At 43.8% G+C, this 107,611-nt stretch overlaps 1 protein-coding gene across 3 annotated transcripts; it reads right to left on the reverse strand.

Annotated features, from left to right (window-relative positions):
* Positions 1-27,061: 27,061 nt before the first annotated feature.
* On the reverse strand, positions 27,062-102,819 carry ABCB7 (ATP binding cassette subfamily B member 7). Of its 3 annotated transcripts, none has more exons than XM_081336847.1 (17): positions 102,661-102,819; positions 95,392-95,469; positions 88,364-88,450; positions 77,124-77,243; positions 60,894-61,026; positions 60,213-60,481; positions 56,654-56,742; positions 56,471-56,558; positions 54,204-54,378; positions 53,411-53,568; positions 52,734-52,897; positions 52,456-52,585; positions 49,680-49,851; positions 45,123-45,226; positions 43,264-43,371; positions 30,938-32,044; positions 27,062-28,956 (listed from the first exon to the last, which is right to left on the reverse strand). In XM_081336847.1, exons 1-16 carry the CDS (start codon positions 102,781-102,783, stop codon positions 31,826-31,828), a joined length of 2,217 nt encoding a protein of 738 aa, XP_081192973.1. In that variant the 5' UTR covers positions 102,784-102,819; the 3' UTR covers positions 27,062-28,956; positions 30,938-31,825. The 3 variants fall into 3 exon arrangements, with proteins under 3 accessions (XP_081192973.1, XP_081192972.1, XP_081192974.1); XM_081336846.1 differs by having other exon boundaries at positions 29,987-32,044; XM_081336848.1 differs by lacking the exons at positions 77,124-77,243; positions 88,364-88,450; positions 95,392-95,469; positions 102,661-102,819 and adding an exon at positions 76,254-76,332 and having other exon boundaries at positions 29,987-32,044.
* Between the last annotated feature and the right edge of the window lie 4,792 nt (positions 102,820-107,611).

The raw sequence follows: 107,611 nt of genomic DNA on the forward strand, positions 1-107,611 counted from the left end.
TCCGCCTCCGCCGCCGCCTCCGCCTCCGCGGCCGGGAGGGGCCAAGGATGGAGAGGCGGACGGAGCAGCCGCCGCCGCCAGCCCCGGCCCCGCGCAGCGCCGCTCCGCTCGGGCGGGCAGGAAGGAGGGCGGGGCGCCCGGACCCCCCCGCCCCTCCTCCCGCGCCGCCGCCCGCGCCGGAGGGCCACGCCGCTCCCGCCCGCCCGGCCTTCCGCGCGTCTCCCGGGCGGGCGGCGGGGGCTCATCGCCGCGCGGCCACCTGTCCCGGGAAGGCGCGGAGTCTCCGGCCGGGGCGCCGCAGGGGGAGGCTCGGGGCGGGCGGGCGGGCGGCGCGGCTTGGCCGGAGGCGGCCGGGGGAGCGCTGGGCGAGGGGCCGAGCTCCGGGCTCCGCGGCCGGCGGAAGGCGGCGGCGGCGGGCGCTGCCGGTGCCCGGGAGCCTCTTCGTGCAGCCGCGCCGCCGCTCCGGAGTCGCCCGCGCTCTTGCTCCGGACCGGCCGACGGGCGGCGTTCGGCGCCGGCGACACCTGAAGCCGCGTTTCCTCGCTAAGCTCCGGGCCGAAATCAAAGCGGGGCCGGAGGGCCGTTGGCCGGATCTCGGGCCCGGCGGGAGCGGCAAATTTCCCGCGCCAGAACTGGAACTCTCCCTCCCCTGCGGCTGTGCGGGGCCGCGACTCCAGGCAGCGGCGGTCCGGCACACCTGGCGGGCGCCGCGTTGGGGAAGCTGCTCCTCGGCCGCCCCTGCGTCCTGCTTTCCTTCGAATCAAGGGGCTTCTGTACAGGACGGGCGAGTGGATAAGAATATTTAGGACTGCTTGAAGAAAACCTGCAATGTTTAAAAGGAGCTTTCATTTTTTGGAGAAAAAAAAACAAACCTAAAATCCAACAACATACAGTAATTGAACAGAAGTTTCCCACGAGATGAGAGATGAGAGAAAATAAAACTCTTTTGGTGAACAAAAAAGAAATCTTTCATAAAAGAAATACAGCCCGTACATAAATAATTATGGGACTGCTTTCTTGCCCCATACCATAAATTTCAACTAATCGCAGAAGGCATGTTGCTATAATAAAAACATATATATGGAATTTGCATATTTATATCAAACGAATTATATAGAATGAATGTTGCACATTCGGAGTAGAAGTTCTGCTATCCACGCCTAACGCTTCTGGCCATATCTGAGTTCTCCAACCCCTGAGATGAAGAATAAGGATTTTTGGGGGGGCGGAAATGATAGATAGTATTTCCTTCACCTCTTGGAAGCAATGCAGATTAGGATATAATATATACAGTGGCTAGAGTAATCAATGCTAATGCATTAGCAAATAATTAATGAACATAGGGTTGTAAGGGTTCTTGGAGGTCTTCTAGTCCAACCCCCTGCTCAAGCAGGAGACCCTATACCCTTTCAGACAAGTGGCTGTCCAGTCTCTTCTTACAAACCTCCAGTGATGGAGCACCCACAACTTCTGGAGGCAAGCCATTCCACTGGTTGATTGTTCTCACTGTCAAAAACTTTCTGCTTAGTTCTAGACTGGATCTCTCATTAATGACCTTCCACCCGTTACTTCTTGTCCTGCCCTCAAGTTGTTGTTAGGTTATTTATTAGTCTGAATCGGTGTTTAGAATCATGCTGGCTCCACACATCTTCGAGTGGCCAAATTCAGAAAACGGAATGAAGAGCCCCCACTGAGTAGCAGATAAGGAGAGGTGGCATCTGAAGGTGTGTCTCTGTCTGGTCTGCCACCTTTCCAGGCAGGATATACTCTTGCTAGACGTAAATGAAGAGATTCCTACCAGCTTTCAGGGATAAAAGCTAGCAGGGATGGAGAGAAGAGCCAAGTTATTACTAGAAGCCAACATGGGTCTGTTAAAAACAGATCACACCAAACAAACCTTGTTGCCTTCTTTTATAAAATGACTAACTTAGTGAGTGGGTCAAGGGGATGGACTAGAAGACCTCCAGGGTCCCTTCCAGCCCCATGAGCCTGATTCTCAATGCTGTGGAGGTACTATAGTCTATGGTGAGGCATTTGACAAAGCAAACCATAACCTACTCCTTGGTAAGGTAGAAAAATGTGGGACAGACAGCATCACCACCTGGTGGATTCGTAACTGACTGACCAACCGCACTCAGCACTCAGCGTGTAGTCGTCGGTGGAACTACACCTATAGGAGGGAAGCATGCAGTGGAGTACCCTAAGGGTCCATCTTAAGTCCAGGACTTTTCAACATCTTCATAAATGATTTTGACAAGGGGGAAGGTGTCATATTTGCATATAGCACCAAGTTGGGGGGAACAGCCAACAGTTTAGAAGGTTAGGGTCAAGATAGAAAAGGGCCTTGACAGACTTCAACACTGGACCCTATCCAACAAAACGCAATTCAGTGATGGGAAAAGTAAAGTCTTACTCTTAGGCAGGAAAAAGCAAATGCACAGATATAGAATAGGCGTATACCTTGGTTCAAGAGGGATCTAGTGCAGGGGTCCTCAAGCTTGGCAACTTAAGACTTGTGGACTTCAACTCCCAGAATTCTGGGAATTGAAGTCCACAAGTCTTCAAGTTGCCAAGCTTGAGGACTCCTGATCTAGTGGACAGCCATTTAAGTACGAGCTGCCTATGTGCTGCAGCTCCCAAAGAAGCTCATGCAGTCCATCAGCAGACAGATAGTATCAAGATCATCAGCCGTAAGCTCCGCTTTATACTGCACTGGTAAGACCATACTTGGAATACTGGGTCCACTTTTGGTCCCCACAATACAAAAAAGGCGCTGAGACTCTAGAAAGAGTGCAGAGAAGAGCAACAAAGATGATCAGGGGTCTGCAAGATAAATCTACAATGAATGGCCATGGAAACTAGGTATGTCTTGTCTAACAAAGAGAAGGTTGACGGGTGACATGGCAGCATTTTCCAATACTTGAAGGGCTGCCACAGAGAAGGAGAGATCCACCTATTTTCCAAAACACCTGAGGGCAGGTTTATCTGGATGTGCTTCTTGTCTGGACCTATCTTGCAAGGCTGACTTCTTCTCAATGGCTCTCAGTCAGGAAGTTCCTCCTGTTTTGAGTTTGGCTTTACCTCTCTGAAGCTTCCTTCTATTGGTTCTTGGTCTACCCTCCCACAAGAAGAAATGGGGGGGGGGAACTAGGGGAAAGGAGATGGACAGGATGAAAGAAATCACTAAAATGTTCTTGGAAGCGTTAGAGATTGTGGTAAGGACAGATTGAGGCGTCTATGGAGATGCTTAGTCCTCCAAGGTCCTGGTTGCCCCAAAGGTGCTTTTTCAAAAGGCAACTGGACTTTCTTGGTTTTCCCATGAAGACCTTACACTTCTCATCCAAGAAGCTTGTGAACATTTGAAAAAGCACCTTTTGGACAGGTTGAAGTGGTGGACATTTAACCAAGTGACTCTCCTGAAGATGATCCAACCTGATAACAAGAAATCAAATGAACTTTAGGTCAGGAGTCACTGTCACTCCTCTGAGAAATCTCAGTGTATCTAAATAACAGGGCAGAATGGAAGATCTAATGCACCACTGGCCTTACCAGTTGACCGACAAGTTTCTAACGTGACTTAATTTTATTAATTTATTTTATTTTATTTATTTTTTCACATCTCTGAACCACTCATCCCCCTCAGCTTTAGGTTGTGGCCATTGTTTTCAACTGAAGAACCAGCCCACAGAGGACAACATGGCCCGTTTCCTGAATTACATCTTGGAAGGTATGTATGTATGTATGTATGTGTATGTATGTATGTATATGTATATGTGTGTGTGTGTGTATAATGTAAAAAATATTATATATATATTATATAAAAATATTATATATATTATATAAAATATTATATATATTATATAAAAATATTATATACACACACACAAAATATTATATATATAATATTTTAGAAAGGTTTCTTCAGCAATTACAGTAGATGAAATTCTTGTAGTCAGTGCAGCTGTAGTGTCTCCTGATACATTTAATTTGGATGAATGGGGTTCTGCAAATGAAAAGTCATTAGCTTACCAGCCCAAATCAGGAGGGACACTGTATTCATGAAGATAGATCTGAAACTAAATTAGGGATCTCTTGAAAATCAGGAACAGCAAATTGATGATACAATTATTATGATATTACTTGGAAAGAGGAGGAGGGAGGGGAGAGAGAAAAAATCACTCAGAGAAGACATGAGGGACAAGCTTTATATCAACAGAGGTACAAAGAGGTCACTACTCCATTTGTAACAGTCAGCTGGTCTGTGGGATCGGTGGAATTAATAGGCGTGCAGTCAGATACTTTGCACAGGAAAATTTAAGATTTGTGGAGCATTTTAAATGAAGTGATAGAAAGCTGGCTATCCTAATGTAGAAACCTGCTCCAATCTCACTAAGAAAAATAAAGGTACCTTAATAAATTGGCAAATCCAAGCATATTATACTGAGGAAAAACATTGAAATCCCACCCAAACTGCCTCAAGCTAAATTAGAGGTCTACATTGTCCAGCTGCAGCATAGTGGCAAAAGAAACTGGATAAATCATGCTGGAGAAAGATTGTAGTTGGAAAGGGTTGAGATATGAATTGAGAGATTATGCCAACTGCAGAACTTTAGTTCCTATGTTTTTGACACAGGATGAATTTATGGGCAGCCCCCTTGTATGTGTGAAAAAGGGAGGACGTTGTTGGCAAACTCCAGCATCTCAATTATCCAGTATCAGAAGTCCAAACACAACAGGGAGAAGATCCTGATGATGCAGACCAACTCAAATCTTCTAGGCTGGTCAGTGGCCGCTCCAGAAGCCACGTTTGCAATGATAGGAGAGAATCAGAAGAGAATAGAGCTGGAAGGGTCCTTGGAGGTCTTCTATCAAATTCCCTCCCCCCAGATCATACAGTTTGGAGCCAGGGATGATGCCAATGTGGACCCTGCTAAAGAGAAAATTAAGTACAGGCTATCCTTGACTTACGACCACAACTGAGCCCAAAATTTCTGTTGTTAAGTAAGTGAGACATTTATTAAGTGAGTTTTGCCCCATTTTATGACCTTTCTTGCCATAGCTGTTAAGTGAATCACTGCAGTTGTTAAGGTAGTAACACGGTTGTTAAATGAATCTGGCTTCCCCATTGACTTTGCTAGTCAGAAGGTCGCAAAAGGGGATCACATGCGCCTGGGACACTGCAACCATCATAAATATGAGTCAGTTGCTAAGCACCAAATTTTAAACATGTGGCCGTGGGGATGTTGTGATGGTTATAAATGAAAGGACTGGTCTTAAGTAATTTTTTACAGTGCCTCTGTAATTTCAGATGTTCACTAAATGAATGGCTGTAAATTGAGCATTATTAAGATCTGGATGAGTTCAGTGTACTAACTAAGCCATGTTCATTTACGTTGGAGGTTAAGAATTCTGCGGGAGCCCTTGTTAGAGGATATGCTCCTGAGCATATGCACAAGGCTAATAGTATTGATCCAAGTTTTGATCCTGGCCTTCATTATATCTGAAATAAAAGATCAGCTCATTAAGAAATACACAAAGATTGCAAAGCAATAACAGAACCTGGCACAAGGCAAGGATGAACAGAAGGGGACATTTGCAACTCAAGGTTGATCTGTGGGACCTTGATACTCTCTGAGCTGGCTGGTTTTCTTGCAGATGTTTGTCTCATTACCCAACTAGGTAACATCATCAGTGCTAGAAGGGAGAGGAGAGAGGAGGAGGAGAACTGGTGGGTCCTTGGTGCTCTCTGAGCTTGGCTGTTTTCTTGTAGATATTACCCAACTAGGTAACATCATCAGTGCTAGAAGGGAATAGGGTCTGTGGAGAGGAGGAGGAGGAGGAGGAGGAGGAGGAGGAGGAGGAGGAGGAGGAGGAGGAGGAGAACAACTATGGGGTCCTTGGTGCTCTCTGAGCTCAACTGTTTTCTTGCAGATGTTTCATTATCCAACTACTAACATCATCAGTGCTGGAAGGGAGTGGGGTTTGTTCTCTGTTTATATATAAGTTGCTTGTCCTGTCAGTGTTGACGGGACCATTCTTTGTGCTTCTTTGATGAGACTGTTGTTTACTGTTTGATTATTTGTCTGAGTGGAAAGTTGGTGGACAGGAATTGCTGGGTAAATTTTACTCCTGAGATAGGAGCAAAAGCATGAGGATATGTCAGATTGGGCAGCCTCATTTAGAGTTTGTTTGCTAGGTGAGTCTTTGCCATGGTTAGCACCACATCTGGCTTCATGTATTGGGATAACCTGCTCAGAGATTAGAGCCAAAACAGAGGAAGAATGAACAGCAGCCACTATCGATTAAAAAACAACAGTTAAAATGGAAAACAAAAAAGTAACTCAGTAGAAAAATGAAATACATGCCAGATACCTTTTGAAATAGGAAAAAAAAATCACCCACACCCCGCCAATATGCAGTACTGGAAGCATCTCTTCTTAACTTACGTAATTGCATGTATCCATTTATTTGGCAGGTATTAAGTTCCAGTTCTTTTGTTATTAATATTCCATGATTTTTGAAACAAGTAAAACATTTCAAGAGCTTCTGAAGTTCCCACTCTAAGCCCATTAACATTGATAAGTAGGAAAAATATCAACTTGTTCATACGTATCATCAAGCTTGACACTTCACAAAATGAAAGCAGAAGTTGTAGAAGTTTGGGAACAGTCCTTACTGAGTTAGAAGTGTAAAGTAGAATATTGTTGTATATGTAGAGTTCAGTCTTGTGTTCAGTGTGATCAACATGATTTATGTTGTGGGATTTGGGATCATGTCTGCTCCAGCCTTGATGGCAGTTGGAGAAAGGAAGGCAGGAGCTCACTTCTTTTTGCTTGGGACATCTTCTGTAGATGAAACTGGTTTATCATTTGATCTCTCGGAATGAACTTTCATTGAAAGAGAAATAAAGCTTTCTCCCAGGTTCACTCTTCAGAGTATCCTCAGAAGAAGCAGCAGCCATTCCAAGTGGCCAAATGTTTTGTGCTTATCTCAAGACAGAAGCAGCTCAAGAATTATAATGAGCGGAACATCAAGTCTTGTTTAGTAAGAGTTGATCATTTGATGGTGGTTAATTCTTCCTCCATTTGCTGCCCTCCAAAGCTGATGCGACTAAACTCAGAATTCCTGGCCAGGCTGGATGGATTCTGTGACTTGTAGTCTAAGCATGCTCTAATCCATTAGAAATCCATGACAGTCAACATTAAAATATCCACACTTTACAATCAAGAAACCACAATATCCATGGTAGAAGCATGGGATAAAAATAACTGGATTAACAATAGTAATAGTAGCATGCCTTTCAATAATAGTAAAGGTGGTGACAGTCTTTTGAATGGTCTACAGAACTGCTCTGTCTGAAGAAATGGCCTATACCATTTCAGATAAATGACTGTCCAGTATAATAATAATAATTAAATAATAATAATAATAATAATAATAATAATAATAATAATAATGATTATTAATAATAATTATAATGAATAATAATAATAATAATAATAATAACAACAACAACAACAACAACAACAACAACAACAACAACAACAACAATAAAGTTGGAAGGGACCTTGGAGGTCGTCCAGCCCCGTAGGAAACCCTACCTAGAATGTTAAAATAGAAGGCCAAACTTTGACTCTAACTCTTAATTTCTGAATATCTCTAGGGGGTATTGAGGACATTAGAGACCCACCCAGTGTTACTGCATCTGTGACTGAACTCAGCCATTTCACCAAATTATGAAAGACTTTGCACATCATGCTTAGCTATAGCTTGAATAAGCCCTGCTGGCTGAGTTCAAACATGCTAAGCCATAATGTATGTTTTAGAATCCACAATGACTGGATTCACATATTTCATTGCAGGACAAACAAACCACATTACAAATAAACTGGTGGGCTCACAATCTAGGATGTGTGCCATTCATAGTTAGGATATCTAGTCTAACCATGGTTTAGAGTTGCCATTTTGTTTTAACTTTTATCCACTCAGCACTTTGGTCTCCAGGCTTGGTGTATGTTAGAGGCGGATCAATAGCTGTGTGTGTGTGTGTGTGTGTGTGTGTGTGTGTGTGTGTGTGTGTGTGTAAATTATATTCTGGCAGCCTCACTTCAAATTTTCTTTTCCAGTCTTAATTTCCTTGCCATGAACCACGCCCTGTCCTTCAGCCCTAAACTGTAGTTCAATTTCTTTAACCAGCTTAGGGGTAACACCTGAACTGAGCATTGCCGTTCCTTAAAGTTTAGTTTTTGGCCACCACATGAACACATAGTCCTCAACTTACAACCACGATTCAGCCCCAATTTTTTCTTGCTAAGTGAGACTTTTGTTAAATGAATTTTGCCCCATTTTATGACCTTTCTTGCCACATTTGTTAAGTGAATCACTACATTTGTTAAGTTAGTAACACGGCGGTTAAGAGAACCTGGCTTCCCCATGGACTTTGCTTGTCAGAAGGTCCCAGAAGGGGATCACGTGATTCCTCGGGACACTGCAACCGTCATAAATATGAACCAGCTGCCAAAAATTTGAATTTTGATTGCATGACCATGTGGATGCTGCAACGGTCGTAAGTGTGAAAAATGGTCATAAGTCACTTTTTCAGTACCTCAAATAGTTGTAAGTCGAGGACTTCCTGTACTAATAAACAAAAGTCACTTCATATACCGTAATCTCCAGAATCCTAGCAGGAGCAATTGCTTCTTCCCTAAATGGACAATTATTTCCCCTTTCAAATTTCAGGCGAAAAGAGGCAATTTAAAATTTATAAATGCCTCAGGAAAAGAAAGAATATTTTTTGCTGCTGATTGTTATTGGTGAAGGCGACTTTTTGAACATTTATTTATAAACAGCTTGAGTCCTAAAGCTTGACCAGATGGAAACATGCCTGCAAAGAATTGGAACATCCTCAGGATGGCTACTAGTCAATAGATGAGACAATTCACACCAACAAACGCCAAAAATGGCCAGTCCTGTAATCTTTAAGTGTGACACAACTGATGCTAAATTTATGCAAACGCTTTTAAGTGTATTTTCAGAAGACGGGCAAGCATTGTATGAGCTGCAAACATTGGTAACAATGCCTGATTTGAACTGGACGTTCAGCCAGCTCCAGCCACTGCACAGAAGGAACATGAGAAAAGCCAAATTTCTGTTTTTTTGTTCCTGTTTAAGGCCATCTTGATCTCCTTCTCCTCCGCTACGCAACTTGTACTATTTAACAATTGTCACACTGACACCAGTATCCAGTTTTCTTGGAACGTAGCATACCCAGAATGGTTTTAGTGTACAAATAATTCCTGCAGAGCTATCTTGAAGAAAGTGTTCATTTTTGAAAGCACCAAACAAACAATGTACCAAAGAGATAATCACAGAGAGAGATTAATGCACTGGCCTCTGTGGAAAAAGGCTGGAAAACTCCCCAAAGGTGTCACTCTGTTTGTCTGCCATGTTTGGTTAAGCAAATAAACCATTCCTGGTTTGATCAGCTCCTTTGGATGTGATCACCCTCTTTGCACACAGTGACCGTGGAATAGCAGACTAAAGTGAATTCCTAATTTTAGTTTAGGTCAGGGGTGTCAAACTCAATTTCACTGAGGGCCGCATCAGCATTGCGGTTGCCCTCGGGGGGCCGGGTGGATGTGGCCAGGGTGGGCGTGGCCTACTGGGTGGGCGTGGCTAGAGTGCGTATGGCCTACTAGGTGGGCGTGGCCAGCTCTACATCGTTCATATCAAGGGTGCCTATGGAGGCCTGGGCTGGAGTGGGACAGATCTGAGGGTCTCTGGCAGGAGGAGGGTCTCTGGGCCAGGGCCAAGGCAGCGGGGGCCGTTCCCTCACTGTTTCCAGGATGGTTTTGCAGGCCACATGAAACCACTTCGCGGGCCGCATCCGGCCCCCGGGCCTTGTGTTTGACATGTCTGGTTTAGGTGGTAGAAGAAGATCCCATCTCACTCTGTGGTTCCATAGGCAAAATTACCCCATTCTTTTATCTCCTCTCCGAGTGGTGTGGTGGCCTAGTAATGAAGATACTCACCACACATTCAGAAGGTTGAGAGTTCAATCCTAAGTAGCAGCAGATGTTTCTCTATCAGGGCACAAAAAAAAATCTGCTGTGAATTCCGCGTGGTGTCAGGAAGGGCATCCAGCCAGTAAACACTCAGCTCCATCCAGTAAATTAAGGGATTACAGGATTGTAAAAGGGAGGTTTTTTTTTATTTTGTGTCCTCCCGATGGCCTCCTGGGAGGACCCATCACAAGGGTCTGAGGGACCGGTTTATCCCGTTTCAAAAAATCCTTCTCAGTCACACATTGGCTGGATTTACAGGAGGCTTTATCACAGCATATGCCCATAGGGTTACGAATTTTATATGCCAACCTCATTTCACGATTACATTCTTCAAACTTTCTCTCAGATGTCTGTAAGTCCTGTGAATAATTTTATCCGGCCTTATACTAACTAGACGGCTGTTAACAATCTCTTGACTTAAAATCCCAACAAGTTATTACCTGTATCTTTGTTTCTTTAATTCCTTTCCTTTGTTGGCATTGTCCTATTGATTTAATGTTTACCTCTCATAAGAAATATCTAAAAATGAATGCATGAATATGCTGTAGAGATAATATGCTAAAGACAAAAAACCTCTTCCAATTCTGGAATATAAAATAAAGATGCACCATATATATTCACAGATAAGCCCGCCCATGGATAAACTTACCGTATGTTGTATAATTTTCACAACTATTTGGGTTAAAAATGTGTGGGTCAATTTATTCCCAGATAATCTCGTCTGCAAGATCATAGCCTACTTCAGTTAACACTTTGAAAGGTAAACTCAAGATTCAAAAGGATCTTGGTAGACTTGAGCATTGGGTCCTAGCTGACAAGATGCAGTTCAGTGGTGAGACAAGTAAGGACCTGCACCTGGGCAGGAAAAACCAAATGCACAGGTAGAGAATAGGTGGTTATGACCTTTTTTCACACTTAGGATCATTGCAGCATCCCCAGGGTCACGTGATTTGCATTTGGATGCTTGACACTTGACTCACATTTGTGATGGTTGCAGTTTCCCAGTCATTGGATCCCCTTTTTTGTGGCTTTCTGACAAGCAAAATCAATGGGGAAGCCAAATTCACATAATGGCCACGTTGCTAATGTGAGAACTGCAGTCATTCTCTGAACAAACGCAGTAAGAAAAGTCAAAAAAGGGGGCAAAACTCACTTAACAAATGTCTCACTTACCAGCATAAATTTTGGGCTTGATTGTGGTCATAAGTTGAGGACTACCTGTTCTCTTCTATTGATCGGTAATTCCGGCTCATCTTTTCTTCACCATTTCTCCCCTTCCTTTCTCCTTCCAGCCCCCACCCCGTACCTGTTTCTTCACGGAGAATTTCTCAGAACCGTGCTCCATGCCCCTGTGCACCTGCGCAATCTCCAGAGCATAAACTCTTTCTTGCTCAGGGTGCGACACAAGCAGATTTTCACAGGTTATTTCCAGTTGATGCTTTCAGGTGCCAGACTGCACTGGGACAGCCTGGGTAACGAAAGCAAACTGAATGCTGCTTCTTTCCAAAGGCAGATAATTATGACTATATTATACTATGATGGGATCTGAATTCTTGTTAAGAGAAGCGGGGGTGGAAAGGCATTGGCCTAAGTATTTTCTGGGGTTTTTTTGTGGACTTTTCAGCTTCTGTTATTCTCGGTTGAGGGTGGTGCACAGAGAAAAAAAACACCTCCATGAGGGCAAGGTAGCTTAAAGGCCAGGAAACATAGGAGGAGGGGGGTGGGTTGTTGACATTTCTACACCAAGCCGAAAGGTACACAGTATAAGAAGAGAAGAGAAGGCTTAAGAGCTTTCCATGTAAATGTCACAGACCAACTGGATCACTTCGGCTTCCTGGCTGTTGGGCCTTCTTCATTTACAGCTTTCATCTCTATCCCCCAAGAGAGGGACCCTCCTCCAGATACGAGGAAACGAGCTTCCTCTGCCTGAAGCTCCTTCTGCCACCAGGCAAATAGAGGCCAGAAGCCAGAAGATGCTTCTTCCTTCTGCTTCTGGAAGACCAAGTCACGCACCCTTTGAAATCTGGCGCACACGCACGAGAATAGGCCGTACAATGGCTCAGCCGTGGGATCTTGGGAGTCCTAATGGAGAATCACCTCCCGTATTTTCCCCTCTATAAGACGCACCCTTGTATAAGACGCCCCCCAATTTTCTAAACAAAAATTCAGAAATCAACAGTTTAAATATTAAGCAAACCACATCTTTAGTGGCAGTACCACAAGTGGCCATGTTATCACACAAGGGAGGCGACTTCCTCTAAACAGATGGCGCTCTGCGGGCTTAGTCTCGCCCACCCCCTCGGCCGTCAATCACTGTACTGATGTGGCATCCAGGGGCCTCTTGCGGCTTCAGCCTGAGCTGCGTCGGTGAAAAACGGGTCATAGAAGGCCGCTTCAGTGGGACTGGCGGCATCCTTGGGGCAACGCGATCCTCCAGCACCAGGCGGCTTGGCTGCGGAATGTAAAGAACGCACACAGGCATGCCCTGGGCTGCGGAGATTACCATTATTTTTTGTGTATAAGATGCTGCACTTGTATAACAACAACAACAACAACAACTGCACTACTTGGAACATCTTACATTTTAAGGAGGTACCTGGTTGATACCTAGGATGCTGGCAGCAACCCGTGTCAACCATTAGTACCAGTCAATTGGAGTGTTCAGTTGACTAAGGTTCATGTTTAATGAATAATAATAATAATAAAGTTGGAAGGGATCTTGGAGGTCATCTAGTCCAACCTCCTGCTCAGTCAGGAAACCCTATACCATTTCAGACAAATGGCTGTCCAGTCTCTTCTTAAAAACTTCCAATGCTGGAGCATTCACCGCTTCTGGAGGCAGGTTGGTCCATTGATTAATTATTCTGTCAGGAAATTTGTTCTTAGTTCCAGGTTGCTTCTCTCCTTGATGAGTTTCCATGCGTTGCTTCTTGTCCTGCCTTCAGGGGCTTTGGAGAATAGCTTGACTCCCTCTTCTTTGTGGCAGCCCCTGAGATATTGGAACACTGCTATCATGTCCCCCCTCATCCTTCTCTTCATTAAACTAGACATACCCAATTCCAGCAACTGTTCCTTATACATTTTAGCCTCCAGTCCCCTAATCATTTTTGTTGCTCTTCTCTGTACTCTTTCTAGAGTCTCAACATCTTTTTTACAACATAGTGACCAAAACTGGATGCAGTATTCCAAGTGTGGCCTTACCAAGGCCTTGTAAAGTGGTATTAACACTTCACGTGATTTTGATTCTATCCCTCTGTTGAGGCAGCCTAGCACTGTGTTGGCTTTTTTGGCAGCTACAGCACACGGCTGGCTCATATTTAAGTGATTGTCCACTAGGACTCCGAGATCCCTCTCACAGTTACTACTATTGAGCAAGGTACCACCTATACTATACCTGTGCATTTGGTCTTTCTTGCCTAAATGTAGAACTTTACTTTTTTCACCATTGAATTTCATTTTGTTAGATAGCGCCCAGTGTTCGATTCTGCCCAGATCCTCCTGTATCTTAAGCCTATCTTCTGGAGTGTTGGTTATTCCTGCCAGCTTGGTGTCGTCTGCAAATTTGATGAGTTCCCCATCTATCCCCTCGTCGAAATCGTTGATGAAGATGTTGAAGAGCACTGGGCCTAGAACAGAGCCCTGGGGCACCCCACTACACACTTCCCTCCATGTAGATGCGGCTCCATTGAGGACCACACGCTGAGTACGACCTGTCAGCCAGCTACGAATCCATCTGGTGGTGATGCTGTCTAACCCGCATTTTTCTATCTTATCAAGTAGTACTTTGTGATCTACTTTATCAAATGCCTTACTGAAGTCCAAGTAAATTATATCCACAGCATTCCTCTGGTCCACTAATTTTGTCACTTGGTCAAAGAATGGAATAAGATTTGTCTGGCATGATCTGTTTTTGACAAACTTTTGACAAACCCATGTTGGCTTTTAGTAATGACTTTGTTTGCATCTAGGTTGTTGATGATTCGTTGTTTATCTTTTCCAGAATCTTCCCAAGTATTGAGGTTAGGCTAATAGGTCTGTAGTTTCCTGGATCCATTTTTATTTTGCCTTTTTTTGAAGATGGGAACTACATCAGCTCTTTTCCAGTCCTCTGGTAGTTCCCCAGTGCTCCAGGATCTTTGAAAAATATAGTTCAGTGGTTCTGAGATCACATCTGCCAGTTCCTTGATTTTTGAACAGGGTGTTCAGCACCTGATTTTTGAACAGGGTGTTTGCAGGAAAAAATAGTGTCTTATACACTGAAAAATACAGTAAATATGAACCCGCAGTGTGCTGCAGCTGGCAAAGAAGCCAATGCAATCCCACAAGGTATCAACAGAGGGATAGCATCAAGATCATGTGAAGGGTTAGTACCACTTTATAATGCTTTGGTAAGACCACATTTGGAATATTGCATCCATGTCTGGTCACCAAGATAAGAGAAAAGATATTGAGACTCTAGAAAGAGTGCAGAGAAGAGGAACAAAGATGATAAAGGGTCTAGAGAGGTTAAATTATATGATGAACGGTTGAGAGCAAGCTAGGCATGCCTAGGCTATTGAAGAGGACTGTGGGGGGACATGGTAACTGTCTTCCCGTGCTTGAAGAGAAGCAGTGGGTGGAAGATCACTAAAGAGAGGTCCAACCTAGAAGTAAGAACTTTTCTGACACTGAAACAATTAACCAGTGGAACACTATAAGGCAGGGGTGTCAAACTCAATTTCATTGAGGGCCGCATCAGCATTGCGGTTGCCTTCAGGGGGCCGGGTGGGTATGGCCAGGCTGGGCGTGGCCTACTGGGTGGGCATGGCTAGAGTGCGTATGGCCTACTGGGTGGGCGTGGCCAGCTCTACATCGTTGGCATCAAGGGTGCCTATGGGGGCCTGGGCAGGAGTGGGACAGATCTGAGGGTCTCTGGCAGAAGGAGGGTCTCTGGGCCAGGGCCAAGGCAGTGGGGGCCGTTCCCTCACTGTTTCCAGGATGGCTTTGCGGGCCGCATGAAACCACTTCGCGGGCTGCATCCGGCCCCCGGGCCTTGTGTTTGACATGTCTGCTATAAGGTTTCCTGCTTGAGGAGGCAGTTGGACCAGAAGACCTTCGAGGTCCATTCCAGCCTTAGGTTCCAACATGAACCAGCTCAACCTGCCTGATTAGTCTTAGTTCAATGTCTTTTGTAAATCCAGGCAAGGTATTGTTCAGTACGAGTTCAGTTTGGGCAACTCTAGTTTGAGTGTGAAAGACACCATTTGTGGGAAATCCCAGAATTATATGGTTGACCACAGACAAAATGGAGATAGTTTGACCACCTTTGTATCTCAGATAGATTCATTATTGGATGATTTCCCTGGACTTCCAGCGAAGTCCACCCCAGATATTTGAAATTTGCTTCCTCCATGCCTCTCTTCATCCTTAACTCAACCAGAAAGTCCTTGCCATGGCTTCTTCTACAAATTCAGCTTCCAAGAACTCTTAACATGTAGGAGCTTTTCAGCATTGTAGTCATACATTCTACAACAGAAGACCCGCACAGCAAATGGGGGTCTTCAGATAGTCCCAGCTGGCTAGAAATTTTCTTTGTGCATTTAGAGTAGAGAAAAGGTCAGGGGTCTGGTTGTGAAAGCCGGTTTGATAGATCCTTACATAAAATGAAGCAAAATTCTCAATGACTTCCCAGGATCAGCTCAGAGCAGCCAGGTCCCTTGAGACTCCATTTCTTCTTACATGAAGGCAAGAGGTACTTGAGAAAGGAGTGAACAGCTGTATAGGGTTATAATATAAAATTTATGCAAGACAGAGAGAAACAGCATTTCAATGACATACAAAGAATTTGTGCCAGGAGGGAAGGTCACATCATGGAACAGAGATGATCAGCCCCAGTGTCTGTTTCTGGTCAGGGCCCAAAGGTTGAATTGTGGCAACTGGATCAAGCTTTGTTAATCTGAGATGTTTCATTGCTCATCCAAGCAATGTCTCAGATTAAGAAATTTTGGTCCAGTTGCCACAATCCAACCTTTAGACACCTTTAGATTGGATAATTGAATCTTCATTGATATGCTTTCTGATCAGTCCTTCCACTTCTGGGTTAAGAAGACCCTTCCTGTTTTCCTAAGAGACATTTAATGGATGGCTGCACCAACGTGAAAGTACCGTATATACTTGAGTATAAGCCGACTCGAGTATAAGCCGAGACCCCCAATTTCACCCCCAAAAACTGGAAAAAGTTATTGACTCGAGTATAAGCCGATCCGCCGTTCTGCAAGCCTCTGCCGCCAGCAGAGGCTCGATCCGCCATTTTGCAAGCCTGAATACACAGGAATACCCTGTGTGGCCGCGGCTCGTCGGCAGGTCTCCGTTCCTCCTGCCGACCTTTGGGGAGGTTTGGGCGCCTCCCCAAACCTCCCCAAACCTCGGCAGGTCTCCGTTCCTCCTGCCGACCTTTGGGGAGGTTTGGACGCCTCCCCAAACCTCCCCAAACCTCGGCAGGTCTCCGTTCCTCCTGCCGACCTTTGGGGAGGTTTGGGCGCCTCCCCAAACCTCGGCAGGTCTCCGTTCCTCCTGCCGACCTTTGGGGAGGTTTGGGCGCCTCCCCAAACCTCTGCAGGTCTCCGTTCCTCCGCGCAGACCTGCCGACCTTTGGGGAGGTTTGGGCGCCTCCCCAAACCTCGGCAGGTCTCCGTTCCTCCTGCCGACCTTTGGGGAGGTTTGGGCGCCTCCCCAAACCTCCCCAAACCTCGGCAGGTCTCCGTTCCTCCTGCCGACCTTTGGGGAGGTTTGGGCGCCTCCCCAAACCTCCCCAAACCTCGGCAGGTCTCCGTTCCTCCTGCCGACCTTTGGGGAGGTTTGGGCGCCTCCCCAAACCTCCCCAAACCTCGGCAGGTCTCCGTTCCTCCGCGCAGACCTGCCGACCTTTGGGGAGGTTTGGGCGCCTCCCCAAACCTCGGCAGGTCTCCGTTCCTCCTGCCGACCTTTGGGGAGGTTTGGGCGCCTCCCCAAACCTCCCCAAACCTCGGCAGGTCTCCGTTCCTCCTGCCGACCTTTGGGGAGGTTTGGGCGCCTCCCCAAACCTCCCCAAACCTCTGCAGGTCTCCGTTCCTCCGCGCAGACCTGCCGACCTTTGGGGAGGTTTGGGCGCCTCCCCAAACCTCCCCAAACCTCGGCAGGTCTCCGTTCCTCCTGCCGACCTTTGGGGAGGTTTGGGCGCCTCCCCAAACCTCCCCAAACCTCGGCAGGTCTCCGTTCCTCCTGCCGACCTTTGGGGAGGTTTGGGCGCCTCCCCAAACCTCGGCAGGTCTCCGTTCCTCCTGCCGACCTTTGGGGAGGTTTGGGCGCCTCCCCAAACCTCCCCAAACCTCGGCAGGTCTCCGTTCTTCCTGCCGACCTTTGGGGAGGTTTGGGCGCCTCCCCAAACCTCGGCAGGTCTCCGTTCCTCCTGCCGACCTTTGGGGAGGTTTGGGCGCCTCCCCAAACCTCCCCAAACCTCGGCAGGTCTCCGTTCTTCCTGCCGACCTTTGGGGAGGTTTGGGCGCCTCCCCAAACCTCGGCAGGTCTCCGTTCCTCCGCGCAGACCTGCCGACCTTTGGGGAGGTTTGGGCGCCTCCCCAAACCTCCCCAAACCTCGGCAGGTCTCCGTTCCTGTTTGGGGAGGTTTGGGCGCCTCCCCAAACCTCCCCAAACCTCGGCAGGTCTCCGTTCCTCCGCGCAGACCTGCCGACGTTTGGGGAGGTTTGGGGAGGCGCCCAAACCTCCCCAAAGGTCGGCAGGAAGAACGGAGACCTGCCGAGGTTTGGGGAGGTTTGGGGAGGCGCCCAAACCTCCCCAAAGGTCGGCAGGTCTGCGCGGAGGAACGGAGACCTGCCGAGGTTTGGGGAGGTTTGGGGAGGCGCCCAAACCTCCCCAAACAGGAACGGAGACCTGCCGAGGTTTGGGGAGGTTTGGGGAGGCGCCCAAACCTCCCCAAAGGTCGGCAGGAGGAACGGAGACCTGCCGAGGTTTGGGGAGGCGCCCAAACCTCCCCAAACGTCGGCAGGTCTGCGCGGAGGAACGGAGACCTGCCGAGGTTTGGGGAGGCGCCCAAACCTCCCCAAACGTCGGCAAGTCTCCGTTCCTCCGCGCCCTGCCTGCCTGCTTCTTTCCGCTGCGGAAAGAAGCAGGCAGGCAAGGCGCAGAGTTTGGGGAGGTGCGCGCGCACCTCCCCAAACCTCCCCAAACTTCGGCAGGTCTCGGACGGCGGTGGCTTGGGAGAGGTGCGGGCGATCCCGGAAGCACCAAAGCCTCGGCCGCGCACAAGTCCTCGGTAAGTTTTTTTTGTTGACTGGAGTATAAGCCGAAGTGGAATTTTTCAGCCCAAAAAGTGGGCTGAAAAATTCGGCTTATACTCAAGTATATACGGTAGTTCCAACTTGTGTTCTGAATTCTCAAGTGATAATCCATAGAGTGTCTTTGCTCTTGTGGCAATGGCTTTCCTCTTTTTAATTTTCCTTATAGAGCGGCAGGCATCTAAGTTGTTCTCCCTCTTTTCAATACCCCTTCCCATTGTCTCCTGAATTAGTTTTTTGAATCGTTTCTTTGGATTTTGGTTTACGATACTTGATGGTCTCTTTTGTTCTTTGTATTAAAACCTTGTATCTCTCTTCACCTGACCTGTATCCCTTAATTTCTTTTTCCATCTATCTCACTTGACATTTTGTACTCTGAGATCTACTTCAAAAAGCTTAAGAGTTCTTCCCCCCACCTTTTTTGGGGGGGCCTGGTAAAGTGCTTTACCAGTAAAAACTGACTTCCGTGGTAGATACCTAAAGCCACTTCTGTGTTCCAGCCTTCAACATTTTCCTGCATGAGGACAACATTTAAGCACAAAGAACGCTAAAGAACATTGTTTGAACCAACTCAAAAGGAGGTTACAGTAGAGGGTTCGTACAGTATTTTGTGTACTGTAAAGTAAAAGCTCCGTCTTTCGGAAAGGAACACACAAAGACATCCAAGGCTGAAAGCTTTAGAAGGCTCGTTTTAAGGTTGGACTGACGTAAGTATTTTCCTTGACAATTTTATGGATAGCTATAAAGCATAGAAAAATCATAATGAATGCGCAGCAATGCTGGGTGACACATTTGTCTTCCAGTCCCTGAGAACCAGCTGTACACATGGCCTGAGGCAAGTTTTTAAAGATGTGTTGTTCTTTCCTCACATCATAAAAGCAGCCACTGTGCAATTTACTACAATAGGTTGCATCTTTTGAAGGTGGGACCCAAGATACCATAATAAGAACATGCTCTGTAGGAGAAAACCAGGAAATGTTAGCATGCATCACCTCCACAAGCAAATGATTCTAAATTCCCAATCTCCAGACCACTTTTTTGTGATCTCCAGAGATTTTGGGGGAAACACTGCACCAAGTTTAGGTACGATAATACTGTCTTAAATTCTCTCTGGGTGCCATTGTTATCTTTATGACAAAAACAGTTCCTTTTGCTGCTGCTGTAGTTGCTCCTGAGAAGTAACCCCAGGAAACACAGAAATGCAGAATTCGCTGCAGCCAACTCACCTCGTCCAACTCAGTGTGGGACAACTTGCCATGGGACAAATTAACAATTTAATTTAATTATTTAAAATAAATAAAAAAAAATTATTTTTTGCTATTCACATTTCATTCTGTCCCTCCTTTTGCATCCTTTCTTTAATGATTCTATTCCACCATTTCTTTGATATTAGGTTAACTCTTGTTCCGCGGTGAATTATCCCACGGCGAGTTGGCCGTGGCGAGAATCTCTGTGTTGCTTCAGATCTGCTGTGATCTCATGTTACTTAGGGAGGAAAGGAGATGACCACAACTGATAGGAGTTCTGTAAATAGGAGGTCCTGGATTTGGCACTGCCCAGCACAAAGGCAAAGAAGGAGGAGGAGGAGGAGGAGAAGGAGGAGGAGGAGGAGGAGGAGGAAACAAATGGGTGTTGTTGGTTGCTCCTCCAACATGGAGTTTGAGAAACTTCCTTCCATTGGGCCCAACTCAGGTGCCATTACAGTTATCACAAAGACACTCATCAACAGGAAAGGCTGCTTCTTGACACCCACTAAATTTCATGGTCAGAAATGTAACCCAAACCCACAGCTTGTTGTTTTTGTTGGAAGTCCTGTTTCTCAATAAATTGTTGTTGTTGTTAGTTGTGAAGTCGTGTCTGACCCATCATTACCCCATGGACAACGTTCCTCCAGGCCTTCCTGTCCTCTACCATCTTCTGGAGTCCATTTAAGCTCACGCCTCCTGCTTCAGGGACTCCATCCAGCCACCTCCTTCTCTGTCGTCCCCTTCTTCTCTTGCCCTCCACCTTTCCCAGCATTAGGCTCTTCTCCAGTGAGTCCTTCCTTCTCATTAGGTGGCCAAAGTATTTGAGTTTCAGCTTCAGGATCTGGCCTTCTAAAGAGCAGTCAGGGTTGATCTCCTCGCAGTCCAAGGGACTCGCGGGAGTCTTCTCCAGCACCATAGTTCAAAGGCCTCCATTCTTTGCCTCTCAGCCTTTCTTATGGTCCAACTTTCACAGCCATACATTGCAACTCAATGAATTAGGATCGTGTAGAAGACGCGGTGGCTCAGTGGGTTAGGACGCTGAGCCTGTCGATCAGAAGGTCGGCAGTTTGGCAGGTCAAATCCCAAGTGCCGCGTAGCAGTGGGCGCCTGTTACTCGTCCCAGCTTCTGCCAACCTAGCAGTTCGAAAGAACATAAAAATGCAAGTAGAAAAATAGGGACCACTACGGTGGGAAGGTAACAGCGTTCCTTGCGCCTTTGGCGTCTAGTCATGCTGGCCACGTGAGCACGGAGACATCCTCGGACAAGCGCTGGCTCTTCGGCTTTGAAACGGAGATGAGCAATGGCCCCTAGAGTCGGAAACGACTAGCACGCATGTGCAGGGGAACCTTTACCTTTTTTAAAAACCCCAGTGTGCTGAAGGGTGAGCTAGCAGCCTAACCCTATTGCTACAGGAAACAGAAACTGGAGGAAACAGAAAGTGAGAGAGGGAATGCAGGCAATCCTTTTTTTTTATTTAAAAAGTTTTACAATACATTTTGACTTTAATCCCCCCCTCCCCCACCCCTATCCAGCCCTCCCTATCCCTCTCCCCCATTCCCTCCTCCCCCCCCCGACTTCCCAGTTTCCCATGTTCGAAAAACAAACATAAACACCCCTATGTTATCAACAATAAACTATAAATTCTATCTCTCTCTAGCTCATATAAAATGAATACAAACAATATTAATATTACAAATAAAGTAAAAAAGAAAAAGAGGAAAACAGAAAAAGAACTTTACTCAAAATAAATTTTCTTAATCCCAGTCCTTATTCATATTAATTTCAAAAAAAAAGAAAAGAAAAAAAAAACTTTCACCTGCTATTTGCATTCTCCCACCTTTCTCTAATTTCCAAACAAATTCTCAGTTACGCGCCAAAAGCGCCTATCTCTGTTAATCTTAATAATCTCCGACCAAACTAAACTATGATCAAAAATAGTTCTTGCATGTATCACGCCAAATGTCTCGCAGTTCCAAATCATCCTTGAATTCAAATAAAAGTCCAAATAAAAAGAGTATATAAAAAAAAGATTTAGGCAACCTCTAAGACAACTTGTTGTTAATTAGAAGCTTACATACCCATTCTTAGTTCAACACATACTTTTAGTCCATAACCCTAATATACTTTTCTAGCAAGCAAATAACATCAATCTTAAATTGTATACAATATTAAAAGAAAAAAAAAAAAGAAAAAAAAAACTTTCTTTCTCCTCTATCTCCATTGACATTCTAATCTAAAAATTTAATCTTAAGCAATCTTAACGCCCCAAAACTTTTGGAGCACATCTGTCATGACCCCCAAAACTTCTTTAGACCGCTCCCCTCCCACATCTTCACTGTAAGCACACTTTGGAGATTCCGTAACTTTCTGCTGGTCTTGCTCTTGCTCTCGTCTCGCTCTTCTTAGGGCGGCACGCGTCATCTTCTGGCCTCCTGCAGCAACCGATGAGACTGTGACTTGATCCCCTCCAACACCATTGTCCTCTGTCTGTCTATCTGCAACATCTTGAAGCTTTCCCACACCGTATCCTTTTGCAGCTTCCAAAAATGATAGGGGGGTTGCTTTTAACACATTACTATAAAAATCACGTGCCTGAGCCACAGTAACCAAACGATGTCTTTTACCTTCGTACGTTGCCACCAATCCAACTGGAATCTCCCATCTAAACTTAATATCACGTTTCTTAAGTTCCTGTACTAGAAATGCAAAATCTTTCCTTCTCCTTAGAATCTTCGGAGGGATCTCTTTTAAAACCAAAACTTCTTGCTCAGCCATTACCAAGTTAGTATCATAAGCAGCTTGAATAACTTCATCTCTAATTACTCTCTTTGTAAAATAGACCACCACATCTCTGGGTAGCTTCCTCTGTCTTGCAATCCATGAATTTACACGAAAAACTTTGTCCATATTTCCCTCAATTTCAGATGTTGACTGGCCCAGTACTCCTTCCAGAGCCTCAGAAATCAGCTGCTTTAAATCTTCTTTACCATTCTCCTTTAAACCCCTGATTCTAATAGCATACTGCATCTGATGATACTGAACAAGGCTCAATTCTTCGTCCATTTTATCCCTTATATTTTCATTTTCTAATACCTTTGCTTCTAATATAGAGTTCTTTTGACTGAGATCCTTCACTTTTACATCCAGCTGTTGCACACATTCAGCTACGGATTCAACCATAGACAAGATGTCCACCCTCATTGCTCTCAGCTTCTCTTCCATCTTCTTCTCCAATTTCTCCATTTTCTCCTCCATTTTCTCCTCCAGCTTTTTCAACTTTTCATCCATCATATCAGACATCAATTGTGCATGCTTTCCAAGAGCGTCTTGTAAATCCTTAAGCGTCAATACCGGGGGAGATGCAGGAGGAAGCAAAGCTTGCAATGAGGTCTCTTGCACCAGGGAAGACCCCGCATTCCGAAGAGCTTTAGAAGTTTTAGCCGCCATCTTCCCCCACTTTCACTTATTACGCACTTTCACTTTAAAGCTATAAAATCCATTGAGCTAGAGAGTAAAAATAAAGAGTCCACTTCACCTTGACCTCCTGTACCGCTCTGCCTGTATCTTGATAATCAAAAGTATTTCCTTTTGGCAGGGGTGGTTGCTAACGCCTGGCTCTGCTCCAAAAATCCCAGAGCAGAGGCGCTGTGCAGCTCGGAGCAACCCAGGCTTCGGGGGGGCTCATCCTTCAGCCGCCCAAGCTCTCAGCTCAGGCGGCCCCGGAGAGCTCAACCCCTACCTGGGGCCTCACCCCCTCCTCTTCTCCCGAGGAGGGGGCTTCAAATCCATCTAAACAGCTGATCGGCGCTGTTTACGATGGAAAAACACAGCTGCGGAGCGGGCAGCCCGAAAACGGCTGTCTTCGGCGTCGCGTCGCCACCGGAAGTCCGGAATGCAGGCAATCCTTGACTTACAAACACTTGTTTAGGGACTGTTTGAAGTTACAATGACACTGAAAAAAGTTACAACTGGTCTTTGCACTTACGATTGCCGCAGCATTCCCATGTTCACATGATGAAAAATTGGGCACTTGGCAAATGGATGCCGCATCCCAGCTCATGGGATTGCCTTCTCAGCAGGCTTCCGACGAGCAAAGACAGTGGGGGAAGCTAGATTCAAGTGATTCATTTAACAACTGCAGTGTTTTGCTTAACAACTGGGGGGGGGAAAGGCTGTAAAATTGGGCATGACCCATGTAGCAACCACCTTGCTTAGCAACAGAAATTCTGGTCCCAACTTTGCACATAGGTTGAGGACTACCTGTAAGAATATTTATGTCTAAGCCCTAATTTAAGTTTACCAGTCTTTGGAAGGAATTAAGACTTAAACATGAGCCAGCAGTGTGCAGCAGCTGCCAAAAAGGCTAATATAATCCTTGGCTGTATAAACAGAGGCATAAAATCAAAATCACGTAAAGTATTAGTACGGCTTTATCAATCTTTAGTGTCAGCTGCCTATCTTCATCTTCTCTGAAGTCACTAGCAACTGCCATAACTGAGGGGGGGCATTTGTGAGGGGAAAAATGCTGGATATGTGAATGAATCTTCTGGGGAAATGGGGAGTATTGACACTGACAGGAATCAGAGGTGCCAAACTGAGTCACTTTCCTCTCTTCAAGGACACTGGCCCTGGGAAAGGAATTTGCTGTGGCGCCGGAGGGACCATGTTCCCCAAACATTGGACTGGGACCTGATTGGACCCCTCTTCCAGGGGGGAGGTTTTCGACATTGAGGATTGCTTTCAATATACAGGTGAAACTCGGAAAAAAAAATTAGAATATCATGCATAAGTTCATTTATTTCACTAATGCAACTTAAAAGGGGAAACTAATATATGAGATAGACTCTTTTTTTATCCCATTTATATCCCGCCCTTCTCCGAAGACTCAGGGCGGCTTACAATCTAAGAAGCACAAATCAATGTGCTTAGCAATAGCCTTCATTCTATGTATATGCCTACTTATTAGGGCTTTCTCCCCCCCAAGCGGCATTTTTACAAAGTCAGCTTATTGCTCCCAACAATCTGGATCCTCATTTTACCTACCTCGGAAGGATGGAAGGCTGAGTCAACCTTGAGCCTGGTGGGATGCGAACCTGCAATAATTGCAGGCAGCTGGTGTTACTTAAGGAGGCATTAGCCCACTGCTCCACCAAGGCTCTTCATTACATGCAAAGCAAGATAGTTCAAGCCGTGATTTGTCATAATTGTGATGATTATGGCTTACAGCTCATGAAAACCCCAAATCCACAATCTCAGAAAATTAGAATATTGTGAAAAGGTGCAATATTCTAGGCTCAAAGTGTCCCACTCTAATCAGCTAATTAAGCCATAACACCTGCAAAGGGTTCCTGAGCCTTTAAATGGTCTCTCAGTCTGGTTCAGTAGGAATCACAATCATGGGGAAGACTGCTGACCTGACAGTTGTGCAGAAAACCATTACTGACACCATCCATAAGGAGGGAAAGCCTCAAAAGGTAATTGCAAAAGAAGTTGGATGTTCCCAAAGTGCTGTATCAAAGCACATTAATAGAAAGTTATGTGGAAGGGAAAAGTGTGGAAGAAAAAGGTGCACAAGCAGCAGGGATGACCGCAGCCTGGAGAGGATTGTCAGGAAAAGGCCATTCAAAAGCGTTGGGGACTTTAACAGCTTTTCTCTAACACCTATGGAATCCAGGGTCGTTCTTTCCTAGGGAGCAGACTGGGGGCAGTCTCACACTTAGTAAGGCCACACCTGGAATCCTGCATCCAGCTTTGGTCACCATACCACAAAAAAAGATGTTGAGACTTTGGAAAAAGTGCAGAGAAGAGCAACTAAGATGATTAAAGGCCTTGAGACTAAAACATACTAAGAACGTTTGCAGGACTTGGGTATAGCCAGTCTAGAGGGGGAAAAAGGACCAGGGGTGACATGATAACAGTATCCCAATATTTGAGGGGCTGCCACAAAGAAGAGGGGGGGGTGTCAACCTATTTTCCAAAGAACCAGAAGGCAAGACAATAAACAATGGATGGAAGCTATCAAGGAGAGAAGGAAGTTGGAATCAAGAGAAACTTCCTAACAGTAAGAACAATCAACCAGTGGAACCGCTTGCCTTCAGACGTTGTTTCACCACTGGAGGTTTTTAAGAGCCTGGACAGACACTTGTCTGAAATGGTATAGGTTCTCCTGCTTCAGGTCCAGCTCTATTCTGATCAAGATTCCAGCCACATTTGCTTTGAACCTTTATTCTTTCCATCCCTGTCCCTGGACTTGCAAAAATGTTAAGTATTCTTCCACCACCACCCCTTGAATGCTGCCAAGACAATCCTAGTCTGCTGGGATAAATAAAGGTCAATATAAAAGTGGCTAAATTCAACACCATCATTTCTAAGTCTTGGCAGCTTTTAACTATTCTTCCTCTGATTTTGCAAGCAACCCGAAAGAAAATTAACTCCAGAATCTTGACTGAGATTGTAAGTTCTCCTGCTTGAGCGGGTGGTTGGACTAGAAGACCTCCAAGGTCCCTTTCTATTCTTCTATTCTATTCTATTCTATTCTATTCTATTCTATTCTATTCTATTCTATTCTATTCTATTCTATTCTATTCTATTCTATTCTATTCTATTCTATTCTATTCTATTCTATTCTATTCTATTCTAATTCTTCCGTTCCATTCTGCCGTTGTCTTATGGCCAATGAGGAGGATTTTCAATCACGAAGCTCAGGGGGTCATCTTGAACTCAAAATTGTTGCAACGGTAAGAGAAGGCAGAACCGACCTTCAAATGGCAACAGCCAGAGGGGGAACCCTGATGGTCTCCCCATCTTGTATCAAAGCTCAATTGGTGGAGGAGAGACCTCTGGCTTGGATCCAGTTCCCATCTGCTCCAACTGAGCAACTGAATTGTGATAATGGAAGCCAGTCTTGCAAGAGGAGCTGGGATCCAGTCTCCTGTAATTCATAGCCAGCATAGCTGCATTCTCATTACAGCTGGAGAACCTTCGGCAAGCGATGGCTATTAAACATGACTGCTAATGGGAAAAGCCTTCCAAAAAAGAACAGCTAAAAGACATTTTTGAGCGGAGTCTAGAACAAGATATGGCCTAAAACAATTCAATACAGCATAGCTCTTTTTTCCATTGTAATAATGAACGATAAGAGCATCATAGCATTGTAGAGATCCTTTTTCTGGGCGAGATGTTACATTGCTGACTGTTAAGGCTGAAAGTGTGACAATTTATTCTCATTTCACTGACATTACTGAATGCTGCACAAACAATGACTTTTAATCCAAGAATAATTCTCCGGCAGCTCCCTCTGGGCAGATGAGGCATGCTATTAAAATAATCAGGCCTTCTGTTCCATGCAAGGAACTGGGGAAGATATTGATTTGCTCTTGAAGATACTGATGAAGGTGCTATCAGAAAGAATAATTCCAACAGGACACCCATTTGTATTTTTAAAAAAAAACACAATACATCATTTATTCCAGTAATAATTATCTACACACATTAAACATGAATCATGTTAAGAAGACTTCATAATAGACATCTTATATACAATACTTTCAAGGGGGTGACTTCTGGATTTTTTTAATTATTATTATTGTGGCTTGGAAATTGGTTATTTGCTCTGCCCAAGTTATATTGACACTAGCGAAGGGAATTAAAAGTCTAAATAAAATGTAAGACATCTGAATTTCAAAATAATTTCTGTTAGTACAATTAGCAATCCACTCCCCAAAATGCGCACTCAGGAATAAGAGCCAAGTGAATCGGCAGAGAAATATGAAATTGTACGTACAGCCAACGAGCTGGCTCACCACACTGTTTCCTGCTAATTCCATCTTGTTCTCTGTTCGCTGAAATCTGTTCAGGAATTTTAAGATGGAACTTGCTAAGGCACCACATCAGTGTTTCTCAACTTCCGCAACTTTCAGAGGGGTGGACCTCAACTCACAGATTCCCCCGCCAGCTATGGTTGAGGTTGAGAAACGCTGCACTACATAACTAAGATGTTACGGTATAAGAAATTGTGAGCAATTATTAAATGAATGGCTTCAACTCAGCAGGTACAAACCTGAGAATTGCTCCAGTGTTGAGCAATACCCAAAATTTTCTATAGGAGACTATCAAGAAAAGACTTCAGGATGGGACAGTAAAGAATTACATTCACTTGAATACAGGATCTTCTTCACAACTCTAAGATAAGGTCCACAATTATATGCTCCCGCTGAAAAAATGTTCATACTGAGAAATCCTTCTCCCAACACAGTCCATACTTCCTTGAATTTCCCTTCAATAGGCTGAACAGTTTTATTTTGACATTAGTTTAAAAAACTGCAACTTTATTGACTTGGTTGATCTGTGGCAAAACGCCTAGCCATTGACTCAAGGCCACAAGAGAAATGAATAGTTAATGGCTCTTACCAATGACTCTTAAGAAAAACTTCATCATGTTTTACAAAACAAAACTAGTGCATTCTTAGCATGAAGCCATTTTACAGCATGTAGTTACTGTACCAAAAGATCATAGACTAGAAAGTCAAATTGTTGCCTTGCTATCAGTGAGTCCAGACCAGAAGCTACAGTGCCGAAGTAGTTTCCGATGTTTGTAAATGAAATATTATGCTAATAAAATCTATCAAATGTACATATTAAAAATCCACATAAAGACAGTAAAAAAGATTCCTGTTTTTTAGATTTCTTTGCCTCCTGTAGGGTTCTGCAGTCCATTGGATTAGAGCAGGGGTGTCAAACTCACAACGTCACGTGACGTGTTGCGACGTATTGTGAATTTTTTTCCCCAATTGCCGGCAATGGGGTGGGCGTGGTTTTGCCATGACGCATCTGGCCTGCAGGCCGGCAGTTTGACACCCCTGGATTAGAGGATCAAAAGATGCCTTGGAATGCGAGTCTTTAAATATGAGTGAGTCTTTAAAGCACCCACATCATCCCAGAACGAGATACGGCTTCTTTAAAGAGCTGTACAAATGGCATACATTTCAACCCTGCTTTTTGCTTGAATCTAAAACAATTCAAGCACCCTAAACTTTTGCCCTTTTCTTTTAAATTTCGATCGAATAGAAATTTAAAAAAGCTTCATTTATCTTAAGTTAATAATTAAAATACTAAGTTTTTCCACTCCCCCTCCTCTTTCAAAGATGCTCTCCTAAATTTTGTTTTACAACTTGGGGTAATTAAAAATGTATAGGAGGTCTTTAGGATCAGGAGAGTGGAATAGGAAAAAAAAGTATTTCTTGTAATCTTCAACAAATGCTTAAATCCAGGCTTTAGAGTACGTGTCCATTTGTTTTCCACTCTACCCTGGAGCTTTCCTGTAGGAGAGGAATCTGCAGAGGGAATGAAAAACAAGTAAACAGTCGACAAATATGTTTGAACCAAAAAATGGTATGTGGAGTTAGGGTTAATTCAGGGCAGAAAAATGCCATCCGCATGGCACCTTTACATTCCCATCAGGTGTAGAGCAGATATTGGTATAAAACTGCTGCTTAATTTTGCCTTACAGTAGTATTTCTCAACCCTGGCAGGTTTAAGATGGGTGGATGGACCTCAACTCTCAGAATTCTCCAAACATAAGCCAGGCTGGCTGGGGAATTCTGGGAGTTGAAGTCCGCCCATCTTAAACTTACCAGGGTTGAGAAACACGGCCATACAATAATAAAATGTGACTTTATTTCACACCGGAGTCTATTCAAGGGAGAGAGAGAGAAAAAGGCTTTGAAGTAGATTTCCATGGTCATTTCAGAAGGGACATATTATGAAACCTAGAAAAAAAATTGAAAATTAGGAATGATTGGTCTAAAAGGAAAATCGGTCCTCTTCAGCATTTTACAGAAGTCTTGATTCCACAAAGGCAAACCCTAAGAACATCACAGTATTGCTTGCCTTCTTTTTCACTAAAACAGTATTTCTCAACCTCTGCAACTTTAAGATACATGGACTTCAACTGCCAGAATTGCCCAAACAGCAAGCCAGGCTGGCTGGGGAATTCTGGGAGTTGAAGCCCACCCATCTTAAAGTCGCCAAGGTCAAGAAACACAGCCCTAGAGCATGCTTGCAGTGATGTCACTTCTTGAAAAGGTGCCCTGGATCTAAAGCTCCTGTAATAAGGGCAGGAGGACTGGCCTAAAATTGCTAGAACATTGTACCACATTTTAGAAGGAACCAATCGCAGTTCAAATTGACCTAGCTCATTTGCATGGAGAAGACCAGTATTGTTTGACGCAGATAATGTACCGGCTCTAGTTCTGGTGAAAAGTATTTGTTTAAATGACCATTGGATACAGCTGATCAGTTACAAATCACAGCGCTATGGAGCCTCATATACGGACACGCTACATGTGTTCAGAATACTTGTACCTTTCACTGGAACAATGTTGACAAGGAGGACAGTTACACTCTAGTGGAAGAGGTGTGAACACTCCATGGAAGCACAGAAGGTGCCTGGAGGAATATACCGATCTCTTAAGATAGAGCATTTTCATTTTGGGAAAGAAAAATAAACGCTGAAAAGAAAAATAAATGCTGAAAGCAGGGTAAATTATACCGTCAATTCTTGGAATTTAATAATGACTATTTTCCCCACCTCTAGTGGCAAGGAAGGAAGGAAGGAAGGAAGGAAGGAAGGAAGGAAGGAAGGAAGGAAGGAAGGAAGGAAGGAAGGAAGGAAGGAAGGAAGGGAAAGGGAAGGGAAGGGAAGGGAAGGGAAGGAAAGGAAAGGAAGGAAGGAAGGAAGGAAGGAAGGAAGGAAGAAAGGAAGGAAGGAAGGAAGGAAGGGGAAAGGAAAGGAAAGGAAAGGAAAGGAAAGGAAAGGAAAGGAAAGGAAAGGAAAGGAAAGGAAAGGAAAGGAAAGAAGGAAACCAGTTGGAAGGGACCTTGGGGGTCTTCTAGTCCAACCCCCTGCTCCAGAAGGAGACGCTGTACCCATTTCAGACAAATGGCTGTCCAGTCTCTTCTTAAAAGCTTCCAGTGATGGGGAAGGAAGGAAGGAAGGAAGGAAGGAAGGAAGGAAGGAAGGAAGGAAGGAAGGAAGGAAGGAAGGAAAAGGAAAGGAAAGGAAAGGAAAGGAAAGGAAAGGAAAGGAAAGGAAAGGAAAGGAAAGGAAAGGAAAGGAAAGGAAAGGAAAGGAAAGAAATGTTATCAGCAGTTATCAACAAAGAAAGACAGGTCTTTGTTTTTTAGCACCATGACTTTTTCCACTGAAAGCCATCAAACAGCAACTTATTCAGTCGAAGAATGAATCCCCAATTTCCATTTTGTTATCACCTATTAAAGGGGTTTATTTTGCAGGACACAGCAAAAGTTACTCACCTTTGTACTGAAGTAACGTCACGGTCAACTGACATTACTTTTCCAAAACAATACATTTCCTTCATGAATACTTATTGACATAACTGGGCCCAAACGTAAAGGCAGTCCGAATAGTGCCTGAGGACTGAAGACACTCTGTACCTTGCTACAGAAGCACAACTTATTGGCAAGACAATAATTCTAACCATATTTGTATTGAATTATCATTAGAATTTAATAGAAACATTTCCTTGTGCCGTTCCCGGATGATTACAGAATTGAGATGAGCCAGCCTTTACTACTTTGCTTTGAAAGATGCACTGATCATTTTGAGATGCTCTCTTTTGTTCTTTAACACTGAAAATTTAGTCCTTTTAGAACTTCTAATGGGGAAAACCAGTAAATATTGAGGCAAAAATGTCTCTGCATTGAACTGCAAACCCGATGCCTCTTTTATAAAAGGATACAAACTCTATTAAATGCAACAACCAAAGAATATTAACTGCATCCATGAATATATGTACTTGATTTATATATATATATATATACATCTTTAACTCTGCAGTAGTGAGGAGCAGCATTAGAATGCAACATCTTAACAGTGAATGCCAGATAATTTGATTCTGGCCAGGTTATAGCAATTTCTGCCACGTTACAAACAATTCCAGGTGGATTTGCACCTTGTCTGAGATTATTACCAAATATAAGTGTTAATGAACCAGTCCAGGTCAGCTTCAACCAATCCTCACTGACAAGCAGATATAAAATCCTTTGGCCACCAAGATCCGGTTTCATGGAGAAAAGACCGCTAACAAAAGCAAACAAAATCTGGGCACTGTGTACTTGGTTGGACGCAGCTTCAGTGCGAAGTTTACTTGGCATCAACTGGGGGTGGATTTAGACTCAGACTCAGCAGGAGCAATTCCCACAGCCTTTCACGCTGTTGATTATTTCTTCTTGCAGTTTCTTCCTTTCTTCCTCTTTGGACATGTGATGGTTTCTCTCCTCCCACCTCTCACTGGTGCTTCTGTTCAGCATCCGGCTGCTCTGAGTGTGCCACATCTCGTAGTAGAGGCTGTTGGGGCTGGTAAGCAGATCAATATGCTTGCCACGCTCTGCAACTTTGCCCTGTTTTTAAAGAAATCAGAATTGCACAATCACCCTGCACCGTTTGTCTGGAACAAGGAGAGGCCCCACCTGTCTTATGAGAACGCACATGGAACACCCTGGGTTCAGAATGCAGAATAACAGAGCTGGAAGGGACCTTGGAGGTCTTCTAGTCCAACCCTATGCTCAGGCAGGAAGCCCTATACCATTTTAGACAAATGCTTGTCCAATCTCTTCTTAAAAACTTCCAGTGTTGGAGCACTCACAACTTCTGGAGGCAAGCTGCTCCACTGGTTTATTGTTCTGTCAGGAAATTTCTCCTTAGTTCCAGGTTGGCTCTCTCTTTGATTAGTTTTAGTTCAGTAGGAAAGGAACAGATCATTAGCAATAGCAATAAGACTTATATACTGCTTCATAGTGCTTGACTCCCAAGTGGGTTACAGAGTCAGCATATTGCCCTTCAACAATCCGAGTCCTCATTTTATCGACCCGAAGGATGCAAATCATCCTTGAGCCAGTCAGGATCGAACTGCTGGCAGTGGGGCAGAGTCAGCCTGCAATACTGCCTTCTAACCATTGTGCCACCACAACTTGGCCTTAAATTAAGCATCATGCTGAAAAAACATTGGTGGGTTTCTAGTTAGAGGGCTGCAGCTGAGGTCCATGCTTCTACAAATGTATGGACCCTCATGTCCAAACCATAAGGTCTCTCACTCATAATAAACCAACCATAGTTTATAGGTAGTCTTCAACTTACAAGTTTGTTTAGTGACCATTCAAAGTTACAACAGCATTGAAAAGTGAGGACCATTTTTCACACTTATGACCATTGCAGCATCCCTATCGTCACGTGATTAAAATGCAGGTGCTCAGCAAGAGACTGATATTTAGGATGGTTGCAGCCTTCTGGGGTCCTGGGATCCCCTTCTGTGGCCTTCTGATAAGCAAAGTCAATGGGAAAGCCGGATTCACTTAATAACCGTGTTACTAACTTAACAACTCTAGCGATTTCCTTAACAACTATGGCAAGAAAGGTCTAAGATGGGGAAAAACTCACTTTAAAATGTCTCATTTAATAACAGATTTTGAGCTCAACTGTGGCCATAAGTCAAGGACTACCTGTATTTCAGAACTTACTACTCTAGAATAGGGCAGGAAACATTTTTTTCCTCAATCTTTCTCAATACCTTACAAGCTAGGGAGTGCTTGAATTAAGATTGGCTTCCTTTTGGTATCATGGGTTGCATGGTGAAGAGTTTTGTAAAAAAAAATGCTCAGCCCTCCATTTTTTTAGCCACCAACTATTGGTGGCACGATCTGGAAGAATTTCAGGAATTGAGTAAAAAGATCCCGGGAAATCTGAGCTATAGATAAAGAGCTCTTGAAAGTCAGTTGAAGCTGCTAGTCCATTTCAATCTTCTTGAAACTGGTAGCCTCCAGATGGGTAGACTCGTAACTTATGGAATTTTCAGCCACGGCTATGATAGTTGGGGAATTCTGGGAGTTGATTTTTTGGGAAGGCTGATCCATTGGGTTGGATCTTGCCTACTACAACTGGCATGTGTTTCCCAAGCTACATTTCCAGCTACTTACTAAGCATCTGTCAGGACCCACCCCAATCCACGTCTTAGGAAGACAAAAACTCTTGGAGTCAGTTCTAGTCCAAAAGGAATCTTTACTAGGACATGCTTGGTTGTGGGAATACAAGACAGGACTTAGTATTGTTTTACAAATTGAAATTTGCAAAATACTTACTAAGCATCTCTTTAAAGTAGATCTGGGGGATTCAACGGGGTTTGCCCACTTGCAAAATCTGTGCCTGAGCATTGAGGGGGGTGGGGAAACAGGAAGGCTTGCTATTAAGAAGGTAGATGGCTTTCAGATCCTGTTTCCAAGCTGTCTGCCTATAATTCCTTTCAATGGCTCTCTTCTTATAACCCAGGTACACTCTCCCTATTCAGCCAGTGTTTAGTTTGTGTGTAACAGTCAAGGTTATGGTGGAAATGGAGGGCAGGGGTGCTGGTGAGTCTTTCCAGTTCTTTTTATGAGGATATGAGAGCCCTGGCTTTGCCCCTTTCCTCTTGGTCCATGGACTTTCCAGGCCGCAGAGCCATCAAAAGAAAAAGTGTGGACCAACTACTAGAGAACCGAATTGTTGGGCGTTCACACTGTTCTACTTTTGCTCCAGGTATTCATCTATTAAAAACAGACAACCCCACCCCAAATTAAAGAGCCCAAAACTCGGGAAAGAAACCCTCACTGTACCTAGCCTGCTCCTTCATGGAGGCTTGATCTCAGAACACACAGTTGTTGCAAGTTGCCCAAGTAAAATTTGAAGTGGGTGGGAATGGCCTTGGATCTTTTCTCCACCTGAATAAAAAGGGAGGTACGCCGCAGTAAATGTGGTTCCACTCATTGATAAAACTGCTTTTCGGAAGAGTACCAAAGCAGAGAAACAGACCAATCAACTTGCAAGGGCAGGATCGAGGAAGCAAGAAGTGCTTCAATTTCTTAAGGCATATTAGGGATAAACAAACAGACAATGCAGAAGGTATCTTCACACCTCATTGATGCCACCCATTCTGAGGTTTCTTGTTGCCTGGACTGAGTTGCTAACAGCCATATTTTTCTCTCTTGATTGTTTATGGATAGCTTTCCCTCCATTAATCTCCCTGCCTCTCTACATTCTCTCATCTAAGTGTTCTGTTCCAGCCTACGACCGGCCCTGTTTGAATGTCAGGGACAACCCCTTTTTATCGTCAACAGGCTGGAAAAAAACCCAACCAAATTTATTTATAAAGAATTCAAACAAGAGTTAAACAAAAAGTTCAAACAAGAGTTAAACAGGGATAACAGACCAGGACTCTAGCAGAAGATCTTCAAACGGTTGCATTCAGCAACCAGCATCTCCCACACCTTCCCCTTTTATCAGCAGTCCCAAGGCGTGGCTTCTCATTGCCTTCTCCCAAGTTGCCTCATTGCCTTCCTCTGTTCTGCTCTGCTGGATTGCCTCCGGCTCCTAGCGTCTCTGAATAGATTCAGCTGTGAATCATCTACATCCAATACCTCGTGCTCACACGGCTGAGTCTGAGGAGGAACATGATGGGAGGGGCCAGGCTGAGAGTCCTGCAGTGCATCAGAGCCTCCCTCTGATACCAAAGGCTTTCCAAACCCCTCCTCCTCCTCCTCTTCAGAATCAGCAGACTCAGCTACCGATACCACAGGCTGACGCTGGATCACAACACTAAGGTTGACCCATCTGAACTATTGGCTTTTTGATTTTTTTCATAATTTCCCTACCTCCTTTTCAAAATGGCTGGGTGATGAACTCTAAAACAAACTTCAGAGGAACTGATCTAAAGGGATTTACCAAAGCAGGGGGAAATAATGCCGTGGCCACAAAGATGTGTATTAAGTCTGGCACAGATATCAACAAATGACTGACTCAAAATGCCAGATTTTTATTAGAGAAAGGAGATGCAGACACTCCAAAAGCCTTTTAAAACTTTCGGGAAGAGTTTGCTGTCTCTGCCTGTTCCAATGTTTGGAGGTTGCACTGACATCAGAAGCAGCAGATTTGATTTAAACTTCTGATTTATAATTGAAGCTTGCAGCTTTGCAACATCTGTTGGATGAACACAGTGGTAAATCAACGGGACTCTTATCCGCATTATTCACATTTCTCTTTTGCTTTCAATCATTTTTTTTAAAAAAATATCAAGCTCACAATAGGTCAGTCTTAATTTACAATTCATTGGTTAAAAAAAAAAAGAGCCCCGATGTATTTGAAGGAGACAGCATGCATTTCCAGCAGTTTTAAGAGGAACAGAAAGCTTCCTTATACAGCAATGAAACTGAATAGATTGTTGCCACTGTGATTCGGACTTTTATTGTACCCCAAACTACAAATATTTACGCTGTACTGGGAAGAGGTCACAGAAGAAATCGTTCAGCCTTTTTTACCTCATCCCCTAATTTATTTTAATGTTTTCTTCCTGTCTTTCTTTTGCTGTGCTGGTTCTCAACTGTTTGAGCTATCTGTTTTCTAAGAAACCTCATTTATGGAACAGCTGGGAGCCAGGCATGCATGAAGCCACCTCACTCAGCTCATCACAAGATTTCTATTCTATTAGAGTTCACAAAGGCAAGATATTTAAAGGGACCTAAGTGTTCGCTGGCATTTCATTATTACTAATGAGCCAGCTCAACTGGGCCTTTTTAAAAAACCCAGTAACAATGATGTAATGGCCCTATTAGGCCAATGCCTTACAACAGTGATGGCGAACTTTCTAGAGACCGAGTGCTCAAACTGCAACCCAAAACCCACTTATGTATGTTCGGGTGCTGGGTGGGCGTGGCCCATCGGATGGGCGTGGCCCATTGGGTGGGTGTGACTGCGGTGGTAATGGCAGACTGGGCAGGACTAAAAAGTTCAATCAATCAATTCCAACTTTGCGAGATCTTTTTTTCCCCGCGAGAAGTTGACATTGATTGATTGATTGAACCTTTTTTTTGCACATGGCGACGGCGGCCTAAATCGAAAAGGTTTTATAAAACCCAGCTGAAGGCCTAGGACTGGGGCGATGGCGCGCGTGCCCACAGAGAGGGCTCTATGTGCCACCTGTGGCATACGTGCCATAGGTTCGCCACCACAGCCTTACAATGTTTAAGTTTCTTTCATACAATGGTCGCGTAAAATCCAAATATGAAGTGATGGAGGTAGACAGAGGAAGAATATCCTATCTAGTTTTTATGTATTGCCCTGTTCACCGCCCTGAGTCCCTAGGGAGAAGGGCGGTATACAAATTAAATTAATAATAATAATAATAATAATAATAATAATAATAATAATAATAATAATAATAATAATAATAATAATAATAATAATAATAATAATAATATTATTTGGGAAGGATGGCCAGAGGCAGCGTCATCAAGGGTATTTTCAAAACTAATGCTTTGAGCACCTAATGCTCAAATGTTTCTTGCTTTTTTTCGTCTTCTCAAAGTAATACAATGCTCTGTTTTTAACTTGTTCAGGGGAGCGGAAAGGGACAACTCACCACAGCCCACTCTCCACAGGACAGCCCACCACAGCGCAATTCAACAATTCAATTTAATTACCGTATTTAAAATAATTTTAAAAATTGTTTTCATTTTTGTCATTCACATTTCATATTGTCCCTCCTCTGGTATCCTTTCTTTAATGATTCTATGCCACCATTTCCTCAATATTAGTTTAACTCACGGCGAGTTGTCCCATGGCAACTTGGCCATGGTGAGTTGGCCCCCATTTTACTGACCTCGAAAGGATGGGAGGCTGAGTCAACCTTGAGGATCGAACTTCAGGCTGTGGGCAGATAACTCTAAGTACTGTGTCATCACAGCTCATTTCATATAAATAAAATGTATAAGGAGAGATGTCAAGCGAATCCATAATTACATTTTGCTGGAATTTATTAGCTGGCACACAGAATTGAGAATATCTTGCAAGTAATAAAAGGCTGTTCATTTGATAATAGGTAAGAAACATAGTGATCAGCTGAATGTCCAGGAAGTGGTAATAAAATAAGCAAAACCAAACCGACCAGTTTATCGTTATGTTTTTTTTTAAAAAAGAAAGAAGAATGTGGCCACCCCTTTTTATGGTTTCAGAGCCAGAAGGAAGGGGCCAATCCCATTACTGAAAGGAACATTTCTGAATCTACCATCCCACAAAGAGAAGGAAAGGCCTGAGTAGCAATCCAGGAAAATATTTCCTTCCATATGGGGCTCTGTTAAAACAGTAACACGAGCTGGTCGCTATCTGGATTCAGCCTTTCAAGAGTTGAAACTTTCAGGAACATCACCAAAATAATTTTGATAAGCTTTTACGGAGACTAGAAAATCTGGTGAAAGACCAGATGGTAGCAGTTTCCCTCAAACAGCCTTTGGCTGGCACTATAGGAAGACATCAGTAAATATCTATGGAGATTCTTAGTTGTCCCAAAAGGGCTTTTTCAGAACTGAAGAAGCTTCTTGGATTTGAAATGAAACGTCTTTGAGGAAATACCATGTCCAGTTGCCTTTTGAAAAAGCACCTTTAGGGCACCAGTAAATATAATAAGCACCTGGGAAGATTAGGAATTTGAACCTAAGCATATACAAGTAATCCCTGACTTGAGACTGGTCATTTAAGGACCATCTGTTCAAAGTTACTAGGGCCTTGGGAAGGGTGCTTCGTGGCCAGTCAAGCACCTCCAGCCATTGTAAAATGCCCCCATGTGTGAAGGCTCACATTTACAACCAGCTGCTAAACACCCCATCAACATGTTCTCTATTTACAGTACTCTCTGCCGGCTTCCCCAGAAAGTCAATGGGGAATTTGGCACGGAAGGTTGCCAGCGGAGAGGGTGGAGGAGCTGAAATCTTTCAGTGGGCTGTAGAAATGTTTGAGAAGGGCTGCCTGCTGAAATCCTTCCAACAGGCAGCTCTTTGGGAGCAGAAGGGCCCCCTGCCAGAGGGTTTCGGTCTCATGGAACTGGAATCCTTCCACTGGTGGCTTTCTTCTCCATTTGCCTCCTTAAGTAACACCAGCTGCCTGCAATTAGTGCAGGTTCGCATCCCACCAGGCTCAAGGTTGACTCAGCCTTCCATCCTTCCCAGGTAGGTAAAATGAGGACCCAGATTGTTGGGGGCAATTAAGCTGACTTTGTAATAATGCCGCTTGGGGGTGTGTGTGAAAGCCCTAATAAGCAGGCATATACATAGAATGAAGGCTACTGCTAAGCTTGTAAGCCGCCCTGAGTCTTCGGAGAAGGGCGGGATATAAATGGAATTAAAATAAATAAATAAAAATAAAAATTTGCTTAAGGTATTGGGAGACCACCTGACAACCACAACTGAGAGTGCTGGGATTGTGACCACTGAGCTGAACAATCACGTGGGCATCTTGCTCTGCTCAACGACCAAGATTCTGGTCCCAAATTGTGGTCATAAATTGAGGACTACCTGTAGGTAATCCTCATTTTCCTCTTTAACGGTAATCATCACAATTCAATTTCCAGTTTTTTTCCTTGCTTGAACCCGAAGTCAGACTTACTGCCCCTTTCTAATTTACTAAGGTTGCTAAAATGGCGAAGTGAGAGACACAGAAATATTGGGATACTTTTTTTTTTGCTAAAAAAAGACTCTGCTCGCTTTAGTTTTTTTACGCCTGCATTTAGGCAAAATCAGCATGAACGTGCATGCCAATATAGTCACATATTGACAGTGATAGTCAGGGAGATTCGGGCTCCCAAGGCTTCAAGTGGAAGGTGGCATCAGAACATCTTTGTTACAATCATTGACCAGAGAAAAGCAGGAAAATTTAGTGGATGCAACTGATTTTTATTTTGGGTTAGCTTGATCACCTTTAGTAATAATGCATCATAATCCTGCATTATAAATATATTAAAGAAACAATACACACCTAAATTAATGGAGCAGAATCTTAAATCAATCAGGGCATTACAGCTCCGCAAGAGAGAACCTGCTTCATTTGTGTGCAAGCACCAATGGCTCTATGGCAGTCAATATGGCCCTCTCATCCCTAAGCATCTTTTCTCATTATTTAAAGCTCATTGCTGTCTTCGTCTCCAGGGAGATCAGAGCAAAGAAGCAACGGGGAGAATAATTCAAGTATGGGTGACACCTGACTTGGAATGGCCTTCAACCAGGGACACCTTCTTTCACAACACAACCCCAACTGACATCAATCGTACTGTTTTAGAGGTAAATAAAAATCGTATTACTCTCCTATATGTTTCAACGTCCCCTGGATTTACTGGTTTTGTTTCTTAGCTGTTGATAATTTCTTGGCCACTATTGGACTGTCTTTAATTAAGCCAGGGGTGTCAAACTCAATTTCATTGAGGGCCGCATCAGCATTGCAGTTGCCCTCAGGGGGGCGGGTGGGTGTGGCCAGGGTGGGCGTGGCCTACTGGGTGGGCGTGGCTAAAGTGTGTATGGCCTACTGGGTGGGCATGGCCAGCTCTACATCGTTCGCATCAAGGGTGCCTATGGGGGCCTGGGCAGGAGTGGGACAGATCTGAGGGTCTCTGGCAGGAGGAGGGTCTCTGGGCCACAGCCAAGGCAGTGGGGGCCGTTCCCTCACTGTTTCCAGGATGGCTTCACGGGCTGCATGAAACCACTTTGCGGGCCAGATCTGGCCCCTGGGCCTTGTGTTTGACATGTCTGAATTAAGCATCCCAGTGCTTTTCAAACACCAAGTTTGTGTGGACTTCAATTCCCAGAATTCTTCAGCCAGCACATCATGGCTAGCTGGGGAATTCTGGGAGTTGGTTCATACCTCTTCATGCTGCCAAGATTCTGAAGGATACTGAACTCCGCTATGTTGTTTCTTACAGGAAATGCTCACAAGAAAGCATGGCTAAAGTTTTTTTTTTCCTGGCCAACCCATCCTTTTTCAAGGATGCAGGTAGTCCTCAACCACAACTGAGCCCAAAATTTATATTGCTAAGTGAAACATTTGTTAAGTGAGTTTTGCCCCATTGTATGACTTTTCTTGCCATTGTTGTTAAGTGAATCATTGCAGCTGTTGTTAGTAACAAGGTTGTTAAGTGAACCAGGCTTCCCCCATTGGGTTTGCTTGTCAGAAGGCTGATCACATGATGCCGGGATGCTGCAACCATCATAAATATGAACCAGTTGCCAAGCGTCTGGGGATGCCGCAACAATCGTTGAAAAATGGTCCTAAGTCACCTTTTCAGTGCGGTTCTAACTTTGAATGGTCACTAAATAAATGCTTGTAAGTCGAGGACCACCTGTACTCCATTCCAGTCTTCCTTCCAAGGCTCTTTACTTGCTGCTTTCTCTTGACCGCGCAGTCAGGCAGCATTCTGTGGTCACCGAATATGCGCACGCCCCCCTTTATTTGTGTAAATCTCGAATTGTACAGTTCTCCTATACAACAATTGGTACTCTAACTTTCTTCCTGGGCTGTAAGTCACCAGTGGCATTTATGTTAAAGGAGAGCTAGGACAAATATATATTAATGAAAAATTCTAGAGATAGCCAATAACAATACAGAATGTCAAACCTATCATTTAATAGGAAGCACCTAACCCCCTGCCAAATATTCATGGAAGCAGGATCTATCTACTTTTTCTATTGGCCATAAAATGCACTCTAAACCTCATGTAAGTCACAACAATAGAAAAACACAGTCTGCTTAAAATAATACTACACAAACATTAGCTGTTGTCATGTTTTAATTGAACATAAGATGGAAACATTCACAGTGCAGGGTGGAAAAAGTATGTGAACCTTTGGACTTAATAACTGGTTGACCCTCCTTTGGCAGCAATAACCTCAACCAAACATTTCCTGTAGTTGCAGATCAGACCTGCACAACAATCTGGAGTAATTTTGGACCACTCCTCTGCACAAAACTGTTTCAGTGTAGCAATATTCTTAGGATGTCTGGTGTGAATTGCTCTCTTAAGGTCATGCCACAGCATTTCAATCGGGTTGAGGTCAGGACTCTGACTGGGCCACTCCAGAAGGCGTATTCTGTTCTGTTGAAGCCATTGTTTTGTTGAATTACTTGTATGCTTTGGGTCATTGTCCTGTTGCATCACCCATCCTCTGTGGAGCTTCAGTTGGCGGACAGATGGTCGTACGTTTTCCTGCAAAATGTCCTGATAAACTCTGGAATTCATTTTCCCATCAATGACAACAATCCGTCCAGGCCCTGAGGCAGCAAAGCAGCCCCAAACCATGATGCTCCCTCCGCCATGTTTTACAGTGGGGATGAGGTTTTGATGTTGGTGTGCTGTGCCTTTTTTTCTCCACACATAGTGTTGTGTGTTTTTCCCAAGCAACTCAATTTTGGTTTCATCTGTCCACAGTATATTTTACCAGTAGTGCTGTGGAACATCCAGGTGCTCTTTTGCAAACTTGAAACGTGCTGCAATAGTTTTTTTGGACAGCAATGGCTTCCTCCGTGGTGTCCTCCCATGTACTCCATTCTTGTTTAATGTTTTCCTTATTGTAGATGTGTCAACAAAAATGTTAGCATGTGCCAGAGATTTCTGTAGGTCTTTAGCTGACACTCTAGGATTCTTTTTTACCTCATTAAGCATTATGCGCTGTGCTCTTGCAGTCATTTTTATAGGACGACCACGCCTAGGGAGAGTAGCAACAGTGCTAAACTTTCTCCATTTCTAGACAGTCTGTCTTACCGTGGACACATGAACATCAAGGCTTTTGGAGATACTTTTGTAACCCTTTCCAGCTTCATGCAAGTCAACCATTCTTGATCGTAGGTCTTCTGAGAGCTCTTTTCTGCGAGGCATGGTTCACATCAAACAGTGCTTCTTGAGACCAGTAAACCCAAAACAGGTGTGTGTTTTTAAAGGGCAGGACGGCTGTCAGCAACACATCCAATATCATCACGCTGATTGGAGTCAAGGTTGGCTCACTCCTGGCTCCAATTAGATCTTGGAGAAGTCATTAGGCTAGGGGTTCACATACTTTTTCCACCCTGCACTGTGAATGTTTACATGTCATGTCCAATTAAAACATGACAACAGCTAATGTTTGTGTAGTATTATTTTAAGCAGACTGTGTTTTTCTATTGTGACTTACATGACGTTTAGAGCACATTTTATGGCCAATTCATGCAAAACTCCCATGTAATCCCAAAGGGTTCACATACTTTTTCTTGGAACTGTGTGTTTGTGTGTGTGTGTGTGTGTGTGTGTGTGTGTGTGTGTGTGTGTGTGTGTAAAGGTAAAGGTTCCCCCGCACATGCATGCTACTCGTTTCCGACTCTAGGGGTCGGTGCTCATCTTCGTTTCAAAGCTGAAGAGCCAGCGCTTGTCCGAGGACGTCTCCGTGGTCATGTGGCCGGCATGACTAGACGCCAAAGGCGCACGGAACGCTGTGACCTTCCCACCGTATTATATATATAATCATTACAATTTGAAAAAAGGGGGTATCATGCTCCTACCCTTGCTAAGCCCCCAGGGAAGCTAATTAATGATAATCCACTTCAAAACCCAACATGTTGTTCCCTCAATCCATCTGTCTTTCTCTGTCACACACTCCACATACAAATATGTATCCACACATTGACAACATTTCAGTATTTCAAGTCAAAAGCTTTTTAGGGAAAAGTGGCACCGGGAAATTGCGTAGCCTCAAATGACATTTGCAAGACTGCCAAAGTTTCTTCTCATCAGGAAGCTGGGTCTTACCTGATCCAGGACAATTATTTCATCAGCATCAACCACTGTTGACAACCTGTGTGCAATGAAGATGGATGTTCTGTGCCTTACAATGTCTCTCATGGCACTCAAGATGTTCTGAAAAATTAAAGATAGGTGGCAGGGGGGGAAACTCATCTTAAAATAGATTAGCAAATGAGTATGATTTAATCACACATAGAAACAAGCTGCCAGCAGTTCCAATGTCATAAACAAAGAAAAAAAGTCACAATTTGATGCACACGTAGTCCTCAACTTACGACTGTTTGCTTAGCAACAACAAAGCCACAACGAATTTCCCCACAGCTATTTATGACTCGTGTTCGAAATTACAATGGCCGTATCCTCCCCCCACGATCCATTGATTAGATTTCAGGCACCTGGCAACTGGCTCACCTTTACGATTGCAGTGTCTTGCGGTCACATCTCTGTAATTTGCAATGGTTTTATTTATTATTATTATTTTTTTGCCATTTTCCAGTGTTTATTTTTGGTTTCCCGCAAAAAACAAACAAACCACGCCTACTGGAGGAAATGTATTCATTTAATGACTGCATCATTTAAGAATTGCCAGAAAAAATGGCAAAAGAAATTAGGTCCATGATGCCTTTACCTGTGATAGCAGCGAAATATGACTATAATTCTAGGCTCAACTATGATTGTAAGTCAAGGACTACTTATATTTCAGGGTTGATTTAATTTTTTTTTTAAATTGGGTTTTAACTTTTGTATGGTTGATTTTTAACTCCCTGTAAATCGCCCTGAGTCCTCAGGGAAAGGGCGGTATATAAATGCAATAAAATAAATAAATAAATAAATAAAAATAAATAATGTACATGCTATGAAAACTATGAAAACCACAAAAAAGAGATTCCTTCATTGTGAAGTCTAGATATCTCAGGGGAAAAATCAGAGGAAACTTTAGTTTCTAAACAGGAGAAATGTGCCTGCTCCAGCAGTGATTTTTTTTCTTCCTTTATAATATAGGAAGGCAACAGACAAATTTTGCTTTCCCTTAAATACCCTTTTGATTGCTTGTTGCACACTTTGGGGGGAAAGGAGTCATATTTTACTAGCTGCTTTTAAAGTGCAGCTGTGTTGTGTAAACATTCAACTTCATCTGACAACCTCATAATAAATATAGCAAAATGAATGGCAACAAACAAGTAGAATAAACAAGCTCACTAAAAATTCTTATCATGATCAGTGAATAGAATCCGAGATTTTTCTTGACAGGTGCATCTGCCTCCTTTTATTCTTTAGAAATGAACTGTGCATCAACCATCAACAGTCAGACCGTCTCGTGATCAGAGGTCCTGGTATGTCAAGTAACCTAACACAAGCAGACACGGTGAGCTTTGGCTGCAGACAAGGCAACTGAGGGAGGTTGCCCGAGGTGCAGGTGTCCATGTATATATTATGAAGCTGCCACTGTGATGTCACAGCATCTGTATCACAACACACCCTGATGCTTTACAACCCTACCTGGGAATATAATTTGGTGCCAAATGGAAACATTATCCACACTGCATCCCAAGAAAGATGCACCAGCAATGAGGATTCCACGGTTCTATGGCTCGCATGCAAAAATAATTGAGAGGGCCAATTTTTATGAATATTAAGTGGCAACCAGCTGCTTTCCTTCAAATTAAAACTTCACCTCTTAGAGTGAGCAGGTCAAGCAATTCCAACTGCTCTACTTAATACTTTTGTGCTATAATTTATTCAGAAGTGGGTTCGTTTCTCCATCCAATTCTAGAAAAGCCGGTTCTCCCACTGTTCCACATTTGATCTTGGGAGCCTACGATAACAAAATGTAGGACTGTAATAAAGAGGAGGAGGCAACCTACCTCTTCTGTAATGGAATCTAAGGATGAAGTGGCTTCGTCATAGAGAATAATGGGAGGATTCTTCAAGATGGCTCTGGCTATTGCAATCCTCTGCTTTTCACCTCCTAAAAAACAGAAAGACACGTGCACATAAAGTCAGTGAAAACTATTTTGGCTTGGAAGACCATTCTGAAATGAAGGACACCAGAGCGCCTTTGTGGCGGAGTAACAAAATTGGAAGCAACCTTGGTCCAACAGCCTGACGAGCAGGAAACTCTATGCCAGGGCTTTTCAACCAGTGTTACGGGTACCACCTGTGGTACATTGGCACCTGGCAGGTAGTACACGACCATCCTAGAGAAGTGGTGAGGAGAATGAGTTGAACCGGTGGCAGCACCGCAGAAGCCTGAGCGAGAGACGGCTGGAGCTGCAGGGCTGTCAGGGCTCAGCGGAAGCACCAGGATCAGCACCAGGCTCCAGCTGGAGCTCGGTGCTGATCCTGGTGCTTCTGCTGAGCCCAGAAGAAGCGCCGATCACCTGGAATGTTGCAGCATCTCCAGGGTCTTGTGAGTTACATTCAGATGCTTGGCAACTGATTCATATTTATGATGGTCACCATGTCCCAGGGTCATTTAAAGTGACCAAAACCTGCTGCAACCACCCAGCGGGGGGGAGGGGATAAAAACCAAACACACCCCACCCCACCCTCGCTGCCAATCCTCAACAGAAATGCTCACAACAATGAAAACCTCGGACAGGAGGAAAAGTGCCGCCAGGCAGGCAGGCATCTTGCTTGGCTGTGGTTTGGGGGGCACTTTTTCAGTGCCATTGTAACTTCGAACAGTCACTGAGCGAACTGTTGTAAGTCGAGGACTACCTGTACTTCATCACTTTTTCCCTTTTTATTTTGATCATCAAGTATTTGACACCTTGCTAGGTGACTGGTGCTACTCAGATGTTGCCATATCCTAAAAGTGGTACAGTGGGTGAAAAGGCTGAAAAGCCCTGCTCTATGCCATTTCATTCAAATGGCTGTCCTTAAAATCCTCCAGTGTTGGAGCACCCACAACGTCTGGAGACAAGTCGTTCTACGGATTAATTGTTCTCAGGAAATTTCTCCTCAATTCTAGGTTGGTTCTCTCCTTGGTTAGTTTACATTCATTGGTTCTTGTCTGGCCGCCTTGTGCTTTGGAAAATAGGTTGACCAGCACTTTGTCTGCCCCCACCCCCCTACAGATTTTGGTGTCTTGGCATGTTCTCCAGCATTAAGGACACTCTTTGCTTCCATTCTCTAAGGCCACAATTAGGATATTTTTCTAGGCCACCATACTGCTGCATTATTACTTTTAGACGTACAGCCTGTCTTACAAAAATTTAAAGTCCATTTCCAATTTTGGAGGCCTTGGAAGTAATTAATGGTTATATCTGCATCTGCTTTCTTGTCCTACATGTCAAAGATCTGACAAGCTTCCATTTTAATGTTTTCATGTTCCTGGTGATGTGCCCTTCTAACTAACATAGCTTTGTTTTAGAAACCCACTTTAGATGGATAATAAAAATACTCATAAAAATCATTTAGACCATTTCTTGACAATGCATTTCCAATAATGTGATAAAATAAAGGGACAGTTTACCATCTGTAATGTTCACAATAGTTATTGCATATACTACGAGAAAAACAGATTTCATTTCTGCAGTAGTGACCTTCCTGCAAACCTCCTCAGCATAAGTCAATGCTATAATTAAAAGTATAGCATTTGATTAAGAAAAAAATGGCCATTTCTTAAACTGAGTTACTGTGTGGCTGCAATTTCCAAGTTAGAAATTAAAAGTCCAGCAATAAACAAGAAAGACATTTACCCTGATAAATGCTGAGCTTATATAAACAAGGTGTTATATAAATCATGAACAAATAACGTTCCTCTCTCCTTTCTTAGTTCCTACATTTATAAAAGTACCAGAAACAACTCTGAACAGATTTTCAATGGAGATCACAGATTTAACTACCCTGAAAGATTCTGGCATGCAACTGTTGGCCTGGGACCAGGAAATCTCCCGGGCCACCGTAAGATAAACAGCTGAGCAGAAACTGGGTTTTCTGATTCCAGCATCACAGAGAGAGGGGACAGTAGTTCATTTGGAGGACAAGACTGCCTACCTCTCATCCAAAGCTTCCTTGAGTAATGAGCTACCCAACAGGGTAGCATCCCTAGGAGTTAAAGTCTCGAGAGATATTTTAGAAGTGCAACATGTTTCAAAATATAATAGTTTCCATTTAATCAGAGGCTGCATATTAGTGAAGGTTGCTGCCCCTTTCACAGGTCTGGGCCAATCATGGGAATATTCAGTTCATTCCATGAAATATGCCGCATTTGACTTCTGTGCTTTCTTCCATTGTTATAACTGTGCCAGTTCAACAGTCGGCATTGGCTGGGAGTTTATTTATTGACTAGATAAGTCCTGCCTTTATTACCTTATAAGTAACTCAAGGTGGCAAACATCCCTATACTCCTTCCTTGTTCTATTTCCCCCACAATAACAACCCTGTGAGGTGGGCTGGGCTGCAACAGAGAAGCTGGCCCAAAGTCACCCAGCTGACTTTCATGGTTAAGGAGGAACTAGAACACACAAATTTAGCTCCACACAGCTATACATCCTCCCAACGAATAATGAAATCCTTCTGTTTGCGTCTTCTTCCAACCTAAAGGTAAAGGTTCCCCCGCACATGTGTGCTACTCGTTTCCAACTCTAGGGGCCGGTGCTCATCTCCGTTTCAAAGCCGAAGAGCCAGCGCTTGTCCGAGGACGTCTCCGTGGTCATGTGGCCGGCATGACTAGACGCCAAAGGCGCACGGAACGCCGTTACCTTCCCACCGTGGTGGTCCCTATTTTTCTACTTGCATTTTACGTGCTTTCGAACTGCTAGGTTGGCAGAAGCTAGGACGAGTAACAGGCGCTCACTCTGCTACGCGGCACTCGGGATTCAACCCGCCAAACTGCCGACCTTCTGATCGACAAGCTCAGCGTCCTAACCCACTGAGCCACCGCGTCCCTTATTCTTCCAACCTATCCATACTAAAAAGATTCATGGTGATGCAAATTAGATACATAAATGATGTCCCGAGATAATGTTACAGGATCCACTCTGGGTCAGTTTTTCTGAGCTTTTGGACTCATGCTGGAGCCCAGGAACTTCTTTCTCACCAAAACGTCGGCTTTGGGCTAGTCTAGGGATAGTATTTATGTGGTGCCTGGTTGTGGGTCTTGTTTCCTTGTGCTGCCAAATCCTTGGCTCATAGAATAGCCCCACGCAGACATTCTGCTGAGAGAAGTTCCCTGAGGATGGGATGATGATGATGATACTACTACTACCAACCCACATTGGATCCTGCAAATTAGATGAAACTCTAATAGCACTACATAGCAACTACTTAAAGAGTGATTTTTCCCTTCTTTCGATTATATATTTAGGCTGCGGTGTCAAAGAATCTTAGATAAAAATATGTTTTTTTCTACAATATGAGATGCAGATGCTTCTTTCATACCATTTATGTATCTCACAAGGAAAATTAAACAGAATTATCCTGTGTTCTCTATCACCACTGCCATCATCACTCTCAGCTAAATGTTGCCATTAAATAGTCAATTAAGAGAGACACACGTCAACCTTCAAAAAATTTGGACATCTACAGCTTCCAATTTTGATTAGTTATCAGTTGTGTCACGGGAAATCTTTACTCACTGCCTTACACAGATGGACAGACAACAAGTTTCACCCAATCTCCCAGCAACCCAGAGACAGTGGGTCACTTTTTTCCAGGAGCGACTAAAGGGGCAAAGTAACAAAGATGACTGGTACCCATTTTATCCCTTAACCCAGGAGAAACAAGCCTCTCTGACATTTTGGATTGAGAAGGAAATGAAAGATTTAAGGCACAAGCTGTTTACCCCTCAAGTCCCCTCCCCAGAGACTCATCTACCTGTGACTGACAGCTGCGTGGTCTACTGTACTCATAGCTACGATGATACCATGTTTGGTTGTTATCCTATGACATTGGGATGTGTCCTTGTGGCCCTTGGAGACATAATAACAACAACAACAACAACAAGATGCAATCACTGGCTGCCAGTCAGTTTTGTATTCCTCCATCTTTCAATCTGTGTAGCTACTGCTAATTGTCTCCATCTAATCCAGGGGTGGGGAACGATGGCCCCTTTATGACTTGTGGACTTCAGCTCCCAGAATTCCTGAGCCAGCATGGCTTTGTTCAGGAATTCTGGGCGTTGAAGTCCACGAGTCATAAAAGGGCCATCGTTCCCCATCCCCAAACTAATTAAAACAGTTATTTGGCCAACATACCGGGGAGGATGGCACGAAGAACACACCAACTCTCAGTTCTTGATAATAAAAATTTTCTGAGCTGCTTCTGGAGAAGCATAAGACCAACTGCTGGATGACCATTTAATATTAAACTTGGCATTTATCTGTCTGCTAAGAAAGGTCAGGTTAGGAAAGCATTCGCTGAGGCAAGACAGAAAAAGGGAGGCTCGGAGACCAGCGGCCCCTTGATTTCCTTACCGGAAAGTTTCAGGCCTCGCTCGCCTACTTGGGTGTTGTACCCGTTGGGCATTCTGAGAACAGCGTCGTGAATTCCGGCTAGCTTTGCCACCGCATAGATCTCTTCGGCAGAGGCATTGATATTGCCATACTGGAGGTTGTAGAAGATGGTGTTGTGGAAGAGAACAGCATCCTAAGAAAAACACAGACAAAACGATGCTTCTTCAATACAAGTAGCCCTCAACTTACAACAGTTCATTTAGTGACCTTTCAAAGTTACGGCATGCATTGCAAAATGCATTTTTCGCTTAAGACCGTTTCAGCATCTCCCGGGTCACCTGATCAAAATTCAAATGTTTGGCAATTGACTCACATTTACGACAGTTGCAGTGTGTCCTGGGGGTCACGTGATCCCCTTTTGCAACCTTCTGACAGGCAAAGCCAACGGGGAAGCCAGATTCATTTAACAACCGTGTTCCTAACTTAAAAACTGCAGTGATTCACTTAACAACTGTGGCAAGAAAGGCCGTAAAATGGGGCAAAGCTCACTTAACCAAAGTTTAACTTATCAACAGAAATTTGGGGCTCAGTTGTGGTCGTACGTCGAGGACTGCCTGTACCAAATGCCGATCGGCAATGCAGAGGGCCTTTGCAAAGTCAGCAGAGAGTTAGCTAGTTTTTCCCGAAAAGCAACAGAGCTCCTGGGACATTGGAAGAGCAGTCAAAGAGGCTGCTGCAAGGGCCGTCCTAACCCAAGCTAGGGTGGCCGAGAGGAAGGATGCTCGCCATAATTTCAACATTAATAGGTTCTCTTGCTTACGCCGGAGGAGTGGGGGGCTGGGCTAGAAGACCTCCAAGGTCCCTTCCAGCTCTATTCTATTCTATAGTCTATTGCTTACAAAACAGCCTGGGAAGCTGACATGGCAGGACAAGACTGTTGAGGATCTACATATTATTCAGATTTAAACTCCCAGACTCTAACTGGCATCTTGCCAAAAACGGCAAGTGAGTGCAAGGACCAACAAGACCAGGGTTAGGCAACCTTGGCTCTTTTATGAATCGTGGACTTCAACTCCCAGAATTCCTGAGCCAGCCACGCTGAGGGGAAAGGGAGAGGTTTCCAAGCTGAGCCATGCTGGCTCAGGAATTCTGGGAGTTGAAGTCCACGAGTCATAAAAGAGCCAAGGTTGCCCAGCCCTGGACAAGACGAACCTGACGGGCAGTTGCCCTTTTACCCCCTTGATAGAAGGATCTGGATATAAGCAGTCCTCTACTCTCAACCATTAGTTTGCCAACTGTTCAAAGTGACAGTGACACTGAAAAAAACCTGATTTATGACCAGTCCTCAGACTTATGACTGCTGGAGCATTGCCACGGTCAAATGACCAAAATTTGGGCATGGGGCAACTGGCACATAACTTTCCAGGATCACACGAATACGGCTTCCAACAAGCAAAGTCAGTGAGGGGAACTGGATCCACTAAACAACTGCAGCTTCGCAGCCATGGCCAAACAGGTTGTACAATTGGGCACAACTCATTTAACTTTGCTTAGCAACCGAAATTCTGGTCCTAACTGTGGTCGTAAATTGAGGACTGCCTGTAGTCTTATTCAAACATTAATAAATTTTAGATGCCGGAGATTTTTTTAATGCTTGGGTGCCATCATTCCACTTCTGAAATTAAAAAGACTTAAAATAGCAACATGCATGCTGCGTCCAATGGAAAAAGGCCTCGACTTACATCAGTTTGTTTAGCGACCGTTCAAAATTACAACGGCACTGAAAAGAGAGACTTATGATCATTTTTCAGACTTAGGACCATTGCAGCATCCCCAGGGTCATGGGGTTTACCTTTGGATGCTTGGCAACTGACTCATATTTATGACGGTTGCAGTGTCCCAAGGTCATGTGATCACCTTTTGCAACCTTTTGGCAAGCCAAGTCAAGGGGGAAGCCAGATCAGTAGGTTACTAATTTAACAACTGCAGTGATTTACTTGACAAAAGAGGCAAAAAAGTCGTAAAACGGGGCAAAACTCACTTAACAAATGTCTCACTTAGCAACAGAAATTTTGGGCTCAGTTTTGGTCGTGAGTTGAGGACCACCTATACTGTGATAAGACAAACGTCGCTCAAGATATCCCAGGTCCAGGCCAAGGCTCTGATCTGGACATTCTCTGGACTGTTTTCCTTTTGGAATATTTTTATCATTGAAGTAATAGAATCCAGCCGTGTTTCTCAACCCTGGCAACTTTAAGGTATATGGACTTCAATTCCCAACATTCAGCTGGCTGGGGAATGCTGGGAGTTGAAGCCCATATACCTTAAAGTTTGCCCCATTGGAATACAGTAAAAATGAGAAACGTTTCAAAGTTAGTGCCTAACCTGAACATTATTAAGACACGACTGCTTCTCTAGACTAGAGCAGTATTTCCCAACCTTGGCTACTTAAGTGGACTTCAGCTCCCAGAATTCCCCAGCCAGGAGCTTCCACGGGGATTATTTTGCTCCAGCTCCAGAAGCAACACTTCACAGGAAATCTTTTTGGTTGATGCTTTCAGCTTCAACCACTAGTTTCCTAAGGACATCAGTTTAATTCTTTTTTTTTCCAGCGGGGCTTTTACCAGCAGATCAAAACTCTTTCATTCACACAAGCTGAGCCTGCTATTCTGGCCTAGCTTCTTTCTTCTATCGTTTCTTTTTTGTCTGGCTTCCTGGCCCCCAGTTTCCCCATTATTACATCAGTCTCTGGGCCTGCAACATTAGGATGACTTTCCAAGTAGGGAAGGAACCATACCTGTGGGACGACGCCTAGAGCCTTCCGCAGGCTTTCCAGACTGACATTTTGTATATTCTTGCCAGCGATATAAATCCCTCCCTTCTGAGGCTCATAGAAGCGAAATAATAATCTTACAATTGTGCTTTTCCTAAAAGAGAGAGAGAGAGAGAGAGAGAGAGAGAGAGACTTAAGGTTGGAACAGTGTTTGTACCTTTTAAAAAACCCAGCTCTTTAATCGCCATTAAAAAAAAGAAATCAATCAATGATGCAGAATTTTGTGCATCCATTTTACCCACCCTGACCCACTGCCTCCTACAATGGCCACTTTTCTTCCTGCAGGGACTTCAAAAGAGACGCCACTGAGGACTTTCTGCCCCTCAAGGTATTCAAAATGCACGTTATCAAAGGCGATGGTAGCAGTCTGTGGTGTAATCTGCAGGGGTGGAGCCAGTTCTTTATCCTATTAAAAGAAGAGTCCCGCTTTACACACACGGCCCAGAAGGTATTCTAAAGAGCTTAACAAGCTAAACAATAGATCTCATTGAAACCGAGGCACAAGCAAATGCCTGAAAGAGATTAAAAGTAATAATAATAATCACAAAAAATCTAGCAGTTTCAGCCACAGGTAATTTCTCCCCCCCCCCCCCTCTTCTTTCAAGCTCAGTGATTATTTTGCCAGAATGGTCTGGCTCCAAAGCAGCCTTTTGCACAATCAATTCTGCATCATTAATTAAAATGACAGAATAAAATTTCAATGCACAGGGCACACTTATATAAAATGCAGAGATTACACAGACCCCTTGCCTTCCCCCTCACCCCCCCCCCCAAAAAAAAAAGCTCTTTCAGAAATGCAACATTAGAATGAAGGATCTTCGGGAGCTGCTCAAACATCGCCATTAAAAACAAATCGGGATTCATTTTAAACTAGCACACATGACAAACATTTAAGGAAGACTTTATAGACAATACTCACTTTGATTTTAGTGTCTATGCTAAGCAGCGTAAACAGTAAGTTCATGTCTATGAGCGCCTGTCTCGTCTCTCTGTATACTGTCCCCAGGAAGTTAAGGGGTAAGGAAATCTGGAACAGCAATCCATTCACCATGACCAGATCGCCAACAGTTAAGTTACCTTCGTGACAAAGAAAAAGTAGAGGAGCAATAAAGCGGTTTTCAGCTATGTAGCTTCAATTTTCAAAATAAGTTGCAGCAAGCTTATTTTTCCCAAAGCACCAAAAGGTAAGAGAAGAAACAATGGTTGGCAACTAACCAAGGAGAGAAGCAGCTTAGAACTCAGGAGAAGTTTCCTAACGGTGAGAGCAATCAACCAAGGCAACGGCTTGCCTTCAGAAGTTGTGAGTGCCCCATCACGACAGGCTTTCAAAAAGAGACCGGACAACCGTTTGTCTGAAACGCTATAGGGTCCACCTTGAGTTTCCTACCAACTCTATTATTCTATGTTCTATCTAAGTTATTAATAACCCTACTCAAATTTATATTCAGCATAGATTCATATTAAAGCTGAAGTCAGCTGACAGCCATATGTTTAGATCACACTGTCACAAAACCTAGTAGAAAAATGGGAGGGGGGACCTGCAACCCCTTGCTGCAAAACCACAGCCTTCCTTGTCCTTGGTGTGCCGGCGTGGCTGGGGGAACATCTGGGGAACCACCACAAACACAGGACATGCATTTGAAAAGAGCAAGGGAAAGGAGTGGAAGTGAAACATGAATATGAAGAACCAGGTTTGGACGAGTAAGAGGTACCTGCAACAATTCCCTTGCTGGCCATCACCATGACGGCCGTTAATCCAATGCTGAATATAGCGCTTTGTCCAAAATTAAGCAGAGCCAAAGTTGAGGTAGTTTTCAGCGAGGCATTTTCATAGGTCTTCAAAAATCCATCATATTGCTGGGCTTCATAATTTTCATTATTGAAGTACTAGGAAGAGGGAAAAAAGACTGCATGATGTTCATCTCCTTAGGAAAATCCTGGGTGTTTTATGTTTTAGGATGTAATTAAAGGTAATCCTCGACTTAGGATCACAATTGAGCTCAAAATTTCTGTTGTTAAGTGAAACATTTATCAAGTGAGTTTTGCCCCATTTTACGACCTTTCTTGCCACAGTTGTTAAGTGAATCACTGCGGTTATTAACCCGGCTGTTAAGTGAATCTGGCTTCCCCATTGACTTTACTTGTCAGAAGGCCGCAAAAGGTGATCACATGACCTTGGGACACAGCAACGGTCATAACTATGAAACAGCTGCCAAGCAGGATCATGAGGATGCTGCAACGGTCTATAAGTCCCATTTTTTCAGTGCTGTTCTAACTTTGAAGTCACTAAATGAATTGTTGTAATAGAGGACTACCCGTGTGTGTTTTCTGTGAATCCACTGGACCAAGCACTGAGCATGATCTGCCACATCAAGCCGTGCCACATTTTGTAAATAATAATAATAATAATAATAATAATAATAATAATAATAATAATAATAATAATAATAATAATAATAATAATAATAATAATAAAAGTTGGAAGGGACCTTGAAGGTCATCTAGTCCAACCCCCTGCTCAGGCAGGAAACCCTGTATCATTTTAGACAAGTGGCCAAGCGCTGTTCAGCTAGAGATGCAGCCTTTTTATCCTAGCAGCGCATTCTCTTGTAACACTTATCCTCAGTGGTTAAAGGGCCACGCAAGACCACAGGCGTTGTGTAGGGTTAAAGGTGACCGTCCAAGAATTACCATTCATTTTCCAGCTGAGCAGGGAGGGGTTCATAATTGGGCAATCCTACTTTTACAGCTGCACCCAGCAAACACATTAATATTGTTCCAGTCTGCGTAGCCAACTGAGTTGTCAGCTTCTGAAATCCTTGTCAAATAATGATAAATAAGAAGAGCCACGGATCTGCCTAATGAATACTGCAATCATGTCTGATGTGAAAAAGTTTCCTGCAGTAGTGGGGAAGGCATTTTTTTTTAAAATGGCTTGCCACTGCCTTCTTCCTAAGGCTGAGAGAGAGTGATTGGCTAATTTTTCTGGAGTCACACACCAACGATAATATCATTTTATAGAAATTTTCTTTGAACAAAGGTTTAATGAATATTTTAACCCTTTCCATGTTTTCCCACTCTCCCAACAGTGTTATATTTGAAATTCTTAGCCCATTTTATCATACTCTTTCATTTGTTCATCTTCCATTTCAAAAATCAGTAAGAGTTCATTCATTTTAACAATTACATGTTCGTCATTTATACATAATTCAACTTCAAATTCTGTCTTTTGTTGCTCAATTCCAAATGTCCTGTTATCTACCTTGACTGTTTCTCTGAGCTGTGCATACGAAATGCATTGAAAACTAAATCCCCCAGGAGCCAATTGTTCTTTTGATTTCATCTTATATTTTCTCCATGTTTTTGTTCTAACAACTCTCAATAGGTTAACCGTTTCTCTTTACCTGCTGTTTCTTTCCTATAAAATGCTGCTTCTGCTAAAACCAATAAAAGCATTTCTGAGCACAGTCTGGGTTTATACTATTCCATATTCTCAATATGGCACTTCTTGATATAGTGATTTTTAAAATTGATATTAACCTTAGCTTTATTCAGGCCAGCCACACTAGCTAGCCCTTAAACTGTGTTGCCCACCATGGCTTGGATTCTAAGCTAGCATTTCTGCTTTCAGTTAAATAGGAATTTAATAAACTGCCATACAAGTGGTCAAACATGCTGAAGCAGACTTTTCAGTGAAAAAAGCATCTGGCTCTTTTAAGAAGCAAATCAAGAGGGAAAGTATGACAGGAGAAGCAGCATTCTTATATTACATAAAGGTAATCAACAGATTATAACCCAAGTAGGTGAACATTTGTTTACCTATTTAGGCTAAGAGTAATCCTTTCTGTTTATTATGATTCCTAACAGAAAGGAATAAATAAATCATCTTTTTGAGTAAAGGGTACCAAAAGACATACGTTGTTAATAAGGCCTGCCCAAGTAATGACAATATGAAAAGTGAAAAATGTTAATGGCTTACCTTCACGGTTTCATAATTCAGCAGAGAGTCAATTGCAGCATTGCCTGCATCGTTATCAGCTTTATTCATTTCGATCCTAAATTTAGTTCTGCAAGACAAAAGGTTGGCAGAGACGGTTGTCCCCATCCAGTTCCACCAGGCAGTCAAATCTCATCAGAGTCCCCCACAGCAGGGCTGCCTTACCTCCACTGCGTAAGTCCTATTGTGAATGCCGTGTATGCTCCTAATGTCCCCAAGGTTACGAGTGCAAAATGTGCACCACATTTATAATACTGCAGGGAAAGGAAAAGAAAAAAAAAGGTTTCAAATCATTTTGGTTAGAACATCAATGTACAGAAACCTCTCTGGACAAGACATACGTGTAAGAGACAACAATAATAGTTCTCCACAAGCCAGAGAGAAGGGCAGTGGAAAGAGTTTAGCTCCTTGACACCATACGCACTAGGAGCAGCTCTACAAGGCCACACTCTCAGATACAAACACTCAACTCTTCAGATACGCAATCTTTACAGACAAGAGGCCCATACAGAGAGGCGTTCTCAACCGTAAATGAATGGAAGTGATGAATGGAATCCAGGATTCAAGGAAAAGATGGGCAAATTACCAGATCTGTCATTAAATAAGCTGCAATGATTCCAGTTACGATAACCTTTATTGTCACTTTTCTTTGTACACACTGGCACACATTAAAAATGAAATTCTGATGCGCTCTCTCAAAAGAATATATATATATATATATATATATATATATATATATATATATATATATATATATATATATATATATATATATATATATATATATATATATATATATATATATATATATATATATATATATATATATATATATATGTACACCCATACATACACACACACACACACACACACACAGAGAGAGAGAGAGAGAGAGAGAGAGAGAGAGAGAGAGAGAGAGAGAGAGAGAGAGAGAGAGAGAGAGAGAGATGCACATATCCCACCAGACTCAAGGTTGACTCAGCCTTCCATCCTTCCGAGGTAGATAAAATGAGGATCCAGATTGTTGGGGGCAATAAGCTGACTTTGTAAAAATGCCGCTTGGGGCCCCCCGAAAGCCCTAATAAGCAGGCATATACATAGAATGAAGTATTGCTAAGCACATTGGTTTGTGCTTTAGATTGTAAGCCGCCCTGAGTCTTTGGAGAAGGGCGGGATATAAATGGGATTAAAATAAAAATAAAAAAAATATGCTGTATACACCCACTGTCAGAACTGCCCCAGGTAGGTCCATTAGGAAGGAAAGACTGAAGTGGCTGAAGTGATAGGTTCTTTTACTAAAGGCTCCTGGCTGCAGCAAAGTCAGGCTAGAACTAAGCTTCCCGTGTGAGAAAGTTACAAAATTCTTCCCCTCATCCCAGCCCTCCCTCCAGTTCCATCTTCAGCCAATGAAAAGCTGCGCAGGCCGCTGAGATGTTTGCGGTAGCCCCCATTGCGCTCTCGGGATGCCTGGCCTTGAGCGCTGGCACAAATGGGTTCCATGCGTCTCTCTGGTCTCCGTCGCGCCGTCATCCCTCCCCCATCCCTATTTCCCATTGTATCCCCATGCCGGTTTATTGCCCATTTGTCCCTCCCCCCACCCCGGTGTCCTCTTCTTCCTAGCCTTTGATGGCAGGATGCCAGCAAGGCGCCAAGCCAAAGATGGCAGACCTGACACATATACATATATGTGCACACAACACACACACACACACTAATTACAGTCCATTTGAATACATAGCAAAAAAAGTGTCTTGAGAGTTAACAAGGTTGATACTATATGGTACAAAGCTATTCCAGAACAGTTTATCAACAGTTCCTCTCTCGCTAATATCGTCTCCATATCCAATGTGGACTGGTGTTCATATAACGGTTTAGTATTACAATTCCTGGCACAATGAAAACCCCACCCATTTGATACCGGGCATGATTAACTCAAAAGCCACCACTGTTAAGACTTTGGGATGGGTTTCATGTCCTGTCCTTACCTTCCTGGTACAACAGTTATGGATCTTCTGCTTGAAAGCCTGGCTAACTTAAGGAAGGAGAACGATTATGAGCATGCTCTTAAACGTCAACCTGGTTCGAATGCTGTGAAATGCTGAGAACAGCAGATGGGAAGCATGGAACAGAACAGCAGCATCTGGACCATTGTAACCATACTGACAGCTAGCCTTCTTGGCAATAATCTGCGAACACCGCTCTCTCTCAGCTCACACTCAGGGCTGCATCACCAAGAAGCTGAGGCTATCAACCAGGGTTTTTTTCAGACAAATGGGGAGATATTATACAGGCAGTCCTCAATTTATGACCGAAATTGGGCCCGGGATTTTGGTCGTAACTTAAGGTGATTCTTACATGGGCCACCAACTTGATTGTAAAGCAAGTCACTGTGGTCATTAAGTGAAGCACATGGATGTTAAGCAAATGCAGCATATCCAATGGGTATGTTTTCTGTTTTCTCTGGAAAATGGCAAAGAAAGTTGCAAATCGTGGTCAAGTGACCCTGGGATGCTGCAAACGCTTATAAAATGCAACCTGGTTGCCCAGCATCTGAAATGTAGTCATGTGACTGCATGAGGGTATGTGTGACATTTTACAATGCTTTACAGACCATAAAGTACCCTTTCTCAGGCCCTCATAACTGATTGGTCACCTCTACCTATTAGGATCCTCCTGTTGTTGTACAGTAAATGTGGAGCATTTTGCAATGTAGGGAAGGAGGCTGTGCAGAGCATCAGAAAGGAGCCTTTTGCAAAACGTTCTGGGCCAAGCCAAGCCCTCGTCCTCCGAGCCTCAGAAACAGGAGCCCCTTCCGTAAAGCTCAGCGTTAACGGCTATCAAGGCTTTCCCCAGCGGCTTCTGCATGCCCGTGTTTGGACAGAGCTTTTCCCATGCAAAGGGCCTTTTCAAATGTTTTGCGCGATGAGTCTGACACCAATGGACTCAGGTGCCTCTCAACTGTACAAAATACAATTCTTAAAATAAAGGCAGAAGGAGATCTCTGGCTAAAGAAGGGTTTAGAAACAAGCGCTGGGTACCTCTTTTGGAATCAAATTAAGTTCTGCTCTCTTTATTCAACCGGTTAGTTTGCTTGCCATACCAGCTTCCTGGGTCTGCATCACATTCAGATGTTAAGTTCAGCAAATGGTACTGTTTATGCATGGGCATCCAGTGAGGCCACCTTTTCTATGTCTTTACAAGTCGTCCTCAATTTACAACCATACTGTAATTGAGGCCAAACTTTCTGCTGTTAAATGCTAGTCAGAAGGTTGCCAAAGGGGATCACGTGACCCTGGCACACTGCAACCGTCATAAATGTAAATCAACTGTCAAGCCTCTGAATTTTGATCGCATGACCATGGGGATGCTGCAACTGTCGTAAGGGTGAAAAATGGTTGTTAAGCCCCCTTTTTCAGTACTGTTGTAACTTTGAACGGTTGCTAAACGAACTGTTGTAAGTCGAGGACCACCTGTATTTCCTTAAGCGTAACAGAGTTGTCCTGGAGATGCCCAAGGGGATGAAGCAGAAGCAAAGGGCGGATGGGGCCGCATTAGATGGCTACAGCAGCCCTCCTCTGCCTTTCTGACCCCTTCTTTTTCTTCTTTTCTTCAACAGGATTCTGGGAAAGGCAAGGAGTGGGCCACATCTGGCCCCAGGGGCAGCTGACAGCCACGAGACGTGGATATCAAACGAACGCCGCAATTCAATGAAAACGACACGTACCAAAATCCCACTCACGAGGGCCACTTCAAACAAGGTGGGCCCCAGGTTAAACACCAGCGCGCCGAGCACAAAGCTGATGCCACGGGTGCCTCGGTCGATGGCTTTGGACAATGCTCCAGTTTGCCGATTCAGATGGAAGCCCAAGTCCAGCTGATGCAAGTGGAGGAAGACGTTTTTGGCTATCCTCCTGATGGAACTCTGGGCCACTTTCCCAAAGACGGCGTTTCTGGCTTCGTTAAATAACGCTGCGCCCGCTCGCGAGATGCCGTCTGGTAAAAGAAGGAGGGGAGAGGAAAAGGGTTTAATTTTTAATCCATTTTATTTTACTCATCCTCAGCAGCTTTTAATACCCCATGTTAATGTTACTGGATGAGAAGTCAAAGGTTATCGGTTAAGTCATTTTTAAACAGATTGTATCTTCAGATATTTTGGGTTGTTGTTTTTTTTTTTAAAAAAAAGCACAACGCAAGAGCAGGCCTGGAGACTAGGCTATTATTCCAGCAGATAACACAACTCAAGAGAATCGCAGTACGTTAATTCTTCATGATAACAAAGTAGGAGAAACTCCAGCAAACAATGTTTACCACAGATGCTTCCCCGTGAAAGGTCAGGTGCACTAATGTTCCCAAACCTTCCCGAAGAAAGTCAGCACCTGTCAGCAGATTAAAGCATCACACTTACATCCAATCAGAACAGCTGTTGCCATGGTTGCAACTGTATTGGGTGCATCACTCAGGTTCAGAACATTTCCAGACAGCTGGTTGAGGTTGTCTACTGCATATTTAAACATGAAGGGAACCACTATGTTCATAGCCTAAAAAGCATAAGATATTATGCAAGATCACTATGTGTATAGTTACGCAAGACATGCTAAAATGCTTTATTTATAAAGTATAAATGTTTTCTCTGAAGAAGCTGAAATTGTGATATTTTGCTAGTGACTACTTACTGGCAGAACACAACAGCGTAAGAGTACAAGGCCCGCCTGCCCAGAGCAGAAGTGGCACATTTTCCCCTTTTCATAAAAAGCAGCCTTCATCTCATTCCCATCTGCTGCCAGGAACGACTTCCCATCGCCCGGTGCGCTCACACAGAGAAGGCCTCCTCAGGGTGCCGTCGGCCAGACAATGTCGGCTGGCGACCCCCAGGGGGAGGGCCTTCTCTGTGGGAGCACCAGCCCTTTGGAACCAACTCCCCCTTGAGCTCCGGATGGCCCCGGATCTCCGGTCCTTTCACCGCGACCTCAAAACTTTCCTTTTTCATCAGGCTGACCTGGACTGACGACGGGTTTTTAAAATGCTTTTAATTTTTAATTGTTTAGTTAATTTATTTTGGGGCTGTTTATTTAATTTCTCTTAACTTTTGTATTGTTGCTTTTATTGTTGTTAACCGCCCTGAGTCCTTCGGGAGATAGGGCGGCATATAAGTCCCAAAAATAAATAAATAAATAAATCTCAACTACCCTCAGTTGAGAAAGTGCTTATTAAAGGGTTGACAAGACTGGGAGACACAATGTAAAATAGCTCAGGGTATGCATTTTTAGAGCCCCCGGAAGCTGCTCAAAGCGTTTCCACCCCAAAACTTCTAGAACAGAACTCCACTGCCTTTCTTGACAAGCCAGACATCAAGCCAAGATAAACCTGGTATATTAAAAGACACAATGGGGGAAAGGTTACCAGGAACCTTGCCAGACAGAAACTGAAATTCATCCCTGAAAATTGACTAGGAGGAAGAGGAACATTCATACAGTTCTACAAAGGGTGTGTCCAAAGTAGAGCCGAAACTCAAGGATTAATTTTAACTTATTCAATTTTGGTGTTGCCTGACTCCAGATAGCTCCGGGTGGCTCACAACGTAAGAACAATAAAATACAGCACATGAATAATAAAAAAGAGAGAGAAAAAAGAGCACACGCACATACAATGGTCCAGCCAACAATGCACAATGCATGTGGTTCAGATACAGAAATTCAGCACCACGCGGTCAGTTTACAGCAACAGGATGCACCTAGGCCAGGGCTAGGCCACCTTGGCTCTTTTATGACTCCTGGACTTCAACTCCCAGAATTCCTGAGCCAGCCTGGCTCAGCTTGGAAACCTCTCCCTTTCCCCTCAGTGTGGCTGGCTCAGGAATTCTGGGAGTTGAAGTCCATGAGTTCATAAAAGAGCCTAGGTTGCCTACCCCTGACCTAGGATATCGTTTACTGATTTGGATCTGGATTCTTTACAGATGAGCTTCCTTGTTCATACAACTGTACCAACATCTACGTGCAACTGCGCACACACCTGGGCTGCCTGCTGCTGCTGCCTGTAAAACCTCTGTAACATTTAAGAAACTTTTGACCCTTTTACTCTGTGTGTGTGTGTGCTTGGCATGGATCAGGATGGTAGCTGGGAGGCAGGTTTTTCTGCTATTTTTGAAGACTGGAAGCCGGCAGCAGCTCGGGTCATAGCATTACACATATGAGAGATGAAGTTTTCTTCCAGGTTTCCCATTTATAGAAGGATAGTCTCGCTTTCTTTTCTGTCTACCCCTAACTAGTATACAACACATAGCTTGATGAGAGATTCTATAGACAATTTGGAAGGGGGGAGGGCTAGAACCAAATACCATTTTCAAGATTTGGAGATACGTTGCTGCATCTTAGAAATGTGGCTTTGGCAGGCTCTGAAGATCATCAAAAGGATTCAGGATAGCGATCCAACTCTGATTTGCTCAGTACTGAAATACAGGTGAAACACAACAGCCTCACAAATACTTCCAATTCACAGCGCCTTTTAAAAGCTGGAGAAAAACCAGCGGCATTCCTCCTTTTCAAGTGTTACTTTGGATTATATATATATATACATCTTTGCAGAAATTGACCAGCAGCCATAGGGCGCTGACCTATGTTTGTTTCTTCATGCTAAATTCAGAAAGGTTTACTTTTAACAAATAGCCAAACAGGTAAGAAAATGGACAACTTCTTTTATTTATTTTTACGCTACCTGACTGAAGGCGACGTAGGACAGCAGTAGAAGTACAAGTGTAAAAAATAATAATAATAAAAAAGCAATGGCAGCACTTTAACCTTTATGTAATATAAAACACATTAAAATCTATTTCACACAACTGAATACACTCCTAGCAATCCCCACAGGACTAAAACATCAATAGAGCAGCACTTCTCCAATAAAAGCCAGTTGAATCAGGTAACATTTTTAAAATCGGTGCAGTAACTTCTTTAGGTAGATTTACACAGACGTAAAGAAGCACCGAGGGCATGCTGCAACTCTGGGGAGTGGTGAATGCCACAGACCGGCATTATCTTCTGAAATAAGGTTCACATTTCAGACTAACCCCAAATGAGGTTGCTTTAGCCTCTCGCCTACTGAGTGATGCAATTTTGGATTACCAATTAACCATGGCTTACAGCAATGTGCAGAAAGAGCCCGAGACTGCCCTCCCTCAGCCTGCCCAGATACACAAGCAGAAAGTTTGAAAGTAATGAATCCTGCAGAGCAACTAAAAGTAACCAACATGGGAATATTCCTCCTTTCTGGAGAGGTAAGATTTTCCCAGGGCCACCACTGAAAAGGCCCTGAATAACACCACCACCACCAATCTAATGTTTAAACAGCATAATAAGGCCTCATGAAACAGATACCAATGTTTTAGGGAGAGACATAACCTCTCTCCTGTTTTGTGCCTCAAACTGTTCATGGGTGCTTTGGGGCTATTAGAAACAAATGCTCCACGTCACCATTTGATACTGGACTCTTGCTCTGCCTCTAGGAGTTTACTTGGATTAGAATTACACAACATCCCCGAAGATTTCACACATTTAAAATGTTACAATCACAAATCACAGTCAGTGGGAAAAAAAACCAAAACAGATTGTTGGAAAATTCAGACATAAAGCTCTAAGGAATTAGAGTGTGTGTTCAACAGATGTTAAAGCTTAAAAGAAGTGTTTTGTTTTAGAATTTTAATTTCTAACGATGCCTTTCAGATAAGCAGCGACAAGCGTTGGTCAACTCCCTTCGGTCCGACTTGCCCGGAAACTCAATTTTAATTCGTTCTTCTGTTTTTTGGCACAATACCACTCCATCTGCACTACATTGTGGTGACCGTCATTTAGAGACCATAAAACTGGTTTCCCTTGGAGAGCCTACTCAGTAGCGATGACATTTATTATAATGCCAATTCTGGAAAGGTCCCTCTCCAGCTATTTCAAAAAAAAAGAGGTTACACACCATGGCAAGTTAGAAGAGACACATATTTTTCCTAAAGTTAAAAGGGTATAGCCCCCTCCCTATCCCTTTAGGTATCCTTCTGAACCTTCAATTAAATTAATTGGCTTTACTATAATTTCGCAAAAAAAAAAAAGATTCTTCCTGCGATGTAGCCCTACCTTTGAAAGTGCTTACATGAAATTTAAAATTGGTCTCTCACACTCCCAAGGGGTAAAAAGGACGAATCAGAATAAGGCACCATAATATTAAATCACAGTGTTCTCACTTTCCCTCTCCTTCACCACTACCTGCCAAAATCAAGTGTGTCACATTCAGCTTATTTACCTTCCTCCTCTACCAGTGACTGATTAACAACTAAAAAGAATTTTTCCAGAGTGTCACTTTAGGAATTCCCAACAGGCCTTGTAATCATCCATAAAATGCTTTTCAGAGGTTCTAAACTTTTCATGCCTGAAACGCTTTGCCCAAAATTTATGGTGAGTATTAAAGACTTACAAGCATTTCAATGACCTACCTGCACTCTTTCTGAGTCTCATGTACCACCAGTTGAAAATTATTACTTTAATGGCAAATCACTCCTTGCTTTATAAAAGCAGAAATAGGTTTTAAATTCCCTTCTGCTTTCAAACAGACTGTAATTGCCAAATAACTTAGAGAACCACTACAAGCTGCAGCTAAATATTTCCTTAGGCAAATACAATTAGAATGCGATTGCAATAGTGGCGAATATCTGTAGCTCAGGCGTAGGATGAGGGTGAAGCTTCATTCTCCGAGCTGGTGGGTTGGTTTCCAAATGTTTCATTACCAGGCTAGGTAACATCTTCAGCAGAGTTTAGGGAATGTCAGTGTCGTTGTTCTTTTGCTTATAAGGGCTTCAGGTGTGGGAGTGTCAAGTGAAGGTCTTGTGACGGGGAGGTTACATCAGGTCGAGGCCATTGGGAGGTGCTGCTGGTGGGAAGAAGGGGGCTTGCGTGGCTTGGTTGTGTGTCGGTGCTGTCTCTGGTTGGCTGTGTGGTTGATTTGGATCCTGAGGGGTTCGTAGGCTGGTTGTGGGTCGATGTGTCTGTTGAGGCAATTGTTTGTGGAGTGCCAGGCTTCAATGAACTCACGAGTGTGCCAGGTGGTAGCGTGGCTGATGATTTTTGTGTCGCTCCAATCGAACTGGTGCTGTTTGGTGTCGGTGTGCGTAGAGATTAAGGATTTGCGATTGTGGTGTTTGACTGCCAGCCGGTGTTCGTGGATCCTGTTTTTTAACTGACGTGATGTTTGTCCCACGTAAAGTCGGGTGCAATGGATACAGTTGACACACAGCAGCCAAACCACACAAACTACCATGTAAACCACACCAACTGTCACGCAAAAACTAACCCTACCATACACCCTGCCAGGAATTATCCAGAACCAAAGACAAGATAAGAATGGATGAAAGAAACAATGTAATCTACAAAATCAACTGTAACAGTTGCAACCAATTTTATGTGGGACAAACATCAGGTGTAGAACTGCCTTTGTGAACAATTTTTGAACCAAGGAAGATAAATTCTCGAACTAATTCGATTTCCAATTTCCACCTTGTTGATTTTAAACATCTCATGTCCACCTGCAGCTATGGTTGTTCCAGGTGCTAGTCTGTGGCTTATTGCTTAAGTACCTCTTTGTGGGCGGTGGATGTTGATTCTAAAAGTCGGATGTTATCTACCACTTCCATATATTCATTATTAATTCTAAGATTGATTCTTATACCTGCTGTCATTTGCTTGGTCTCCTTTTAGTCCCATTTTTTCACTATGCTCCTTCACTTTTATTCCTAGAGCTAGGAGATCCTTTGTGTTCTTGGCTATCAGAGAAGTGTCATCAGCATTCTGCAGGCTACTGATGTTTTTACCTCTAATTTTGAAACAATCCAGCTTCCCTTATATCTGCAGCATTTAAGTAAATAAATAAGGAAAGAACATACAGTCTTGTCTCACTCTTTTGCCAACCTGGAGGCAAACCATCATCATCACGTACTGTCTGTACTGTGGCTTCCTGATCTGTATATCTAATATTTAGAGTTTTGGCATTCCAGTCTCTACTCACAAACAGCACATCTTGGCTGGCTGTTTTGTCACTTTCAAATTGATCAAAAAATTCATCAATCTCCTCTTCTGCAATCGGTGATTGTAGCACAAACTGAATATGAATGATCTTCATATTAAAGGGATATCCATGAAGTCTAATTACCGTATATACTTGAGTATAAGCCGACTCGAGTATAAGCAGAGACCCCTAATTTCACCCCAAAAAACTGGAAAAAATTATTGACTCGAGTATAAGCCGAGTATAAGTATAAGCTTGGCCCCTTCTTAGCAACATATCTATATTCTGTGCCACGACGAGCCGCTCGTTGACTCTGGCAGCATCCCGGAGCTGGCTCGGCCGCGGTTCGCAGGGTCCGCTCATCAGGAAGCCTGGCAGCACATCCCGCAGGGAAGGTCTGCTAGGGAGGCGGCAGTCAAGCGTTGTTTCCCTCGTGTGTGTGTGTGTGTGTGTGTGTGTGTGTGAGACCTGCGGGAACGGCTGGTAGAGGTGGCGGCAGTCCGGCGTTTCCCCCCCTCATGCATGCGTGCGTGTGTCAGACCCGCGGGAATGGCTGGTAAGGAAGCGGCGTCCCCCCCCTCCTGTGTGTCGGGCCCACGGGGCTTGACACACAGAGAAACGCAAATGCCGGACTGCCGCCACCTTTACTAGCCATTCCTGCGGGTCTGACACACACACACACACACACACACATACACACGCACGAGGGGGAAAAACAACCTCATTTCCATTCAAAGGAATTGGATTTCTGCTGTGCCTTAATTATTTCTGGACTGCCGGACTGCCGCCACCTTTACTAGCCATTCCTGCGGGTCTGACACACACACACACACACACACACATACACACGCACGAGGGGGAAAAACAACCTCATTTCCATTCAAAGGAATTGGATTTCTGCTGTGCCTTAATTATTTCTGGACTGAAAGCGTGGTGACTTTCATAGTGGAGAGTGCTATCTGTCTCTTCCCCTCCTCATTCCCCCCACTCCTCTGTAGGGCAGCTACAGGTTTCTTTGTTTTCTGTAATTCAGTGACCAAGGCCTTTCGGGGGCAAAAGGCCTCTTTCCGTTGAGGTGGGGGCTGGTTTCTGAAGGAGGCTGCAGCCCCCTGAGAGTTGAAGACACCCCCCCTGCCTGCCCGCCCTCTCTGGGGGCGCCCTGGGGGCTTCCCTGGCAAGGAAGCCCGGCTGCCCATTCGCGGCCACCCGGGTTGCCCCCCCCCAGCTTCGGCAGAGATCAGTCCGGCTGGGGGGGGGTGGACGTCGGGCTCGGCTCGTTGCGGCCGGACCGGTGTGTCCCCACGTGGGCCCCGGGCTGCGCCCCCGGCGACTCCGCCCCCTCCCCTCCGGGCTTCTCTCCGCCCGTCCGCCCGCCGGCGGGCTGGCTGGCTGGGCTGCTGCGCGACTGAGCTCCGCCTGGCGCCGGACTGCAGCGCCGCCGCTGGTCCTGGGCGAGGCAGCGGGCGAGCGAGCGAGCGCGCTCCGCAGGGCAGGCTCTCTCCGCCGGGACGCGGGCGGCGGCGGCTGGCTGTGGCTTTGGGGCGAGCGAGCGCACTCCGCAGGGCAGGCTCTCTCCGCCGGGACGCGGGCGGCGGCTGGCTGTGGCTTCGGGGCGGCGCTGAGCTGCGCGGCCGCCCTCCCGCCCTGCCTGCCCCCCGGCCGGTGCCTTCGCCCCGCAAGCCCCCCTGACTTGCCTGGAGGAAGCGGCGGCGGCGTGGTGCTGCGGGCCGGGAGGGGAGGGGGTCGCGGGCTGGCTGGCTGGGCTGCTGCGCGACTGAGCTCCGCCCGGCGCCGGACTGCAGCGCCGCCGCTGGTCCCGGGCGAGGCAACGGGCGAGCGCGCTCCGCAGGGCAGGCTTTCTCCGCCGGGACACGGGCGGCGGCGGCTGGCTGTGGCTTCGGGGCGGCGCTGAGCTGCGCGGCCGCCCTCCCGCCCTGCCTGCCCCCGGCCGGTGCCTTCGCCCCGCAAGCCCCCCCGACTTGCCCAGAAGAAGCGGCGGCGGCGGCGCGGCGGGCCGGGAGGGGAGCGTGGCGGGGGCTGCCCCTCCTGCCGAGGAGCCGAGCCCGGCGGCGTGTGTGTGTGTGTGTGTGTCAGACCCGCAGGAATGGCTAGTAAAGGTGGCGGCAGTCCGGCATTTGCGTTTCTCTGTGTGTCAAGCCCCGTGGGCTCGACACACAGGAAGGGGCGGAATGCCGGAATGCCGCTTCCCTACCAGCCATTCCCGTGGGTCTGACACACACACGCACGCACGAGGGGGAGAAACAACGCTGGACTGCCGCCACCTCTGCCAGCTCTGCAAGGCTCTGCCGCTCCCTTCTCTCAGCAGCCTGGCCCGAACGAAGGGACAGTTCTTTTTTTTTTGTTCACTGGAGTATAAGCTGAAGTGGATTTTTTCAGCCCAAGAAGTGGGCTGAAAAATTCGGCTTATACTCAAGTATATACGGTAATATTATTTGGTCACTGATCGCATTGTAGTAGAATAGTGGTCTTACTATACCCTACCTAATTATGGAAACAAGAATATTCCTTCTTTGTGTCTCATGCCCCAACAAATAAACAGCTTCTGGCTGAAAGTATATCTCAATTTGCTGATGCCTAGTATGTCAGTCTGTAGTGGTTTCATTCCATCTTTCATGGTGTGGGGCTTCCCCATTTTCCTACTTCTTCGTTCCACCTTCCATTCTGTCTTTACAGCGTTGGGTTCTCTTTTCCTGTATGGAAACTTGGGCAACTAGACCTCCCAAAGAATTTAACCATGTCATAAACACAATTAATACTTGCAAACTAAATTATGATAAAAGTAGTTATATGTATATATATAATAGGACACAGAACATAGAATAATAGAGTTGGAAGGGACCTTGGAGGTCTTCTAGTCCAAACCCCTGCTCAAGCAGGAAACCCCCATACCAGTTCAGATAAATGGTTCTCCAGTCTCTTTTTGAAAGCCTTCGGCAATGGAGGACCCCCAACTTCTGAAGGAAAGCTATTCTATTGGTTGATTGCTCTCACTGTTAGGAAATTTCTCCTTAGTAGTTCTTCTAAGATTTCTTCTATCCTTGATTATGGTAAAATATGGGGAAGCGTTATTTTGATAAATCTGTCATATGATGGCGGCGAACACAATCTTTGGTTTGCATGGGAGCTTTGCAAAGTAGGAAAATAGTTCCCGGAATAGAAACAGGTGATTCTTTTGCTCCTACTTTTTTTTAGCTTACATTAACCTCTCCTAAGTATTCACTGATGAACAAGCGAAGAACTTCTTTTAGTGAGCACTTGCATGCAATAATGGTTAAGCTCTTAAACTGAGGAGGATCAATTATTAAATATTATGTATTGCTTTAAGAACAGTTCATATCTCCAAACATTTGTGAAAACATAAATATCAATGTGGCAGCCACATTAGCTATAATGTTATGAAGTTGCCCAATAACCTTTTGATCCTCTCTCTCTCTCTCTCTCTTTATACACACACACACACACACACACACATACAAAGAGCCTTGGTGGAGCAGTGGGCTAATGCCTCCTTTAGTAACACCACCTGCCTGCAATTAGTGCAGGTTCGAGTCCCACCAGGCTCAAGGTTGACTCAGCCTTCCATCCTTCCGAGGTAGGTAAAATGAGGACCCAGATTGTTGGGGGCAATTAAGCTGACTTTGTAATAATGCCGCTTGGGGTGTGTGTGAAAGCCCTAATAAGCAGGCATATACATAGAATGAAGGCTACTGCTAAGCTTGTAAGCCGCCCTGAGTCTTCGGAGAAGGGCGGGATATAAATGGAATTAAAATAAAAATAATAATAATAATAATGGTGGGATTTTTAAGGATTTCTTCTTCCTGTTCAATCTGATATGCTGCACATATACTTTAGGTTTTCTTTCTCTCTCTCTCTCTCCTCTTCTGTTTTTAAATGTGGTTATCAATTTAGCCTGTGTGGAGAGGCAAGGATTTCAAAGCCTCTCTTTCTGGCGGACAATTTCTCACGGGACAGACAGCAGTTCACAACCCCACAAAGAGAGCAGGAGCAGAATTTGCATTCCAGATCCGGTAATGCCACGAGACAGCCCGGTGCTCTCAGAAGGAGAGGCAGACACGGGTACAATATGGGCACCCAGAGCAAGAGCCCAGCTGCCTCAGCACCAGATGCTGCTGGGTAAGAACTAGCGAGATGAGCAGAGTTTTCTGGGGCGTTATGCCTGGAGAGGCATCTTGGTCCTACCGGCAGCTGTGGGAGAAGCAACCTGACGATGTGTCATTAAAACACCTCCCTTAAGGCTCTGTACGGCTGACTCAAGCTAAATGAGTTTAGATATTGCCTTGACATATCCCTTGCTGATTAGGTAGATAAGACATCCTCGTGAGGCGAGCGTTGTCATCCATTTTAAAGTTCCCCTGGCACTTGCTCGGCGCACTTCGCATTTCTAGCCACTTCCCCTCCCAGATACAGAAAATTAACAGTCAGAGGCGCTACGGAGAAAGACATACCTGACTCATACATAATGGATGCTAGGCCCATGAGCAAAAGGCCAAAATGATGGCAAGTGTGACAGGAGGTGACAGCAGCTCTTATCAAATTCCTGAATTTGATCCAGCTATTATGGGGATACAGATGGATATCTCTGTATATCTCCTCACTACCAAGCTGGCTACGGAGCATAGTGGTTAAAGCGCTTTGATGCTGGAGATCGAGGTTTAAATCCCAGCTGAAACCCAGTTGGGGTCCTTGGCAAAGACCCCCCAATGCTTCACCTGCCTACCTCAAAAATATGAGAGTGACACCAACTAGCCAGCTTAGAAGTGGGACCGATTAATAAACTCCACATCAGATACTGAGGACCCAGGACAATCAGCTGATAAATAGGCTACCGGAACAAACCATTCATGAATGAGACAAGAGAACCTGAAATTGATGGAATGCTACTACAGCAGTAGACCTAACAAGAGGAGATAAATCAAATGCACGAGAAAACTATGGATGGGTAGAAGATCTGCATCCATTTAGAAACACCTTGTTACCGAATTTTCAACACATTCAACACAGTGAAGAGGAAGCTGCTCTCACAACGTGAGATAGACCAACTACACATTACATCCCAGACTGAAGAAGACTCAGAAGAACAACTGGTTGCACAATGCTCAGCCAATATCTGAAGCTGGAATATCACCAATGCCTCTTCCATTTCAGAGCACAGCAACTATTATGAGGTATGAGATCGTGGATAAACTAGCTACAGTCAAGACTCAGGACTGGCTACCAAGGCTCAGCAGAGAAGTATTATCAGATAGTTCCCTAGAAGATGTCAATACCGCCCTCACAACAATCCCTCCTTCCATCATAACTCAAACCATTGAACTGGCATACACTACAGCTATTATAACCTTGGAGATGCTTGGCTACACAAACAAGGACAATATTACATACCCACTCCCCAGAAAATAAAGTTAAAAGCTAAAATCAAAGAGACTTGGAGAGAGGTTAATCAGCTGGTAAGAGTTACAAAAGAGTGTGAAGGTTAGAGATAAGACTCTGAAAAAATACAAGGGTCTGACTCCATCTGAAGCCCTGGAGACTGCTAAGGCTCATGGCACTAGCTTCCAGGCTAAGGATATTATACACTAGAAAAGCAGAAGTCCAGAAGATCAACGTCCTGTTCTCCAAAGAACCATCCAAGGTCTATTCCCAACTGCAATGCAACAACATACTAACAGCAAGGCCACCAACCGTAGAAACCAAACACAATTGGAAGGACGTAATACAGAGGAGGAGAAGACATATAACAGTGAGGCAAAGTGGATGCAGGACCTGAGATCATAGCCACTAAGCTATAGGACCATACGGTTAGTACATGAACACTGCTCAGAAGGGCACTGGGAACACCAGGGGCCCAAAACACCAGTTGCTCATAGACAGAGCAGTTGCCTAAGACAGATCAATCTGAGCACAGCCTGGATTTTCTGGAAAGCTTACAATTCAATGCCACACACATGGATCTGTGTCAACAGGACACTAAAAATCTTCCTCAAGAACTCAATGGGACTGTGGAAGACACACTGGAAATCAACTCAAGACAGCTCACACAAAAGACCATCAAATGTGGCATATACCAAGGTGATGCACTGCCCCTACGGCTGTTCTGCTTGATCCCCTCAGCCAGATAATCAAAGAACAGGACATGGATATAAGTTCATGAATGGAACTACCACAAGCTACTACATCTTAGTGAATGACATCAGGGTGTATACAAAGAGTGAACAAAACATTGACTTGCTAATCCATCTGACCTGACTGGGTAAGAAGAGTTCTACAGTGAGGACATTGGCATGTCATTCAGACTGAGAAGGGTGATAATAGTCAAGAGAGGTAGAGTAATAAGACTGAAGGGGTGGAACTACCAGCAGATCATCTAGCACAAGTGTCCCCAACCTGTGGGCCACAGCCCACTACCAGGCCGTGGCCTGCTGGCTGTGGGATAGGCTGGCCAGTGAGCGCACACACGTGCGTGCACTCAGCCCACTTGTGCTAGCGTTCCTGCTATGCAAATGGGGTGCCGCATAGTGAAAATGCAGTGGTGCTAGCACCCACGTGGCAAAAACAGGGTGGTGCTAGCGAGTGTCACATTGGCGCTAACACCGCCCTGTTTGTGTTGCACTTGCTTGGAGACCTCTGATATAGCAGAGATACAGATCAGTTGCAACTAGTTTGGTATTCCACTATCACAAGGGTGCCATGATGAAGAGGCAAAGATGACAACAACATCCAAGTACAACCAAAGCATCAGACAGCTCCTGAAGAGCCAGCTCAATGGGACGAACAAGATCCACACATACGTCCTGCCACCCATCAGATGCCCTTCTGTTACAGTGAACTGGTCAAAGAAGGACAGGGGAATTGCCGATGTGAAGTCCCAGAGGCTCCTCACAATGTAAGGAGCTCTCAGAGCACCCGGAAGTACATCAACAAGACAGCACCCAAAGGTGAGTTGCCGAGACACAGCAGCAGACATGGGAAGAAGACCAAGCAGAGGAATGTTATGGCAAGGCAAGGCCAGACCCTATGTGGGATGTACCATCGACAGACAGCTGAGGGGACAGACATTGGAAATGCTGGGAAGGGCTGGACTAAAAGACAGCACTTAAGCACCAAATCCATGGCAGGGCATGGCATACTAAACTGTAGCCTAACCACACAAGTTCTGAGTTTTTAAAATATTCCAGGCAGGTTGATCCATTATTCCACGTACCCATATGAACATAGCTATTGCTCCAATTTGCAGTATTTACACATTATTCTTTGGTTATACAAAACTCACAACTGTTGAAGCTGCATTACATTTCTTTTCTTGTTCAAAATGAGAGCTGGCATTTGAGGGCCCTCTTTTATTTTATTTAAAAGGCTTAGTGGAGAATACCGAAATCTCCCCTCTTCCAAAGAAGCAGCTTTCCATCTCTTCCCAATTCTAAGACAAGACAGCATTTTCTGATCTCAGCTGCACTCACCTGGCCAGGGCAGCTGCTCTTTCAGGAAATTGAAAATAAAAAAAGACCTGCAAGCACCTAGGTCAGGGGTAGGCAACCTTGGCTCTTTTATGACTCGTGGACTTCAACTCCCAGAATTCCTGAGCCAGCTCAGGAATTCTGGGAGTTGAAGTCCACGAGTCATAAAAGAGCCAAGGTTGCCAACCCCTGACCTAGGTGTTGAAACATATGGCATTTAAATTTTTGAAAAGTAATATCGTCAAGGCACTCCCTGTGTAGTTCAGAGGTAAAGCTGAAGTTGACAAGCGATTCCCACAAGAGTAAGTGTAGAGACAGAGAGGCTGATAAAGGCAGCACAGAGGGATGGGGAGCTGATGTGACTGCATGTATGCAGATCAACTCCCAGAATCAGCTATGCTGACTCGGGAATTCTGGGAGTTGAAGTCCATGAGTCATAATCTGGCCCAGATGATATAAGCAGCACCTGATCAACCAGGACGTGAAAGCTCTCTTCTGCTGTGATGGAGGCTCACACAGTGGCCACCTTGTATTTCAAGCAGTTTTTATACTCCAGTTGAGAACTTAGTGAATACAAGTTGCTGTTCCCCACTTGAATCCCCCCAGACCCCTTTACGTGGGTTTCTTCAAGGAGGGGACCAACAAAGTTAAGACGGTGTCACACATAAAAAGGGGCACAACTCTCATCACACCACCGTGGCCTCCTTGCCCTTTTTGAGCAACCTCCCCTTAATTCTCGAGAGACCTCTCCCCCCCCGACGGACAGACTGACAGGATTGCCTTGACGCCCGGGACTTGCCAAGAAGTCCTCTGCGACCTGAGAGGGAGGCCAGAGCGAATCTGGCTTAAGTAAAATGAGTTTATTTAGCAAATTTGGTGGACAACACGTCGCCTTCTATGAGATCCAGCAAGGAGGTTCGTTTCCAGGCACCGTGAGAAAAGGGGCATATGTGGGCTGGGGAGCTGCCTGCTTCAGGCAACTGGCTTTGCTCTTCCTCCCAAGGTTTCTGACCATCTTCCCGAGAATCCCTTCCCCTCCTCTGCAGCTTAATGCCAGGGGCTGAAGAGAATGCTCTAATCTGCTGGAGTCACTGCTGTTTTCTCTCCTGTGCTCTCATCTTAAGAAAAAATAAAGCCAATAGCAATTTTTTTGGGGGGAGGGGGGTTTTTAATGGAAAGTATAGTGCAGCGAGATTATGAATGGGGAGATCCAGATATAAAGCTAGCAATAGTCATGTATGCTCGCTGGACATGTTTGGGACATGTGCTGCAGGCTCTCTGTCGAATAGGGCTGCTTTTATCGGGAACACAGATTGGTGCAGAAAGAGCTATGCACATATTTAACTATGTACACAGCAGAGGCGTGCACCCCCCCACACACACACAAGACGAATTCCCTTAACAATTTCCATGGGCCAAAACACTTGTTTGGATCCTGAACTGCAGCCCTGCGTGAAGGACTAGGTCAGATGGTTGCCTAGGCAAAGACATCATGCCAACCTTTGTCCTGTTTCCCTCCTTGGAAGTGTTTGAGAAAAGCTTAAAAGTGTCCTCCTTTACCATCCTCATGTATTCTCCCTGCCGCCTCCGCTTGCTAGTAAGGGAAGCCTGGTGAATACAGATAAGGGAACACGTGATTCAACCTGGTGCAGCGCCAAAGGCCGTATATTCTATTAATGTGAGGCTGTCCTCATAATAAAATAATTATTCTTATTTTGGAATTTAAGCCCACTGGCAAATTCATTCCAGTGCCATGGACTGACGGTGCTTGCTCTACTAAGGCACCAGTCTGAGCTACTGGAATTAAATTAGCCCTTATCGAAGACGATTTCTTTGGGTCCTTGTTAGAGAGAAAACAAAATAGAAAGCCCACAAAGAAACGGCTGTCCTGAACAAAGGGAAAAAAATGGTTCCTCTTGTCATACTTTCGCTCCTCTTTTCAGTATAGCCAGATGACGCCACAAGCATATATTATAAGCATCTCTCTCCAAATGCTCGCAAATAAGCTACCAAGGGGCATCTTCTATTTCAGTACTGTCCAATCTCATAAACTGTGGTGAAATATGTGATCACAGAGTCTGGGAAATTCTCAGCAGAAAAACCTTAGAATACACCAGCAAGAGAACAATTTGAGTTACTGTCATTTAAGTTCAGTCTCTATTAATGGCAGCCCGCATAATTAATTCCTCAGCCCAGGGTCCTTGACTTGAGCCTAACAGAAGACGACGTACCCTCTCCTGAGTGCTGCTTCAAACGGGAAGAGAGGAAGGCCACCAACAGGTAGCAGGTTGTCTGTTCAGAACCGCCACCATGCCTAGAAGTGATATGAGCTATGCATATTAACCGCAAGCTTATCTCAATGAGTGTCTGCACAACTGCATAAATGAAGATTAAGAGTAGCCAGTTTCGTGGCCGAGTGCAACAAGAGGGATGGGATATGCAGCCTGGCTTAACCACGGACAGGAATTTCTGAGCAGTACTTGAGAATAAGCTTTTAATGTTTTCACCGAATCTACACCCGCACCGAAACATCTTACAGGCACTTAAGGCAATATCAAAGCACAAGGGAAAATAAAACAGAGCTGGAGGCCCTTAATGCAGTTCCCCAACCTTTCTGGGTTGGCAGCCGGGGGGGGGGGAGGGAGGAGGGAAACAGGGGATGGTTTTGTGGGAGGGGCAGGTGCATGCACGCACGTGCACAAGCACCCGTTGCTCACATGAGTGGGGCCAACAGCACCCGTGATGCTTACACGAGTCGAGCCACAGGCTCCGGCAATACCCGCGCTGCTCGTGTAAGTGGGACCCCAAGACCCTGCGACACTCACAGGAGTGGGGCCCGAGAACCCACGACGCTCGCACGAGTGAGGTTGAGTGTGTGCATGCACCAGCCAGCCAGTCACGTGGCCTGATTGCGAATAGGCCATGAACCGGTAGTGGCCCACGGCCCACAGGTTGGGGACACCTGCCTTACTGGATCTTCAAAAAGGTTTTGTGAGAACAACCCCAGCCAAAATATTTTATATCAGCTTCTCTTTCACTTTATGGCATTTTGTCTGGCAAAAGCCAGGCCACCAATTTTAGCTTGATATTGGAGTTCTTACCTTTGCACCCGCTAAAAATCCCAGCGATATGGCGACTCTGGCACGAAGATCAGGCCGGTCTTTGGGCCAGACATATGAGGCCATTGCTTTGAGGATCTTTCCACCGTCTATTTCTTTCAACTGTGGAGAGAAAAGGTTGTGAAATGGAAAGGATGGTCTCAACAGGTTTCCAAACGACATTGCTTCCAAAGTCCCAATTCAAGAAATGTGAGCTATTTTTAGCTAGCAACACGTAGATGGGAACTTATTTCCCCCTTTTGAAATAAAATCAGCACCAAAAGGAATTGGTTCAGTGGATACAAAGTAATAGCACACTTAAGAAAATTGTTCTAGAGGGTTTAATTGCATGTAAAATGTCATGTCTTTTGAACTAAATGGCTCTGAGTTTGAGTCAATGTGCTAACGATTCAAGTACAGAACTAAATTTCCTTAATAAACTGATTGTCCTGTCCTGTATTATTAATTCCTTCTTTAGAGGTCAAATAAATTACAGACGCTTTTTTGTCACTTTATGGGTTTTTCTAAATAGTGAAACTAAAAATATAGGGATAATTTTATTCAAGCATAAAACCTCAAATAATATCTATAGCAAAGGGCTGTACAAATGCAGATGCAACAAAAGCAGGTTTGTAAACTGGATTTAAGGATCAAGGCACCTGCTCCCCTCCATGCTGGGTGGGGAGGAGGAACCCTAAACCAAAATTCCAGTAACTATCAAAGATTCTGAGTTCTAAAAGTTAGTTTTGGAACATACAAGATTTGGGCGACTAGGACTACAGGCAAAAATTAAATACAAGATTAGGGCATGTGAAATCCAAAGAAACTTGTGAGCAGGTGTAAGCAGGTGTGAGCCTTTGGTGCTTCAGTCCAGGGCTTTTCAGCCTTTTCACCCACTGTACCACTTTCAGGATATGGCAACATCCGAGTACCACCAGTCGCCTAGCAAGGCGTCAAAAACTTGATGACCCAAAAAAAGAAAAGGGGATGAAGTACAGATAGTCCTCGACTTACAACAGTTCGCTCAGTGACTGTTCGAAGTTACAATGGCACTGAAAAAAGTGCCCCCCCCCAAGCCACAGCCAAGCAAGACACCTGCCTGCCTGCCCGGCGGCGCTCTTCCTCCTGTCCAAGGTTTTCATTGTTGTGAGCATTTCTGTTGAGGTTTGGCAGCGAGGGTGGAGTTGGGGGGGTGTTTGGTTTTTATCCCCTCCCCCTCTGCTGGGTGGTTGCAGCAAGTTTTGGTCACTTCACATGACCCTGGGACACTGTGACCGTCATAAATATGAATCAGTTGCCAAGCATCTGAATGTAAATCACAAGGCCCTGGAGATGCTGCAACATTCCAGCTGATCGGCGCTTCTTCTGGGCTCAGAAGCGCCAGGACCAGCGCTGAGCTCCAGCTGGAGCCTGGTGCTGATCCTGGCGCTTCCGCTGAGCCCTGACAGCCCCGAAGAAGCGCCAATCAGCTGGAAAGCCGTGATGATCCTGGCGCTTCCACTGAGCCCTGACAGCCCTGCAGCTCCAGCCATCTCTCACTCAGGCTTGTGCGGTGCTGCCACCAGTTCAGCTCATTCCCCTCCCCTGCTACCCCTTTTCTAGGATGGTCGCTTACCACCTGCCAGGTGCCAATGTACCACAGGTGGTACCCGTACCACTGGTTGAAAAGCCCTGCTTTAGTCAAACAAGCATCTGAGTCAGACTAGCTACAAGGGAGCAATCAAATGTAGGAAATCCAGATGTAATTTTGGACAGTATTATATGGAAGTCTCTAACTCTTTTCGGCCAGAAAACCCATCTGGAATTTTGAGAGCACATTATGGGACACTCTATAAAATGGCTGCCATTATGGACATAGCTAATCACTATAGATTTTAGAAAGAGCCAGCATAGCCATACTCCACTCAGGTTCAAGGATGCAGCTGCAGAGGTGGTCAACAGTATTAAGCATCTGGGGGGTGCAGATAACTAACAATCTGAATTGGTCTCTCCACACAACATCCTTAGAGAAGCATGCAAACCAGCGTCTGCGTTTCCTTCCTTGGATGAGGCGAGCACACCTATCTCCTTCTGTCCTGGCCACTTTTTACAGAGGCACAATTGAGAGCATTTTAAGAAACTGCATCACTCTCTGGTTTGGTGGCAGCAGAGCCTCAGATAGAAGGTCCACCCAGAGAGTGGTAAGGACAGCCGAGAAGCTCATAGGATGCTCGCTCCCTGGTATTCAGGATGCTGCTTAGAAGCACTTATGTGTGCTTACAGCAAAAAACAGTGTTAAGAGACCCCACACGCCCACTTTACGGTCTGTGTCTGTTGCTCCCCTCTGGGAGGAGGTTTTGAAGTATTTATAGCAGGACTACCCAATTCTGTAATAGCTTTGTACCCTATGCCATCCATCTGGTAAACTCACAAGATTCATTTGTCTCGCCATGCACATGCATACATAACCTGAACTAGACTGTTCTTTGTCATATAATATATGTGGGTATATGCATAGTTCTGTATTTATTTATTTATATTTGTCATAGTTATGCAGTGTGTATCAGAGGTGGTGACCCTTTGAGAGCTGTATGCAACAAAATTTCATTTTAACGTATGCCAATTAGTGTACATTCAAAGTGACAATAAAGTTATTCTATTTTAAAAAGTTATTACTCTATTCTATTGCAAGCCACACATTTAGCAGAAGACAAACCAACACTGGTCTACAGATACCAAGCATCTTATTTTCTAAGAACCCCTTAGGAGTCCACATGGACCCCAGAGTTATTTTTCTTCAAATAAAAGATTCTAGAAAGTTTAAATTTGGCAGGTCAGGGAGCTTAGAAGGCCCCAAGAAACATGTCAACAGATTGCACAGTAGCTCCTGGGGAGCATGTGATGGTATGTAATGCCTGCACCAGCCCTAACCACAGCTAAAATCATCATTAGGAAGATCTACACCAGGGGTAGGCAATCTCATGGACTTCAACTCCCAGAATTCCGGGAGTTGGAGTCCATGAGTCATAAAAGAGCCGAGGTTGCCTACTCCTGATCTAGACTATATATTAAAGTCAACTACAGGCAGTCCTCAACTTACAACAGTTCATTTAGTGACAGTCCGAGGTTACAATGGCACTAAAAAAAAGGGACTTATGGCACTTTTTCACACTTACATCCATTGCAGTACCCCTATGGTCACATGATCAAAATTCAGACGCTTGGCAACTGACTCATATTTATGACAGTTGCAGTGTCCCAAAGTCACGCTGCAACCTTCTGACAAGCAATGTCAATGGGGAAGCCACATTCACTTAAAACCCGTGTTACTAACTTAACAGAGGCAGTGTTTCACTTAACAACTATAGCAAGAAAGGTCGTAAAATGGGGCAAAACTCGTTTAACAACTGTCTCACTTAGCAACAGAAATTTTGGGTTCAATTGCGGCACCAGCTAATATTGCTTCTGAGAACTGCTTTCTCTCTATTTTTGGTAATGTGACTTTCAATTAAAACAAAACTCATTTTTAATTTTTCAAACTTTCAATCAAAAGAAAAATGGGCTTCTAAGATTTTATAAAGAACAAATGGCAAGCCCAGATGGAGCAAGTAAGAGATTCTGCTCTGTTACTGTATTCTCTCACACACTGTTCTACCTACAGAAACAACAACAAAAAAATAAGATATACTTAAGGTTGTCGACAACACATTTTCATCAAGTTATACCACGGCAGAAAATTTTAATCAGATAGCCTGTTTTATTGCCCTATTATTTTTTTCTTCCCTAATAATTGTATAATTATTGTACAATTATCCTTTCCCCCAATAAATGCTGTATTAAATTATTTCTCTTTTTACTGTACTCTTTTATTGTAAAAGCTGGTGAAAGGCTGTAATAAAGATATCTGATTTGATTTGACAATACAAAATTTGGAACAGGATCAAATATAAAGGCTAAGGCTAAGAACAAGAATCCTGGCAAGTTCCCTGCATTCAAACAAGACACATATCTATAGCTAATTAGGACAGCCAGATTCTTGTCCATTTACTCTGTTCTTCCCTATCCAGGCTAGATGTCTGTTTATGAAGGTGGGATACTGTGCATCTGTTCATTGTTTTGCCAACAGGGATACGAGTCAGTGTAAGATGAAACTCTCACACAAACCGCGATGATTGGCAACAGGGGGTTTATTTCCACATATAGTTGCACAGATGTATGCTGTACGTGCAACATCAAATGACAGCTTTCGAACAGCCTTCATTCCTGTGCAAAAAGCCATAAAGGCTGGGCCATTAATCTTCCCAAGAACCACATGAGAAATTGGGACTACTGTGGAGGGCTGCCACCATTCCCTGGCCACCACAGGCAAAGAAAGGGACAGTCAAAAGACCTGACATGGCCCGCAGGCCGTAAAATGCCCAGGTGTGCCACAGAGTTAATCCATGCCTTTCTTAGGAGAATGGCAAGGCAAGAAAGACCAGGAGACTCCAATTAGTCAGAGAATATGCAGCCGCTGAAATCTTGCTATTCCCCAAATGTCTACGGAGATTCTCAGTTACCCAGGTCGTCCCAGAGATGTTTTTTCAAAAGGCAACTGGACTTTATGTTTTTCTTGAAGATGTTTCGCTTCTCATCCAAGAAGCTTCTTCGGTTCTGACTGAATGGTGGAAGATAGAAGGATTTATATTCCTGGTCTTTAGCACTCTTTCTGAGAGTCGTTTTGGCCACTCGGAAATTTATCTGTTATTGCTATTCCCCAGTTTTTCATCAGAATTGATCTCCTCTCTGAGCGAGAAAAAATCCAGCAGGGAACTGTATTAAATTAGACAAGAGCAATACCAGAGACCGTGAATCCAGATCCAGCTGCAGACAATGCCAGCTTCCAACTTGCCGCTTAGCATTTAGTATTTCTGAACGCATCTATCTCCCCTTTTGTTTCTCCACTGTCCATCCTTTGTGACTCTTCCCTGCAAGCCCGAAGGTACAAGCCCTATGCTCATTTTCATTTAATGCCACATGCTAGGCTGCAGTGAATTCTAAAAGGATATGACCCATTTTGAAAGACGGTATTTGTTTAACAAATGGGGCAAATAATCATCACTATTAAAAGCTTGCTGATTTAGGCCAGAGGTAAAGCTACCCCATGCTGGCTTAAAGCTTCACAGAATAAGGGAATTGGAAAAGGCTGATGTGCCGGTAAACAGGTCCTAATGATGTTGTACGATATTGCACTGACACTTGGACAATTAAGGCAGTTCGCAATATGGGCCTCTCTATAGGCCTTATGCATTTTACCCTTTGCATCCAAACGCATAAAAACACGACTACGCTGAAGCCAATCAGGATCTGCGGCATTGCCTCTCACCATTACTTGTCACAGTGGATTCCTCTTAACAGATCAGCAAGTTTCAATTTCCTGGCTTTATGGACCTTTAGTTGGTATCCATGGCCGCGTGTCACACTAAGCACATTTGGCTTAGGAAAATGCGTGACCCCATCTCACGATGCTTACTTTTGTTCCACGAATCAGAATTCGAAACAGTGATTTGCCAGTCTTATTAAATGCTTCATATCATGCCCAAACCATGGATTATTGTCAATTTTCTTGGCCTCTTAGAATTTGCCTACCAAGAACCTATGGATGGAGGAAAAATGAAACCTTAGGAAACCAGTATTGTTCCGTATGTTTTGCCAGTGTGGTTATCTTCCAGTTTAATGTGCTTGAAAACTGGATTAAATTCCTTGCAGCTACCTGAACACCTACAGCTCTTTTGAAATGTATGTGTGTGTGGGGGGGGAGGCAAAGTGCAAGGAAAGGAAGTACAACAAAGACAAGCAACTGAACATAAAAACCATGGAATTTCTTTCCACCCAGCGCCGGTCTCTGAGAATTCTTGGGCTCAATCAAGGAAAATGAGATCATTATAGCCAATTCTGGTGCTGATTCCTTGTTTTATTTCCCTCACTGGAACTACTCAAAGAAGGGGCACAATCTGATTCCAACAATATTGCATAGAGGTTTTGGTTTTTTAATCACCCTGTAAACCGCCCTGAGTCCTTCGGGAAAGGGCGGTATATAAATGTAATAAAATAAATAAATAAATAAGTTTGGAGTACAATGCCAAGCTGTAACTTGGCAAGTTAATTTACTGCTTTTCCTCTTGAGACACTTGGTGGGAAAAGGAACGGTAGAGGTAATCCTCAAGTCACAACAGTTTGTTTAGTGACTGTTTGAAGTCACGGTGGCCCTGGAAAAGTGACTTGTCACCGTTTTTCACACTTATGACTGTTGCATCATTCCCATGGGTCATGTGATCAAAATTCGGACACTTGGCAACTGACTCCTGAGATACAAAATCAACGGGGAAGCCGGATTCACTTAACAACCGGGTTATTAACTTAACAGCTGCAGTGATTCACTTAAGATCTGTGGCAAGAAAAGTGATAAAATGGGGCAAAGCTCACTTAACAAATGCCTCACGCCTCACTTAGCAACAGAAGCTTTGGGCTCGGTTGCAGCTGAAGTCAAGGACTAGCTGTATTCCAATCGCTCCTCGTAATGGAAGAACAAATTAATAAGAGTTATAGCCCGTTCTTGTCCAAAAAACTGAAACGTGTCTATTTTTGTATTTTTAATACAAGAGGCAATTTTCATCGCATCATTTAATAATGTATTACAAATACAACTTGCCAAATGAATCACAGTCCAACAGGCCTCATTTTATAAGCAACCCTGTCTTGGCTTTTATAAAGGCAGAGCTTTCTTTTTTTTTTTAACACCACCTTTGCTAAAGGTGTATCCTCTGTGTTCCTTGCGTACATACCTCGGGAGTCTATAACAACTATAGCAAGAAAGGTCATAAAATGGGGCAAAACTCGCTTAACAACTGTCTCACTTAGCAACAGAAATTTTGGGTTCAATTGCGGCACCAGCTAATATTGCTTCTGAGAACTGCTTTCTCTCTATTTTTGGTAATGTGACTTTCAATTAAAACAAAACGCATTTTTAATTTTTCAAACTTTCAATCAAAAGAAAAATGGGCTTCTAAGATTTTATAAAGAACAAATGGCAAGCCCAGATGGAGCAAGTAAGAGATTCTGCTCTGTTACTGTATTCTCTCACACACTGTTCTACCTACAGAAACAACAACAAAAAATAAGATATACTTAAGGTTGTTGACAACACATTTTCATCAAGTTATAGGTCTTATACCTTTGACAGGAGCCAAGTGTGTTCCTTTTGAAAATTGTAATGTAAGTCCAATAGCTCTCCACTGTACAGAGATTGTGTGACATCTGATCAACTTTCCTCCGTGTCTGAGTCAGCAGAAGTAGAAGTTGCTTCTTGTTTATGGAAAGGGGTCCTGTCATTTTCCCAGCTCCACGGGAAGAGAGAGAGGCTGGTTGGTGTGTGCTCAATAAATGTGTGATCACAGGCTTGGGAGACCAGGCAGTGCAAAACTTAACATTGCCCTTGCATCAACCAATGGGTGGGACTAGACAGAGGGCCTAGGTAGTTTTAAGACAGTTTTAAGCATTTAAGCAGCAGCCTCAATCCAGTTCTGCCCAGCCATTTTTTCCTGCCAAAGGTAAATAGCCATTGGGAGACTTATACGATGGGGATGGGGATTGAAGTCTCTCCACCTTTTCCCACATCCTCTTGTCTAAACTTACACAGGCTGCCATCCTGCAAACATTTCGTTTGGAAGGGTCCAAGAAGTTGAATGTGCCAGGAAAGCAGTGAATAATGAATGCTAAACTGAAAAATATTAATTCATGTCAGAGCTGAAGTTAAAGAAGCAAGGTCTAAAATCCAAGAAGTGAGTTACTGATATATTTAAAAATAGTTTGATATTGCCTTTCAGGGCATTTTTCAATGACAGCCATGACATAATAACTATCTTAAAAGCACAACTGACTGAAGCAGCTGAATAGGGTATGGCATTCCTTTTTTTCATCCACTGCCATTATAGAAGAATCTTGTGTTTCTTATATATTAATTTGCGCTGCTTGTCAGCTGCCCCAGAGGTCTGTTGTCAGAAAGATATGAACATTTTAAATAAATAAAACAGATGCAGTGCCCCGCTAAGATATAATCAAGGAGGAGAGCGGAGGAAAAGAGGCATGAATGTGTAATGGAAAAGTCAGTCCTCTCCGTGATTTTTCACACTGGTCAAAGCCATAAAAAAAAGCCTCAAACTGTCACCCTTCTCCCCGGGATGCAGCCATTTCCAATCACAGACAGATAAGCTAGTGGCTTCCTTCTTCTGTCAAAACTAATTTTCTGAACAATTTATGCAAATAGGGATTTGCTTCCAATCAACCTGGTTCAGAAAACAAAAGGCAAACTTCAGAGAAATGGACAGGAGAATTTCCCCCTTGCGTCCTCAGAGGCAAATATGCAAGCAACTGTGCAGACATTGCTGCCAGCCTGCAGCAATTGAGGACCTGTATACTGCATGAGCAAGAAAGAGAGCTGTTAAAATATCCACAGACCCCTCACATCCTGGACATAAACTATTTCAACTCCTTCCCTGAAGACGCTACAGGACAGGGCTTTTCAACCCTATGGTACACGTACCACTGGTGGTACTTTGCCACATGGCAGGTGGTAGGCAATTGCTAGCCACGGGTAGGAGGGGAGGGGAATGAGCCTAAGCGAGCCAAGCCTGAGGGAGAGGGAGAGGCAGCTGCAGCTGCAGGACTGCCTGGGCTGGGCAGAAGCCCTAGGAGCCTGCAGGGCTCCAGCTGATTGGCACTTCTGGAAGCAGCTCGGAGCTGGAGGTGAACTGAAGAAAAAAGGGGAGGGAAGAGAGGAGAGGCTATAAAAGAACGTGGTTTGGGTGGGGGAAGGGGAAAAAAGACAACAGGAAAGGTTTAATCCCTTTAAACAAAATTAATTAGCTTTACCCCCTTTAATTGAGTCTGTCTGTGGCTTTTAGAAAGTTTTCTTTGAAGGCAAACTGGCTTAATTTAAAGCTAAAGCTTTTCGCAATTGCGGGAGCCTTTCTGTCTGGGGGATTGCAACGTTGTGACACGTTTTCTTCCTTTGCACTTGATTACTGTGTCTTTAAGGGTACAGGGAAGGGATGGGGGGGTGCATTCTTACTACACTGTGGAAGAGCTCAGAAGGGCCAACCAGCTGGCTCAGGAGTCTACAAACTTAGCAACTTTAAGACCTGTGGACTTCAACTCCCAGAATTCTTCAATCAGCCAGGAGGGCTGAGGAATTCTGGGAGTTGAAGTCCACAAGTCTTAAAAGTGCCAAGTTTGAAGAGCCCTGAGCTAGCTGGTAGTGGTGCACATGGGGCTGCCCTTGAGGACCACTCGGAGGCTCCAACTGGTACAGAATGCAGCCGCGAGAGTTGTGTTGGGAGTCTGCCGATACTCCCATGTCACACCTCTGCTCCGTGAGCTGCATTGGTTGCCAGTTGTCTTCCGGGTGAGATTCAAGGTACTGGTAATGGTGTTTAAGGCCCTTCATGGCAGGGGTCCGGAATACCTTAGGGAACACCTGCTGCCGGCATCAACTTCCCTCCGCCCTGTGCGTTCCCACAGAGAGGGCCTCCTCAGGGTGCCACCGGTCAGAGAATGTAGATTGGTGGCCCCCAGGGGGAGGGCCTTCTCTGTGGGCGCCCCGGAGCTATGGAATCGGTTACCGGTTGAGCTCCGGATGGCGCCTGACCTTCACTCCTTCCGTCGCAATCTAAAGACATTCTTATTTGAACAAGCCGGCCTGGCCTGATGGGGGATGGGTGGGGGTTTTTACTGTCATTTTAATATTTGTATTTACTGTTTTTAGAGGGCATATATTTAATCCTTTTTAACTTTTCTATCTCTGTATTTTTTATGCTTGCCCTGTTCACCGCCCTGAGTCCTTCGGGAGAAGGGTGGTATATAAATAAAATTATTATTATTATTAGTAGTAGTAGTAGTAGTAAACATGGATAAATTCATCAAACGTTTGTCAGTGCAAAGGGAAAGTGATTCAGCAAAGGAACAGCCACCAAAGAAATTAAAACTGGTACTTTTTTTCTTTTTCTACAGTTTGTAATAGTTTATTAGATTATAGAATAAAATACAAAAATACAAAAGCAAATAGTAGGACACAGTGGGGAGGGAAAAGGGGGAAAAGTGAGGGGGAGAAGGGAAAAAGAACAGACTTCCTCTGTTGCAGTAGAAGGAAGCATTAACACTGAACCTCAACTTTTTACTTTTCCATAATATTATAAACTAGCCATTTCTATAACAACAAATGAATCTAATCAGTAAAAACCAAAATCCAGGTTTTTTTAGTTATCAGGTTTTTGACACCTTGCTAAGCACTGGTGGTACTCAAATATTGTCATGTCCTAAAAATGGTACAATCTGTGAAAAGGTTGAAAAGCCCGGCTATAGTGCACTGCACACCAGAACGACTAGACATAAGGACAGTTTTTTCCCCATGCAGTCAGTCTGCTTCACAACTAATTCCTACAGCACTATCAAAATACTTAGTAAAGCTGTATTACTATGATACTCATCTTTCCTATTACCTATCCTTATCTTCTTATGACTATAACATTGCTGCTTGTATCTTACAATTTATATTGGGTTTTTTTGTACCCTAGTATGATTTATGTTGTTTGCTTAGCTTGTACTCTATGACTATCACTAACTGTTGCATCTTACGATTTATGATGAAGTGTTGTATTTCACGATTTATGATAAATGTATTTTCATGTTGTATATGATCATGATTATCACTATTACTTTTATCTACACTGAGAGCTTATGCACCAGAAACAAATTCCTTGTGTGTCCAACCACACTTGGCCAATAAAGAATTCTATTCTATTCTATTCTATTCTATTCTATTCTATTCTATTCTATTCTATTCTATTCTATTCTATTCTATTCTATTCTATTCATTTCATTCCAATAATTCTCTCTTCTCTTCCCTTCCACTCCATATTTTCTATTCTATTCTATTCTATTCCAATAATTCTATTCTATTCTATTCTATTCTATTCTATTCTATTCTTCTATTCTATTCTATTCTATTCTATTCTATTCTATTCTATTCTATTCTATTCTATTCTATTCTATTCTATTCTATTCCATTCCATTCCATTCCATTCCATTCCATTCCAATAATTCTCTTCTCCCTTCCCTTCCCTTCCCTTCCCTTCCCTTCCCTTCCACTCCATATTTTCTATTCTATTCTATTCTAATTTGTTTCTGGTGTGGAGAAAACCCAGGATGGATTAAGGGGCGATATTTACCGCTGTCTTCGGATCTGAATGGAGGCCTCCCCCGGCATGTCCGTGCCAACAGGTTCTTCTGTCTACCTGCGACCACCCCTGCAGATGCTGGAAGAAGAACACAGCAGAGAAGGATGTCAATGGTTGTACAGTCACAATCAAATCCATTATAGGTAGCCCTCGAAGTACGACCACAATTGAGCCCAAAATTTATGTCTGTAAGTGAAACATTGAGGCTTGCCCCATTTTATGACTTTTTTTGCCCCTGTTAAGTGAATTATTACAATTGTTATGTTAGTAACACGGTTCTTAAGTGAATTTGGCTTCCCTGTTGACTTTGCTTGTCAGAAGGTCACAAAAGGGGATCACGTGACCCTGGGACGCCGTGACCGTCATAACTATATGCCAGTTACCAAGCCTCTGAATTTTGATCACGTGACCTTGGGGATGTTGCAATGGTTGTGTGAAAAACAGTCCCATGTCACTTTTTCAGTGCCATTGTAACTTTGAACAGTCACTAAATGAACTGTTTTAAGTTGAGGACTACCTGAACAGGTCCAATCCCAACTGAATTTTGCTAACATCTTAACTGTGGCTAAGGATGGATTGGTGAATAAAAGTTCAGGAAAAATATGGGAGTCCAGAAGTAGCTCACTTGTAGCAACAGCAAGAGCACTTAGACTTGTATACCACTTTTTACAGCCCTCTAAGAGGTTTACAGGATCGAACTGCCAAACTGCTGGCAGCCGGAAGTCAGCAGAAGCAGCCTGCAGTACTTCATTCTAACCACTGCACCACCATGGTTCACAACTGTAACTGCTTTATATATAAATTATTTCAAAGGTCCCCAACTCCCGGGCCGTGGGCTGGCAGCAACTGGTCTGCACAAACAAGCAAAGCTCCGTTCGTGGGATGCAGCAGCACACAAAACCACACACTCTCCGGTCCACGGAAAAACCTCTCTCCACTGAACCGGTCCTTGGCGCCCAAAAGGTTGGGGACCTCTGAATTACTTCTCTCAGGAATCCTTGCAGAAGGCTGCATAAAGCCTGACTGGAGACTCTTCAGTATAGTAAATACCTGGTAGTCTATATTTACAAAAAGGCTTAGAAAACAAATGCTGCAATACATCTACTTTGAATTAGTGCGATGAAAGACATAATAAAAAAGTAAAAATCTTTAAATACATGACTCAAATTCTGAAATGTTTCTTTCTTCAACAAAAGCACTCCTCCAGAAGATAAACAATGGTATGAATCTTATACAGGCGGTCCTAGACTTCAACAGTCTAGGACTTATGACCGTTTTTCACACGACTGTCGCAGCATCCACATGGTCATGCAATCAAAATTCAGACTCTTGGCAACTGGTTCATATTTATGACGTTTGCAGCATCCCGGGGTCATGCGATCCCCTTTTGCAACCTTCTGACAAGCAGTCAATGGAGAAGCCAGATTCACTTAAAACCACATTACTAACTTGACAAATGCAGTGATTAACAACTATGGCAAGAAAGGTTGTAAGATGGGGTAAAATTCACATTACAACCAAGCAACAGAAATTTTGGGCTCAATTATGGTCGTTAAATTGAGGACTACCTGCATGGGGAATATTGGATTAGAACAGGGGTAGGCCACCTTGGCTCTTTTATGACTCGTGGACTTCAACTCCCAGAATTCCTGAGCCAGCCATGCTAAGGGGAAAGGGAGAGGTTTCCAAGCTGAGCCATGCTGGCTCAGGAATTCTGGGAGTTGAAGTCCACGAGTCATAAAAGAGCCAGGCTTGCCTACCCCTGGATTAGAACATCTAGTCAACTGCAACCAAAATCTTGCTTCCTAACCTCTTGCAGATATCTTCACATCAAAGCATGTTAACTATTAAATACAGCCCACTATGTGGATGGCATATAGCAGCAGAACTCATGAGATTGGTGTGTGCATGTGTGCATTCATATATGGGAATCAGGTGTTCAGTTCTCTTGAGTCTTGGATGAAAAGGCATTGAGGACAAAACCAGAGCACAGGTACTGGGTGATAAAGCTAGAAGTTTTAGGGAGAAATGGAATCAGCTGCAGCTTCTGCCACTTCTTACCACATCCCCATGGTTGTGCAATTGTCACACAGTGTACCGCTTGAAATCAAATGAAATAACAACACATGATTTTCTTTATTGTTGCCCTGAGCAATTCTATTTTTGAATTTAAAAAAAAGAATGATGTATTCCGAATGTCACTTCTGAAAGTGCTTCTAGGCTTAAAGAAAATGCATGATATCTCTATTATGCTAGAACACCAAAGAGCAATTTGGTGAGCAACATAACATCATAAAGCACTTACAAAGAACTTAAGAAATGCTTGCAAATACATAAAGTGTGAGAAAGCATTAATTCACAACCATTCTTCACAGAAAACATGATTGCTTCTGTTTCTAAGAAGGGGAGCCAGGAAGTTATAGGGAAAGAAGAAAAATGAAAGAAAATGGCATTAACATTCTATTAATAAGCATTTGAGCAAAAATCACAAGCTACATAACATGTTATATGCATTATGTGAGTCAATGTTGTTGGTCTATTTATCTTATTTATCTTGCTACTTGCTCCTTAAATTTATATACCACCATAGTGTCCAAGGATTGACAGCAGCTCGCAACATAATAAAAACCAAATAACCTAATTCAAATTTTCACAGTAAAAAATGAATAGAAAAAAACCCCACAACAAAGATCCCAATAACAAAGGGCGCTCCAAAAGACTCACATTATTAAAGACTATACATATGAGGATTCTTCCATTTGTATTAATCATTTTTAATGCAGTATGTAAAATAAAATTTTGCTTAATCCCTTAGACATCTCCATTAAAAATAGGAATTAAATAATAGATTGAATTATGCTATATTTCTTTTAAAACCAAATAACAGTAGTAATAATATAATATATATTTAGATGTATAGTTTGCCCAAATTCCAATCTGTTCTATATTGTCCTTGACATGTTCAAAACTTTTTAAGAACAGCTGCCCAGAATAGTATTCACTTCCTTGTCTTGAAATTTCTACAGGCTGGAATCTAAATTGAGTTTGCCCAATTTTCTGTAATTTTCCACCCCACAGGACAGGTTTTTCACTAGCAGGGAAGTCCCTTCTGCTAGTGAACACAATTATTCTTTTAAAAGCCGCCTACACAGTTTGATTACTTTTAAGGGCGATGAGATAGGTCTACTTTTTTAAAAAAATATATGGATATTTTTTATTGGGCAATGCAGCCCACATCTACTGAATTAATGTCCTGAATCTGGACCTCCCAGACGTACAGGAAGGTAACAATATATTTGCATGCTAGTCTAAGCTATAGTGAAGTTGAATGGGTTTACAGTGTTGTGGGATGCAGCCTTTATTTTTATATGGTGTGTGAGAAAACATTCTTAAATCAAAATAGGAATTATTCCTTTGGGCAAAGCATATGATGTGGGCACTGTCATTCTGTTCCAATCACCTTAGGGTTCAGCATGCTGTGTGAAAGAAGTGCATTAAGAGCCACAGTTGGCACCTGCAGGCTAACTCTGCTTACACTGCCAGGAGTTCAATTCCTTTGATCCTGACTGGCTGGAGGTTTGACTCAGGTCAGTAAAATGAGGATCCAGATTGTTGGGGGCAATTCGCTGACTCTGTAAACCACTTAGAGAGGGCTGTAAAGCACTGTGAAGCGTTATATAAGTCTCAGTGCTGTGTGTCAAAGTCACGTGATGGTGTCGCAACTCTTTTTGCATTGCCGGCAATGGCAGGCCGCAGTTTGACACCCCTGGTCTAAGTGCTAGTGCTAAGTCAACATTTGATTGACAGCATCAAGGGGGCTGCTAGTTTTACTGACATGTTTCAGGTAATCTTTCCTGTGCCGCTGACTACTTTTACAAGGCTCCAACCTCTCCTTCCTACTCCTAAATGTTCTTAGGTGAGTTCTAATTTCCACAAAGTGGCTTCTCTCTTCCAGGAACTCAGCAGCAAAATATTAACCAGATTACATAGTTTTATTCCAGTTGAGACGTTTAAGAAACAAAATTAAAAATAAAGGAAAAATAAACATTTGTACACTGGATCTACAACTAGGAATATACTTGCGAATGCAGTGGAAAATTTCATTTAGATGCTGAAGATAAATTCCTTTCTAGTCTGGGAGCGTGAGCTTAACAGCTCTCATTTATTACTTTACATTTATTACAAGTTGTGGATGACCTAATATAAGTAGGGAGTACAGGCAGTTCTCAAATTACCACATTAATGGAGCCTACCCATCACGGTTGAAACATGTGACAGTCGTAAAACAGGTCAATTACATTTTACAACCTTTTCTGTGGTGGTCATTAAGCAAATCACAGTGGTGCTTAAGCAAACCAATGGTTCCCTATGGTGTGGTTTTGCTGAAATCCAGAAGTAAATGCTGGGTTTTGGCAAAAACGTCATGAAATGTGGTCTCATGCCTGTGGGATGCTGTAAATAGCCATAAATGCAGGCATGTTGCTGAGCACGTGAAGTATGGTCATGTGACCATCAGGGGGAATCATTGGAAAGCTGAATCTGGGTTGTAAATACCTCCTAGGTAGGTCTGTCAGAACTTCAAACAGTTGCTAAATGACCGGCTGCAAATCAAGGACTGCCTGTGTAGCTGTACAGGTGATTACAGATGACGGAGTAGTTTTTTTTCCCCTTCCAGCTTATCTCTGGAAGATCTGACATCATTTTTTAAACCTGCTCCCCACTTCAGGCTGAAGAAGAAAATACTGATATGTAGGTTTGCTCCTTATTTTCAAGGCTATGGTCTTCCCAGTTGCAGGGTATGGCAGTGAAAGCTGGACCATAAAAAAGGCTGAGCGCCAAAGAATTGAGGCCTTTGAACTATGGTGCTGGAGAAGACTCCTGCGAGTCCCTTGGACTGCAAGGCGATCAAACCGGTCAGTCCTAGAGGAGATCAACCCTGACTGCTCTCTAGAAGGCCAGATCCTGAAGCTAAAACTCAAATACTTTGGCCACCTGATAAGAAGGAAGGACTCACTGAAGAAGAGCCTAATGCTGGGAAAGGTTGAGGGCGAGAGAAGAAGGGGACGACAGAGAATGAGGTGGCTGGATGGAGTCACTGAAGCAGTAGGCGTGAGCCTAAATGGACTCCAGAAGTTGGTAGAGGACAGGAAGGCCTGGAGGAACGTTGTCCATGGGGTCGCGATGGGTCAGACACGACTTCGCAGCTAACAACAAATGTATCTGAGCCTCAGTATTGCCTAGACTGGGACTTTGCAATAAAGAATACTGACAAGTGGTTACCCCTTAAAAACTGCACCTGAAACAGATGTTTGCAGCCAGATTTCATGGCTGGCCTTGGGCTTATTTCTTAGGCTCAGTGTGCTTCTGAACAGAACTCTGCCCAGCTCTGCTGGTCACTGGGAACATAGGAGGCCTGCTGGGACACCACACATGGCTCATGAGATGCAGTTAACAAAGCCGTCTGCCCAGTGTGGAACTACTATTTGAGGCCTTTCTCTAATGAACACACTCTAGATTTTGGAAAGCAGTGACGGGGGGGGGGGGGCGCTGCCCATTTCAGATGCTGTGTACAAGGGAAGTTGCCTGTGTTCAGTTTCTGAAACGGGCAAACTAGGAAGTCTGTTTTCCAATCATTCTGGATAGGGAATGCCTAGTGTACAGGGAAGGCATTTCAGATGCACTACAAGCCAGGATTCTGGTTGGCTGGTAATTTACAGGTAGTCCTTGACCATTGTGACAGTTCAAAATTACAGCAGATCTTCCCCAAAAAGTACTCCCAAAGTTCCAATGGCCATTGCCCCCCCATAGCCACATGACATTTCAGGCGTTCAGGAACCAGCCCACATTCACATGGCCACAATTTATGACATTTTTGCCCAAACCAGGGTTTACTTCCCATTTTCAGCTATAACACACATAGCAAACCATGAATACACTTAACCAGCATGGCGTTGGTGTAATCTTTGCCATTTTTGCTGAACTGCTGCCAAAAGGTCACAAAATCAGGTCCTGTCATGTTGTGAGCCAGTTGACGACAGTCACAACTTACGACCGTAATGGGCAGACTCCATTACGGTCGTAAGTTGAGGACTACCTGCACTACAAAGCCTGAGTCAGTGATCAGACCTGTTGCACTCTTGAGCCTGGCTTTGGTAACCAAAAGTGAATCAGAAGCAGAATTGAGCTGGAAGGGACCTTGGAGGCCTTCTAGTCCAGCCCCTTGCTCAAGCAGGAGACCCTAGACCAGGCATGTCAAACTCGCAACATCACATTACGTCATGTGACATATCGTGACTTTTTCCCTATTGCCGGCAATGGGGTGGGCACGGATTCGGCATGACGCATCCGGCCCGTGGGCTGGCAGTTTGGCATGCCTGCCCTAGACCAGGGGTCGGCAACCTCGGCTCTTTTATGACTCGTGGACTTCAACTCCCAGAATTCCTGAGCCAGCTATGCTGGCTCAGGAATTCTGGGAGTTGAAGTCCACGAGTCATAAAAGAGCCGAGGTTGCCGACCCCTGCCCTAGACCATTTCAGACAGGTGCCTCAAAATAAAAGTCTGAACTACTGACCCAAACTAGGAGCAACTCATTTCTGTAGGGTTGCAAAGAGACTTGTGGATTTTGTTTGTTTCCAAGAACAATTGGAAAGGTTGTCAGCTTGATCTCAGTGCACCTGGGCACTCCCTGCTCCATAAACCTGGGTCATTTTCGTAGGCTTTTCCTCCCGCTGCTTGCCACGGTGTTGTCCTCCGAAGTGATCCTTGTACTAGAAACAAACTTTGTTGCTGCCCACTTGTTTTTATTTTTACAACAGCATTCACTTCCTTGAAGCTTTACAGAAAGTTCTCCAAGAAAGTTTTGGTTTTTTAATGTAAGTTTTTGGGAGCTAGAAAGCAGAGTTATAATGATTAAGTAAAAAGCAGGACATAAATTGCAGCCAAGCTCGGAGGTGGAGTCTACAAGTCTTTCTCATGAGCAGAATTTCAGCAGAGAAAAAGAAAAGATCGCTCAATACTACCTTCGCAGCATCTAATAGTTGCCTTGAATAGCATTTTCCTGAGCTGTGCCATGTGGGTCGATTTAAAATTGGTGGAGCCTGGAAAGAAAAAAAACAAAAACAAGGCTGTAATAATTAAAAGCACAATGTCCACAGCTGAAACACTCCAGCCATTTTGCAGAGACACATCCAGTGCAATGAAATAGCATTTGCTTCTGAAAGAACCAAAAGAAAATATGAAAACTGTCGGGGAATGTATGTAAGTTACAGCATCAACAATTTAAAGAGCTGAATGGCAATTCTCTGCCTGTTCCTCTTAGTATTTCTACTACCTCATATTATCTCTCTCTCATTTTTCTGGACAACTCTTCCAAGGCTACCAATTACTTGCTTTAATAATGATTTTTAGGAGAGCCAAAAGGCATTTTTATTTATATATATATATATATATATATATATATATATATATATATATATATATATATATATATATATATATATATATATATATATATATATATATATATATATATATATATATATATATATATATATATATATATATATATATATATATATATGCCTGAGAGTTTTTAGTTTTAATTGGGGTTTTATTCTCAGGGATTAAATTTTATTGTTTTTAATTGTTTTTAATTTTTGTATCACTGTTTTAAGTACCCTGTAAACAGCCCTGAGTCCTTCGGGAAAGGGCAGTATATAAATCCAAAAAATAAAATAAAATACACACACACACATATACATATATATATACACACACACATATACATATGTGTGTGTGTGTGTGCTTTATATAAGCTATATATAAGCTTACGTGCTTTTTTAAAAAAGACTATTTTTTTTAATACAATGCCTACATGCTTTATAGCCAAATGCCAATCTCTAGCAGCAGCTTTATTCACAGCAATGCTTTGGGGTCTGCCAGGCTTCTACCTGGACAGCAGAAAGCACCTGGGACAGGTAGCCCACTCCTTTATGAAGGTTAAGGACTGCATTCAACAGTAGAGGCTGATCTGACAGTCATGAAGTAGCTGGGGCTGCATCATGTGGTCCTTAGTCTTTGTGATATGCTACTTTTAAATTACAGTTTTCAGTTATGTTCCATTTCAAAAAAGTGGGAAATTTATAGCTTCAGAATTTGGCTTTGGGGGGCTGAGGGTAAACCGAGCCACCAAGTCTGCAAGCAATTACTGAGCCTTCCTTATCTGGAATATTCAGATACCTCTGAATGGAACATGCGCACCGGTGAGCAATAATCTTTGTTTCATTTTTGCTAAATGCAGTATCTAATTTAGCACGATTACAACTACTGGTTTTGAAGAACCATATATGAGTTGAACAATACAGACATTATCAGTTGCTATGCTGATAATCATATATATTGTTCAAGTTCCCTTATCTATTTGGTAGGTTCAAAATGGGTGAATTTATCGCAAATTCTAACGCACCCAATCAATAACAATTACACAGGTCCATTAAATTTTTGCTTTAAAAAAGGAGAAAGGAGAGACTATGGATCTATTTTCCATGAAATCACCAGTCACTACCTAAAATCAAGATACTGAGATTATCCCCAGCAGCCAATACTGTCAAATGTGTGAAGCATGAGATAATTAACTTGGCTTATTCCCATTTTTTCAGCCAACCATCCCCCTTCCCACAACCATTAGGAATAATTTTTGATAAATGGTTTGCTTCAGTCCGAAAAAGACAAAGAAATAATACAGAACAACACAGAACAACAGAATGGGAGGGTCTTTGGAGGTCTTCCTCCAAGGGGGCCTTGCAGATCATTGGCTGCCCATTCTTGCTTTTATAAACCTCACAGCTTGGTGCAAACAAAATGCTAAGCTAACACCAAATAAGCCTTATTTTAACTTAAACTTCTTAAACCTTCTTAAACTGAAGGTTGTGATCCTTGAAAGGTCTGAAGAAAGCTGTTTTGAGCTTGTACATGAAAAACAGAATCATTGTCAGATTTTGCTCCCATTTTGCCTGGATAAACCAATACCAAAGTCAACAAAAGTTAACAACCATATGATTGCAAGGAGTATAAATCCTTCCATTCCCTACCATCCAGTCAGAGCTGAAGAAGCTTCTTAGATGAGAAGTGAAATGTCTTCAAAAAAGAAAGTCCAGTTGCCTCCTGAAAAAGTCTCCCCAAGCTCTCTGTTTGGATAAAAAAATGTTCCAGTGGTGGCAGAAAGGAGATGGGGGGGGAGCAGGAAAGAGGCACAGAGTTTGTGATGAAAATGCAAGTTTCTGGGGTCCATGACCTCGCGAGAGTTCAGGTACCCATTTTCTGCAAAAGAGGATGGGTGGCTGAACTTGCGCAATATTACAGCATCCAGGAGCTTCCATTGACTCTCTGCTCCCTCAAAGGCAGAAACCGCGGTAGAGAGGAGACAGATCTTCTAAAGGTAAGTCAGTCTGGCACTCTTGTGTCCCAGCCTATGTGAGTCCTTGTTAGTTCAGAAAGACAACCCCTCTTTTAACAGTAGACTGGAAAAATAAACCCTTTTTATTTGAGTTAGAGACCTGATAATTGTCCCAGAAAAACAAAAGCAACAGAACACTTTTCCAACTGAGACCTTGTCCAAAAAACAAAACGGAGCATGAGTCAAACAGGAAATAACTCACTGGCAAAATAAACAAACCATGATCTCTTGACACTGAAGTTCTTTGCAAACAGTTGCCTCTAGCAACCAGCCCTGCCCACACATTCCCTTTTTGTTACCCAACCCCTAAGACGTGGCTTCTCACTGCTTTCTCCTTCTCCCCTGGAGTCATCCCATTGCCTCCTTCTGACCTACTTGGGTGACCTGTCTGCGTTTACTAGCATCTCTGAGGTTTTCCAGCTGGGCTTCCTTGAGTCTGACTCAGCCTCCCAGCACAGCTGGCTTTCAGCTTAATCACGAGTGGAGGGGCCAGGTTCTTCCTCATTTTGTAAGTCCTGTAGCTCATCAGAGCCTTCCTCTGACTCAGCTGGCTCCCCGGGCCCTCCTCTTCCTCCTTCTATTCCCCGGACTCACAGCAGGCGCGGCAGGAAGGGAGGGGAAAGTATGAGGTATTTTAGTGGGCTGGGGAGGCCTTGGGGGGCCTGTTCCATCACTAGGCCCCCTATGGCCTTCCCCACCCTGAGATACCTCGTGCACACTTAACGAACTGCACATTCACCCACACATTCAATTAGCGAATGTGTGGGTGAAACTAAGGAGTGATACGAGATTCACCCCTATGAGTTACGAGTGGAATGGGGCAGGCTCCATTGCATTCTAGGACTATCTGTAAAAACATTATCAATATCAATACACTTCCCAAAAGAATGGAGAAATTAGTTTTAAAGTAAAGAAAAACTGTATGGCACACTTGGCTCTGAAAAAATCCTAACAGTGTAAACAAGCTGGAACATACTATTGCAAGGAGGTAAAAGTGCCAAGTTGAAAAGGTTACCAACACTGTTGGCGAACATGTCAATTACATTGTTAGGAGGGAGAAAAAAGGCATTTACTCCTTTTCTTCCAGAAAATGACCAGTCTTAATGAGACAACAATGGAACTAAGGTAGATAAAAGATTATAAAGTAATTTATAATAGCCTCTCCGTTGGGAGGCTATTCCAAAGGGCTGATTACAGAGAAGGAACATTTCCAAAGTCCCATCAGATGACAGCATTTAAGCAGAAGGACCTGGAGTGCACCTACTATACCAGACCTAGAAAAGGGGCAGATATCCTTAGGTGCAGGTGGTCCCACAAGTTACATGGCCCTGTGTAGGTGATAACAAGCCCCTCGAACTGCACCCAGAAAGAATGAAGTACAGCTCATGCAACAGTGGTGTAAATCAGGCAAACCACAGGGCACCCAGAACTCTGCATTCTACTGTATTCTGGACCAGCTGCAGCTTTTGGATGGTCTTCAAGGGCAGCCCTAATACAACACTGCAGTAATCCAAATGAAAAGTGACTACAGCAAGAATAAGCAAATTTGCAAAATAAGAGAACGGAAAAGTGCCAACATATGCACTAGGAGCTGGGCAGCATTATAAATGTAATAATAGCTATTATTATTTCTTTTAAACACAGTAAAAGTCCATTGTGTAATACTACTCAAGACTTTCAAAATGGATACTTGGGGGCGGGGGGGGGAGAGTAAGCTGCTAAAGGAAACCTTTTTCCTTGAAACTAAATATGGGATTGAAAGAAAAGTAGAATTAACCTCAAAATTTTGAAAAGAAACATGATTTCACTTAAAATAGTTATGAACATCTACTGCAGAGAAAAGTATGCATATAGCATAATTAATTTTCTCAGGTTACAACCTTCAGTAGATGAAAGATGAATGTAAATAGGCTGTGTCAAACTCACACATGGATATCCATGACTTTAGCTGATGGAAAGCTATAAAATTAAAACCTTGTAATTATTTTTACATGTTTTCAGATGACAAAAGCTTGTATTTCAATAATCCTAAAAATTATTTACATTCTTATAAACACAGGTTAAACATACAAAATATCGATGTTTATCTCTTGGATATTATACAGAAGATATATATGTATTGTGCAAACAAACTTTCCATTTTGTAAAAATTACTTGTATTTACATATATTTTAGGCTAAAAGTAGGAGTTGATGCACTATTATAAATAGTTTAAACCACTGGGGAAAAATTATAAAGTAATTGAACTGCCTCTGCCAACAGCAGAGAAAATGTAGAGTAGACATGCAGATAGGTTTAAGAAGAATGTCTGAAAACTAAGGCAAATGAGACTAAGTGGCAAGATAGCTTCAAACTCTGAAAATAAATTATTTTGTCTAGACATATATCTGTTTAAATTTTCAAATATGAAACTGCCAATTATTCAAAACAGTTTCTGTATCTAAAGACTGTAGAAACAGTAAAATAATAGCATTTCTGAAAAATGAATTTATTAAACATATTTACTCTTGGCAATTCCGACCAAATTATCTTATCTGTTAAATAAAATTCCATTTTCCTCAGCAAACAAAGGTAAAGGTATCCCTGTCTAGTCAGACTCTAGGGGAGGTGCTCATCTCCGTTTCTTGGCCGAGGGAGCCAGCACTGTCTGAAGGCATTTCTGCGGTCATGTGGCCGGCATGACTGCACGGAACACTGTTACCTTCCCACCGAAGTGGTGCCTATTTATAGTCACAAATTTTTAAGTATTGCTGTACCATCATGGCCATTAAGTTAAAATGAGATATGTTTAACTTTGACAAGCATGTTGTGTGAATCCACCCAGTTGATTTATTCAGTGACGGAGGCAAGCAAACTATCCCTGTATAACGGAAGTAACCACTTCAGGGGCTCTGGCCTTCCCAAGTACCAACTGGAATACTAACTGCTGAGTTACACGAAAAAGAAGACTGTGCTTTTGTATTAGGACCTCATTTGTTAAATGGTAAGGCAAGATAGGTCCTTGATCTGCTTCTGCTATCTTCTTATTCAGAATTAACTTGTTCTGGAAGCTGCCTGATTAGTCTAAGATCTTCCAAGAAAAATATTGCTTTTAAAAATGTAACGCCAGCCCAAAATATGCAGATGTCAACTCAGTTATCAAACACTATGAAGGCTCAATAGCATGACCATCTTTCCCTACCACTGTAGTCATAAAATTGCACAAAAAATAGTTTTTTTTGTAATGAGACTTTTCCTTCATGCTCAGCAAAGCTCTTTACCTTCCTTAAAAATAACTGTTTTTTGTCAAAATCAGCCTGAGCAAACATTCACTGTATTCATTGCTCTGGCAATATTAATCGATAGCATAATGAAAGCAAATAAAAGAATCTGCATTAGAAGTCTTCCTTTAACATTTAAAATCTAGCCCGAATATTAATTGGGGGGAAAAACATGATTTTTGCCTTTTTATAAGCTATTTGTTCCACTTAGTCAATGCAATAATTCAAAGAAAAGAATACCTTTCTGTCCTAGAGCTAAAGAAAAAGATCTTAAGAGAAACACAATATGTTGGTTATAAAGCAAATGACTGCATTCTTATAGATTAATAGATTTTAAATTTTGCAAAGTATTTCTCAAAAGAAGCAATATCCTCAAAGAGAAAAGCAACTTAACTCAATCTTCCCCCATTTAACATCAATACAAGAAACCAAACATTCACTTTCTCAAAAAAAAACACCTTTCCCACGGTTTCTGTAAAACAAGTAACTTTCTAAATCACATTCATTTACTTCACTGCAACATGGCCAGAGCAAGAAGTTACTTTTTTCTTTTCAATAATTATCAGATAGATACAGACAATCAACGATCCTGTTGTTTTGGAAAAGGTCATTTCTGAAGCAGATGGGATACTCTTGCTTTCCTTGCAAAGCCGCTTTTCAGAAGAGCTCAACTCTGAACCAAACACTGAAATGCAAAATGCTCCCGTGCAAAGTTCCAGCCCTATTTTGGGACGCTTTGTGCTCACCCCTTCTTCCCATGGTTACCCCTTTCAGAGAGTCACGACTTCATGCCCCCGGACTTAGATGAATTATTTAAAATGAAGGCGGTGGAGAATTCACCCCAGCACTTAAAAATAAATAAATCCTCCGGCTTCTTAAAAGCCCTAGAGTTCTTGGTGTGAGGTCTGCCGGCTTGTTTCCGGTGTTCGAATATTTAAGGGGCTCCTACAAAGACGAGGGGGTCAAACTATTTTCCAAAGCACCAAAAGTCAAGACGAGAAGCAACGGGTGGAAAGCAACCTAGAACTAAGGAGAAACTTCCTAATAGTGAGAAGAATTCATCAGTGGAACGGCTCGCTGCCACTGGAGGCTTTCGAGAAGAGATTGGGCAGTTTATCTGGAATGGTCGAGCAAGGGGTTGGACTAGAAGACCTCTAAGGTCCCTTCCAACTCTGTTATTCTATGTTCTGTGCTTGCAGCCGTTTCGTTGTCCAACGAGGCAACGTCCTCACCTTCTCAGAAACCGGCAGCCAGAATGGGGGGAGGGGGAGAGACGACATTCAGGAAGCCGCTTCATAGCCTCGGACTTGGATGAATTTTTTAAAAATGGAGTGGGGAATTGACCCCCGACACTCAGGAAGCCAACTTTAAACCGCCCAGCCGATGTTCTGCCCCCTCCCCGGGTGGCTCCTAAGCAACCTCTCCACGAGCGGACCCGCTAAGGCAGCCTGGCCCCGGACTCCGGCGTCTGTGGGGAGGGGAGGCTTTCTCCGTCTCCCCACTCTCTCCCGTCCGGCCGCCCCTTCAGCCTCCCCGCCCGGCCTTTCGCTAGCGCCCGAGCCTCGCGGGCTTACCTGGGAGACCTCCGGGAGCGACCGGCCCCGCCAGCGCAAGGAAACCCGAAGCGGCCTGGCGCGAAGTGCGGTGGCCGCCGCGCGGTCACCGGAGAGGCTCGGTAGAGCCCTCAGCAGCGCCATATTGGGGGAAGAAGGGATGACGGGAAAGCCGCGGAGCGGAAGGGGCGGCCGGCGCCGGAAGTGAGGCTGGGCGCGGGAGGGGGGGGAGAGAAAGAGAGAAACAAAACAATAGAGTGGGAAGGGCCCTTGGAGGTCTGAGACAGAGGGCGGGGGGCGAGGGAGGTCGGCTATGAGTGTGAGTTGGGCTTGCGGAGCTGGAGGCGGTTGCGCGTCGTCTCCCACACTGCGAGGCGTGATGGTGCGGCTTCCGGTTTTGTCCAGCACACGTGGAGGCTTCCCAGCCTGGCTTGACGGAGATTTTAGATCAGGAATAGGCAACCTTGGCTCTTTTATGACTCGTGGACTTCAACTCCCAGAATGCCTGAGTCAGCCACGCTGAGGAGGAATGAAGGTTTCCATACTGAGCCACGCTGGCTCAGGAATTCTGGGAGTTGAAGTCCACGAATCATAAAAGAGCCAAGGTTGCCTACCCGTTTAAGGCGGATACACTGAAATGTGGAGGCCAAGGATCGCCTCCTCCTCCTCGAGTTGGCTCTTGTTTATTTGCTTATTATTTATTTGAGGGGTGGGGAACGATGCTGGCTCAGGAGTTCTGGGAGTTGAAGTCCACAAAGTCATAAAGGGGCCATCATTCCCCACCTCTGGGTTATTTCAGTTTATTCCAAGCAGAAGCCGCGCCCGTGGTTTTATAGGTACCCAGTCATTCGATTTATAGGGCCACCTGGCTCACTTTTATGGGACTCTGGGTGGCTTTATAATATCGCTATTTCATATCGCTTAGCAGGTTCTAGCTAATTTCTGCTGACATGCTGCAGGATGGATGTTGCAATTCACAGAAGTCGGCGACAAGAAATGAGCTGTTCTTGCAGAACCACAGAATACAGCTAGTCCTCGGCTTACAACAGTTCATTTAGTGACCATTCAAAGCTACAGCGGCACTGGAAAAAGGAACATATTTATTTATTTATTTATTTATTTGGATTTGTATACCGCCCTTTCTCGAAGGACTCAGGGCGGTTTACAGGGAATTAATACAAGAAATGTTTTATGTGCATTCTACTGCAGCTTCCCCAGTCCACGTCAAAATTCAGATGATTGGCAGCTGATTCATATTTATGATGGATTGCCGTGTCCTGGGGTCATGCGATCACTTTTTGTGACCTTCTGACAAGCAAAGTCAATGGGGATGCCAGATTCACGTAACAACTGTGTTACTAACTTAACCACTACGGTGACTCCCTTAACAACTGTGGCAAGACAGGCTGTAAAATGGGGCAAAATTCACTTAAGAAATGTTGGGCTCAATTGTGGTCATAAGCAGAGGACTACCTGTATTCCATGCATCACGTGTTCTGAAGGCCTGGAAAAGAGCCTAATGTTATAGGACAAACCAGATCCTTGGAAGTGCCACCTGAGCACTCTTGTCAGCAGGAAATTCCCTTCAATTATATGCACACATTTATTAAGAAATATTTATTAGAAAGTAATAATATTCATTTACTATATCAATAAATATGTTCCTTGGAATATTACTTCTTTGGAATTAGTATGGCCGGACCACACCCATCTGCCTTACTGCATTGTAGTGCTTTTCATATACCGCTGGTCAAAAGAATTTACAAGTTTCCCTTTTTGTCAGAAGTGGATATGAAATCAATGTAAACAATAGTTGGCCAGAATCACTTCATGTGTGAGATTTGTGTGCAATCATTCCTCAAAAATCAGGATGCCATTGGTGGACCCAGCTGCAGTTGAAATTGATGAGAACCTTATCATTCAGCAAAAATAAAATGTGGGAAGACTGTAAGTAAGGATTGTTGGAGGCGTCTGTCATGAGACAGGACACTGCTTCATACCTACTGTGGACGATTAATCTGCATCAACACTAGCAAATGTAATTATGTCATCTGTTTTACCTGGCTGTACAAGTGTAACAGATTGTTGGCATGGTTATGTGAATTGGAAAATATTCCTAATATCACAATCTGTCAATCATCAGGAAGACTTTGGAGATCCTGTGTATTACACAAACACACACAGTGGAAGGTATGTAGAAACTTGCCAAAATGAAGAATCCTGAGGTGTGATTGACAATTACCCCTGTGATTTTAGATACTGACATCATAATCATAACAAGGATACGTTCAAATGCATTGTACATTCTGCATTATGAATTATTGATTGCTAAAATTTTGCAGAATTTCCCAGTGAATTTATCTGCTGTCCAACCAAAATCTGTTAGATAAAATACTTTATTATTAGTGACTGGCAAAAAAGGAAGAAGAGCCTTGGAGTGACCAAGAATAGAAAGTTATGCTGGGGATCTACAGTATTGAAATATTAGAATTAATTGACTGTCTCCTGAATTAGTCATGCTTTCCATGCACTCATTGAGATAAATGGATATAAAGTAAAAGCACTTTTACAATAAAGAGTTATGAATTAAATATATAAATTTAATATAAATAACCATTTTATTGATCGTACACCTGAAGACATTTTTTATTCTTAGAGTTAAAGGTACAATGTTGCAGTCTTATGTACAACAACTTATAAATTAAGACTTAAAAGATGAGGAGGGGGGGTTTCCATACGAACACCAGGCATTTAGGGTGGAGGAAACAGCAAAAGTTTTGAAGAATAAATTCAACGATGAAAATCCGTTTTTGCAATCACAATTGTGCTCATTCATCCTGCTGAACCTTTTGCTTATTTTTTGGGCTGAGGTGCACAGTTAAAAGCAGTAAAGCTAGAATAGAATTGAAGTAGGGATATGAACTTAAGGAGAAGGTTATTAAGCAAAACATCTCATGTCTGCACCACTTAATGGCAGTACTTCTGTAGACCCATTTGCAATCATTACAATAACTGCCTTGTCATTAGTCTCATCTTTATGTCCTGCTGCATTCATTTCTGCTTCAACTCCCCCACCCACCTACACACACACACACACCCAAGTCTCTGCCCTATTGGCTGCCCTATGCTCTACCACCATCGCCATCCCCAGCTAACCTTCTCTGTTTTCTGTTCCTGCTGTGAAAGCACACCCGGCTTGGCCTTTTCCAAGAAAAATCGCCAGACTCCGGAAGCCTCACTGCACAGTCAGCATGGGAACAAGACAGCGAAGGTCAGCTGGGTGTAGCAGAGGCAGCAGAGTGCAGGGCACCCAAAAGGACAGAGATGGGGAGAGTCAAACAGACCCTGCAGTTATAAATGCAGGCAAGCTGTTGAGCATCTGAATCACATGACTAAAACATGAAGAACAATTACAAGAATTGGCTATGTCTACCCTAGCGAAAAGAAGGACTAGGGGAGATGTGATAGCAGTGTTCCATTATTTGAGGGGCTACCACAAAAATAAGGGGGGGGGGGTTGCAACCTATTTTCCAAAGTACCAGAAGGCAAGACAAGAAACAATGGATGGAAACTAATCAAGGAGAGAAGCAACCTGGAATTAAGGAGAAACTTCCTAACAGTGAAAACAATCAGTGGAACGACTTGCCTTCAGAAGCGGTGAATGCTCCATCACTGGAGGCTTTTAAGAAGAGACTGGACAACCACTTGTCTGAAATGGTACAGGGTCTCCTACTTGAGCAGGGGCTTGGACTAGAAGACCTCCAAGGTCCCTTCCGGCTCTGTTATTCTGATCATGGGGCCACTACAACCGTCGTAGCTTTGAAGACCCAACCCTAAGTACCATTTTTTCAGTGGCGTCATAACTTCTAAAAGTCACTTCATTAAATGAGGACTATCTGTAGTTTTTTTTTCCTGAAGTCAACTTCAAAACTGCATCTTTATTCAATATATGTATATCCAAGATGGAAGGATGACAATTTTGATCATATATTCAGGTTGCGAAGTATTTTCCGTACTTTATATGAAATCCTGAAAAATGGACTAATTTTATGGCTTATGGTACAAAACAAAATTGAACATGACGGAATTGTCTATGTTGTTCTAAAGTACAAGTCATGCCCCAAGGATTAATCTAATGTGTTGGCATTGTTTCCATCACTCTGTTAAGGTCCTTGCCTTTATAAATTGAGCATCAGTCTAATCGGACAACAACCATCTTTTCTTTTACATATCATTTTGTATATAAGAATTAATTGGGCTTTATTTATTTTGATTCTAATATCAAAGTCCTTAGTGACCATTAAAAGTTACAACAGCACTGAAAAAAGTGACTTACCACCGGCCTTTGCATTTATGACCTTCGCAGCGTGATCCAAATTCAAGCACTTGACAACCAGCGTGTATTTGCAACCATTGCAAGCTTCCCGGGACTGCCATCGGTGTCTTTCTCAGCTGGCTTCAGACAAGGAAACTCAAGGGAGGAAGATGGATTTGCTTAACGATCGCACGATTCACTCAGCTGCGGCGTTTTGCTTAATTGTGGCAAAAAGATCGTAAAATCGGTTTAGACGCTACCACCGCCCTGCTTGCTTACCAACAGAATTCGGGTCCCCATTGTGGAAATAAAGTCAAGGGCTCCTTGCGTGCGATTGCAAAGGCCATGCAGAAATTATGTGCTATTTTAGCCTCCGGGGCAAATGCAACCCTTGCGCTTTGCAAGCCGCACCCGCGGCTTCTTCGCCTGAAGACGCTGCCTTGCGGCTTATGCCCGGGAAGAGAAGGGGCCACGGCGTCCCCTCGGAGGGCGCGGCCCCAGAGGATCCCCGAGACCAATTTTCCCACGCGGAATAGTAATCGTAACATAAGCCGCTCCTTTCAACTGGTTCCGCGCAAAGGATTCTGGGAAATGTATTTTGAGCCGGGCGCCGGGGAGCGTCCGTCGGCGCGAACTCTCTTCCCCCTCAGCGAGACC

The sequence above is a fragment of the Vipera berus genome (assembly GCF_964194415.1).
Source record: "Vipera berus genome assembly, chromosome: 11".
Lineage (NCBI taxonomy): Eukaryota > Metazoa > Chordata > Lepidosauria > Squamata > Viperidae > Vipera > Vipera berus.

Coding starts and splice junctions, on each gene's coding strand:
- ABCB7 (XM_081336847.1), bottom strand. CDS start 102,783: ATGGCGCTGCTGAGGGCTCTACCGAGCCTCTCCGGTGACCGCGCGGCG. Junction 53,569..54,203: donor CAGCAAGGGAATTGTTGCAG/GTACCTCTTACT, acceptor TTTGTCACGAAG/GTAACTTAACTGTTGGCGAT. Junction 32,045..43,263: donor AAATAATTGTCCTGGATCAG/GTAAGACCCAGC, acceptor CTTTAAAAACAG/GGCAAAGTTGCAGAGCGTGG.